Here is a 144,179-nt window from a genome sequence, read left to right as displayed (position 1 = left end):
TTCCGAAGTTTGCGGCGATTGGCTTTCCCGAAACCTATGCGGGTAAATAGACGCTCTATTTATTTTTTAAGAATGTGGAGTGCAGCTAATGCTCCAGAAAAAAGTGCTTCTCTTACAAACCGATACGTAAAACAAATAAAATATGCCTGGGTACTGGACATATATATATATATATTTTTGTTGTTTTATGCAAAATACAAAAGCTTTCCAGAATGCGAGCAAAACAAATATTGACACAGACAAGGGTGAAGTTAGAGCTCATCTGTGTCATTGCCCTTAGGCTACACTTTCCTTTTCAAGTTTGGCGAGCTTTTTTTTTTTTTTTTTTTTTTTTTTTTTTAAGCTACGATTAAGTTGCAAAGCAAAGAAGTTCCGCCATATCAGCCAATACGAGGAAACTCCGATTTCGAAAGGTAAGCCCCCCTCCCGAGAGCATTTTCAGCGGCCAGTTTGCGGCTCATGAGCTTATAGAGTCGGTTACAAGTCAAGAAGGTAGCGGCCAATGCCCTTCAAAGGGAATCTTGTATTGCTCCGCCACCAATCGCGTCCCGTTGTTTCCGTGACGTCTCGACCTGCCCGAGCCAATCTTGTTCTGGCAAATGAATATTTTCAACATGACTGCCAGGCAGATTTTCTACGACTCCAGTATCTTGCAGCAATTATTCTGTTTTTTAATGCGGTTTTCACTTACCCGAGCATACGTCGCAAAGTCGTAACCGCGTCCATTTTTATTCGCAATAGGTTTTGCGCGACAGCGTCAGAATCCAGCGATGGCATTGCCATCGGAAATTTTGATGCGGGAGTAAGGCCTAGCATGGTATATACGTCGAACGCCGTCTGCTTCTCTGCCTCAGGTTGCGCCTCAACATCGTGACGGCATCGGCTTTTCTTCGCAGTGATTTCCGTGGAGCGACGCTAAAATGCAGCGGTCACCAAACTCTTATAAGTGTAGTGGGCTGTGCGGGAGGGTGAACCACGAACACAGTAAGTGTCTTCACCCGATATCGACCGTATCTTTGCTGGCGTTAATAAATAGTCTGTCTACTGAAATGACGCCTTCGAAGCAGTATGTATTCATCTGTGTAATGTGGCGTCCTTGTGAAGTTTAGGCGTCGCAATCAGCTGCACGGTAATCTATGACTGCAATAGCACCCGCGGGTGCATCCTCGTTCGCAATAATGAGCTGTTACATACGTGTGGCATACAAATGACAAAGCCAGTGATGCGTATGTTACAAACATTTAATTGATATTGTTTTGGGCGTTAAGAAGCTGATGTCTTCTTTTGGAAAAAAATACCAGAGAATTTGAGGGAAGCAGATTTGGTTCTCTCAAATGCTTCCGAACATTCTGCTTGCTCTCAGAGGCCCTGTCCGTCGTATGTTTATGCTTCGAAAGCCGGGTACGTGACGTGTGTACCTCCACTCCCGTCGCCACGCGGCCTGAGGTATTACCGGTAGACGCGCACCAGCTTTTCCAATTTACTCTTGAAGGAAAAGGTGTCCACAATATTGGATCGCAGGATGGGTTTAATAATTTGTAAAAGATGAAAAGTATGTAAAAAAAATTGATTGCAAGGACAGCTTCCCGCGCCATGAATTGTGGCTTTCTTATATGCGAAATATTTGTTTAAATCAAGAATTAAAAACATACCGAATACTCAGATGTCCTGATCCTGGTCCGAATGCAAGTGGCAGAATTATTTGTCTTTATAACAATAACATCAACAATGTTTGAATGAAGCAACAGCTCAAACAGCCTAATGACATTTCAGGTGTATGTTTATCTCTGCATTATACCAGGCCGTAGCCGCGGACGAGCTCTTCAGAATCTGCCAGCACCTTTCTGGTCTACCTTGGCAAAGACAGACTCGTGTAAAACCATATTGAGCTTCTTGCAGGCAACTTTGCAGTTCTCATTGTCAGAGCCTCCATGGAACCATCGGAAAGAAGGGTCCCTGTCGTTTCATCGACACCTTTCATCAACTTTTTACGACTGTCGTTTCATCGACACTGATTGTTTCATCGATACTGCCACACCGTGCTGTGAAGTTTCATCGACACACCTATTGCACGCTGTGGGAACATTTTTTTGTGCGTTTATCACTGGGGCACATGTTAAACTATCCGACCCACCCAGTTCACCCCGGCAGGGGGCACCTGTGAAAGCAGGTGTCTGGAGAGTGGCGTCTCCACGGACCCCGAGCCATGCAGGTTCGCCCGCCCACGTCTGGCTGTGCGAGGCTTTCCCGTGTCTGGGGAAAAGGGCATCCTGGTGGTTGAGCCGAGCCCGGGGTAGGTCTGGACCCTTCGGGGCCCCCCGGGTGAGGCAATACACCACTTCGGCCCCCGCTTCTCGTAGACGGGAGTCTTGGCAAGGCCCGGCCAGGATGATGCAGTCTAGTCGCCTTTTCTTCTACTATCCCCTCCGATCTTTCGCTTTTACCTTTCCTGTTTCTTTCACTTCCTTCTCATTTCTTTTGCTCCTTTTTCAACCCTCTTTGGCGGCAAGGGCTAACCTTGGGTGGCAATGGACCTCTGTCTTGACCCATACTTGGGTATACTTTCCCGGCAACACTGTTAGTGTAACGTCTCCAGCCAAGCCCTTCTTGTTATGCTGCGTTTCCTAACCCCTTGTTGGGCTCGGTGGTGGGCGGTGCACCGCGGATTCTGAACACTCTTTGCCCTCTTATGGCTCCCCACCCCTCCAAACCACGTTCAGGGCACGCCCTTAAAAGGCGTTGCCCCAAACAAAAAACCATCGACAAAGAATGCGAAGTAGAAACATTTACTAAGTTTTTCATCGTTCATTCGCTGGATGAACAAAAACCTGTTTCAAAGCTGTCACCTTTTATTGTAACAAAGGTGCTAGAAAACCTTGTACGGTTTTCCTACAAGGCTAAAAAACAGCACACTGGAGACCTTCTCGTGGAAGTGAATACAAAAAAACAAAGTGACGCACTCCTTAAACTGACTACCATCGTTGACGTGAAGGTGTCGGTGAGCCCTCATCGCACACTAAATACTGTCCGTGGAGTCCTCTCTGAGGACGGCTTCTTGCACACTAGTGAGGAAGAACTCCTCGAGGGACTCCAGGGTGCCGATGTCGTCGCCGTAAAACGCATTATGTTTAGGAAAGATGGCGAACAAATTCCTTCGAGACATGTTATCCTGACTTTTGAAAGGCGCACTCTCCCTGAGACAATCAAGGCAGGATACTTGAACTGCCGCATCCGCCCGTACGTCCTCAAACCCAGCGGTGCATCCGTTGCCAGCGGTTTGGTCATGGAACACGCAGCTGTCGAGGGAAGGAGACGTGTGCGAAGTGCGGTTGTCAAGGTCACGTTTCCGATACTTGCGAGGCGGCTGCGGCCCTCTGCGCTAATTGCGGTGGACCACATCCTGCTTATTATCGTGCATGTCTCTTGGAAGCTAGAAAAGGACATTCTTACCATCAAAGTGAAGGAAAACATACTATACCCAGAAGCCAAAAAGCGGTTCTCCTTTTTTCAAAGGGGAGTTTTGCCGAGGTGGTGCGCAGGGGCCCTGCACCACGCTCGGAGTCAAGAAACACCCAGGTCTCTCCTGAGATCTTGGCGGCCGACTACAGGGCCCCAGCTCCCCGACAGGAGCAGCGGCTGCTTCCTCCAGTCCCTGGTGGTAGCACGCGTGCTGCTCCTCCTTCCAGGGACAGGCCGGCAGCAGCCGCGCCTGCCCCATCTCCTAGGTCGCCCCTTGGGGAGGCGGAGCGAGCTTCTCGCTTTTGCTCGTTAGAGAGGGCCCCCCTAGTGAAGGACCAGCATGGTGCCCATGCAGCTCCTGGGAAAGGAGGGGACCACACGAGCTCAGACGACCCGTCGCCCAGTTCGTCTGCAACCCCCCCCCCCCCCCCCCTAGCCGGTCGTGGTCGGGGTTTGCACCCCCCCCCCCCCCCCCGCACACCTGGCCGGACAAGTGCTATTCTAAAAACAACGGATACCTCTCAAAAGGTGGAGATGTCGACAGATGCTGACAATCTGTCCACTCATGGCTCAGACCAGGACAATATGGAGTTGGAAACGCCCTCCAGTAAGTATAAAAAGATTAAGAAGCCTGTAGTCCCACCCAAAAGATGATCCCAATGTCTCCCACCTAGTTTGTGTTGACTCTACAGTCTTACTTATTTTACTAGGTTTATTTTTCAGATGTATATTGTCACGAACGATCAAAAGAGGAAACAAAGAATAACTGAGGAAACTGAAACGTTTAATGGGGCGAACTTGTGCCCAAGAAGTAAAAGAGGAAACAAGATAACAGCAGAGCGTCGCGGGCGTCGAAGTCGGCGAAAGAGCAGAGTCGAAGGCCTGGTTCACACTTGCGAATCGGCGGGCGAATCTGCAAGAATTTGGCCGCCAGGCGTAGCGTTTACTGTGCATTGCCGCGGCCGATTCCGCTTCGGCGGCAGCGGATTAGCTGTAAGTGTGAACCAGGCCGAACGCTGGGGCGAAACTGACTCGACAAGGTCGCGGGCGGCCTCTTATCTAAGGTGAGTCACTATTTCGAAGATTCGGCGGAGAAGGTTCGAGCGTAGTGCGCTCGGGGCGAGAATGAACACGCAATTTCTGGAACAACTAAAGCAGGGATAAATGATAGAAGCTACGTCCAGAACAAGAATAAACGAGAACTTTCTAGAGGTCCGTGACCGAGCGTTGCTTTTTCGGTTCTGCGCGCGGCATTATCCCCCCCTTTAAAAAAGTGCATCGTCCCGATGCAGCACAAAATGAAAAACAAACAAAAACAAATCCAAAACAAAAGGGCAGCAGAATCGCGAGCCGCAGTTCACAGTTCACCCGTCGACGAGAGTGGAAAGTTCTATCGGTCGTAATACGGCTTCAGCCGGACGACGTGCACCACCTCGGGTCGCGGCTGACGTCTTGCAGATGGGCGCGTTCCGTCGGGAAGGACTTCGTAGTTCAGATCGCCGAGGCGTCGGATGATCTTGTAGGGTCTGAAATAGCGTTTCAAAAGCTTCTCGCTGAGACCGCGGCGCCGTATTGGTGTCCAAACCCATACCCGGTCTCCGGGTTTAAAGTGGACGTCCCGGCGACGAAGGTTATACCGGCGTGCGTCGACTCGCTGTTGGTCTTGAATCTTGTTTCTTGCCAGCTGACGAGCTTCCTCCACGCGCTGGGAGATCAGTTGAGCGTCGTCGTTGCCATCATCGCTTGGCACGTGAGGCAGCATGGCGTCGAGCATTTTGGTAACCGCCCGGCCGCGTACCAGTTGAAAAGGTGTCACTCCCGTGGTTTCTTGAACAGCTGTGTTGTACGCGAACGTAACGTACGGCAGTACTTCGTCCCACGTCTTATGCTCCACGTCGACGTACATAGAGATTATGTCGGCGATCGTCTTGTTGAGCCGCTCCGTTCGCCCGTTGGTCTGCGGATGTTAAGCGGTGGTTCGTCGATGGTTGGTGTGACTGAGCCGAAGAACCTCTTGAGTCAGCTGTGCCACGAAAGATGATCCTCGATCTGTGATCAACACTTCGGGTGCGCCGTGTCGAAGGAGGATGGACTCGACGAAAAACTTGGCGACTTCCAGTGCTGTTCCCAATGGCAGGGCTTTCGTCTCGGCGTATCGTGTAAGATAATCGGTAGCGACGATAATCCACCGATTTCCTTGCGTCGATGTTGGGAACGGCCCAAGTAAGTCCATTCCGACCTGCTGGAAGGGCGTAGTCGGGGCGGGTATCGGCTGCAGGAGTCCCACTGGCTTCGTCGGAGGCCTCTTACGTCGTTGGCACTCATGGCACGACCTTGTGTACAGATGGACTGTTTTCGGGAGTCTCGGCCAGTAGTACTTGTCACGAATCCGGGCGAGCGTCCGGCTGTAGCCAAGGTGTCCAGCCGTCGGGTCGTCGTGGCATGCTTGAAAGATTTCTTCTCGCAGGCTGGCCGGAACAACCAGCAGCCAGGCAGGGCTGCTCGTCCCGAAGTTCTTCTCGAAGAGCACGCCTCACCGCAGAATGAAGCTTGACAAGTCTCAAGCCAAGACTCGCGGAACTGAACTCCCTTGACCTTCGAGGTGGTCGATCACAGCGCGAATTTCCGGGTCGTCTCGTTGAAGTGCTCCCATGTCGGTATCTGTAACTGCGCCGAGAAAACGGGCGTCATCGTTGTCGTCAGTGCTTTCTGAAGGAGATTCGACTGGCGTCCTAGACAAACAGTCGGCGTTGTTCTGCTTGCGGCCAGACTTATGCACAATGGTTACGTTGTATTCTTGCAGTTGAAGGCTCCAGCGAGCGAGGCGTTCTGACGGGTCCTTGAGGTTGGCGAGCCAACAGAGAGCGTGGTGGCCCGTGACAACGCGGAACGGGATCCCGTACAGGTACGGGTGGAACTTGGTTAATGCCCAGATGACAGCGAGACATTCCTTGTCAGTCGTTGAGTAATCTTTCTCTGCCTTGGACAGTGCTCTGCTTGCGTACGCAATCACCCTTTCTGCTCCGTCTTGTCTCTGGACGAGTACCGCGCCGAGTCCGTCGTTGCTGGCGTCCTTGTGAACTTCCGTTTCCGCTGATGGATCGAAGTGTCCGAGGATGGGGGGTGACTGGAGTCTTTCCTTCAGTTCGTTGAACGCTTGTTCTTGCTCCTCCCCCCACTGGAAGTTCACGTCGTCCTTCGTCAGATGCGTGAGCGGTGCAGAAATCTTGGAAAAATCGCGAACGAAACGTCTGTAGTAAGCGCACAGCCCAAGAAATCTTCTGACGGCTTTCTTGTCTGATGGCTTCGGAAATTTAGCAACAGCAGTTGTCTTTGCAGGATCAGGGCTTACACCCTGAGCACTCACGACATGACCCAGAAATTTGAGCTCGCCGTAGGCGAACCGTCATTTTGACGGCTTTAGTGTCAGTCCAGCATTCTGGATAGCCTGTAGCACGGCTCGCAAACGTCTCAGGTGCTCGTCGAAGTTGCTTGCGAATACCACGACGTCGTCGAGATAGACGAGGCAGCTTTGCCATTTCAAGCCGGAAAGAACGGTGTCCATTACGCGCTGGAACGTCGCCGGTGCTGTGCAGAGTCCGAACGGCATCACTTTAAATTCGTACAGTCCGTCCGGCGTGACGAAGGCAGTCTTCCCACGATCCTGTTCCTCTACCTCGATCTGCCAGTACCCACTCTTGAGGTCCATCGACGAAAAGTATCGGGCGTGGCGCAGCCGGTCCAGAGTGTCGTCGATGCGTGGCAGCGGGTAGACGTCCTTTTTTGTTACGGCGTTTAGTCGACGGTAGTCCACACAGAACCAAAGAGTTCCGTCTTTCTTTTTCACCAGGACTACCGGTGAAGCCCACGGACTGTTTGAGGGCTGAACGATGTCGTCGTCGAGCATTTCTTGGACCTGCTTCTGGACGACTTCTCTCTCTTTCACAGAGACACGATACGGTGACCGATGAGCAGGAAGCGCGTCGTCATCAGTAATAATTCTATGTTTCGCAACCGTCGTTTGGCGCACCTTTGATGACGTAGAGAAGCACTCACTGAACTCGACGAGAAGGTCACTGATTTGTCCTCGTTGTGGGGTAGGCAGGACTGGGTCGATGTCAAACTGCTAATACGGCGTTGTCTCGTGTGGCCACGAAGAGAGGTCTTCTGCTATTCCGGTAATTGCGGCTGAGTCCGCGAGTTCCTCGGCGTGACCCACGGCGGTGCCTTTCGTAAGGTGCTGAGCCTCCTGTCGGAAGTTTGTTACGAGTGCAACAGTGTGTCCGTCTTGGTGCTCCGCGATGCCTCTTGCGACGCCGATCCCTCTTCCTAGAAACAGCTGGAGGCTTTCCTCGAGCAGAACGTCGCCACAGAAAGCCTGGTCGATCCCGATGGGTACGAAAACACTCGACCGCGGCGGTAAGTTCACGTGATTTGCGAGGACTCGGACCGCGGATGACGTCGCTTTGGGTTCCTTCACCGCTGGAGCAGGTTTTCGTAGCGTCAGCCGGTTTTCTCCGAGGTCGATGACGGCGCCATACTCGCAAAGAAAGTCCATTCCTAGGATAACGTCCCTCCAACAGTCTTGCAGAACGACGAACTTGACAGGGCACGTCTCACCGTGGATCTCGACGCGAGCAGTGCAAATCCCGACTGGTGTGATGAGGTGCCCACCGGCGGTCCGTATCTGTGGGCCATCCCACGGCGTCGTCACTTTCCGAAGGCGTTGGGAGAGCCTCCCACTCAGGACGGAGTAGTCTGCACCCGTGTCGACGAGAGCCGACGCATCGTGGCCGTCGATAACGACGTGTAGGTTATTCTTCACCGTTGCAGGAGCGTCCCTTCGGTCTCTGGTGGTGTTTGAGTGGGGGCTCTCCGGATTTCGTGGAGGATCTTGGCGTCGGTCGTCTTCGGCAACTCCACCTCCAGGGGTTGCCGAGCCTAGTTTCCCCGGCGAGGAGCGAGGGGCGACAGGCTTTCACGTCGTGGTCGGTGCATCGGCGAAGCTGGACGTCGTGGTGACGGCGACCGGGATACGCGGCGAGCTGCAGGGGTAGACTGAGGTCGTCGGAGGTATTATTTATTTATTTATTTATTTACAGAATACCTACATCGCCTCGTGGGCATTATCGTAGGGGGGGGATCACGAAATAACAAATAACAGTGATTTTCACAAACAAGAAAAAAATACATCATTGTCTGAGATACTGACCAGCTCCTGTTGCAGCAGGTTCCAGTCGTTGATTGTTTGAACAAAAAAAGAACTACCAAAATTGTTTGTTTTACAACAGTACTCAAAAACCTTTTCAGAGTTATCGAACCGCGCTGACATGTAACTTGGTTTATACGAACACTCATTTCTATCAATGCCAGTTTCATTATAATAAATCCGATGAAAAAACTTCAACCTTAACTTATACCTTCTAGTGTTTAATGATTCCCATCCCAGCATGGCTTTTATTTCAGAGATACTTGCATAAGGGTTATAGTTATTGCTGACAAATCGTGCCGCTTGATTCTGTACCTTTTCTAATTTTTCGATGAGATAATCTTGGTATGGGTCCCAAATGATGCATGCATAGTCGAGTATCGACCTAACATGCAAAATATAAAGAGTTTCTTTCACCTCTGTTGAAGCGCCCTTAAAATTCCTCCGGATAAAATATAAAATTTTGCTTGCCTTTGCTATTGTATAGTCAATATGATTGTGCCATTTAAGTGATTGCGTGAAATTAAGTCCTAAGTATTTACAGTCGCTTACTCTGCGGATTATTGCATTTTTAATGGTATAGCTGGCGGGAGACCTTGATACATTTTTCGTGAAGCTGAGATAATTACATTTTCCAATATTTAAACTCATTTTCCACTTATCACACCAGTGTTCTATTTTATCTAGGTCGCTTTGCAATATTTCTATGTCCATTGTTGAATATATTTGTCTATATACAACGCAATCGTCCGCAAACAACTTAATCGGCGATTGAATGTCAGTTACAATATCATTAATATAAATTAAGAACAATAATGGTCCCAAGACACTGCCTTGGGGTACTCCTGAACTCACAGTTATAGGTAATGACTTGCTACCATTTAAAACCACGCACTGCTCTCGGTCACTTAAGTAATTTTTTATCCACTTTTGAATATTGTTAGTCATATTTAAAGATGCTAATTTCTTCAGTAGTAGGTGGTGTGGTACAGTATCAAAGGCTTTACGAAAATCAAGGAAAATTGCATCTACATTAGTATTGCTGTCAAGTGATTTTGAAATGTAATGTTGAAATTCTGCCAGTTGTGTGTTACATGAACACCCTCTGCGAAAGCCATGCTGGGAAGGGGCAAGAAATTTACAGGATTCCAGGTAATCAAAAACTTCACTATATATAATATGTTCCAACAATTTGCAACTAATTGACGTCAAAGATATAGGCCTATAATTTTCTACAAGTCTTTTATCCCCTGACTTGAAAACAGGAATAACAATTGCTACCTTCCAATCGTGTGGAACTGCCCCAGTTTCAAGGGAAATTTTAAACATGAGACATAAATACTGGGCTATAATATCTCGACACTTACAAAGAACAATCGATGGTAATCCATCAGGTCCGGTTGCCTTCGAGGTATTCATTTCACGCAAGAGGCAAGTAATACCGTTAACATCAATTTCAATATCTGCCATTGTGTTACCAGAAATAACAGATACTGGTGATTCATCGCTGGTTGTATCTTGAGAAAATACTGATTTGAAGTAAGAATTAAAACATTCTGCCTTCTCAGCATCACTCTTGATTATTGTATTGTTAACATTTAAGTATGGGATAGAAATATCATCTTTTCTACTTGATTTAACGTAATTCCAGAACACTTTGGGATTTCGCTTAAGATCATCGTTTAGCCGGGAGAAAAATAACTTCTTTGCTTTTCTTATAGATAACTTTAATGTGTAATTAATTTCCTTTCGCCTTTGCAGGTTTATTGGACAGCCATCTCTGGAAACCCTTCTATATGCACACCGCGCTCTTCTTACGAGTCTACGAATTTCAATATTAAACCATGGTTTTTGTTTTCTTTTTTGTCGAATAATCCTCGATGGTACAAAAGCGTCGATTAAGTTTGTTATTTTGTTACGAAAGATGCTCCACAGATCTTCTAGACAGTGCGATTCTGCTAAGCATAAAAAGGTTGAAAAATAGCTGTCCAATTCAGTGCCGATGGCTTCAAAGTTTCCTCTCTCATACATGAATACCTTGCGTGGAAGTTGTGCCCTCTCGGGTGCTCCAGATACATTTAGCGTTGCAACAACCACACTATGGTCACTTATTCCAGGATACACCCCGACCTGAGCTACAATATTAGGGTCATTACATAAGACCAAGTCTAGAATGGCGTTCAACCTCGTCGGCTGCTGCTCATATTGATTGAAGCCGAAAGTGCCCAATACCTCTGTAAACACAGTGTTAACGCGTGATTTAACAATACATTCTGTTGTTCCAGTAGACCAGTTAAAATCTGGCAGATTAAAATCACCACCTAGAAAAACACTGTCAGGAATCATTGATAACATGTCACAGAGGAAACAAATTGAAGTTTCACTGTTATCAGGGGGGTGGTAGAAGGTCCCGAACACGAGAGCAGTTCCCCTTGGGAAAAAGACCCGACACCAGACAGACTCGGTAGCATTTTCGAAAACCAGTTCATGACTAGTCCTTCTATTAGAAATTAGTAGAAAAACTCCCCCACCGTGCCGATGTCTGTCTTTGCGATAAACTGTAAAACCCGCCGGAAATACCTCAGCGTCACTAACAGTATCATCTAACCAAGACTCCGTCCCCATAACAACTTCAGGTTTAAGGGTCTCCAACAAAAGTGCAAACTCGTCTACTTTATTTTTGATGCTACGGCAATTTACCAATAGTACTGAAGGCGCCTGTTTTGTAGCTGCAGCCTCATGATTGCTTGGGCCATCTTTAGGCTTTCCGACCCGTCATTCGTGTTCTCTTGGTTGGCCAGGCGCCCGATATAAAACAGGTTGTCTCGTTTCGCTGTCCCAGATAAACGTCTGTCCATTGATAACCAGTTTATCGTGATTTAAATGAACCTTGTTCTCTCTGTTCTGCCTTTTCTCCTTCGCATAATTCCAAAGTTGACGCCTCTTTTCTTGGACTGCAAGACTAAAATCCTCGAAGACACTGAATGAAGTATTCTTGAATTTAAAAGCACTTCGCAACACAGACTCTTTGACCTTCCAACCCGGGACGTTGACTACAATTGGTCTGTTTTTTCCCATCTTTGTGTTTCCCCAATCGGTGGGCTCTTTCAATTAAAACATCGAGCGATAACACGTCTTTGCAGATTTTTGTGATCAGCCTTTCCGATTCTTCCCACGTTTCACTGCGAGAGTTGTCGGGAACTCCGAAAAATACCAAATTTGTCCTCCTGCTTCTGTTTTCAAGATCATCTAATTTTGCTTCTAATTTCCTGCCACTTCCTTCAATCTGCAAAACACGTTTTTCAATATCATTAGTTTTCAAGCTTATGGTATCAAACTTCCTCTCAAGATCAGCTTGTTTTGCCTCAATACCAGCTAACTTTCCCAAAACAGTCATTTGACCAGATTGCAATTCCAACAAAATGGTCTCAATTTTCCCAAGCTGTTCAATCTGTGCCTTAGTCATGGGACCGGGGTTTAGCTCCACGTCACCCGACAAAAGCAACAAGGTCTCAAAAAACGAAAACGATAGTTCACAGCACAAAGACATCAATGTAGCAATCACCCAAGAGCCAGCAAAATGCATGTATCTACAAAGCACACGTTTGTCGATTGGGCACGACACTCTGAGAAGCATTACATTGCTCGTTCGGCAACATTTTGAATGATTTAAATAACTAACCTGGTACATGGAGCAGCGTGAGTATGGGCCGAAAAGAGTGTCGTGCCCCAGCGGCTGAAGGCGAAGTAGCTCCCTTTTTTGGCAACGGTGCAGCGGATCCGGAAACGTCCCTCGATGCCTGGCCATCTGTCGGTCTTCAAGATGACACAGAAACTTTTCTGGAAAATCCGGTGGCTCGAGGGGATGATGAGTTGACGAAAAGAAGGTCGTCGCTGGCCATGACTCGTAGATTGGGGCCGCCGCCGTCCCGACGGAATTCGCCGTGACAGCGAGAATCCAAATCAGCACTTGGTACATGGAGCAGCGTGAGTATGGGCCGAAAAGAGTGTCGTGCCCCAGCGGCTGAAGGCGAAGTAGCTCCCTTTTATGGCAACGGTGCAGCGGATCCGGAAACGTCCCTCGATGCCTGGCCATCTGTCGGTCTTCAAGATGACACAGAAACTTTTCTGGAAAATCCGGTGGCTCGAGGGGATGATGAGTTGACGAAAAGAAGGTCGTCGCTGGCCATGACTCGTAGATTGGGGCCGCCGCCGTCCCGACGGAATTCGCCGTGACAGCGAGAATCCAAATCAGCACCTGGTACATGGAGCAGCGTGAGTATGGGCCGAAAAGAGTGTCGTGCCCCCTTCTTCGATCTTCGATCTCCCGCGGTCGTTCACCGGAGCGTGGACGTGGATCGTTCGGATGGAAGCCACGCAGCCCTATTTGCCGGTAAGGGCAGCGGCGGTAGATATGGTCGGCCTCCCCGCGGTGGTAGCAGATAGATCGTCGATCCGCTGTCCTCCACACGTCGGTTTTCCTCGGCGCCGACTGTTCTCGGTGGTCGTACTGACGTCCTTCGTCGTTTCGTCGGGGGTACGTCTGCGTTGGTGGGTCTCGTCGTGGCGCCACCGGGTAATGACGAGCAGTTGGCGGCGGTCGTCGGGCCACTGCGGCGTAGGTCAGCGTCGGCTCATCGGCTGCGGCCACGGTGACAGGGGCTTCCGGAAGGAACGCTCGCTGAACCTCGTCCCGAACAACCTCAGCAATGGAGATTGAGGCCGGGCGCTCAGCAGTCGGCAGAAGCTTCTTAAGCTCCTCCCGGACAACCTCGTGAATGAGCTCTCGAATGCCCGGGATGCCGTGGGCAAGGTCTCAAGGGCACTGCGGAACCGCGCTGACGCCTGGTAGCCTCTGGTAGTGGCTGGCTCGGGCTTGCAGGGCACGCTCGATGTTCGTCGCCTCGGTGACAAAATCTTCGACAGTTGTCGGAGGGCTACGAACAAGGCCGCCGTAGATGTTTTCTTTCACGCCCCGCATCAGGAACCGCAACTTCTCTTCAGGAGCGTTTCGGTCGGCGCGGTTCACGAGGCGGAGACCGTCCTCGACGAAACTTGTGACGCTCTCGTTTGGCCCTTGGCTTCTTGCGTGAAGAAGTTCTTCGGCCCGCTGACGTCGCTGCTGGCTGGCCAAAGTGCGTCGAAGCTCCGCCTGGAAGTCTTGCCACGACGAAATTGACGCTTCGTGGTTTGCAAACCACGTGCGTGCCGTGCCTTCCAGAGCGAAGTAGACGTTCTGGAGGCACTGCTCCGGTGTCCGTGCGTTATGGCGGGCAACTCGTTCATAATGTTGCAGCCAATCTTCAACGTCCTCGTGGACCTCCCCGTGGACCTCCCCGTGGAATAGCGTCGGAGTCCTGGGTGCGACGGGAAGGTATACGACGGCGGCGGCGGCCGGGTTCTGCGACGACTGGTTGTCCATCGTCGGCCTCGTTGGCTGCCTGGTCCTGGGTGGCAGAAGTCCGTGTTCCGGGAGTAGACCTTGGGTGCGCCGACTGGATCGGGTCGTAGGTTCCTCGTAGAGTGGTCTTCTCACCGGGCTTGGAATCGGACTTGCACTGCGGGCCCTTGGAGGGGAACGCTGCACGGGCATGCGGTACCCCGCACCTCCACCAAAAATGTCACGAAGGAACAAAAGAGGAAACAAAGAATAACTGAGGAAACAGAAACGTTTAATGGGGCGAACTTGTGCCCAAGAAATAAAAGAGGAAACAAGATAACAGCAGAGCGTCGCGGGCGTCGAAGTCGGCAAAAGAGCAGAGTCGAACGCTGGGGCAAAACTGACTCGACAAGGTCGCGGGCGGCCTTTTATCTAAAGTGAGTCACTATCTCAAAGATTCGGCGGAGAAGATTCGAGCGTAGTGCGCTTGGGGCGAGAGTGAACACGCAATTTCTGGAACAACTAAAGCAGGGATAAATGATAGAAGCTACGTCCAGAACAAGAATAAACGAGAACTTTCTAGAGGTCCGTGACCGAGCGTTGCTTTTTCGGTTCTGCGCGCGGCAATATTTACATACCTTTTATAGATGACCAAGTTACATTTTATGCAATGGAACTGTCGCGGTATTTTAAGAAATATTGATGATGTGAAATATTTCATGGATCAGCTTCGGCCCATCGCTCTCGCCTTGCAAGAAACCCATCTTCACACTAATTCGTTTAACATTTTAAGACGTCTTCAGGTTTTAAGAAAAGATCGCCCCTCTTCCACCCCTTCTGGTGGTGTTGCAGTGGTCGTGCAGAGTGGAGTTGCTTGCTCTAAAGTTCCCCTCTGCACGCCGCTGGGAGCTGTTGCAGTACGTCTCCTTCTGTACTGCCTTGTAACAATTGTTTCTTTATACTTACCACCTAACATTCATTTAAACCTTCAAGAGCTGCAGGGACTCATAGGACAGCTCCCGCAACCTTTTTTTTAATTTTAGGAGATTTTAATGCTCATCATCCAATGTGGGGTAGTACCCGTCAAGACTCCCGTGGTGGTGTAATTGGACGTCTTTTATCGTCTTCGGGGCTGTGCCTTCTTAACGGGAGAAAGCGAACCTTTTTTAGTGCGGCACACAACTCATTCACATCCATTGATCTATCTATTACTTCACCTTCATTACTTCCTTGCTTCTCCTGGAAGGTTCTTCATAACCCTTTTGGAAGTGATCATTATCCAGTTCTTTTCGAGAGTACCGTTCCATTGCCTAATCTTTTAAAGCGGGTCCCTAGGTGGAAGTTAGGCAAGGCAGACTGGGCACTATTTAATCTTCACTCCACTTTAGATCCTTCGCTTCTTTCTTCTATGTCCCCTGAGAATGCTGCACTTAATGTTACTGAGCAGATACTAAAGGCTGCTCAGCAGTCCATTCCACAAACATCTGGTAATACACCCAAAAAATGTAAACCTTGGTGGAATAAGGAGTGTGCCACAACCCGGGCGGACTAAAATAGGGCGCGGGACAGATTTCGCAGATACCCCACTTCAAGCAACCAAGCGACGAAAAGCCAAAGCTTGTTGGAGGCAAAGCGGAAGTCGTGGATGAAGTATCTCTCTTCTTTAACCAGCTTTGTCCCAGCCAAAGAGGCCTGGGACAGATACAGGAAAGTAAATGGGGACTACAGATGCTTTGCCATTCCAACGTTTAATGCTCCTTCTTCGCCACTAAAAGATATTGGTAACATACTCGGGGAACATTTTTATAATTCATCTAGTTCGGCCAACTACAGTGTTATATTCGGACAGTTAAAAGCTCGTGCGGAACGACAGAAGCTTGTCATGTCAGGAGGAAATTCAGCATCCTATAGCCAATCATTTACGCGATGCGAGCATGAGATGGCTCTTAATGTGACAAAGCTTTCTGCCCCTGGTCCCGATGAAATTCATTATGAAGTGCTGCGCCGCCTTTCTCCAAAATCCCTTGAAAACCTTCTCCAGTTTTTTAATCTTTTGTGGGAAAAGGCGTGTTTCCCTCAGGCTTGCAAACACGCACATATCATCCCCCTCCTAAAGCCGAACAAAGACCCCTCACAATCATCAAGCTATCGCCCAATTGCACTGACAAGCTGCCTTGGGTAAACATATGAAAGGCTTATAAACAGGCGACTGGTCTGCATGTTAGAAAGACAGAGGGTCTTTGATAACTATCAATGTGGATTCCGCCAAGGTCGATCTACCCTTGACCACTTAGTTCGCCTGGAAACTGTGATACGTGAGGCATTTGTAAACAGGCAGCACTGTGTTGCGGTTTTTTTCGACTTAGAAAGGGCATATGACACAGCGTGGAGGTACGGCATTCTCCGAAACCTGTATGCCTGTAATATCCGGGGCCGTATGCTGCGAAGCATAAAGGAATATCTGACGGATAAGACTTTCCAAGTTTGTCTCGGCTCAGCCCTGTCTGATTCCTTTGTTCAAGGAAATGGAGTCCCTCAAGGGGCGTTTTAAGCGTGACTTTGTTTTTGCTAACAATGAATTCACTCGCACAACTGCTGCCACCCTCTATTTCATATTCTCTTTATGCTTATGATATACAGATTTCATCATCGTCTTTTAACCTTTCTAGCTGTGAGCACCAGTTGCAGTTAGCCATAAACAAACTGTCCAAGTGGGCCGATGAAAATGGGTTCAAGTTCTCTGCTTCAAAAACGGTCTCTGTTCCTTTTTCTTTGCGACGCGGGCTGTCTTTGGATACATCCCTGGAATCGAAAGGAACTCCTATACCTGTTAGGAAGGAGCACAAATTTCTTGGTGTAATATTTGATAGAAAGCTTAATTTTATTTCCCACCTTAAAGCGCTGAAGCAAAAATGCCTTCAGTCGACAAACCTTCTGAAAGTTTTATCTCACAAGTCTTGGGGGTCTGATAGAAAATGTATCCTTCAGCTATACAATGCACTTGTGCGACCCCCTCTTGACTATGGTGCAGTAGTGTATGGATCGGCTCGGCCCTCTGCGCTTAAGATGTTGAACTCAGTTCACCACCTCGGCTTGCGACTGGCAACAGGAGCTTTCTGGACATCCCCCGTCCTCATATTCTTGAATTAACAGCGCAAATACGACAGGAAGGAGAGATAAGGGAGACAGGATAGAGCGCTGAACTAACAACTGACGTTTCATAAAAAGAGAAAGAGGAAGAAGAACTGAAGAATGCTTTTAAAACATGCATAATGAAAACCCGCAAAAACATATGCTATAGCTTGAGTTGCCTGAAAATGAATTGCTAAGAATACCAAGCTTTAAGCTAGTCGCTTAAATGACTTGTTGAAAACGATTGAGTCCTGGGACGACGTGAATAGAAATTCCGGTAGAAAAAAGAAAGAGGAAGTTTACGTTTAAAATATTCACCGAATCTAAGGACTGTTAAAGATCGCGACTTAAAAAGTAAAGTCCTTTTGTGACAAGGCCACGGACGGCGCGCTTACGCAGGCATCCCCACAGGACAGAATAACCTGTGCCTCGTAGAGCTCGCGAGTTCGTCGTTCCCCTAAACGTTTCAGGATATTTGTTTTCCTGAACAAGGCGGAGCACTGGCAGTCCCTTACATGTATGGCAAAGTGGCCTGGCGGCGACGACTTTAGTGACACGGCATGTTCTCTCAGACGATCGTTGACACACCTTCCTGTCTGACCCACATACACTTTCCCACAAGTAAACGGTATTTTGTAAACGACCGCACATTGGCATTCGACGTATCTTTGTTGATGTTGAACTCCGCACCCATCTTGCTGCTGCTGCTTGTTGTTAATTTTTGGACACAACTTCTTTAGTTTGTCCGGTGCTGACAACACGACTTTGACGTCAAACTTTGATGCAATCTTCTTAAGGTTGTGGGAAATGCGGTGAATGTATGGAAGCACAGCCGGTCGGATATTTGTGTCCCTTTGTATCGTCTGTCGTCCCCGTGTGGTGATAATAGACTCGGCGACGTCATACAAGATGGAACTCGGATAGCCAGAATCTTGAAGACGCTGCACTTGATCATGAAAGCTTTCCCCCGCTGAATGTACACAGGATTTCTTTAGCGCCGCATTTAGGGAATTTTTTACAATTCCTCTCTTAATAATCTTCGAATGTGCCGAATCGTATTGCAGGAGGCCTTTCTTGGACCTTGGGGAGTACTTCCAACAAGTATGATGTTCAAAGAAAGACAGTCGTAGATCCAAGAATTGAAGGACGGTGTTTACCGGTAACTCATGTGTAAACTTGAGCCCTTGTCCTTTTTCAAAGAAGGTGGATTGTATGGTGTCAAATATTTGGAATTCGTTGTCTGCCGGACGTTGTGTGAGGAGAACCAGGTAGTCGTCCACGTACCTAAAAATACGGGAAACTTGGCCGATGGGAAGGGCATTAGCAATTGCCCGATCACACTGCGATAGAAAAATATCGCAGAGGACCGGAGCCACGCACGACCCTATACAAATTCCTTTCTTTCGCAGGTAAGTCTTGCCCTCAAACGCAACGACCGTGGCAGAAATGTAGAATTGCAAAAGTTCTAGAAATGATTCTTCCGAAATTCCACATTCGTTTTGAAAGGACGTGGTTCCCTTTGCCTCAATAGACTCTTTGACGGCTGCAAATAATTTTGAATGTGGGATCGAACGAAACAGGTCTTGAACATCGAGCGAAAATCCGTACCTGACTGTCGATGTATCCTGCTGAAGGTACCGTATAACCTCCTCGGAGTTGGGTATCAGAAATGGATAATTCAGTACGAGGTTAGAAAGGTGACGGAGTAAGAAGCGTAAGAAGAGTAAGAAGTGTAAGAAGAAGCGTAAGAAGAGTAAGAAGTAAGAACCGCCATAAACCCCCAAAACCCTCAAAATCTCTCGGGAGAAGATCCACCAGTCTGCGATCAGTGTGGTGATAGACTCACTGCTTTGCATGTCTTGTGGTTGTGCCCCGGCCTTGAGCCCAAGCGTCCCATTAATTTCCCTGAATTTTTTCACCATCATATCCCATTTCATCCTGCTCTCCTTCTGGGAGAGATTCCTCTGGTCTCTTTTGAACGAGTAATAGAAATTCTTGGTAGTGTTGGCCTTTTACACCGATTTTAGCTTCTCGGTTATCCGATTGTAAAACCCGTTTTATAGTACAATGCAGCCTTCAATTAGTTTGCCTTCATAGCTATTGCGCCATAATCCCCCAAAATCTCTCTCACCCAGTTCACAACGCTTTGCGGCGACTGTCTCCAGCAGTTCATTACAAAAATGTGGACCCACTCAGCCCACCCGTACATGCCGCTTCGCAGCAGCGTGTAAGGGTGGTCCTGCCCCCGTGCATGTACCCGTACCCTTGCTCACCAACAAACCAGCGCACCCCTAACCAAACAAAAATCTTGTCGACGAAACATAGCAAGGTATGTCGATGAGCGAGTGTCGATGAAACAACCTGTTGATAAAACGTCGCAGCGTTGATGAAGCAAACTGTCGGGGAAATGTCATTTGATGAAATGAGTGGCACCGCACAAAAAGCCTGTTTCCGAGCCGCGTTACTTAAACACTATCGCAGGCATCATTTTTAGATACCCACTGCCAGACAAAATGTACTCTGACCAAAAAAAGGAAATGAATTTCACGCCCCTCTGCTATTAAAGTTCACGACCTGGAATTCGATAAGGAGCCATCAGGCAAATCTGAAATGGTTCTAGACTGGACAAAATGAACTTGTTATCGGCGTTATCGGTGCAAAATTATGACGAGTACAGCGGGCTCGGGCCTGAGAGCTAAGGGTTAACGTGGGGCTCCCCAAGCCGATGGGTATGACGAGTGCACACCGCCAGTGGGAAGCGACCACCTACCTATCTGATCTCGTTGCAAGCCTTAGACCTCAGCTTTCAAAGGGCTCTGCATGATTCGTCGTATGGAATAACTTCTTAGCTGCCCATTAGACTGATCCTACAATTCCGCTCAAACAGTACGTGCCCAAGCCTTCCAGGAAGTGACCAACTTGATCCGGGCGCGACAAGGGACCCCAAATCGTGACGTGCACTATGTATTTGACCTCTGGGCCAGCTGATGGGGGCACTACAGCAGCACCAACGGAAAAGGGGATTACGCCTGTTACAGACTATAGCATCACAAAACCCAGAAATACCTCCATTCTTTCTAAACCAGCTTTAAAAGCCACCGAAGCACTCAAAAACAACCCTTCCCTATTGGGAAATCCCAATATGAACAGCGTATTATGGATATTGGTAAACAATATCTTTTTATTGTATTGCAATACAATATAGACAGTGTATTGGAAAACATTACATTTATTGTAGTGTATTACAATAAGGATTTGTTATGGGATTCCAATATCCATAATACGCTGAAAATATTGGAATCCAATACCGTATAAACCCTTATTGGATCCCCATGTGTCGTACGGGGATCCAATAAGGGTTTACGATTCCGATATACTCAGCGTATCATGGATATTGGAATCCAATATATTATATCGGCTACCAATAAAACTATATACGAGTTGGAATATCACGTTCAGCGCAACATTTCTCTGCAACGCAGTCTCTTCTTGTGTGTATTTCTGAGTGATAAATTAAAAAAATGTTGCTGTTGTCAAATTGTGAATAAAGAAGCAAAACACTGGACTTATCCATACCAAATATATTTAACATATTCCTGAACTGGAGGATCTGGCATTTACTGCAAAAGAAAGTTAATTGTTTAGGACTCTCATTCAAAAACTTGATGTTTGAAAACAGAATGTGAAATCCTCACCTTAATGAAAACAGCACCTGCTAGCTGTAGCCATATAGAAACTGCAAAATAAAACTTTGTGATTAGTTTGCGACAAGTAGCAATCCTTCACCAAGCCGGATAGATTCAAAATTTTGTCTGCGTTTGATTGTGAAAAAATAAGCTTCAATGCCACTGCCACAGGTCATTCTGAGCTCGGTCAATTAAATATACGTATCCGCTCGTCTGGCTTCACTATTCCTGCTTCGCACCGAACTAGAGTATCTGGAATGCTCACCTTTGAGGAAAAACGAACTGGTGCTTGCTTGCTTCTAGGCCGTGGAAACTGGAAGAGATTTGCGGTTAGTTGCGTCCAAGTAGCAGTTACTTTGAGTAGCCACGTAAAGTACACTAAGTCTGAAAGATTCAAAATTACATGCGCGGGACATAGATATCCTCTTGCGACGTAACTGGGCACGTGTCAATGTCGCCCGCTTGTATTACAGAAAAATAAGCTTCAATGCAGGAGCTCCCAGTCGTTCTGAGCTCCGTCAATTAAAAATACTGTACCGGTCGTATGGCTTCAGTATTCCTGCTTCGGGAATCTGGAATTCTCACCTTTGAAGAAAAGCAAACTGGGACCTGCTGGCTCTTAGGCTGTGGAAACTGCCAGAAAGATTTGCGATTAGCAGCGTCCAAGTATCAATTTCTTTGACCAGCCACCTACAGCACACTAAGCCGGATAAATTCAAAATTACATGTGCTTGACATAATATGCCTCTTGTGACAAAACTGGGCACATGTTTTGTCGCCTACAGCAACACTGAAGCCAGACAGACAAGCGGTACGGCACCTTTAATTGACGGAGCTCAGAACGAGTAGGGACGCTTTCACTGAAGCTTGTTTTGCTGCAATACACACGTGTATTGGAGCAAAACAAGCTTCAGTGAAAGCGTCCCCAGTCGTTCTGTCAACTAAATATGCCGTACCGCTTGTCTGGCTCCAGTATTGCTGCTTCAGAGCAATCTAGAAAATCTAGAATCCTCACCTTTGAACGAGAACGAACTGGCGCCGGCTGGCTTGAGGGCCATGGAAACTGCAAGAAGGATTTGCGATTAGTTACGTCCAAGTAACAATTTTTTGGGGTAGCCACCTACAGCACACTCAGAATTACATGCACGGGACACAGATGCCTCATGCGAAGGAACTCCCTTCGTCCTTGTTTTCTGTTAACTCTGCTCACCTTCACCACTCGCCTCCAATTTCTGCGCTACTTCTTTAATCTCGATTCCCTGGTTCCCAAAGGCGATGCCATGGCTTGCGCCAGTCACGGATCTGTCAGCTCTGCGACTGGCGCTTGATGTGCGCTTTCAATATTTTGAGCACGGCTCAAAACAGGTGGATGGGTGTCTGGTATGCCCTTTGCTTTATTGCGGATCGTTCCGAATCAGAGGGTAGGCGCTTCTGCGACCTGGGCGCATGCTCGGTATTTTACAATAGTTGAAACCGAACTCTGCAGGAATCTTGAAACATAACGAACATAATGTGCACGCCAAAAGGCATAGCAAATAAAACATCCACCATCTATCTATTTTCGTTTCTTGTCCGCAAGAGGCTGTCGTATATGTAGCCTCCCTTGCTTAAGCCGTTGCTCCCTAGTGTCCCGGTTGGGTCTCGTCCTGATGAATCATCGGTGGAGGCCTGAGGAGCGGTCAACATCAGATTAGACCTTTTTGAGACAGAACCATATACTTGCTGAGAGGAAGTACACCCAAACGAATCTCAGGCATGTCATTTATAGTGCGTTTTAAATTGAGACGCATGATATAAATTGAGACGTCAATACTGACGCACCCCTTTTGCGAACCCAAAATTTTGAAGGCCTTGTCCCCCTCGCTAGCGGGACAAGGCACATGAATCCCGGCATGTGGATGGAATTTTTACCTTAACATCCTGACTCAATGCCCATCCCTGAATATTCGACCACCACACTTTTAGAAAAAAAAATATTTTTTTTAGGAAACACCGAGTCATCTACCACTCCTACAAATGCCTGAACCAAGCATACGCCTACCGTGGCTTGTTTGCTCCGTGCCGCCCCCGAGTTAATTCGGGCTAAAAATGTTTTTTTTTAATGGAACCCACATTCTTAGTTCTTGTTTGTCTTGTAGAAGCAGGTGGATACTTTTATAAAGCTTCCTCCCTATGCGCTTCCGAGTCAACATTTTTGCAATGGCCAACCCCCGGGCTTTGATTTTGCGGTCTTTGATGAATGCTGAAACTCATATAGGCGGGCAATAGCTCGCCTTGAAAATACTTGCTTTTGGTGGCCAAGGACAAACTCGTGTTCCTGATTGGCAGCCACTTGCTGCCAAGAATTGCTGCACATATCCTAAAGATTAGTCAAACACAGATGCTTTGGCTGGACAGAGACACAAAAGCCTGAAACAAGACCACTATACAGACAGGAAATAGAGTGTCTGTGAGGAATGAAACAAACAACTCAGATAGGCATCAATCATTCACCTTGAAAACTCTTGGCATGCGCGGCAAAAAACAAACTTCTGGCCTTGATTGGCTGGTTCTTGCCACCAAGACCTGCATGTATAAGAAAGAACCCGGTCTTAATTAAACTTGGGTGTTTTTGCAGAAGAGAGACAACAAAATACTAGTGCAAGACCACTACACATAGGAAATGGCATCCAAAAGGAATGAAACACAAAACTGATATAGGTGGGCAATAGCTCACCTAGAAAATACTTGCTCTTAGTGGCCGAGAACGAACACGTGTTCCTGATTGGCAGCCATTTGCTGCAAAGAATACCTGCAGATATCCTAAAGAACCGAGTCTTAGTCTAACACAGATGCTTTGACCGGACAGACACAAAAGCCTGACACAAGACCACTATAAAGACAGGACATAGAGTGTCTGTGAGGAATGAAACGCACAACTCAGATAGGCGTCAATCACTCACCTTGAAAACACTTGCCATGCGCGGCAAAGAGCAAACTTTTGGCCTTGATTGGCTGGTGCTTGCCACCAAGACCTGCATGTATAAGAAAGAACCCGGTCTTAGTCAAACTTGGATGTTTTTGCAGAAGAGACACAACAAAATACTGATGCAAGACCACTACACATAGGTTATGGCATTCAAGAGGAATGAAATACAAAACTCATATAGGCGGGCAATAGCTCACCTTGAAAATACTTGCTCTCGGTGGCCGAGAACAAACTCGTGTTCCTGATTGGAAGCCATTTGCTGCGAAGAATACCTGTAGATATCCTAAAGAACCCAGTCTTAGTGTAACACAGATGCTTTGGCCGGACAGAATACAAAAGTCTGATACAAACCACAAAAAGCAGGAAATAGTGTCTGCGAGAGATGAAAAAAGACCCAAGTGGAGAGGCTCGTTCTGTTTCACGTTAGTCAAATAGTGTAGCTCATTTTGCTAAAACGATGCATATTTGCTAAAAAAAGTATCTATATTTTGCCCCATTTAGCAGAGTTTACTGCCAAGGGTACCTGCACACCAGAATAAGTCAGAATTAGTCCGTTTTTTTTTTCTTCTTCTTTTGATGAGCGACAACAGAATCCTAAACAGGTGATGAAACAAAATATGAACCCAGCAAGACAGGCTAGTTTGCCTTGACGCAAGCACAGTGCCTCGGCCAACCAAATGAGGTTCTATTCTTTATCACTTGTCATATTTGGTGGGAATAGTAAAGTAAATGAAAATAAGGCAGTCTCTCTTGCAGCCGACAGCTGCAAACAAAATTCATATACCTCGATGAACGACCTGGAAATAAAATTGGGTGGTGGTCAAGTGGTTTCAGGTGTCAAATTTCAAACTTACAGACTATAGTTTTGGTTTAAGTCCTCCCGGTGTATATTTTTATCCTTATAACTATATTTACATTGTTTTTCTGTATTTTTGAGGCACAAGTACTTAATTTATACGCTAATTCACCTTTAGAAGCGTTTTAATTACACTCCATGCCTTTCTAGTGCTCGTAATTGATTCTTGGTGAAAGCGGTCTTAAATTTTTCTTTTCTTGCTGTCGCTGCTGCTTGCTTTCTCACCTTTAAAATGCTGACAACTCGACACAAAAGTAATGAAAAATGTGTTTAAAATGTCATGAAGATCAGCATTTCCAAGCTGTACCCCTGCTTCATACCCGGCCATGCCACCATACCATAGCTGAGTGCAGTGACAAATGGTCCCAAGTTTGTCACCCGACCGTACATGGGCTTACGGTGCGGCGCAACTCATGCAGCACCTATGCTTCGCGATGGAGCCAGTGACCGAGGTGTGACGCACTAGAGCTGTGCAAGCCACAGCTTTACAGCCTGCAAAGCGTGGGAAGATCGCTCTCCCTTTGCAGAGCTGGCATTAGCTCTCCGAGAAGCTATTGCAAGCACTAGAAAGCCACAGAGTGTGAATAAAAGTGCTTCTGAAAATGAATTACTGTCTAAATTATGCATCTACATGTTAAAACTTAAAAAAGTATATATGTATAAATATATATATATATATGTATATTTAAATACTAAAAAGGCAAAAAAGAAAAAAAAAAAAACTGTTTCCAGGTGGGCTTGCACCCAGAGCTCCACGGCCCTTGAATTCAGTTCCCTAAAGCCCGGTTCAGACGGAACAATTTCGCCCAGCAACTTCATGTCGCAACACCAGCAACACGGGCCGCCCGCGTTCACATGCAGCAACCGAATTGCTACGACTTGCCATCATCATCATGAAATTTTATTTTTCTTACAGTATTTAGACGCACAGTTATATCCTAAAAACATGTTTTTATATCTTTAAATTGCGCTGAGAATACTAACTCATCTTTTTGAAACAGTTTATTTTCAAAAATGATCCATTTCAAACCAGAACTAAGTCCTCAGTTCTCATCATCACGACCACAGGGGTGTCACGTGAAAATATTGCATTCCTGATTGGCTGCTGCCGCTTCAAACATCTCCGAGTAGTCAGAGTTGCTCGTCCGCTTCGAGCCGGACCCGATCTCAGCAATTCGTGACGATCTAGGGAAAACTAGGGAAGAACCCGCCTGCAGCCCCAAAATTGCTGGAAAGGTTGCCCCGTCTGAAGCGATCCTATACTCTGTTGCATACATAGAGTGCAACGCAGTCAAAGCTAGCGCACCGGTTTGCATTGCTGACCGTGCCTACGTTCGCCCCATAAGATAGTGCGTCCCCTGCAAAAAAATTTTACAAAGTCGGAAAATGTGCCTCTTCGGGGCTAGTAACTGATAGTGGCGTTATGATTTCAACAGAGCACAAATGTTTTTCAAGAAAAAGGAAAAGATAATGTAAACCACCTTAAATTGTTTTCGAGTTCATCCGTGTGGCAGCCGCTGTGGGTTTTCGGGTTGTGTGGCACTGGCTGGTTTTGAGAAGATGGCGTCTTACGCAGCAAGCTCAAGTACCTCTCCTGCTCGGATGTTTTCGAAGATTCGTTGTGCGAAAATCTTAAAAGAGTGCAAGCAGATGATCCCCAATCTGTACGGGAGTATAAGAGCACATTCCCCGGAGAATTCGGTCGTGAAATCCTGGAGACGGCCAGTAACGACACTGGAGTGTGCCCTGTACTGTCGCGAAGTGCAAGGCGCGGTGCCTATCTGGCAAGGTGGCGTCCCCGAAGCAAAGACCTCGCAACGTGAAAGTTTCGAGCACGGGGACCGTCAAGCATGACGAGTTCACACAGAACGCCATTCGCCTGAAGGTGCATTGCAAGTGCTCCGAGAGGGAGATTCCTACCCTTGACAGCTATTTCAAAATAAACTGTACAGGCCACAACTATTGTCGATTAACGTCTTATTACAAATTTCGGGACAAGGCCGCTATCAGGGCGATTCCTCATTCCACGCTGCACGAAAGAAAAATATAACTCGGTGCTGGAGGCAAATAACACTTGCAAAGCGGCAGACCAGATGGTAGAAATCTGGCCTCTCGGCGACTTATAAATAAAAATCAAGAAGGAGGAACTGAAATATGCACTTCGTCAATGCGCACAATCTTGCACAAAAAGTATGTCTAAAAAAGAAAAAAAAAAAAAAAAAAAAACTTTGCGCGTAAATTGGGTTCGAACCACGGCCACCGAGACGTCAATATCGCCAGAGCAGCGCCTTCTGCCACTCGTCCACAAAACGCGCGGAGTAACACTTTTTCTAGTTTTTCATGCGCACCACTTTAGTACCTTTGACAGCGTTGTACGCTAAGTATGAAACAGAGTATAAGTATGAAACAGAGTATAAGACACCCTATTGTCTGGTACAGAGACCATTTATGAACGCTTGGGGGTTTAAACGATGTACTACACATTTTGCAAAAAGAAAAAAAAAAACATTGGGTGTTTAAACATTGTACTACCCTTTTTTCAATAGAAAAAAGCAACAATAAAAAACACATTTCAGAAGAAAAAGTTAAGGAAACGGAATGTACCATTATGTTCAGTGAAGTTTGGTGACAAGACTCGGGACTCGAGCAGGAATGGAGTTATCCTTAGTGCGACCCCATGAGACTGTCTTGCTGCCTTTGCTAGGGTTTATCTAACTGAAGTACCTGTACGAAAAGTAGAACACATGTGCATAACACTCATTATTCACAAGAAAATTTGTCAATGTCCAAAATAACCCATGAAGAAAATTATGCGAGGAATTTTCAGGCTGCGTTGGCCGAGTCACCTCTCGTTGCCAATGTTTCATAGCAACTTTAATTGTAGTGAACAGTTATAGGGTATATTACGAACAAAGTGCGATTTGGTTTTGTAGGAAACTATTACACACAAAACGACACTTGAATACAGTATGTTGAGGTACCTATAAACAAACTCCAGGGTTTCATGGCGCCTCCTTTAGATACCTGATGTTGAACATGAAATATGTGCACCAAGGAGTGAGCAAACAGCGACTTAAGATTTGTCTCTAACACCAGCGACATGTCGACAAGGAGTGCAATGTGTAGAAGGTCGTCTAGAAGTGTGCCAAGATGAAAAAGCAAGATGTAACGATATCAGAATAAGATCACACTAACGAGGCACCATTGTGGTGAGACAATCTACGATGTAGAGACAGTAATCGGGAGTCAACCGACGTAGGGCCGCGATTTACTTTGCGGCGACTAAAATGAAACATGGCAAAAAAATTTTAAAAATTAGAAAACGCGTTTTTTTTTTACATTATTCGATTAGCGCAGCCGGTAGCAGAGCAGTTGGGCGGCGTCACGAAAATCTGAGAGACTCGCTAGCCTTTCTCAACTTCGTACGGCGCCAGTCGGCACCACAGATGAATGGTCGGCACTCTTAGTCTACCAGGGAAGAAAAAAGTACGAGCTCAGAGCCCTGCGTCGATCGCGACTTTCGTAAAGAGAAGCTCCGGTAACACTTCGGCGACTCGTGAGCGTTAAACAACGATTCTTCGAACGAGCCCAATAGGGTTCGGTACTTCACAACTCTATCCTCGGCAACAAGTCTGGCTGCAATCTGTGCATTGTGGTTCTTATCGGCTTTAAAAACGTTTGATTTAATCCTCTACATTGCACTAGGCCGGGAGGCTCAAAACTGAGGTCTCTATGGAAGACCGTTTCACTTTATCACAGCGTTTCTGCACGACGGACGATATCAAGCTTGAGTCGAACTGAACTAGGCCCAGTTACTGGCATTGGCATTCCACAGATCCCCGTCCTCTCACCAATCCTTCATCAATGTTGTAGCTGACGTTTTCTCACGTCAAGCAATTGGTGCTGTTTTTACGATATATTTCAAGCGAGTACAATGGCGCCTCTTAAATTCAGGAAATTTTACAACACCCCTTCAGACCGCACTTCGGCGCACAGGGCAGCCTGCTCCTCATCCACCACGAGGTGTTAGCCAACTCGCCGAAGTGCAACCCAAGAGTCATAATGGCCGTCGACTTCAAGGGCACTCTCGACGTGTCTATTACGCTTCGAAAGGGAGAACTAGCACTGGGACTTTGCTCTCCACTGTGCTAACACAAGGTATCGATATTCCCAGGGTAACCTCAGTCATGTGAATGGCCACCGACGTCCAGTTTATGCTTCGAAACAGATCATTGGCAGTTATAGCTGGCTGCCCGCAGTGCTGACGCACGTTATTGTTATTCTCAGAGCGGCTTCGGTCGTGTGCATGGCGACCGAAATCCAGATTATGCTTCCAAACAGATCAATGGCAGTTAGAGTTGGCTGCCGACAGTGCTGACGCACGTTATTGTTATTCTGAGAGTGGCCTCGGTCGTGTGAATGGCGACCGACGTCCAGTTTATGCTTTGAAACAGATCATTGGCAGTTACAGTTGACTGCCCACAGTGGTGACGCACATTACTGTTATTCTCAGAGTGGCCTCGGTCATGTGAATGGCCACCGACGTCCAGTTTATGCTTCGAAACAGATCATTGGCAGTTAGAGTTGGCTGCCCGCAGTGCTGACGCACATTACTGTTATTCTCAGGGTGGCCTTGGTCATGTGAATGGCCACTGGCGTCCAGTTTATGCTTCAAAACAGATCATTGGCAGTTGGAGCTAGCTCCCGCAGTGCTGACGCACGTTATTGTTATTCTCGGAGTGGCCTCTGTCGCGTGAATGGCGACCGACGTCCAGTTTATGCTTCGAAACAGATCATTGGCAGTTAGAGTTGGCTGCCCGCAGTGGTGACGCACGTTATTGCTATTCTCAGAGTGGCCTCGGTCATGTGAATGGCGACCGACGTCAAGTTTATGCTTCGAAAAAGATCATTGGCAGTTACAGTTGGCTGCCCACAGTGGTGACGCACATTACTGTTATTCTCAGAGTGGCCTCGGTCATGTGAATGGCCACCGACGTCCAGTTTATGCTTCGAAACAGATCATTGGCAGTTAGAGTTGGCTGCCCGGAGTGCTGACGCACATTACTGTTATTCTCAAGGTGGCCTTGGTCATGTGAATGGCCACTGGCGTCCAGTTTATGCTTCAAAACAGATCATTGGCAGTTGGAGCTAGCTCCCGCAGTGCTGACGCACGTTATTGTTATTCTCAGAGTGGCCTCTGTCGCGTGAATGGCGACCGACGTCCAGTTTATGCTTCGAAACAGATCATTGGCAGTTAGAGTTGGCTGCCCGCAGTGGTGACGCACATTACTGTTATTCTCAGAGTGGCCTCGGTCATGTGAATGGCCACCGACGTCCAGTTTATGCTTCGAAACAGATCATTGGCAGTTAGAGTTGGCTGCCCACAGTGCTGGCGCACATTACTGTTATTCTCAGAGTGGCCTCGGTCATGTGAATGGCCACCGACGCCCAGTTTATGCTTCGAAACAGATCATTGGCAGTTAGAGCTAGCTGCCAGCAGTACTGACGCATGTTATTGTTATTCTCCGAGTGGCCTCGGTAGTGTGAATGGCGACCGACGTCCAGTTTATGCTTCGAAACAGATCATTGGCAGTTAGAGTTGGCTGCCAGCAGTACTGACGCATGTTATTGTTATTCTCGGAGTGGCCTCTGTCGCGTGAATGGCGACCGACGTCCAGTTTATGCTTCGAAACAGATCATTGGCAGTTAGAGCTAGCTGCCAGCAGTACTGACGCATGTTATTGTTATTCTCGGAGTGGCCTCTGTCGCGTGAATGGCGACCGACGTCCAGTTTATGCTTCGAAACAGATCATTGGCAGTTAGAGTTGGCTGCCCGCAGTGGTGACGCACGTTATTGCTATTCTCAGAGTGGCCTCGGTCATGTGAATGGCGACCGACGTCAAGTTTATGCTTCGAAAAAGATCATTGGCAGTTACAGTTGGCTGCCCACAGTGGTGACGCACATTACTGTTATTCTCAGAGTGGCCTCGGTCATGTGAATGGCCACCGACGTCCAGTTTATGCTTCGAAACAGATCATTGGCAGTTAGAGTTGGCTGCCCGGAGTGCTGACGCACATTACTGTTATTCTCAAGGTGGCCTTGGTCATGTGAATGGCCACTGGCGTCCAGTTTATGCTTCAAAACAGATCATTGGCAGTTGGAGCTAGCTCCCGCAGTGCTGACGCACGTTATTGTTATTCTCAGAGTGGCCTCTGTCGCGTGAATGGCGACCGACGTCCAGTTTATGCTTCGAAACAGATCATTGGCAGTTAGAGTTGGCTGCCCGCAGTGGTGACGCACATTACTGTTATTCTCAGAGTGGCCTCGGTCATGTGAATGGCCACCGACGTCCAGTTTATGCTTCGAAACAGATCATTGGCAGTTAGAGTTGGCTGCCCACAGTGCTGGCGCACATTACTGTTATTCTCAGAGTGGCCTCGGTCATGTGAATGGCCACCGACGCCCAGTTTATGCTTCGAAACAGATCATTGGCAGTTAGAGCTAGCTGCCAGCAGTACTGACGCATGTTATTGTTATTCTCCGAGTGGCCTCGGTCGTGTGAATGGCGACCGACGTCCAGTTTCCCTACTGAAAAAAAGTATATGAATCTATATAAGAACTGATATGAAATATCCAAAAACTGATATGCGACATATGAAACTGCTATGAAATATTCGAAAACTGATATGCGATATAAGAACTGATATGAAATACCCAAAAACTGATATGCTATCTATGAAACTGATATGAAATACTTAAAAACTGATATGCGATATAAGAACTGATATGAAATACCCAAAAACTGATATGCGACATATAAGAACTGATATGCAAAATATGCCAACTGATATGAATGTGTCCAATAAATATATCAGAAATAAATTCATATAACGTTTTTTCAGTATATGACGTGCCGCGGGGCAAAGCAAACACATGGCTAGGAACCGCAGTGGAGCGGCTTGATTTTCTGGCTTTCAAATATTTACGGCATGAGCGTTTAGCTTTTATTAAGAGATTCGTCCCCTGAGCCGTTCTAAATACTCTCAGAAGTATGACATTACTGAAAAAAATACAACACGCTGAAAATACTATTTATTGCGTAGGCGGTCACCGAAAAACTCCGTACTTACAAAACGACCTGTATAAAAGGCGGAAACGCAGAGCTTCGAAGTAGTTATTGGGTGTGCTTTTGTATTCATGTTTATTGTACCGTGTATGTATGCACTCGATGTATTTGTTCAAATGATGCTAGTGGTATGCGCAATGTAGCTACATGGTGGCGTGAGTAAATAAATATATTTTTGTGGCACATGAATTGGGCGGTACCTAGCGCCACCTAGCCTAGTGTAACTGATATTCGGCATATAAAACTGATATGAAATAAGGTCTGATATGAAAAGGTGTCCAATAAACATATCAGGAAAAAATTAATATAATTTTTTTCAGTAGGGTTATGCTTCGAAACAGATCATTGGCAGTAAGAGTTAGCTGCCCACAGTGCTGACATACATTATTGTTGTTTCCAGGGGGGCCTTGGTCATGTGAATGACCATAGGCGTTCCCTTTAGACTTCGAAACAGAGCACTTGTAAAGCGATTTCGCTCTCCGCTGTGCTAACACACAGCTTTGTTATTCCCAGAGGCCTCAGTCATGTAAATGGCCACAGACGTCCCGCTTACGCTTTAAAGAAGAGCACTGGCAGTGATCTGTTGTGTCGTTTTTCTTAGACAAAAAGAGCTTATTTGCAACCAAAATTCTATTTGCTGCGTAGCAAAGATGCTTAGACAGCGGGAAGGATAAATATGCCATCTGATGTCTTTGCCGTAGATGGGCTGCAAACTTTTGTTTTCGTGAAGTTGAAATCTATACTGGTGATTCATGGCACAGTGCAATGTATAGACCAGCTTAGACATTATCGCAACAAAAATAAAAAAAGTTTGTCTGGTGGCTGCATATCGAAATGCTATACGGCAACGAGCAGAGAAACATGACAACATGAGACACGGGAGGTTAGTGGTGGTCAAGAACAACATTCCGATTTCAAAGCATATCCTCAGTCTCCAGGAATATGACCGTACCGTCATTCACAAATCAGGGAAACTTCACAAGAACGCCGACTGCCTTTCTCGGCACCCAGTAGACCCAGTGGACTCCATGCCCGATAGGGCGACACTCCCGCTTCTTTCCATATCCGCGACTCTTAACATCGCACGGGAACAGCGTCGTGATAGTACTCTCCAAACCATTATCAATCAGGTCACCGCCGGAACAAATCGCTCATCTTCTAGTCTCTACAGAATTAATGACGGCATCCTCTATCGCCAAAATTTTTGGCCAGACGGTTCTCCTTTACTTATCGTCATTCCTAAGCATCTTCAGACCACAGTGCTCACACAGCTGCATGACTCACCATGTTCGGGCCATTTAGATGTCATTCGACCGTATGCCCGCATCAAACAGCGATTCTACTGGGCAAACATGTACCGCACAGTCAAACGATTTGTCTCCTCGTGTGACTCCTGCCAACGTCGCAAAACACCATCTACGCGGCCCTCGGGAATACTTCAGCCTTTGGCTTCTCCTGACCACCCGTTTCATCGAGTGGGATTGGACGTTCTCGGCCCATTTCCTGAGTCCTGCACTGGCAAACGCTGGGTGGCAGTTGCAGTAGATTGTGCCACACGGTACGCGATTACAAGGTCCCTTTTCACTGGCACTGCTGTTGACGTCGCCTATTTTCCTCCTTGAAGATGTAATCCTCAAGCATGGTGCACCAAGGGAACTCCTCTCCGACCGAGGTCGCCTCTTTATATACAGAGTCGTCAGTGAAGGTTTACGAAACTGCTCCATTGTCCACAAACAGACCAGATATGGCAATAATGACATTACTGTAATGGAATTACAGTAATTAAATTACTTTTTGGACTAATGAGTAATGTAATGAATTACTCCTCTAGGCTATAAATTTAGTACTGTAATGAATTACTTTCAGGCAGTAATTTAGCGAAAATTACTCATTACTTTTGAAATTGCTTTTGTCCTAAATTAGAAAGTTCGCTTGCAAGCTTCAGTAAAGAGGAAATTATTTTACATGGTGAAATGTGAAATAGCATCGGAGTAAATAAACAACGGCCACCTGAGCGCAAAGCCTTGTACGAAGAGCTGTACAGACACACAAAGGAGGGCTGGAAGCCGAAGGAGAAAAGCTTTCTTGTAAACATCGCTGGAAGGCAATAGCTTACGAACTCCAGGTACGACAGATTCATGGCGTGACGTCATCAGAACGATACTATACTTCGTTTATCCCTAAGCTGACAATGCGGTGGGAGATGCTAGCTAACCAAAACCATTATAACACCTTTCTTTAATCCCCTGTCCCGTCCCTTTTTTTGCACGTGGATATGAACGAGAGCGTGGTTATGTGGCGGATGATAGACGTGTGACTGCTCCAACAAACACGTAGCTTTTACCGTTCATCCCTAAGCTGACAGTGCGTCAGCTTAGGCATGAACGGCTCATAGGCTACAAGTCGACGGGTACATCGCTTGTGAGCTAAAGATAATTTAAAACATGAGAGGGCAGGACAAACAGATACACAGCCTTGTCCTTTCGTTAAAGGGATGGTGAACCGAAATTTGGATTTCAAAAAAACAATGCTGGAGATGTAGGCGGGACGCTACAATCCATAAAACACTACTATAGTCGGTTACAAGTCAAGAAGGTAGGAGAAGCTCCTCCCACAAGTGTGATGCGCCCGTTTCAAATCTCTCCGCAGTCGAAAGAAGAGTTCACTGGAAACGCTCCTTGTTCCGCTCCAATGGATTCCCACTTGTCTCCGATCCCACTTTTTAAGAAAGCGACCTTTGTATTCATAGGAGAGGGAACCGAGCCCCTGAAAGCAGCCTTTGTATTCATCGGGGGCGAAGCTAATCCCCGAAAGTCGTATTTGTTTCCGTCGGTGGGGAGAACTCTAATCTCCCTCTCGTGGCTTCCACAATGCTAAGTCAAAGTCGAAAGATAAAGCAAATATGTACAGAAAGGCAAGACCCTCCTCGCGCGTTGTCCGCGACGTCACGGAAACGGTGGGACGCTATTGGATGCGGAGGTGGCGGAGGGATATCTGATTCCCTTTGAGGGGCATTTGCCGCTACCTTCTTAACCTGTAACTGACTATAGTAAGGCGATATCTCAAATGGACGGCCGTATTTTCGGAAGAAGTCGAGATTGAACCAGGCCGACGAGGCGCGAGACCGTCAAGATACCTAGTTTCCTCCTCTCTTCGCTTCGCTTCCTCAAGGCCGCAAGGCGGAGAAGACGCGAGGCCGTTCCCTCTCCTTCTCGGAGAAACATGGCGTCAACATTCCTGCCAAATGCGCCTCATTTTTCGAAAAATACGGTCATCCGTTCGACATATCGCTGTATGAGTGATGTTTTGGTGTTTGTAGCATCCCGAAGCACGCTTTTGCCGCGTGTTTTGGGGAATCCAGATTTCGGTTCAGCATCCCTTTAAGCAAGGTTAAACCGTAAGCTTCGACCATTGTGAACAACAAACAACCGGAATAAATAGGTAATTCCAAATGCCTTGTCAAAGCCCCATAACGTCTCGTGCGTCCTCGAGCAAAAAGGTGCCGCTCGCGGTATGTCTCGCTGCCTTCCCTTGGGAAGTTTATTCGGGAATAAGCCTACATGCAGATATCGCGCCTCCTCCCCCTTGTTTGTTGGGAAAGTACACAATTTAAGAAGCTCTCGCCATTCCTCAACTGGCGACGCTTCTACTTAAAAATTATTCAGGCCCTTTGCGTGGCAATGCACACAAACTTGGGCTCTTCGGGTGTATGGGAAAAATTTTCCTTGAAAGGAATGACCGAGAATAGGCTTTTGGCAGAATAGAATTAGATTGTATCCGAGGCGGAAGAGAAACATCTCACGTGACGACTAAGAACGAGCTGCCATTGCCCGACTTAAATAAACTGACTCGGACAACAACTTCTAAATCAGGAAGACAGAAACCTATCACACTTTTATTAAGAACCTTCCCCGTTGAATGAACAGCGAAACCGGTGAGTCGACTGTCTTTCTGAGTCACAACTAAAGAAGCTATTCATCATCTTTAACGCTCATGCCGTGTGCGCCAGCAAAACCACCGTTCAGTATGGTTTACTTTGAGGCACATAATGTTGTTGCGGTGTAAACGGGAAGATCTGAGTTTTGGTACATATAGACCAACTCAGCTCTTTGACGTGACATCACTGCAGTGGCGCTGGCGTCGGTACTGCGCATGCGCAGCGCCTCGCTTCTCCCGGATCTGGTTCCTGCACACGCGCTGAAAGGGCAAACGAGGGCTTGTTTTGAATACAATGTGTTGGTGTATGCGGTATATGGAATGAGCACGAATTTCTGCCTTAAGGTATTCAAAAGTAATGTCAAAATAATTTCAGAGTAATTTCATTACTTTCGGAAAGTAATTGTAATGTAATGTCATTACCTCTAGTCTGCGGTAATTTGTAATCTAATTTAATTACTATTTGGCAGTTTTCAGAAAGTAATAAGTAATGTGATTTAATTACTTTTTCAAAGTAATTTTGCCATCTCTGAAACAGACAACAGCCTATCATCCCCAAACAAACGGCCTGGTTGAACGACTCAACAGGACGATCTCCGAGATGCTTTCTATGTATATATTCTCTGACCACCGCAATTGGGACACTGTCCTTCCATATGATACTTTCGCCTACAACTCCTCACGCCACGACACAACAAGCTATTCGCCCTTCTATCTTCTATCGGCCGTGAACCATCCCTCATGCTTGATTCCCTGATTCTATTGCAATATGACACTACGCTCATGGACCACACGCTCGACGCCAGGTGTCGTGCTGAGGAGGCACGACAATTAGCACGCTTTCGGACTCTAGATTCGCAAGAGCGGCAATCTGTCCGCTATGATCACGGGCGCAACGTCGCCGTTTAGTCTCCCAGAGCTTTGGTGTTGCTCTGGAGACCTCAGCGTCGCATCGGCCTCGTTCAAAAGCTCCTTTCACGTTATCGCGGTCCATACAAAATATTTCACCAAACCTCCCACGTCAATTATGTTGTCAAGCCTTACGGACCTTTCCAAAATCAACGCCCTGAGCAATCACAGACTGTTCATGTCCTACGACTCAAGCCATACCACGCTCCTCAAAACGGCGAGACGCAGTTTCCCCCGGCGGGCAAGTTATAACGCGAAGAGGAAAAAAAGGCAGCTCGAGAATGGGGACCAAGGAAGACGAAGACGCTAGAGCAACTGGCTGGGTTTTCTACAAGAACCCTTATTCTTCCGATGTCCCCTTCAATGTAAATTAAATCATCTCATAATCACCGTAACAATATAATCATCACACTCCTTCCTCGCTTTTTTTGTTCTGTATTCTTTGAACACTTTAAGCGTAGCTTCAGACTAAACATATCAATACGCAACATTCTTCAGAATAACATCTCCTAAAAACAGATGTAGTTTGACTCAGTGTTTACAAAAAACAGTTAAACATTTTTATTGTTCAAGAAAGCGCGGTAGTGGTTGCGCACACTGTCTTGACTAACAAGGCTTGCAAACTCTGCAACACCGACGGCGAAATAAAAGTGACGAATGACATTCGCAGAATGTACGTGGACTACGAGAATGTAGCAAAGTAACGGAACCACGAACTTCTTGGACACCTTGCCAGAAGAGAAGGCCGTTGCGAGTTAATAACCGACGTAGAGTCTTATATCTTGTCTATCTGTTTATCATATTGTTGCTGATGCCTGTTTGCTTGCGCAGTTTGCAACTCTTCCTGTCAAACCGTCTCCAAACTATGCTACAACCACACAAATAGGGCGCGATCCACGCACTGGAATAGCGTCCCCTAGTAGCGTATCGAATGGTACGCTCACACAAAGAAAGCGCTGCAGCGCCTCGTCTCCTTCGCTGAGGCATGCCTGAAGCCCATATGTGGGCACAAACCACAACGTACACTGGCACAACTCTTAAATGTGTCATTTGAAAAATAGACATAAATACGGCTTTCGCGGCTATTTGTTATTTACTACCCCAGCTTCCAGTAGTGAGCATGAGACACATATTAGGCCCAAACAGAGTTGACCAACGCGCAGCAGTACAGTTCTTGACACTTTCACCCCTGGAAATTGAATACCTAACACTTTGTCGTTCACATTAGTGCAACACTGAAATGCTTGCTTTCGATCGTAGCAATCTTCTAGTTGTGACGCTGCTCACGTGACCCGGGTGGTCGCGAGCCGTGGTGCTCGATAAGGTCTTCCATGAATTGTTTTCCTGTATGCGACGATGGTGTTTTATGGGACCACGCAGAACCATCGGCGTTGACAGAACATTCAAAATTGACGCCCCCTTCCGGACTTACAATTATATCACAACGGCTGCTAAAAGCTTTATTGTTGAGTTCGAGGAAACCTGCGCTTCAACATCGCGCTACTACAAAACCTAGGTTTCCAACAACCAATGGACCTTCAATGGGTTGTGAACCGCCATCAAGACACTGGTATACTTTAGGCTTTCCTTCAAACGACCAAACTCAGTTGGCGGTCGCAAAGCCAGGCTGCTTCTTCAGAGTGCAGTCGGTGTTTTGTACGGGTATAGCGAGATTCTGGACTCTTTGTGTGTCTGCTTGGCTAGTAGACATTACGTTTCCGCCAGAAGCGAATTTCAGACTGCGTCTTCTTTGGGTGTAGGCGGTGCCGCCATCTTCTTTGCCTTGTACTTCTCGAAGATGCACGCCAAGAGCCAGAGGAAGGACACGAACAGCTGGAAGCTTCCCAAGAGTCGAAACAGGTCATCGTACTTGCCATGGGCGTCTCGGTAGTAGCCTGCGAATGGCAGGAAAACAGAGAGAGGGAGAGTCACATATACGTACTATCTTACACATAACGAGGTGCACAGGCGATGCGTGCAGGAAGAAGTGTTGTTGTCGCATTAATCATTGACTTGCAGTAAGTATGTCTGCAAAACAAAAAAACATATCTATTTTAATGGAGAAAAACAAATCACAGAGCGCTGTGTCAGAAAGACAGGAAATGTAAGCAGTGTTAAATACAATATGATTTAAAAGATTTTGTGCGCTATTACATAGTTCTGTGGCACCACCTGAGTGTGTCACAGCTTGTAAATAAATGCTTAGACCTCGGAGTTTTATTTCTATTGAAAACATAGTACTACTTCTGTCTATATGCATACAGCAAGAATGACGTTACCTCGGGTGAAAGTTTATCTCCATATTGCACGACAACGTAATTGTATGATTTTGTGCACGGTTATGAATTGTACTTAAAACGCAAACTACACCAAAACGGTCGGGAAAAAATACTCTCAGACACGCCACAATGAGCGCTGACACTCTTAAATAAGTGCAATCTGGTTTCCGGCTTACTCCAGGGAGCCTTGTTTAAAGCATTTCCGCAATATGGGAACACACGATAGATATCCCCTCTCACAATGCAAATAGATCATCAGGATCAATTGAGAACCGTCGTCGACCCTGACCGCTTAAGATATGCAGGACGAACCGAGTCCCGAGTGTCTCATTATCGCCTTGCAGCTCATGTGATCCCAGCATTTGCAAATAAGAACGCAGAAGTAAGTATCACGAAGCAGGAAGTGTGAACATCATAAGTTACCACCGGCGTGTTGTAAGCTGCCAGCGACTTCATTGCCCGTTGGAAAGGGAAATATTCAGGGGAGGCTTCTGCCGAAAAAAACAAATGCTCCGCTCCAATGTTCGGTGCTTCGAGCCGCGTGATATTAAAATGCGGTTTGTTCTTTGTTGGCTCTCATTTTGAATAGAAGGCGCTGATGGAGCCTGTCGTGACAAAACTGGTGCGTTTCTATTGAGTGGCGTGGTGAGGCCATTTCTCTCTTGCATATCGTGGGCAAAGCATCTTCTCAGCTCCTTCTGCTGGAAATGTTTTTTGTTTTGTTTTGTTTTTTTACATTTGCTGTTTATAGAGTAGAAATTGTGACTCCGCTATTACAAAAACCCGAGGTCCAGACTAGTTGTGCAAGGTGAGTTGCATTTGGTGTTTCAGTGGGATATATGCTCCGTTCTAATGGTTCAGATGTCAAGATGAATGAAACCCACGATAGTATGCGAATGAAGGTTAGAATTCGCATGCATTTTGTCTTTCAGCGTGGATTTGAAACCTCTATATTCATTATATAACACGGTTCATTAATCTGCATGTTGTTGAATATTTCCTATTCTGGGACCATGAAAAGGTAAGGAAAATGACCCTCAATGTGCTCAATTGTAACTTTCACATCGCTAATATTATGTATAAGCTCGAGTGCGCATGGACGCTACAGCACAATTTCCAGTGTAAATTTTTCTAGTAGAGTCTTATTAGCTTATTTACATTGACAAACTGGAGATAATATAAAATCTTATTCAATGCACTGACAGATAACTCCTTATAGACCTTTTCACCCTCCGCCGCATGGGCGCTGCCATCTTGGAATCACGTGATGCGGCCGCCATTAGGTTGCTTCAACTTGTTGCTCCACACTCCCGTCCGCGCCTTGGTGGATGCATTGAATCCGTGTTTTTCGTCGCGTTTCACCGCGTTTCTTGCCCTACTCCGTAAAGTGCCGTCCGATACTTATACTTACCATGCAATTGCATTACATCATTATGCGTGCAATTTCTGTAGTTGATTTTGTAACACGTTTTGAATATTTTTTACCGTCGGCGTGCGGGATACGCGTGAAAAGGTTTTATAGGAACGGGGATCAGCGTTTGCACTTGCGCACATTTAATACATATATGACTGGAAGAGAGCCTCGAGGGTTCAAATACCAATAACTTATGAGAACTGAGGTTTGGTTACTAATAAAGGCGGAACATTTGCAATAGGAAGCCCAATGTTATTATATATATGAGTGCGCATTGGTGTCAAGGAAGAAAACAAAAACACTCAGCGTAATTAGCCACGTGTCTTTCCTGAAAACATTGTGTTTTGTAGTTCCAACAGATCGAAAACAGTTTCTTTTGATTACTCTAGGGAACTAGCGGACAAAGCGCGGGAACAAACATTTAGTTTTAATTATTTTTAATGCTAGAAATAATGGTACCTTAACATTAGGCAACTTGTTTGTTCGCAATATCGCACCTATATCGGTTTTACGTTCTTAATCGCGTGGGTGATATAAGCATTCGCTTTATCGGTTTATTTATGAATTCCACGAAATTGTATATCATGCTTGGTCCCATGTCCATAGTCGTTCAGTTGCTTAAGTCATTTTTTAATATAACCATGCAGTTTCAATTAATTTATTTCAACGCAAATATTTTAACTCCCCGCGTAAGAAACTGCCACAGACAGGTTGATAGTGCCTATGATTTATTAAATGTGACGCCGAAAAGAATCCTTCTGCATGAAAATCACCCGAGTGCAGCCGGTTGTCGACTTCGAATAGGGAGTTACTTTCAGTAGATGGCGACGTCAAAATGTGCAAAGCGCATCGTTTCAAATCAGTGAACACCTTTCTACAAAGGTCCATTGGGTGGCGCCTGGCGTTCGACTTCAGCTAAACTTATCGGAGATCATTTCTTTTGCGCTCTTCAATTTCATTCGGCAAATTTTACGGAAGATGAATATCAGACTTTATTTGAAGTCTGGCATTCACTTATCTCACCATCCTCATACCTTGAAAACGTCGTAAGCAAATGTCCATATAACAAAAAGTTTATTTCATAAGGCCAATATTTTGAAAGGCTGTAAATAAGTTCTTCAGTTAAAGAAATTTTCTAGTCAGCCTATTTCTCGAGCGCTTAATTTCTTTAAATAAAACAGGCCGAGACAATATCTCTTTTTGTACATTATCTACGTGATTATATTAAACTTTTCTAGTCATTATAAAACACGTTTCCAGTCTCGAAGTTAGACAAAATTGGTGTACGGAAACCAAACATCGAACAGTAAACTTGTCAGTTCATCTGTTCTTGGTGATTCAGCAGATTGGTAATCATGTTGTCGACCTGATTTTTCACTAAGCACTCATGTAATATAGTATGTTGCAATATAAGATGGTCAGTTCAATATCTGACTTGAGCGGGAGCTATCTACTTCCGTACCGCTCGGTGCAAGCACAGCCAAAGCACGGCGGCTGGCAACCAGCGCACGCTGCAGGCGGAGCTTGTCCTGCTCTTTACTTTTTTTTTCTTCTTGAAATTAGTGTCCACGGGTACGGCCGTGGAGAAGGGTACTTTTCCCTGTGCATCAGCGCAGTTGTTTCACCGCCGAACCTGGCCGAAATTAAAGATTGACGGAATTAGACGCATATAGTGTTAGTAAAAAAAGATCGCAATTTAGGCTTGAGACCACTTCGTGGTTTGCCAAGTGGCTCAATACTATTGTTTCATTCGCTCTGTGCTACTAGAAAGAAATTCATATCGCAAAATTATTCGAAAGTGGCATGAAACAGCATCACAATCGCGTGTACGTTGAAACCAAAACCGACCAAAATGAAGCAACCTAATGGCGCCGAGTGCGCCAGCGCCCTCTAGCCGCCGGTCAGGCAACTACTGGAATGAAAAGGTCTATACGAAAAAAGATACGGTGGATCTCGGTGTGCTAATGTAGGTAGACTAGTGAACGTTGTGTTTGAACTGGACACTATGTGGGACATACTGTCTAGTGACGTTTAATAAAGTCGCTTACCAAATGGACCAATAACCTTCTCATGAAAAAACCCTTCAGGTTTTTGCACCGAGCAGCTGGTTTTCTTTGGCCCGTGATGCATGCTGATGCTTGAGTTCAAACATCCTATGCGACTTTAATTAACGAGCTCCGCTCTGAACCAGAACTTAATCACACATCTCCAGACTATACACTGAGAAGTATCAAACAACTTATTAGTGTGCAGTTATGTATAGTTAATACAGACCCTGTTTATATAGATATCTCGCTATATAGGGAAAACTTTGTGGAGAATCAGAGTAAATAGACATATTTATGATTGTTATGGGGGGAACGACTGTTATAGTGAGTGGTTTTTGAGGATGGAGGTGCCAATATTAACGAGCATCACTTAACATAAAAGGCAATAAAAACCACCAAGATTAAGATAAACCATCTTAAAAAAAACTGAAACGTTCAACGAGAAAACTTTCGAAAATAAAAGGTGTAATGTAGTCTATTTCTGTACTTATGCAATATAGACTAAGACCAAGTGGTGCAAATTGACCACGATATCTAGCCACTGGCAAATAAGTTTCGCTTCGTCGCAACACTCACCTATTATTTTGGGCCTAAAGAAGTTGGCGTTGCCTGTGATGAAGTTGCTCAAGCCATAAGCGAGCGGCATGAGACGAATGCCCAGGTACTCGAGGAACAGGACTGAGAACAGCGTAATGGTGCTTCCGCCGCAGAGAGCCATGGTGACCGCCAGAGCCGTCAGCAAGCTGTAGCTGTTACAGTAGGGTGCCAAATGCATCAAGATACCCGTGAAGAGATAGTTGAGAAGCATCATGTTCCTGCGTTCGATCAGCTTCTTGTCAGAAATCCAGCCGAGCCCCAAACGACCGACGAGATCGCCGCCAGAGTTTGCCAAAAGGATGTAGATTCCTTGCTCCGGGTCGATGCCATGGTCTTTGGCATAGTCTATTATGATGGTGATGAAGGTGCTGTGATTGAACACGTGAGACACCTGTGACAAGGTGACCAGGAGGAAGTACGGTGAAGAGAACATGTCCTTAAACATGGTCATGGCACCGCATACTTTGGACAGCTTGTCATTCATCTTGGGGAGGTTGCCCTTGACAATTGGAATGCTCGAAGCACGCTCAGCTGAGTTGAAAGTATCAGGGTAGTCGATTGGAATCTCTTGGGACTTGGGTCGGGTGGTTCCGTTGGCGATGACTACTATAGCCTTCCCCTTCCTATCTTCTGACGCTGAATGATCTAGAAGTTTTTCTTTCTCAGCTAGGGGTTCTTTCGCCCGGATGTTTTTGCTTTTGGAAACAATAAATGGCTGGGCAGTCTCATTGACAGCGGCAGTGTTGCTTGCCAGAAGGGATTTGATATCGCCCGACTTGCGGTGTTCGCAATACTTTTCTTTCTCTGCTTGCATACCCTTAGAAACCTGACGGAGGTTTTTTGCCAAATTCTTTGCTGAAGCGTCGCCCTCGAGCACCTCCACATTATTGTTGCCGTTCAGCGCAAGCGAGCACTGTCGATCCTCAGCAGATTTCTGCTCAAGCAGCTTCTCTTTCTCAACGGTCACACCTTTGGCCCCTTGGCACAGATTTCTCGCGGCCGTTCGTGCCAGAACTTTGCTTGGAATGTCGGATGTGCTACCAGACACGTCGGCCAGAGTGAAGGTGCTCCCGGTCATGTTAATCTCGCAATCGTAACGAGGGTTTTTGATGATCTCGGGCTCCACCTCTTTGACCGGTTCAATCGGCTTGCGAATCTTGCTACTCAGCAGGAAAGCTGCAGGGAGGGCGTTCAGGGTGAACCCGCTGGCGATGAGGAAGGCGCCTCGGAGCCCGTATTTGCGGGAACAGTACTGGAACAATACTGGGAACACCAGCGCCACCAGTGTCGGTCCAGAGAGGTTGATGCCTGAGGCGGTTGCACGATTCTTCTTGAATACGTTGTTCAGGATAACGGCTGTCAATGTGAACACCAAGCCCGTGCCAAGTCCTGAAATTGGGAAACAAAAAAGAATGCATCAGCTGTTGTTTTGCGGCACTCGCTAAGAACCCATGACCTTCATTGAACATATTTCTGAAACGTTGCCGTTCACTGGCCAATTGTAGACTGTGTCTCCATATGATCGATATCCTGAAGAAATCTTTCACCCGATTTCGACATGCAATCCTTAAAAAAGGCCGACCCTATCGAAACATCAGGTATAACTTTTCACTATCCGGATTATAGAAGCGGAAATTTGCTTCTGGAAACCCAAAATTCAGATTGCAGACAAAGGAATAATTCCTGAAAACCTAAATTCCAGGTAGTGTCCAGTGAGAATCCAGATAGATTTCCGGTTCCATAATCCGGATAGCGAAATGTTATACCGGATTTTTTGGTAGGGAAACCAAGTAGTTTTCAACAGATATAGAACGTCCTTTGCCAAGTTGAAAATTAAACGTGTTATGGGCATCTGTTTTCAACATTTCTTTCTAAACAGTAATCACTCTATTTATTCTTGAAAGTTAATAGATCGTGAAACCGAAATCCGGTTCTGTTCTAGTCCTTTCACTTTTTCAGAAAGAAAAAGAAGACAACACCCGAACCCGCTTTTCTCAAATCAACACTGAAATGAAAAATCACGTTGCTGTGACCTAGGACTTTTCCGGCACCTTAAGTTCTCCCAGCGGGGCTAGGGTCAGTGAAGTTAGCCGTGTTCCTTGCGCCTGGTGCAATCGCCCAGAAATGTCGACCTTCGGCGGCCAACGTTACCAGATTAATATCAGTTGCCAAGCTTTCTACAATGCCTGACGCTTTTTGTGGCACGTCCTCTAGGTGGCACTCGCTACTCTGCCAAGCTCAGCCCAGCCAATATATACAGAAGCGACGGAAGAATTGGAGCGTTGGATGCACGTTGTGCGTGGTGGAGAGTGATTTTTCTGTAGTTTTTATCCTCAATAGAAAGTTTGCGCAAAAGTAGTGCCTTTGAAAACGGTCCTTCTCCGTTGCTGTGCCGCCGATGGTTGCGCTATCCGTCCGTGACTGCTCGCATGCGACAACAGAGGAGGACCGTTTTCAAACTACGCTCTTCTGTGAAGCTTGATAACTTATAGATCTAACAAAGTTAATGGCAACAGCTCCCCCCCCCCCCCTTCCTTAGCCTTAGTGCCGACGCAGTTACATCATTGTCCAGAAACTCACTGGGACGTATTCAGTTGAATCGATTTTGCTTTCGTTGAAGAAAATAGGTGTAATTTCAGGTTGTCAAATTTGACGGTATTGGTTTCAGAATGCAATGACCTCAAGGTTCGAAGGTGCTTTTTAGACAGACCAATGAACTTGTTGTATGAAACTTATAAATAATAAGTAGCCAGGATAAGAACTAGTGAAATCACAGCGAGGAATCGCCTGGTGATTACGTCACAAATTGAACCACAACAGTGCGCCACCAATGCAACTTGAAATAAGAGCGTAGCTGAAGGCTACAAGGATGGGCTCCGGGGCTTTAAACGTCCCTGCCGAAAACGGGCGCTCGTGCAGTCCCGCCAAAGTTCACAAAGCATGCTGGTGTTTGTAACTTTAGATTTACTCGCACGGTAGCGAAACAGACTATGATAGACGGCGTATGGCTCTAGACATTGGTAAGCAGAATTCCCTTCGTATGTTTGGACCGGTTTCGGGGAGCTTTTTAGTAGGTATATTCTTGCGCGTGCGACCGTGCACTAGCATTTACCGCTCCAAAGGCGCAAACATGGAGCTTGTGATCGCTCCAAGTCCTTCTAAAGAATTCTTTATTAGAATTTGACAATTTCCGTCAGGGCACTCAAATCCATACCTCGGCAAACCTCACTCATGAGGGCCCTCACTCACCCTCACTCACCCTCATCTTTACAGGTGAGGTGAGGGTGAGTGAGTTCCTGAACCAGGAAAATTCATGAGTGTGAGGGTGAGTGAGGGCCGTGAGGGCGGTGAGGGCGGTGAGGGCGGTGAGGGCCGTGAGGCCCGTGAGGGCTGTGAGGGCGGTGAGGGCCGTGAGGGCCGTGAGGGCGGTGAGGGCCGTGAGGGCCGTGAGGGCGGTGAGGGCCGTGAGGGCGGTGAGGGCGGTAAGGAGTATGAGGGCCATGAGTGCGTGAGGGGCGTGAGGGCGGTGAGTGCATGAGGTGGTGTGAGGGCCGTGAGGGCGGTGAGTGCCTGAGGCCCCCTTCAGATCGAGCATCTTTCTCAGCAATTTTGGTATTAATGGCGGGTTGTTCTCTAGCTTTCCCTAGATCGACACGAATTGCTGAGATCGGGTCCGGCACAAAATAAGCAAGCAACTTGGAGCAATTCGAATACGTTTGAAGCGGCTGCATCTAATCAGGGACGCAAAATTTTCACGTGATACCTCGTGCCGGTGATGACGACACCGAAAGACTTGGTTCTCGTTTGAAATCGATCGTTTTTTGGAAATAAACTGTTTCAGAAAGGTGCATTAGTATTCTTAACGGGATTTAAATGCATAAAAACACGTTTATAACCCGTAATTGTGTCTAAATAGTGCAAGAAAAATAAACTTCTATGATGACGATGGCAAATTGCAGCAATTGGTAGCTGCGTGTGATCGCGGGCGGCGCGTGTTGCTGGTGTTGCGACCTAAAGTTTCTGGCCGAAATTGCCCCATCTGAAGCTGGCCTGAGTGGCGTGAGGGCCATGAGTGCGTGAGTGGCGTGAGGGCGGTGAGTGGCGTGAGGGCGGTGAGTGGCGTGAGGGCCGTGAGGGCGGTGAGGGCGGTGAGGGCCGTGAGAACCGTGAGGGCGGTGAGGGCCGTGAGGGCGGTGAGTGGCGTGAGGGCTATGAGTGCGTGAGGGCCGTGAGGGCCGTGAGGACGGTGAGGGCTATGAGTGCGTGAGGGCCGTGAGGGCCGTGAGGGCGGTGAGGGCGGTGAGGGCCGCGAGGGCGGTGAGGGCGGTGAGGGCCGTGAGGGCGGTGAGTGGCGTGAGGGCGGTGAGTGGCGTGAGGGCCATGAGTGAGTGAGGGGCGTGAGGGCCATGAGGGCGGTGAGGGGCGTGAGGGCCGTGAGGGCGGTGAGTGCGTGAGAACCGTGAGGTTCAGTGAGGGTGAGTGAAGGGCTGAAGGTGAGTGTGACTGTGAGGGTGAGGTTGAGTGAGGGGCTGAACATGAGTGTAGCTGTGAGGGTGAGGGTGAGTGAGGGGCTTAGGTGAGTGTGGCTGTGAGGGTGAGGGTGAGTGAGGACGACCTAAAATGCCGACCTCTGCTCAAATCACGAATATTCGCCTAGAGATTGACAATCGCAATCCAAGTGACGTAGTGCGCACGTTTAATACGTTAGCTGGATTTCGCTGACTCCCTTGGACACTGCGGAAGCATCATGGTAAAAAGGTAGGAAGCTTTCGAAAGAGAGAAGGTAAGAAATAGTCTGGTTTCATATTAAACATTTTATCCCGAAATTAGGCCCTTGGCTTTCTACCTTCGTGCGCTATTTCTGTTGTGACCAACGAAGCGATTCGCTGTCAGTAAACACCGAATCTTACATTATTTCATGGTCACTTTGAACTTTGAGTTAGGGCAAACTTTACAAAAAAGAATAAAGACTGTTTGACTCTTAACAGCAGATAAACATACGATTTCTCGTATCGCCTCACCTCTCTGCGCTACTTCAGTGTTAATGATCATCGCTTGAAATAGTGCTGACTTTGCTGATGTAGCGGCAACTTCGCGCTAATTGGTGATACAGCGATGTTATTGTGGTGCATCAGTGGTAAGTAAGCGCAGCATCAACGCTGTTCCTAGTGTTCGTAATTAGCACTTCAATATATGTGTCAACCGGCCCTTACATTGCAGGATGATCTACCTCATTCATTTTGACTGGGTGTCATTTATGCGATTTCCACCCATCGACAATAGATATATCTCGTAAGTTTCGCACTACTGACAACGACCTCTTTCGTTAAGAAAGGAACGCCCTCATTGATTTCCAAAGCAACACCCAGCCTTTTTTTACAGCCGATTTTCGGCTTCGTTACGTTGACAACCCTTATCATCGATTGAGAGCAGAATAAAACAACCAAGTTTGAGGTTTAGCGCGATGCTCCTGCTAGTGCCATCGCATACGTCGGACACATACTTGTCATATTTAAGGCATTGAATCTCCTGTTGGGCGCAGACTGTCAGGCAAACATTCATTCCATTACTTACCGAAGGTTCTAAAAGCGGATTTACGCGAGACTGAGTTTCTGTCTAGAGTGTTGAATCGAAACATTGCCCCGGAAAAACAAAAAGTAAAAGTACTATCTATTGTTGCACACGTAATACAAGGGTAGCAGACATCAATATGCTCTTAAAAATGTGTAGGTACATCCGCGAACCGTGTTTTATTACATTACACTAGCTACATTTATCACATCATTTGAGCAATGTTGATATGTACCTTAATTTATATTTACAATATAAATTAAGAAATGTAGCACACTTTGTACAGTTGATATTTTGTTCGATCTTAAGTACTTCTCTTTAGTACTACGTTGATGATTTTATAACACAATCACATCCTTGTCTAAAGCAGATATGCCATAGAGAGTTTGCAAACCCAAGTTACAAGGGAAGCAAGAGCGTTTGCAAACCCAAGTTACAAGGGAAGCAAAGGTCAGCGTCATATTTGTTCTGGTCAAATAGGTACGTACTACTTGCTATTAAAATCAATTTCGCAGAAAAATACTAAAACAAATATTTCCATTTACGAACATCCGGGTAGGAGAATATTCAGGCCATTAGGTTTCATGCACCATGCAACTAGTAGATTGACAAAATAATTAAACTAGGCCTCCAACAAAAAAAAAATTTCGCAACATTTTTGGGGTGAGCAAGTGTAAGCGGCTATACGTGGACACCCGCAGCGCTCTGTGCTAGACTAACCTACAGAAAGAAAACACCTGCATGCGTCAGCTAATATCCTATTTGAGTCCCAGAAGGGAAGCAGCGCATCAAGATGCGGAAATAAGCGGCCCGGCTCCGTGTACAGAAGGGTCTTTTGCGGCGCCGGACAACCAACCTTGGCTAATGCTGTAGTAGAAGTTGATCTGCGTCATGTTAGTGGCCGTGTAGCAGAGCACGAGTCCCGTGGCAGAGATCAGGGTTGCGATCACCACCAGGATCCGGTCGTTGAGGTAGTGCATCAGGACACCCACCGACAGACCTGCAGAAAGCACGACGAGAAAAAACCACTTAACGACAGAAATAAATGACGAGAAAATCGAAGAGGTCCCAGAATTTAGCCAAAGTTATACCAAAATGCTAAAACATTTTCCTTCGGGGCGCAGTTTGGCAGAGCAATCAAAACATGACGACGTTCACGTGCTCCGTGTTCAACGCCAAGTACCTATCTATGTGCACGATAATATAATACAGCATGTGCAAGTACGTGCCAACGCGGAGTTTGGAATTCTACGGCGAGTTTTCGCAGCGGATCCTAAGGTATGCTTCGTGTAAGATCGTAGATCCGCTAAATTTAGTGGCACCCTGTCACGGGAAAGCTTGAAAATAATTCGTAATAAAAGTTTTCTGGAAATCGCTTCTTGCTATTTTGGCAAACTTCCCTGCTAAATTTAACAGTAACTTTTCTACACTAGGTAGACTAGCGTGAAAATGCTTCGCGATATTACCGCGTAATCATGGTGCACGTGACACTGTGACGTTGAATAGTCACGGATTAAATAAAAATAAATGTTCACGTTACGTCATGTCACGTGATATCAAAATGCAGACGAGTGTGCAGCACTTCGGCTGCTGCCGCATTTCCTTGGCCGGACAGCCATGGAAAAAGGCATTCGTACTGAACAGTAGGCACAAAAAAGGGCTTTTTCGTTAGTAACGCATAATTACAAAACAGGCTAATTACACGCTCTGGCTAATTACACGCTTTGCACTGAATATGCGTATACATTGGTAGACGTATACACGAGCGCCGTACGATAATGAAGAAATTAAAAAGCAAAACACTTAGTGTGCTTGATTTTATTTCGCGTCTTTTTCATGAAACGACCTCCGTATGATTTACAAACGCGTCAAAATGCGGCTCATTAGAAAGCTTCATTTTGTGTGCGTTAGCGCGTGTTGATAATGAGGCCCTGTTTGTTTTCAACAACAAAATATGGGGAAGAGGTATAGCTACACGGCTTTGAATAACAATGGACCAAATGCTCTACACGAAACGTATTCATAGGGCAAAAATGCTAACCACTGCCTTTATCGGCCACCATCAAAACGGGCATCCTATATCTGAACAGACCTACAACTCAGGAATAAGTTACCTAGTGATTTGCGTAATTATTCTTAGTCACTCGCAATATTGGGAGATATATGTGGTATAACATGCACCCTTAACTTTAAATTGGCCTTGCAACCCACAGATGGCACCACCGTGTTGAAGAGAGGGCTATAATTCAGTTTCGTAGCGCTCCCTACGCAGCTGCCTCAAAAGTTTGCCGTGCTTTTAGGGCGTGGTGTTATCTATTAGCAGCCGTGACAACGGTTGGTCGACCGAGCCATCCATTCGTGCCTTTATGTTTTTTTGAACTTTTGTTACATATATATTGTCACAGGCGGCTTTGCACATTTTTCGATTTTTGCGCCTGGACCAATAGAAGGGACGCATGACTGAAATCGTTAATATGGCGGCGCATCTAATGGCCATGAGGTTGATACGGTGGGCGTGCTTTAGCGAGATGTTGTATTAGCGCGTTTTTTTTTTTTTTTTGCGTAATTGGTTGCAACAACCGTTAGCATATCAATGTAGGGTTTAACGGCGTAGAAGAAACGAGGGCCAATGAACGCGACGGAAAAACCAGCAAAAACCTTAAACAAAATAGTGGGCCATAATATAAATGAATGTACTAAAACGACTCGTCTCGAATATTATGCGTATATACAGTCATGTCTCGTTAATATGAACCCCGTTAATATGGATACCCCGCCGCATGAACATTATTTTCAGGGACAAAGTGGGAAAATACATGCATTTTTGTCTCGTTCATAGGGACAACTCACATGAAGGACGATATTTTGGGGGAACGGACGTGTCCATATTAACGAGACACTACTGTATTATACAGCATGTTCTTTTTTGTTTGGCTTTTCAGATTATTCTTAGAAAAGCCGTGATAGTTACACTAATGCGGTGTGTGCAGGTGCGTTATACGGCCGACGGGACACAATATGGGCGACTAATCGACTAACTCTCTTAATTACCTAATTTTTGAAAATAACCATATGTTTCTAATTAGAAACTTGTTGAGTGGTATCGAAAACCACTGAACCAGTCAATTTGAGAAATATTGGGAGCGCTTGGGAAGCGCGACCACGCGCTAAAGTTACCAGGCGTGCAGGAGGTTCATGGCTGGAGGTGCAAGAAGGCGATTGATAAGCGCGCGGTGGTGTTACCCTCGCGTTCCCGCACCGCTAGCCTTGCGCCTCTTGCACGAGTGGTAACTTTAGCGCGTCACCGCGCTTCCCGAGCGCTCTAAATCGTGCTAAAGTTGATTCATTTAGTGGTCTACAATAATGCTGAGCATGTTCCTGATCGGAATCTTATGTTCATTTTGACTAACTGAAAATAATGCGCGAAATCTCGTTTATGATCTATTATACTGTAAACGACCTAATCTTAGAGAAGAACTAATTTTTGCGAATTTCGAGACTTCAATAATATTGCGAAAATAGAACACGTCAATATGTTTCCCTAAGGTTGTAAATACATACCAGAGCACCCTCTTAGCGCAATTTCGTGCCCGTGAAATATTCCAGAAATCCGCACTTTCGAATTTGCGGAATATTGAGCCCGCGAAAATAAAGTACAGTTAACAGTATCATGACGATTAGCCCCTTAAATTATGGAGGCCTGGCCGTATAACTCACCTGAACTGACCGAATTAGTGTAGCTTTCACGGCAGTTTTAAACCAACCTGTACCCCCCCCCCCCCCCCCACACACACACACACACACACGCACGCTGTAAAACCTGGTAGCTTTTCAATGACTTCCAGAAACTTAAGGAAACAAGGGAAACGTTACGAAAGGATGGTCGTTAAGCAGCAGGACCATGCACAATGGACTTTGCGGCGAAAAGCGAAAGTGGAGAAGAATGTAGGATAGGGCTATCGCGCAGTCATGTGATTTACTTTCATACTTCCAAGACCAATAACTGTGCTTCAATGTTCATATATTTTTCTTGCCAAGGAAATAATTCTCCCAATCACAAACAATTCTAAAGACTGTCAAAATTATTCCCGCTTGAGTTCAACCGACTGGGTAGTGAGTGCTTATGGCTGCTCATGACGAGAGGGTCGATACTGGCAATTGAGGTTCGTGCAACACGTAGTAGTGAAATTAGAGGAGTAGTGAAATGCGAGGACTCAAGACACTTAATGTCTGGACCAGCCTTAAAGAGACCATAAATTGAGTTTTCAACTTCTTCTTCCTTGGCTTTCCTCCTCAAGTCAAAAGCGAAACGTGAAATCACGTGGTCATGAAATAGTATTTCATCGGTTGCGATGATTCCCAGATTAGTTAACTGCCGCTCCCGTTGATTCACAAGAGGACTTCACCTTGAGTGAAGCTTCGACAATACTAGTTTTATCTTCTCATGATATATCAACATCACGTGCATACGAAAGATCTATCATGAAGGGAAAGCCCGCTAATCATACTGCTTTCATTACATGTACACAAAACAGCTCTAAACAAATACTAAATGACCGCGGTATAAAAGGCAACCTTGTTTAACTGGTGAGTTAACACAAATGCAGGTGTTTGGCATGCCGTGAATTAAAAGCTCTGTACGCACCCTGTATACGCCATTTGAACTAAACTGATTAAAAGTTCAGCTATTCGCACATACTCTAATATTTTGTATAGCACATGATGCTACACGCGGTCAAAGGCCTTCTCCAGATCAATCTGGAATATGGAAACCGCATCTAGATTCTCACCGCTGTTATAAGTGACTTCTGATAGGAACAGACCCCCTTTCCACGCTAAGCGATGCACCTGCGCGACCTTCACAGAAGATCGCATTTTGAAGTTCCCAAAAGGCATGGAATCGCGGAGCGGATGGCGATCGCGTCTGACCTCCAATGGAGATACCTACGGACTTGCCCCGCCACTGCTGGGACCATCCTGAAGTTCACCACTGTGCGAGCCTCGCCCGTCATTGCTGTGTAACTCTCCGGAGAACCACCGTGATCTTCCTCGAGGAGACAATGCTCGTATTGAACCATGGTTAAAAGCGCTAAAAAGGCGTACACAAGATAGAAGACAAACAAGCGCCCGTGTTTGTCTTCTATCTTGTGTACGTCTTTTTAGCGCCTTTAACCATGGTTGAATACAGTCAACACCAACTAGCCCAACAACAAGTTCTTTTACAGACATTGCTCAGCTTAACGTTGCTGGCTGTCACGTTTGTGGTGGGAGCTTTGCTCGCCGAAGGTCGGCACCCTTGCCCTCCTGATTCGTCGACGGCAGCGAGGAACTAGATGCAGGTGCTCTCTCTGTGAGAGTGTGTTTCGAGGAGGTGTTGGGGGGGGGGGGGGGGGGGGGGGGCGGTAGCGTGACCGTGTGAATCTTTGACTTTGCCGGCATTGGCTGCCGCGTGTTTCTCTATTGTTCATACCTAAGGAACTGGGGGAAAGGGGAGCTGTTAAAAAGGAGCAGCGAGCTCCGAAAGTTGTGATCTACTGAACTGCTGTGAACATGTAAATAAAACGGATTTCAAGGGGACGCCCGCTTCCTGACTCCGAAACGTCCCTATCCGTGGTCCACCAGTTTCTTGGTTTGGCCTTGCCCCAAGCTGGCCGTTAACATGGTGCAGAGGCCCGGTCACGACAGCTGGTGACAAGCGGTGGGATGAACTGGAGCGACTTCAGCGGCGGACGGTTGGCGAGTGCCTCATTTGAGCTCATGAGGACGCCAGAACCCTAAATCGTTAGATGCGGGACCTGGCAGTGGGGCTACTTTCAAGCGGATTTTGCTTTGGGTACTTGAGGTAGTCGTAATGGAGCTCGGATTGCAGTCATCATGAATCTCGAGAGGTTGTTGAAACCAGACTTGCTTTTGATGTGCGGAGAATTGGGGATTGACACGTGTAAGATTCATCGGAAACCCTTTCTCGTAAACACCATTCAGAATATCGGCTCGGACGGCGTGGAGTTAGAACAATGCTGGGAACTGATGAAAGCAAGGAAGCGCGAGGCGGAAGAGAAGGATCAAAGATCAAGTGAGGAGCGCGAAAGCCGCGAGCTAAAGATAAAGCGCCTTGGCCGGGAGTTAAAACGGGTAAAGAAGGAACACGCTGGCAGCCGTGCTTCAAACTCTGGCGCGGTCAAGGCCTTCAATATAAAATAACTCATGCAGCCTTTCAAAGTCAGGAAGGATATAGGATTATTCCCAGTTAACCTTTAGCGGACTTGAACAAGATGGGGTTTTCGCACGACACTTGGCCCCACCACTTGCTCACCCTGCTGCCATCCGAGGCGGCTAACGTAGTGGATAGGCTAAACACCGAGGATGCCTCAGACTACGAGAAGGTCAAGCTCAGCTTTCTGAAAGTATCGCCTGTCTACGGAGGCATTCCGACAGCGTTTTCGAGGAGACACCAAAAATACCGAGCAGTCCTTCACGGAGCTTGCGTACAATCTAAGGTCAAACCTAGTGGAGTGGCTCAAAAGCGCAGTGGTCTACGGTGGCCGTGATCGCGTTGTCGAGTGCATAGGGCTTGAGCAGCTCTACAAGCGTGTGCTGGAGTCGGTCCAAAACTAAGTTCAGAATAAAACGCCCGAAACAACCCAGAAGGCAGCTTGGTTGGCCGAGGAATACATGTCGCGTCGAGGCAACCAAAGAGGGGACATGCCGCAGCGTAGAGGTTTGGAGGGACACGGAGAATATCGCGGACGGCTTCCAAAATGCGCAGCAATGTATTGAAGCAGGAGTTAACAGATCCCGCAAAACACTCGCCCGGGGAGGTAGGCTCTAGGGGGAGTCACAAAGCTAAGCATGTAACCGCGACTCCGACTGAGGGTAAAGCGAGCGACTTGAACAAAAAGCGCTTCAAGTCGAGGCAGGCGATGCGCTGTTTTAGATGCAACGAGGCGGGTTATATTGCGGCCGGTTGTCGAAAACCTCGCATGACGTTCTTATACGTCAGCAATGATGATGAGAACGACAAACTGTTGGCGCCATACATGCACAACTCGTGCGTGAATTGCCAGGTCTGTAAAGCTCTCAGAGACAGCGCCGCCACGCTGTATGCTACGCACCCATTCCTTGTCGGCCCCGAGAACTACACAGGCGAGTGTGCCTGGGTACGGCAGGTGGTGGAGCAACATAGCGTCTGATTACCGGCGGCCAAAGTGGTGATCGAGGGTCCCTTTGCTACTTCGGAGACAGAGGCTGTTGTTTCGGGTAAAATGTCACTGCAGTATCCATACCTGTTCTCCAATAAGTCCGGTCAGAAGTTGCGCAACATGGGAAAACTACTGACACAGGGCGTGGTGCAGGCGTTGACCAGCTCGAAAGCACGGTAATTAAAATGCCATTTGGTGTATGACAGAAGTTGTGTGTGTGTGTGGGGGGGGGGGGGGGGGGGGTCACCTAAAGACTCAGAGAAAAAGGGAAACCCCTGCTTCCGCAGTAGAGGACGACGAAACCGGCCAGCCTAGCGAGACAAGGAAGGATAACGGGGATGCCGGTTGTTCCCGAGATTCCAATCAGATGGAAAGTGAGGACCGCGTGGAAGACGATTTGCAGGAAATAGAAGGGCGAAACTTACTGAGAGTGGACGTGGCCGTCCTACGGGCCGAACAGAAAACCGATCCGAGCCTTAATTAAAAGGTAACTGCAAAAGAGAAAAGTATATTTTTAAACAGCCTAGTTGGTCGAAGCATGTCACAAAGCAATTTTTCCACGAAAAAAAAAAAATTACAGCAATAATTATTACGCGAGACCAATTTTAGTTTGCAGCTTTTTCGTCCGTTTTAAGTAGCGCGCCACGAAGTTGGTATTATACGTCACGCATTTTAGTAGTTGCCTCACCGGCGGACAGAGGGCGCCGACGCACTCGGCGCCATTAGATTGCTTCAATTTGGTTGGTTTCGGTTTCAACGTGAGCGCGGCTATGTTGCTGTTTTACGCTGTTTTTGCTTAGTTTTGCGATACGATTATTTTCCTGGTAGCACACAACCAATGAGACAGTAGTATTGAGCCACTTTGATGACTACGAGGTGTATTTTAGCTTAGATTGTGGGCTCTTTTTACCAACTCCATTGATGTATCTGATTATGGTCGGTTGCGAAACGCCTGACTGATGTGCAGGGTAGATTACTATCGTGTATAGCCGTACCCGATGATACCAGTTTCCAGAAAAACAAACTAATGAAGAAATTAACATGTGAATGTCGAGGCGGAAGCATATCGACAGCTTGATTAGCACTATTCTGAATCGGCCAGAACAGATGAACTCGCGAGTTTACAACTCACTGTTTGGTTTTCGTGGGCACCCAGCCTTTAATGAACTTCGCAGAATAAAAACGTATCGTGTAATGACGCAGATAATTAATATAAACAAATATTATCGTCTCGGTCTCTTTTTTTTAAATTTAGTACTCAAGCATGTTTTGACAGGTTGATTATGAAATTTCTTAAATTATCAATACTGCTAAAGTACTCATCAGCAGCATTTCGCGATATTCGCCCTAGGGAATACATTTTTTTTATATGAACATTTGCTTACTCAGGATATGATATAAGTGACAGGCCCTTCAAATTAAATCTGGCATTCGTCTTCCGCAAAATCGGCCAAATAAAATTAAAGGGCACATAAGGAGAAATACCTCGGAAAGTTTGGCTGAATTCTAGCGCTAGGCACCACTTCACGGACCTGTGTGAACAAATATTTATTTCTTAGCACAAATTCGCTTTATAAATTTCGGTGTAGCCAGCCGCAAAAAGTAAACCTCTATTCGCCATCGACAATCCTGGACTCAAATACTGTTATTAAGAGGGCTCTTTTCTTTTTTTTTTGTCTGGGGGGGGGGGGGGGGGGAGGGGGAGGGGGGGAGGGGGAGGGGGGCCTCAATTATTGCGGATTTTAGATGCTGGCAAAAGATAAAACAACGTAAGCAAAAACAAAAAAAAAGCGTCGTCATTATTGCGCATGCGCCGAACCCAAACCGCGTTTTGCATTTGTAAATAGAAACGGCGTTATTTCTTTAGTGTTGACGCTTGGGCTAGTTGGTCATTCATATTAGCGGAAAACAAACAGCGCAATGACAAGGACAACTTGCTACTGTTAAGTGTATGTGACAGTTTCTTACGCGGGAGGTCCCAACCTTTCTGTTAAGCAAATTAAGCATAGTATACAATTTTTTAAACTTCATAAGTAAACCGACCAACCGAATGTCTACGTTGCAAAAAGGAGATTGAGAACCTCATACACATGTAAGTGTGATATTTTGAACAAAAAAATCGCTTGATGTTAACGTACCTTTACTTTTAGCCTCAGATAAAATACAAGTTAAAAGTTTGTTGTCTATCTCCTCCGCGAGTTTCCTCACATAATCAAAAGAAACTGTTGTCGATATATTATGAATACAAAGAACGATACTTTCCCGGAATACAGATAGTCTCCTTGTGCTGACTATTCTTGACGCCTTGCAATCCTAAATGCGCGATATAAATATACGCTCTTCTTACTGAGAATGTTTCGCCACTATTAGTAAACAAACCTCAGGAGTCGTCGAGTAGACGTATTGGACTACAGTTTCCGAAGTAAGGCAAGCAAGCGCGGTGAAACGCGACGAAAAACACGAATACACCGCATCCGCCAAGGCGCGGAGGGGAAAGCGGAGCAGCAAGTTGAAGCAACCTAATGGCTGCCGCGTCACGTGGTTCCAAGATGGCAGCGCCCATGCGGAGGAGGATGAAAAGGTCTATACGTCTCGGAGTGACGTACACCAGCCACTCCGCGCGCGTCGAAAGAGCGGGAGTTTCAAATGTGGAGAGGCTGTGACTCCGACTAAATTACGTCCTGTGGCGTAAATATTGCTAGATCAAATTGTTTTTTTTTTCGCAGAAGATTTGTTTTGTGACATACTTGTCCCAATTACACTGTTTCAACAACATTTTTTTTTTTTTGCAGTTACCCTTTAAGAGGGTAGCAGAGACAGAAAAGTATGGCGTAGCCAAGAAAAGTATGGCCATCTTCGAGAAAGATGGCCTGCTGCACCGGGAGGACGAAGATAGGAGGGGAAGGATTTGTAACAGCTGATCGTCCCTTCCAACTATCGTTTAGACTTATTACATGTGGCTCATAAAAACCCGTGGTCGAGACATCTCGGCACTAAGAGGACCAAAGAGCGTCTCTTACAGCCCTGGGCATTACTGGCCTGGATCTTTCAGATGATAGGAGAACCGCGTAAAGCCGTGCAACGTGCGTCAGATCGCTGGAAGACCGAGCGAAAAATGGAAGGGTTCGTTGAGGCTGGTTCCCTTGATCTCTGAACCATTCAGGTGCTTGGTCATTGGCACGGTAGGGCGTCTCCCCGTAACATAATCGGGTTACAGGTATATCCTTACAATGATCTGCCCGGCAACTAAGTTCCCAGAGGCGGTGCCTCTGAAAGGGTTTAGCTCCGCGGAGATAGTTAACGCCCTACTGACAGTCTTTGCAAAAGTAGGCTTTGCCGCCGAACTTCAGAGTGACCGAGGTAGCGCGTTTACTATAGTAGGTTACAGGTCAAGAAGGTAGCGGCAAATGCCCCTCAAAGGGAATCATATATCCCTCCGCCACCTCCGCATCCAACAGCGTCTTATCGTTTCCGTGACGTCGTGGCCAACGAGCGAGGAGGGTCTTGCTTTTCTGTACATATTTGCTTTATCTTTCGACTTTGACTTAGCATTGTGGAAGCTACGAGAGGGAGATTAGAGTTTTCCCCCTCCGATGGAAACAAATACGACTTTCGGGGATTAGGTTCCCCCTCCGATGTATACAAAGGCTGCTTTCAGGGGCTCGGTTCCCCCTCCGATGACTACAAAGGTCGCTTTCTTAAAAAATGGGATCGGAGACAAGTTGGCATCACCCTGTAGCCAATATCTATCCATTGAAGCGGAACAAGGAGCGTTTCTAGTGAACTCTTCTTTCGACTGCGGAGGAATTTGAAACGGGCGCATCACGCTTGTGGGAGGAGCTTCTCCTACCTTCTTAACTTGTAACCGACTATAGTGCTCTACGACTACATTTCAAGAGCGGTGTGGCATTAAGATTATACACAGTTCTCTCTACCACCCGCAGTCAAACAGTTTGGAAATATGGCATGCGGTGGTTAAGTGCGTTCTGCCAGCGCTAGCTCATGAGCACAAACGTGACTGGGAGGGTTGCTTGCCCGTGGCGATGTTTACTCTCCGTTCAGCGGCTCACGAATCTACCGGCTTGAGCCCCGCTGAGCTGGTATACTATAAAGCGTTGCGGTCTCCTGCGTATGTTGCGCGAGTCATGGGAGAGAAGCGGAGAGAACACGACAGTAGTGGAGTATGTGTTGGGATTGTTGGAACATTTACACGCCACCACAAAGATCGCCGCGGAGAACATGATCACTTCTCAACTAAGGTTCAAAGCGTACTATGACCAAAAGGCTCAAAAAAGGACTTTCGAAGTGCGCGACAGGGTTATGATTCTGAGATGTTCTAAGAAGAACGAAATAGAAGTCCACTGGGACTCGGGTGATCGAGAAGCTATCCGACACTAATTACGGGGTTCAGCTAGGCGGGAGACGGAAAGAGGTGAAAAACTAGCATTCAAATCTCATGAAGCCTGTTGTCGAACGCGAGGAAGTGGCTCTGACGAGCTTGATCGCACCGGAAGGGGTGCTTTGCCGATACCGCGATTGAGCGAGAACTCCGGTGCTACTGGAATCCACGATATAATGCACAAAGCTGTAAGGACGGTGGAAATGACGCCTGAAATATTCAGTAATTTGAGGAAATTGTTAGAACGGTTTCAGGAAATATTTTCCAACCGGCAGGGAAGAAAAACGGAAGCCACTCACGACATTGAGCTTACTTCAGATCAACCGATTAGTGCAAAGTCCTACAGGCTGTCGCCGAGACAGCGGGACCTAATGAAGACCGATATAGACAGAATGCTGGCTGGGGGTAACAGGACCCGGAGAGAGTGATTTGACGTCCGCTTTAATTATGGCCGAGGTTCCGCGCAAGGCCCCGCGTCCTTGTATCGATTACCGACGACTGAATGCGGTAACAAGGGACCAAATCTACCCCATACCTAACATCGAAAAGCGGATCGAGATCGTAAGCAGTACGAGGTATATCTCCACTTTCGACTTGGTCCGGGGATATTGGCAGATGCCACTCACCCTGCGCGCAAGTCGGTTCGCAGCTTTTACTTTTCCGTTTGCTACCTTCCGACACCTAATGTTGGGTTTTGGTTTGGAGAACGCGCCATTTTGTTTTTTAGGTTTAATGGATCGCGTGCTGCGGGTCCTCGGCGATTTCGCCTTGCCGTATTTGGACGACGTTACGGTTTTTTCAAACAGCTCGGAGGACCATCTAGCTCATTTGCGAGCTGTGTTTGTACGTCCTCGGGAGGCGAGCCTAAATGTGAAGGTGGAGAAATGCCATCTGGGAAGGGCCGAGGTCACGCACTTGGGTCATGTGGTAGAACATGGATCTCGTCGACCATCGGAAATTAAAGTAGAAGTGGTGGCACACTATCCTCGTCCAAAAACTAAGACGAATACCCCAGCGTTCCTCGGGCTTACTGGGTATTATCAGCGGTACATCCAGGGGTATTCCGAACTGGCGAGCCTGCTCACGGATGCTGTTTGTAAAACGCAGCCCACGCTTGTCATCTGGGACGACATGAAACAAACAGCGTTTCCGGCATTAAAGGGATACTGAACCGGAATTTCGAGCTCACAAAACAAGGCTGGACGGATAGGCGGGACGCTGCAAAACCCAAAAACATCACACATACAGCGATATCTCTAACGGATCGCCGTATTTTCGGAAAAGAAGTACACGATTGAAAACGGCCGACGAGGCCGACGAGACAAGTCACGCCACCGATTCTCATTCCGTCTTCTCGCCACGTCCCGTCGAGCTGGTGAACCGAAGTGAGCAGGAGAGAAGCGAGGCCGCTTCCCCTCATTCCCAACGTTTCCAGGAGGACAATGACGTCAAAGACTTCGCTCGATTGCACCCTTCTTTTCCAAAAGTACGGCACTTTGTTTGAGATATCGATGTATGAGCGATGTCTTGGAGCTATCGATGTATGAGCGATATTGAACCGAAATCCAAATTTCGGTTCAGTATCGCTGATAAAGCAGCCAGTTCTAGCAATACCGGACTACAACAGACCATTTGTAGTTCAGTGTGATGCCAGCGACCGGGGGATGCGCTTCGTGCTGTGTCGTAAGCCGGAAGCTGAGCGTCCGGGAAGCGGAGTACAGCGCAGGTGACAAGGAATTCGCATGCCTGGTTTGGGCGGCTCAGGAGCTCTCGTGCTACCTTGCGCGTTACAAATTTACGTTTGAAACGAATCACGTCCCTTTGGCATGGCTACATAATATGTCCCCGAAAACGGACGCCTTTTCCGCTAGAGAATGCCCTGCAACAGTTTATTTTCGAAGTTGCATACGAACGGAACAAAAATAACGGCAACGCCGGTGGCCTGAGTAGGCCCTCAGCCTGAAAAACGGTGTCCAAGGGAAGGGCGACGCAAATTGTTTACTTTCCATTTTACTTCTCAGTTTTATTGGGATTCTGCTTTGGGCTGTTCCTTCTGTGCTGCGTTGATTGTGGTTCTGTGCTTCTGGGTTAGTTTTGGTTTATCTTAATTTTAATGCAATTCGGGTTTTGTTCCGATACCTATGGGGGTTCTGGTGCACTCGTGGGTTAGGTGGGACGCTTGCTGGCTTTCTGTTGCTGTTGTTGTGATGGTTTGTTCCATTGACTGCGACTGCTACGGATCTCGGAAGAATACTACGTACAGGACCGCAAAGACCAGCGACAAGTCACGTCATTCCTTCTGACGATCAGAATTGGATGCCCTACTTCGGATATACACCTTTCCAAAAAACGCTCTTAGGCCGCCGCCATGTTGCTGATGCTGATGCGGCTGGTGCGACTCTCGCGCCCTCTATCAGCTAGAAAGTTTCTGACACTCTAACTGTGAAGAGCTGCTCAGCGCAGTTCTCTACCTACGTTTTTGCGGTTTTGTGTTCGACGTTTTCTCGCCTCTCTTGAAAGTTTCCACTTACTTTTTTTTAATGCGTGCTGCGTACCCTTTCTGTGTTATCTTCCGTTCTGAGAAATAAGGCTGGTAAGTGCCTGGGCCATTCAAGCTTTACTGCTCGACATTCACGGGAAACAAAGGAGGTGAAGGACGTCGAACGGCCCTCGACGCGATTTTGCGAACATTGTTCTCCCCACTTCCAGAGATAATCTGCGTAGAATCCTCAGTCATCTGCAAAAATAGTTGTCCGGGTTGGGGTGGGAAACGGGTCAGTCTAGGGAGCCTTCATGAGCGCACATGAAGGCACTCTAGGTCAGTCGCGTTCGTTCCTTTGCCTTGCTGCTGTTGTGAAAAAAGGAGGCTCTCCCCAAACCGCGCCCCAAAACGAGTCATCTTGGATTCCGTCCGATCGTCAAGATGTGACTGTCGTCGACTGTGACAGTTATTTGAGATATTTCTTAAATAAATTACTTTCGCATAACGCTGCATCGTGTGGTACGTACGATATATTGTTCGAATGTCAGCACTTGCTAAATTGTATGTCCGTGTCCTGTACATTGGTAAACACGTTATTTGTGAGCGTGAAAAATGCATGCCTTTCGGCTAGCTTCTGTTGTAAATTATTTTCGACAGCTAAGCGCTTTGTCGTTTGACATGCCGCTAATCCCGCGGCGCCGTCAAAAGTTATCGCAAATAAAAGAAAACTAGAACTAAACATTCCAGTCGCATTCGTTCTGTCGCGTGCGTACCCAACGAAAATGGTTCATAGGTTTTTATTGTTTTTTTTTTTAATGTGGTACAATATTTTCTAAATGGCCTCGGGAAAATACAGGCACCATGAAACACAAAATACAGCGGGAAAAGTCAAGAATTTAGCCGCCAGCAGTGTTTGAAACTGCGCCTACCCTACGCAGGCTGCGCCAATCGAAATCACAGTTTACTCGGTTAAGGTTACCAGGGACGCCGGTGAGAGTCTAGCCTCAAAGCCAGTGACTGTGCTCGAAAACGGTTTGCTGCCCCTGGGGTCGAGTGCTTCTTGGAAAGGTGTATACACCAACTCATGTTTACGAATAAACCGGAGCGCCCCTAGCGGACGCCACCGGCACCGCGCATGCGCGATGGAGAGTGGGCAAGAAGCTCGCCGTCGCCCATAAACAAACCATTGGAAGGCGATGTTGTCGGCATCGGTGTGAGTCCCCCTGCCCTTTTTCGCGTGCGAATTGTTGATTCTATGTCTTTCTGGTGATGTCCGACTACTTGAGTTGCCTCAGCGAAATTACCGAGGCTCGTTGCACCGCAAGACTTCGCGTGAATACTGTGGCATGCGGCGATTCATTCCGCGTGGACGCCGCAGAATGTACGATAAAGTCTGATTCGCATGATGAGATTTCGCTCGCAATTTTCAGTCGCGACGTCGCTCGGGCTGCAAAAGTGTGAACCGTAGTTGAAATGGTCGACGTCGATGCTGAAAATCGCAGGCAGAATCGGACCAAATGAATCAGGCATAACAAGTCGATGATGGCCACTGGTAACTATTATCAACATCTCCTTGTATCTGGTGTTTAGATCGAGCCTGCTTACCAACCTTCCAACTTAAGTCTTTTGAGGCCTGCACTTACCTCTTATCGCAAGTACCGGGCCACCATTTAGTCTAAAGGCCGGTGTCGTCTAAAAGAGCAGACGACAAGCAGAAACGTTTGAAAGGGCAGACGACAGTTCGAACAATCAGGCGGCCGTTCGAACTTGAAGACGCATTGAACGGTGGTCCGTACAACTTGACGGTTTTCCGGCGTTCATATCGGAACAAAACAAATAAATTTTGATGGCCACAAGTATCCGTGAATTCAACCCAAAGTGCTTCCCGCCCAAACAATCGTGGTCCGTCGGCGTCTGGTTTTCCCTTTTCACGGCACATTTCCACGTTCTCGGACGAACCGAGCACATGAAAACTGACCTTCAAGCCTTTCTCGACTATTTTGGTACAGCCCCAGTCACAAGTTTTCACGAGAAGGCAGGTTTTTGTCTGGTTCCTTTGAAAACAACGCAGGAATACACGACCCACATGGGGCCTTCCGCCTACAGCTCCAGACCGGAAGTGCGCCCGACGCGCCACCACCGCGCCGTGACGTAACAGATATGAGTTGGTGTATACTTCTCCGGCGACAGAGGAAGCTATTACGACTGCTGCTAGGAACGGACCCCCTTTCCACGCTAAGCGATGCACCAGCGCGACCTTCACAGAGGCCTGCCATTTCGAAGTTCTCAAACGGCGTGGAATCACGCAGCGGATGGCGATTGACCATCCGGAAGCTTGTCATTGTACGAGCCTCGCCCGTACGTCCGAGCACAGGGGATGCTACGAGCCACCAGAGCCAATGCAAGGCTGTGTGAGCGTCACGTGACCTTGAAGAGGGAAAACAGTGACGCGCGGAAAGCGTACCACGGGCTGCGTTCACACGTTCATGCAAAGCGTGTATTCCTGCGTGTTTCTTTCTTTTTTTTTAAATTAGACAAAAACTTGTTTTTCTGTCAAAACATTGCGACTAGGACTGTGCCTACAGAGTCGGAAAAAGTTTGAAGGTCATTTTTCATGTGTTTTCTTCCTGCCCGATTCGTCCGAGAACGTGAATAGGGACATGAAAAAGGAAAACCAGACACCGGCGTACCACAACTGTTTGTGCGGGAAGCACTTTGGGTTGAATTTGCGGACACTTGTGGTCGTCAGATTTATTGGTTTTATTCCAGTATGAACGCGGGAAAACCGCAAAGTTTTACGGACCGCCTGCGGACTACGTTCAGTTTGTCTTCAGTTCGAAACCCGCCTGATAGTTCAAACTGTCGTCTGCTCTAAAACGTTCCTGCTTGTTGTTTTCTGCTCGTTCAAACGACAGCGGCCCGTAGACCAAACGTCCGGTCATTGCGGTAAAAAGTAAGTGCAGGACTCAAAATACTAAGTTTGAAGTTTGGTAGGAATTAATAGGCTCGGTGTAAACAGTAGATACAAACATATGTTGATAATTGTTACGAGTGGCGATCACCGACTTGTTATGCCTGATTCACATGGTCCGATTCTGCTTGCGATTTTCAGTATCGACGTCGACCATCTCAGCTACGGTTCACGCTGTTGCAGACCGAGCGACGTCATGACTGAAAATAGCGAGCAGAATCTCAGCGTGTGGATCAGGCTTTAGCGTCTATTATGCGGCGTCCACGCAGAATGTATCACCGCATGTCACATATTCACGCGAAGTTTTGCGGTGTAACGAGCCTCGGTAATTTCGCTGAGGCCGTTCAAGTAGTCAGACATTGCCAGGAAGACGTAGAATCAACCATGCCAACGCGAAAAAGAGCACGGGGCTCACACCGACGCCGACAACATCGCATTCCAATGGTTTGTTTACGGGCGACGGCGAGATTTTGCCCACACTCCATCGCGCATGCCCGGCGCCGGTGGCGTCCGCTAGGGGCGCTCCGGTTTGTTTGTAAACATGAGTTGCGGTATAGACTTTCCGGTGAACAACCGCGATCTTCCTCGACGGGGCAGTCAAGTGGTTTTTGAGTTCGTGTTTTGATAATGACAGCTGAATTTAGACGCCTTAAGTATCCCTAAAAACCAAAAAGTATAGTCATACGGTGATTATTTCTTTAATAAGAATGTAATTGAAGGCCGCCAAACCTCGGATCCATCCGAAAACGAAACCACTCTCATTGGTCGTCGCACGCTTATCAAAAGGATCTCGGGCCAATGGCGTTGGACGACGTTCCGTCGCGCAGTGATCCCGAGGTAGCCGCATCGGCCGAACCTCTTTGTCATTCGAGCTTCGATCATGGCGGAGTTCTCTACGCTCGAGGACCTGACGCCGTTAGAGGTTGAAGTTCTTCGGCGGACAGCCGACCTGGGGATGATTTCCTATGACGCCACTCCGACGTGCGATGTGGACGATAGCACCGCTTCGGAGTCATGTTCGGGTTCCGAGGACGACGAAACGCAGACCTTTTCGGGCGTTCTTCGATTTGCGGTTGGGGCAAGTCGTAACCAAACCAACGTTTGACATCGCAGCGTTACCTCTGGTGCGTGATGTCAAACGATGTCGCCACGTTGACTTTCGCCTCGGGAGAACGGGGGGAAGGCTGGTTCAGACATGTGCAACGAGCGCGCACCTATGACTGCGTCCATTGCAACCGCAGCGACCGGAACGACCGCACTGCGCCGCGCGTACACACACCTGTAACCACTACAACAAGCGCAGCGGGTCGTCAGCACGGCGACCGCTTCTGTACGCCGCCGTCAGCTGTGTCAGCGGCCCCTCTAAAAAAGGGGACGCACTGCTACTCAATGCCGTAACAGAATATAGACAGACAGTTTTCTAGTCTAAAGCTTTATTATTTTTTCTTGATAGGCTTGCAGGGTACAGCGAATGAAAAAAATAAAATAAAAAGATGCAGCGCCGTCTTGGACGATCACGACTCTAATACACGACATTGCAATAGTACAAATATCGCCACACGCCTTTTCTACGATTATAAAAGACAATGTAATCTTAGCAGCGATATAGCAACGTAGAAATATGATTTCGTGATCAGATAGACGTGGCGAGCGTTCAGGATTGCTAACACTAATCACTTTTCTCCGGTGATGAAAACGCGTGAAAATTCGTATCCTTTATACGGTACGCGCCAGTAATACCTTGAACTTGAGCACACGCATGAAATGCGCCAAATCAGAAAGCCGGGCGATGTTCGAGGACACAAATGCTTAGAAAGCACCACTGTAGTCGAAGTAAACAAACACGACGGCACGGGCGTTTCTGCTATCTTGAGAGTGCCGCCACGACATCGCCGCACGAGTAGGTGGATGTTCCCTTCTAGTACGTGCTGGGTTATCATAGCGAAACACGACGAAAATTCACAGTCAAGGATAGCGCTTTTACGCGGAACGATGAGCTTTCACCAGGCCGTCCATTCCGACGATCACCACCGACGCCACGTTTCCGGATAGAAGGAGCCGGCCGGCCCGCGACCGGCACGACTGGCCTGCAACCACGACCAACTGGTCGTGGTAGCAACGCGCGGAGATACGTGCGCTTCCGCGCATCCCTGGGGAACGGGAAATTCACCCCCCGCGGAGGAAGGCAAATAGAAAACGTAGTCCCTTGTTTGTGAAACGATAATTGCGCTATCGCGTATTCTAAACTAGAAATAGTTTACGTCTTGTGAAATTATCATGCACAACATATTTAAATGAACTGAAAATTGTTTTTTTAGCGAAACTTTAAAAAGACCGCCAAAATTTTCAAACATACGATAATTTCATTGGTCCTCGCAAGTACAAAAAAGAGTCCGCACGTATTTTATTCCTGCGTGATTAATAGGCGTTTCTGCCTTCTAAAACTGAAGATACTCATTCACTGACACTTCCTTAACACCATCGCACCAAAAAGTAGCTTCTCCAAAAACCGCTTGAGTGTCCCTTTAACGTTGCTGGCTGTCGCGTTTCTGGTGGGGACGTTGCTCGCCGTAGGTCGGCGCCGTTCCCCTTCTGACTCGTCGACGTCAGCGAGGAATCTCAGACGCAGGAGCTCTGTCTGCGAGAGTGTGTTCCGAGGTGGTGTTGGAAGGGGGTGGTGGTACCCTGTGTTCCGAGGTGGTGTTGGAAGGGGTGGTGGTACCTCTGACTTTGCCGGCATTGGCTGCCGCGTGGTTCCCTATTTTCTCTAGCTAAAGAACTACGGGAAAGGGGAGCTGTTAAAAAGGAGCAGCAAGCTTCGAGAGTTGTGATCTACTGAACTGTTGTGAATAAGCAAATGAAACAGAGTTTAAGGGGACGCCGCTTCCTGATTTCGAAACGTCCCTGCCCGTGGTCCACCCGGCTCCTGGCTTGGCCTGGCACTAGGCTGGCCGTCAACATGGTGCAGAGGCTCGGTCACGACACCGCAAAGCTCTAGTATACACCTCGCGACGTGTATATTTGTTAAAATCGACCTTTCTTTAATAACACATGTCTGAATCTGCCCTACGAACTCACTTATGACTTTTTGTAATCGGCAGCCTAGAACTTTGATAAATTCTTTATAGTCGGTGTTACCGAGTGCTATTGGCCTGTAATTCCTAATAATTTTTTAAAACTGTTATCGTCGTCCTCTCGAAGATAAGTACCGTGAATTTGTTCAGATATAACGGTGGGAATTTCTTCGTCTCGTATGCCTCATTTATTACTGTGTGAAGGTACCTGGTGGTGGCATATTTGTATTTCTAATGAAAATCTGCATTCAAGCCATGAGGACTCCGATATTTTTTGCCGACAGTTCGTCATTCGCTTTCTCGATCTCAGCCGCGCTTATCTCATCGCTATAGTCACGGCATCACCACAAGATAATGAAAGAGCTGTGAGTACTTGCAGTCTTTCTTGCGCGCAAAAAAAACTGCAATAATATTCAGTAACTGTCTTTTCTATAATTACGGCACGACCGCTCAGCAATCCTCGGTGTTCTATTTCTGCAATACCTGTCCTTGCTTTGCTTTTATTCCTCGGCACCTTGTGCCCGTTTGGTATCTTGTTTACCGAGAATGTATATCTCGGCGCGAGCACGTATCAGGGCAGCTTTATACTTCTATGCTTCTAGTTCCGCAATATTATCCTGTGTCACGTCGCATCGCCGTGAGTTGAGGTTCTATTTGGCGGGAAAGCACTGCGGTACATCCAGTCTGCATCCAGCAAATAGCAACTCGACACACCTCCACACGTTTTTGAAACCCGGGTTGGCGCCGGTATCTCCAATTCAGGAATGGCTATCGAGTGTACATACCACGCGTTAAGTGAGTCGCTAAACTAACCGATAAAGAGTGCCGAGCGCGTAGACGCCACACGTTTCATCCGGAAAACAATTGCCCTGCAATGTTTCATTCGTTTCTGGTTAAACCCTTTCCTGAGCGTCGTCCTTGGCAGGGATGGTTCTACTGTAAGCCGTAATTCTTCGTCTCGTTTTCCGCTGGACAGTGAACTCGCATTGTTTTTTTGGAGTAGATGACATTTTTGCGCCTCCTCCGAATGTAACGGTACACTCATACGACACTGCATTGACGTCGATGGCCCGTACCGTCCTCCGTGGCCCATCGTAAGGGGAAAGCGAGTATAGTTGGTGCATAAGTGCTGCAGCCATCTTCTTTGAAGCTACTGCGTTCGTTATACGCGCCCGATCCTCGTCGACCCGCACCCCCCGGGGACGGACAAGGGGGATCAATCGACGCCGACTCACCGGAGCATCCAGCGATGACCGAGACGAGACTGAGCGGCAGGGCGGCCTCTTCGCGCGTGATGCCGAACGTCTGGATGAGCTGCACGTACACGACGGCCATGGAGCGGATCAGGCCCCGGTGGAAGAAGTTCATCCATGCGCACGAGAAGGCGATCATCCACCGCCACCCGGACCCCTGCCGCCGCCCCGCCGGCTCGTTGCTCTGCTGGGGATACAAAGAAACACAAATCAGCGCATCGTCCCATTTTTGGACCCTGGCGTGCGACTTCCATTAGAGAGTCTTAGTAGATCGTTTCGACTCCTTTGATACCCCCGATAACCATACCAGATAACGATTAGCCACATATGGAAAGGCGGCGACGAAACATCGGGCAACATTACTGAAGTCATCGGAGCAATCTACTCAAACTTGGTAGTGTGCCACGTGACAGATAGCTGGAGCGGTAAATGATACGCATTCTCTAACAGCCCCAAACACACCCCAAGGCTGAGTCTAACACAGTCCATAATGCCCTATACAAAGTACACTCAACTGTGCTACAGACCAGGGGTTTCCAAACTTTTTGGCTAAGGGGGGGGGGGGGGGGGGGGGGGGCTCATCAGGGAGGGCCTCATCGTCTCGCGGGCCGTACTATAAGTAAGCAAAAATAAACCGGGAAAAACGAAATAAATAATTGTAGATAAGCATGTAAAAGTAAAATTGAAAGTTGGAATAAAAATTAAAAAAATAAGAATCTATAATGGCTGAATATATCTACTTGATTCTGAAACCCAATATTTAGCTAATTATGAGGTTACAAAATAATTGTTACCTAGAAAACTCATCAGGCATAACTCAAAGCGCATAGGGACTTTAACTTGTTTTAACGGGGCAGAAGACTGAAGAGAAGGATGGAGCCGATGCTGACAATATTCGATACATACGACACAGGAGACTGGCAGAATATACACCGGAACGGAAAATATACCAAGTTACGGAGATACAAAACAGCGAAGAAATAATGGTTATGGTGATGAGGACAAAGTCCAACGGAGAATATGACGAGAAAACACGTTTTGCGATAATCGATTTGCACCTTTTATTTTTCTTGTACCTTTGTTTTCCCGGCAGGTGCGCGCGTTGCGTCGCCCTTTGTTTGCGCACGTTTATTTTTGCGGCGGTGCAGAAGGGTCAGCGGGCCAGGTTTCATTTCAAGGGCAGCGGTCAGCCGCGGGCCTGTCGGTAGACTGGCGCGAATCGGGTTTGGGGACCCTGCTATAGCTCCCCGCCTTCCCCAGATTTACCATCCTGGATACATTTCGGAACAGAAGGTTGACAACAGGTTGGCAGCCCCGATAATCTCAGAGTTCCTGGTGATAGCCAACGGCAGCTTAAGAAAAAGCAGTGCGCAGCGAGTCCCTGAGCATCTTAATTATTTTTGGCGCGCGCTCAATGAGATCGAGCATTGCCTCCTCTATACTACCAAAGCGGTTCGACGACGAAGCCATCGAGTGCCCGGTCGAAGATTTGGAGCGCGAGGATCTGGTAGCACACAGCAGCAAAGAGCCATTTCTCGGGGAACCTGTTCGTCAGCGCACAGCCTTTGCAGCGGCGAGGACCCGAAACAGACTTGTTCGGTCGGGAGAAGTGTGTTTCGGCGTCTCACCGCAGCGGGGCGCCAGCCATGTGGCTCTCCTCTCATCCGTTTTCTGTCGCTCCAACTTTTCCATTTCTGCGACCGCTTTTCATGGCGATCTTCCAGGCTTTGCCAGTATATAGAAGACCTTGGATTGAGGCATTTTCGGATAAGAATGGCAATAGACAAAGCGCTAAGAAAGGTGCGCGAACATAATAGACCATGCCCTGCGTTTCTTAAGCTCTTAGTGATAAGATGGACTATGACGCCGCGACGTCGCCTCGTAATAGCAACCGGGAAACAAGCGCGAAGCGACACATCAAGTCGTCACAATCCGCGCACCGCCGCCGTCCCTCGAGACGCTAATGAGGATAACACAAATGCTTTCCAATCCTCGTGGCGGATAATCGGCTCAATCCTGACAGTGCAGACCCGTCGCGGCATTGCCAACATTCTGCACCAATCGTGTCCACGGGGTGTCATCGGCGTAATCAAGGACACTGCGCTCCACTCTCGCTCGGTGAATCAGAACAATGCCCGTGTGCAGGACTACGGAAAGTCAAAGTCTTCACTTATGGAGGTATTCTTTCCGGAATAATTAAATTTAAGCACACACACACACACAAAAAAAAAAGAAGAACCAGGAGAGGTTAAGCTGACTTTTCTTGTTTAAATGGACGCGGACACCCGCGAGAGTTTGAAGAGGATATAAGCAATACTTCCCTCGTTTCACGAAATTGAGGATTTTTTTAAAAACTTTAACTACGAAGCCTTAGTTGCGTTATTGTTACTGTCGCCTGAATACACGCGGGGCAAGATTTAATATGTTGCTTGCCCCTGCCTCGTGTGGGTGGGTGAAAGCAAAGGCTAGCAGCCTTTGTGTCTACTCAGTGTTGGAACGCGTTCGAACGCGCTACACTGCACGAGGAGCCGACGACGCACTTGTTCGCTTTGATTAGAGGAGGAAAGCGAGACAAAGGCAGCTCTATTCTGTTTCACCTTATGATGTACCGCAGGAAAGGCTACAAGCACGAGCTCCTTTCTCTAGGGCACATCTCGGCGGCACAAGCTCTCGTGCGTTAAGAGCAGCTCCCAACGCTATGGGCTCGCGCTTCTAGCCTTCTCTGCGGTACAAAATAAGGTGAAACGGAGTATAGACTGCCTCTATCATAGCCTCCTAATACGTACAAAGCCTAGCAGATCGCCACGAGGAGCGGCCGCCGAAATGAAAAAGGTGGAGCGGCAGACAACGAATGAAAGAAGAGCCATGTGACTGGCGCCCCGCTGTGGCGAGACGCCGAAACGCACTTCTCACAAGCGAACAAGTGTGTTCCGGGTCCTAGCCGCTGCAAAAGCTGTGCGCTGACGTCCAGGTTTTCCGAGAAATGGCTCTTTGATGCTCGGTGCTACCAGACCCTCCCGCTCCATATCAACGACCGAGCACTCTGTGCCGCCGTCGTCGAACTGCTAGACGCTCTGACGTCCACCCGCGCTCTCGCATCCACCTCTCCCCGGTGTTTCTCCGTATTCGGTGGTAGCCCCAATTAAATCCGGCCCTGGCGGCGAATGCGAGGCACGACACAAGGAGCCATACAGGTTTGTGGTTTTCTCGCTGCTGTGCAATCTATTCTTCGCCTTAGAGGGAAGGTTCGAATTTTATCCTAACCGCGCGCCTCCATACTTCTCCCAGTTTTCGAATTATTTTATTCCTAAAATACAAAAAACGGCCATGTCCGCGCGCGTGTGCTGCATCGCTCGTATCTATAACCTGCAGAGCAGAACAAGGCGAGAAATCCTGCATTCGCAAGGGCAAAAAAAAAAAAAAAAAGTAATAAATTTGACACACAGTATTATTTAAGCAATGAGCTAGTAACGAATGAGAATAAAGTAAAATACCTCGGAGTCATTTTGTCATCCGACTGCACGTGGGATTCGCAAATTGATGATGTCATTATATGGGCGGGTCGCGCACTGGGCTTTGTCCAAAGAAACCTAAAAAACGCTACACAAAAAATAAAAGAACTAGCATATCTTGCCTATGTAAGGCCACTTCTAGATTACGCATGCACTGTGTGGGACCCTTCCAAAAAAAATCGCATTGATGGCTTGGAAAAAATACAAAATCGTGCCGCACGCTTCGTCCTGGGCCAGTACGACCGTTTTTCTAGTGTAACTAACATGAAACAATCACTAGGATGGGCGTCATTGGATCTTCGGCGAAAAAATTTACGGTTGAAATTTTTATACAACATTTATCATGAAGCTACTGGTATTAATAGCTCATCACACCTCTTAAAACCAAATTATTTTTCCAAACGTAATGATCATGTGCACAAGATACGCGAATACTGTACTAGGACAGAGCTCTGCAAAAATTCGTTTTTTGTGAGGACGGTCAAGGACTGGAACGCTTTACAAGAATGTATAGTTTGTGCTGCAAATGTTGATATGTTCTTTTCGTTATTATTCGCCCCCTGCAATAATGCCTTCTAGGCGCTGCAGGAGTTCCCTGAATAAAGAATAAAGAACCCACTGATTTTACCTAACTTACTTCTTCGGGTCAAAACCTACGACCAGGATGTACTTGAAAATTAATATATAACAAAGAAACCCATGTTTCTATTGTTTTGGTAGGAAAATTCGTGTATAAGTTATTTGTAGAGATCATATAAAATATTTACAAACCTAAAATGAGCAAAGTTCGTCGCTCTGGTCCTTCGGTATATGACACGAATGAATAGTACCGCTAACAAAGTATACAATGTGGAAAGCAACCGAATTACATGAAACTCCGTGGCTCTTGGTTAATTGGGAAGAACTTGAACAAAAATATTAAAAAAAAAAAACATGTCAGATTGAGCGTTTTGCAACGCGCGTGGAGACATGTATACCGCCCATTGCTTGCACAATTCTTTCGTTTTGTCATACATTTGTTTTTTGATAAGTTTCGCTTTGACAAGCTCTAAGTGAATTGAACGGGGGTCCCGCATGCAGAACATGTCGGGCGTACGTGGGGCACAAAATGCCGTGAATCGTGCGCCACCTACAGATGACGTTGAAATGAATTGGAGGGACCTGGGCTTGAAGAGACGCGGAGTTAAAAGAAGTAAAGCGCACAAATTGGATGTGGCTACGACGAACTACTGCTTATTATTTCTACGCATCAACACAAGGTTACCGAAATTCTTACCGCCGATCTACAGCTTTGAAATAAAACTATACCCGCGTTTGGTCTATGAGCGAAATAGAAAACGATATTAAAACATGCGCAGGGCTGCAGCCCCCGCTAAATATTATGGAGATTCCTTAAAATGATGTTTCAATGAGTTTTAGAAAGAAGGAAACTACGATGGGATTACGAGAAGGTAAAACAAAGGTTAAAAACGCGTATTCTAGGGCCACGTTGAACCACTTCTAAAACGGTCCGGAAAAGGTCAAGGGGTGAAATAATGATTAAAGTTGTACAGCCTTTCAGTGTTCGTCTATACCTTCCCAGCGCTTGCCACCCGGGAGAAAAATTCTGGGTCACCGAACTGGTGGACATGTGTGTCATATGATATTCCAATAAAGAGAGCTACTGCGCACGCTCAAAACATGCTCCACAGCGAAAAAGACATCGAGGGAAGCGCGTATGGGGCGATTTGTGTAATGCTCTGTTCGCGAGAGGTGCACATCCTTAAATATAAGCAGGAACAGTAGTAATGACTCTAGTCTCACGCATCACCGATCCCGAGAGACTTAATGGCCCTTGCTCTATAATATAATTAAACAAGGGTATCGTTCGGAAAGCGTTGTCTGCACACTCCCCACCGCCCACAAATACGCACTTTGGGTGTCAGTTCATATTCACGCCCGTTTCGAAAAGTTCCGTTGTTACTTATTAACGGCCTCCCTCTTTTACGCCACTTCTCCTTCTCGGCCACGGTAAACTCAAGGTGAGCGGAGACAGAACTAAATAATAATGGCAGCGGATATGATCGCTCTAGTGGCGGAACGGTCATCGTGATCGTGCGTGGCTGCACCAGAGCCAAGACAGCTGCTCATTCAAGGCCGAGGTCGAGGAGCGACGGGGCGTGGTAGCAAAAGAGAGCGCAGCTTCCAGGGGATGCCCTGCGGGCTCATATGGGCCTTTAAATGGCCATCATTAATCAACAGCCCGTCAATAAAAGGAGTCAAATTGCCCGCGGAGTATATTGATGACGCATATATTGAGCAAATCTTGGGGGGGGGGGGGGGGAAGTAATCATTATTTAAATAAGGGGCATGGATAGGACTGAATGTAATAGTCACTTTCGCTTGCAAAGAATGGAGGCAGCGTTCCACCCCGGCTAACAGAGTCTCCTCTTGGATTTTTTTTATGTATGTGGCGTGAAAAATAGGTCGTAATCCAGGACCTCTCCCTCATCTTAATGGCCCAGATGAAAACCCCATCATGTATTTATCTTATCCGAAGACACCTTTTTTTTTGTGCGCGAGTTGTAACTCCTGCTGCTGGTTGAAGGCAACACCTATTCGGAGGGCAGTGTACTTTACTGTAGAAATCATCGCTAGACAATCCTATTGCTACCGCCTCGGTGGCTTCGAGGCAAAGCGCCTGCCTACGGATCCCCAGGTGTCGGGTTCGAATGCCGGTAGAGGTTCCCGCTCTCTGCTAAAGAGCGGGCACCTCGGCCGTGTACCGTAATTTCGACTGAACGTTAGAGGGTCCCCAGATGATCTAAATTCATATTCAGTCCTCCATTAGGGCGTTCCAGACGTCCTTCGCTTGTTTGGCATAAAGCTCTCAAATAAGAGCTTCCTACAAGTAGCGAAATTCTTTGAGGCGCCGACTGCGTGACGGTGCAGGAAGCGAGTGAGGGCGAACAGCATAAGACTGAACTAAATAACGTCATTTTGTTCCAGCGGATTGAACTTTGTCATTTATATCGGTTGTCATTTCTTATAAAAAGAAATATCAGGAGACTTTTGTTTGACACGGAAAGCTTCCAGGTTTGACGTTTTGAATGGCACTGCCTAGAGTTCCGTGACGGTGCTAAAATGACAAGCCTAGTTTCCGTAGCATTGAAGAGTCGATTCAGGGTCGGCCTTCTCAAACAAACTGTCCAGAGTCTTTCCTTATAGGGTGAGAAAGAAAATGTCGCAATGACATGACGGACCAGTACGTCGAAGGTGCTATTGAGTTGGTGCGGTATCCTTGGCAATAATTTGTTTCACATGGTTCCCCATAGAGCTTATGCTAATTCAATATTAGGCGTTAAGGCCTCTTTTCACTTTCTATCAAGACATAAAAAAACTTGGATTAATGCAGGAGTTTCACCAAACTACCATAAGAACAATAATCTCGCCATTAATTACAAACCTCTTGATGTAATAATGTATGCAGAATAGCTTCCATTCGCATATAGAAGTTCTGAAGTCGTCGCGCCAATATGACGACGTCCTTGTGGCGTCGCATACGAATTTGTTGGGAAAATGTTCCCGTTTGAAATATCCTTGAAGCACCCGTGTCCTCAATAGAGTCACGCATCTGAAGGAGCCACATTTCCCCAAAAGGTCAACCAGGAACAGCAATACCTTACCGCGAAGTTACGTTTCGCGAACTTCGTAGTGCGGGAGGAGTAAAAATAGGCATTAGCCTGCACGACGTAATGTAAATTGTCAAGTATAGTGCTATCGAATCTAATATTGTCACGTTCAGAGAGAGCCGGTTAATACCGTGTTCAATGCCACACAATCCTGATTACATATTTCTTATTTTATGTTACTTGAACCGCGCTATTCGGGAGGCGCCTTTTATAGTCTCATTGTATTGACCTAAACGCGCTATGTTCTTATAGAAGCTATGCATGCGTCATTAAGGTTGTGCCGCAAGAAGATGGCTTCAATAATCCAAGTATCCAAACTCGCCGTATGAGCACGTTGTAAATAAACGCTCATAAAAGCATTGTTTTCCTCGAATGCATTTGTTCGCTAAAGAAATTCATCAAGTAAGCGCCATACTAATGTCCCAAGGATGCCAGAGACCAGTGTTCCAGAAGACGCCGAGAGCACACGTGTTAGGTTAACTCAACAAATTGACTGATCATGAACATTGCATGGGACCCCTCTAAAGCAATTCTGTATAACTCACTTCTGCTTCGACGTTCAACATGGACTTCTGCTTAGCTCTGAAATCATTTACTGCAAGGCTATCCACGAACACTGTGCACATCAAGAAAACTGAACTTGATACTTCTGAACACCGAAAGAAGATAAGATGAAGGTGGTTCGGAGGGAAGACGTCCCACAAAGATGGGATGAGGGACCAGCACGCTCTTTGATCTACATTGATATTCATGTTTTATTTGGTTCTTTTATTGTACAGACCCGTTCGTAGACAAGCGCCAAATAGACAGGGAGAAGAAGTTGACGTAAGCACTGCCGCACTCGCATCTAACATTTATTGAAAAACCGACCCTTATATAGCCATGAAAAAAATGTCAATCATGACTAGAACTGGTGTATCCCCTCTATCAAAAAATGCATATTCTTTTACCGATAACATTATGGATGTGTCACTTGTGCACCTCGTGCCTTTGGCTTTCATCTCAGAGGCCTCGTGTAGCTCCCTAGATACGTTATCTGCGTACCTGGCCAAAAATTTGATGTCGTCAAATGACGGGGAGCAAGGGCAGCGGCTGTGGTTCGTGTCCAGATGTCCTGATGGGGTTGCTCGTATAACCGCGTCATGTTCACATGCGCCATCGTCAAAACATCGGCCTGTCTGACCAATGTATACAGACCCGCATGACATTGGAATTTCATAAACAAATACGCGATCGTTCAAACATTGGCCTGTCTGACCAATGTATACAGACCCGCATGACATTGGAAAAAGAAATGCGCGATCGTCCAAACATTGGCCTGTCTGACCAACGTATACAGACCCGCATGACATTGGAATTTCATAAACAAACTCCTCTCGTGTATTCTGTGAATTTTTTCTGCAGTCTTTTGTTTTGCATGTGTCTCCAGCTTCTGCGGGGAGTTGATTTTACGGCAAAGACTGGACAGCTTGTTGGGTGCCGAGAAAAACAACTGTTACGTCGTACCGGTCGGCCACGTTTTAAGGTGCGGGTTAGGGAGTGCATATACGAAATTACAACTGGCCTCACTGTGCTTCCTATCCAGAACAATTTGTTGTTGAGTTTGGGTTGTAAGAACCCAAATGCTGATGCCTGCCTTTGGGTTCTTACATGCTCCTATATGCGTTTGGACACCTTCGCATAACCTTTTCACCAGGGATTTAGCGGGAAACTTTAATTGGTCAATAAGTAGACAAAATTCAGGTCACGTCACACGTTATTGGTCACAGGGGAAAAACCTTCCCAATAAAAAAATCGAAAAAAGAATTGTATAGGCTTTAATAAAATACAAGTGACACTGTGACATTGTCACAAGACGCGTGAGTGGGCCAGTATGTAAATTAATTGAAACAACATTAAAAAGACAAAGGCCACAGCTCATGTGCGCACACACAAAAAAAAAATATGTTCGACCGGTTGACAGGCGCTAGGTCCACGCCTGGTGTAAAAGTGAGCAGGGGAGGCGACCACAGGGTAAAGGATAATATCAAAAGGTATTTACTAACTTCAAACAACAACAAAAAGCTCTTGCCAAAACCGTAGGCGACGTACGCTCGCGAACAAACAGAAAAAACCCGAAGAGTCGGTCAATACAAACCGCAGACTCAAAGCGCACGGGCGCAACAAAAATCAAGTGATAATAAAAGTCTTATCTGCCGGATCGTCGGTGGTCCAGGAATTGGATGCCTCCTCCGTGGTCTTGGTCCAGTCCGTCGGACGATTTTCTCGGGCGTACTTTCTCACGCACTCGCACTGCAACACTAGCACCACGCGGTACTACACGGGAAACCAACAAAACTCGAAGAAGAACAATGACGTTCCAACGGCGGGCTCAAATCCCCGTCGTCTTCACGCCCGCTGGACGGGAGAGCAGCGTCTCCGACTGCTCTCGGGATTCCGTGCCTCTTTTCCCGCCAGTTCACTTCTATATATAAGCGCTAGCAGCACTCTGAAGACACTTACGTTGACGAATCAGAACCGAGCTTCTTGGCTCCAATCAGAACTCTTAGTTTCGCAAATTTTTCCCTTTTTCCTTTTCGTTTTTTCCAGGAGAAAAAAAAACTACCAAGCAAACAAACAGAAAATTACTTTTACATTCCATCCAGCTTCAACAGCGTCGCTGGGAGGTTTTTGGGGACGTGGTCACCAGACACCCTCGGTTGGACGCGTAAAGAAAGCGGCCCTTCCGCTAACGAGCCCGACCCCCGACCGTTCCCTCTTCGGCATCCCCGCATGGCGCAAACGGACACAAACCCCACACAAACAAAACAAACCTACGGTTCAGGGTGCGACGCCTACACAAAACTGGTTTAAAGTAAAGAAAACCGGGGTGCGGCAAGCTTCCCTTCCGTACATTCGGCATGGCCCAATAAAAGAATACACACACAGAAAGCCTTCAGTTCTCGGTATGCCGCGTACCTAAGGCGGAGTAGAGATAAAGATCAAGTCCCCGACTCCCCGGTCGCTTCTTTTCGGGATGCCCGGCCTACCCCGACATACCACCCACACAGGAGAAATGCAGAAAAAACGACAAAACAACATTAAAAAAAAGAAGAAATTTCGGCGATTCGTGACAGACATCCTAAATATGTTATTCAATCCCCGGAACGACTGTTGAGGTCTTCTGAACAAATTTATACGATCGCTCCATAAATATTTCATCCTACGCATTATAGGACTTTGGAGATATAGGAAGCTGGCAAAGTTTTGCGCTCTCGTCCCGGCCTAATGAGTCACAGTTTATATTCCACTCAAATATACAATCAGCTTTCCACCGTCAATCACCATTAGTACTACAGGAGAGCCGTGATCGGTTTTGGCGTTTTGAGCAACCGTATTCCCACAATTAAGGCTTTAAGGCGACGCCCCTGCTCACTTTCGTGAAAAGGCGAGAATACAGGAACTACAATTCTCGCTCGTGCAAACCTGAAAACGGTGCTAAACTCTCGTCAAGTACACACTTCCTTATCGTTTTCCCGGAAGTCATTCGAGCTTCAAACTTTGTACGTGTAATGAAGGTTTCCTGCTAAAATCTTTTTTTTTTTCTTGTTGGGCTCTTTAGGTGTAATAGTAAAAAGGAGAAAAAAAATGTTCGACAAGCATTACGTCCGTAGGCATTGCAAGAGTAGTGCGATGCCAGAAATATTGTGGGCGAGATAAATTGGATTGTAATGACAACGGAGAAAACGGATTACACTCCGACTGCAATCAAGGACTCCGAGGGTTTACTTGGAAACGCTTCGCCACAAGGACGAAGACGTCAACACTAATTGCCCCTCAGGAACACTCACTCACGCACGACTGCTTTTGTCGGCACTGGACGCTTAGCGCTTTCATTAGAAGGCGCACTAAGTGAGGCAGTCATATTTGAGTTTATGGAAATCGCACAGCCGTCGCAGCATCATGCCAAATGCATTTCCGCTCTCAGACAGTTAATTGCTTTGGACACCGACAACTCTTCGAGCGAATAGAAAGCCGCGGGACATTTCCCCCTTTTTTTTTCTCACGTAGATAAGCGACCGAGTGTGATAGTGATGCATCTATATTTGCAACAAAACACGTCAGAAAAAAGCAGGGAAGGAATTATACATCATTAATGGAGCCTTCTAGAGGCTGCAAACATATTCAATGATATAGGAGCTTGTTTCCCAAGGAAATGTAGCGTCATAAATGGTATTCACCAATGCGTGTAGTCTGTTTCTTTATCAGTCTAATCGTCGTTCTCTCGAATACTTGATAAATAATTTGCGCATAAAAATGACTTTATATCCTGTATCTTTAGTCGACGTCACCTTCCCTATAATTTCTATCAACGTCGTGTGTAGGATATATATCTTTGTGATATCTTACTTACAGAAGTTGAATATATGCAAGAGGTAGCTTAGCAATATCTCAAGTGTTTTCTAACAGTAACTAAACGAGATAGCACAGCTGTTTTGGCCTAAATTTGTTTTTATTGTTTGGGAATTTAGGACATTAAGTAGCCCAACGAAGCCAAGCTACAGCCAATGCTTTCCCAGATAATGGGTATCTTGGCCCTAATTCGCCAAGCAAGTGCAAGGTTAGGCATTACTTCCGGTAGTTTGGCTGTCATCTCGCATCTTTGGGCGTTGAATCATCAAACAAGTGCCAGAGGTAGGCTTCACTTTCTGGTTACTCGGTTTTTATGTGGCAACTTTTGGCCTAGATTGACGAACAAGTGTCAGAATTAGGCTTCAGTGCTAGTTCTTCGGCTCGTACTTCGGTTCGTACTTGAGCTTCTAGCTCAAGTCTGCCAATTTGGCAATTATGTGGCCTGCCAGAAAAAAAAAAAAAAAAAAAAAAAAAAAAAAAACTACAGAAACGCCAAAGTACACTGGCATTAACTAACGCCTTGGGACAAAACCGTATTAGGTCAAAGTTTGGCCCCTGTGATTGCCATACTTGTGCCAAGTTAGGCGGTCCTCTGGTGTACTACCCGGGAATGCTCTCTCTCTTGTGCACCCAACAATAAAACAAACTACCATCTAAAGACTTTCACAATTTGCTGCATCTGTGGGTCTCTCTATACAAATTTTGGTTTTTTACGTCTCTTGTGTTGGCAATAATAATATGATGCTGCAAGACGCGCAAGAACACAAGAATGTGGTGGCCCTACATGCGAAGAACTAAATGGAAGGTGCCCAGAAGTAGTTTGGTAAGGCAACTGTATTTTTATTTGTAAAAGAAAACTTTAATAAAATCGATCAACATTTCGTTCTCGTAAAAGCTGCTAGCACAGTAATATTGTCCGTTCACAACGCAGAAATACGACAAAGCACTGAAATACGGAAAAAAAAAGATGGTTTGATTAGTCGCTGTAGTCGCAAACATGCGTATTTGTGAGTTAAGACGTCACCGAGAAAACTAATCTGATCTCATTAATTCTTGCTGAAGTTTAAACCATCCTCCTTTACACATAGAAAATTGGAAACAGCCTTCGTATTCATTCAGACCTCCACAATGACTACATTCCTCGGTTTTTGGAAACTAGATTTCAATGTAGTACCCACGATAGAAATCTAAAGAGAGTAACTAATTGCATTCATGGTCTCACTCGCTAACTGGTTATCCACGGCGTGGTCGGCAGAAGGCAGAAGAAATTTCTTCCACTTCTTTCGCGCGCAATCGCTCATGCATGTGTGTTTGCCTGCATGTGTGCGTGCGTCTCTGCATAAATATACTTTTATGGTTTTACAGAATAAACCAACGAAGGACATCCGGATTGCTCTAGCCAGAGAATTACCGAGTCTATCATTAAGACCGCCTGGGGACCTTGAGATATATATATATATATATAAAAAGTACTTTTCAAAGGTCCTTCTCCGCAGTTAATGTGTGCCCGACGATGCGTGCGCGTGTGTGTGTTGGCGCGTTTGTTCTACATAGCATCTGAAAAACAAACACAAGAAAAGGTTGCACGGTAATTTTTTATTGTTACCACGTCTTGAATTCGAGCGCTACACTATACTTCGAGAGATTTTTACTGGAACCGTGGATGCCGCTCACTTTATTAGCGCGAAATGTCGAAGAAGACGTAAGGTCCGGGAAGTGTACGGATATTAGAGCGTAAATTTTAATCACAAGTCCTCGAACTCCTGCTTTGTAAAATAAGCATTACTTATGCCGTTTCGCGATCAACGACGGGCCTTTTCCGTTTTTAGCATTTCGAAGCGTATTAAGGACATCACACATATTTATATGACATATTTTTTTATTACTTAGGATCGGCACCTGAATGATAGGATTATCATCGCATTCCGCCACTACTAGCTTTGCGCCTGCTTCACACGTGGTAACTTTGGCGCGCCACCGAGTTTCCCACGAGCTTCAAATAGTTCTAAAAAGAGTTGATATAGTGGTTTTCGACGACGCTCAGTACGTTTCTAATTGAAACCATATGTATATTTTCACTAATTAAAAAGTTTATTAACGAATTGTAATTATTTACCTGACTTATTCCAAAGATTAGCAACCCATAGAATGTCTCGCGGCCGTAAAACTCACCTGCACAAACCGCTTAAGTGTAACTTTCAAGGCTCTTTTAAACAAATCTGTAAAGCTTAAAAAATACACCCTATATATATAGGGTGTCGGACCAAGTCGACTTGGTCGTGTGTCGGAGCGCCAAGCGCGCCTCGACACTCGACTTGATCGTCTGCGTCGCCGCCCGCGTGGACCCTGGCAAGTTTCTTGGCCCTATTTATTAGAGAAATGGAGCTACGCTTTCGAATTTGGCAAGAAAGAAACGACCTGTGAAGAACACCTTTGGAAAAAAGCTTAGATTGCTACGTGCAGGCGTCGATTTTTACGGTCTATTCTAGATCAAGCCTGGTAAATTGGGACACCCTGTATCTCTCTCTCTCTTTTTATATATATATATATATATATATATATATATATATATATATATATATATATATATATATATATATATATTTAGTGGTGTGGCATTGTATCGATGCATAATGTGTACTTCTTTGGTGGGAACCGCGCTAAGAAACGTAGGACCAGGATGACGAAACACAGAAACAGGGCGCTGACTTACAACTGAAAGTGTATTTCTGTGTGTTTTTTAGCACTTTTCCCACCAAACAAGTATGCACAACCAACTAGCCCAACTACATTCCTTGTTGCATAATGTGCGACAAATAATATCTCGCTGCTTCTGTTTTTTTTTTTTTTTTTTTTTGTCTTTTTTTTTTTTGAGCTGTTGTTAGAAGCAGACGCATTAGAAGAACTCCGATCGGCCCTTCATTAGGCGATGCAAAGCGAACGTTGTCGTTGCTTCCGCTGTCAATCGGCTTTCAAGGCAGAACGGTACGCTTTCCTTAGGTGCCGAACGCTTCCAATAGCAACCGCAAAGGAATTTAGTAATAAGCGTACTCGTTAAAAGTAAATGATGTAATAAGAGTCTTACCGATATTGACGAGTTAGTAATAAAAGAAGTGTCTATAAAAACAAAATAACACGGCTTTTATTTAGTTTGTAGTCGACGCCATTGTTTCCCAAACTCGGGATTTTCAACGGCAGTGTGGAGATTGACAAATTTTAATACATACAGCACCGGTATTTCGCATTAGCCAAGTTACAAACCTGTTCAAGCGTGTAGTTACGAATCAATCAAACTGCGATCAGGTTATCTCAAGAGCGAGTCGCTGCAGCCCTAGCTGACGACGATAGCTGCAGTTTGAGTTGCTCGACGTTTCAGCGAACTAAAAAAACTGACGAAAATATTCCAGCTTGCTTGCACCTTTGCATTTCATTGCATTATAATAATTAAAAAAACTGCCACTCGAGCTTTCACAGACACAAGGAACACAACTCTCACACAGCGCTCACTAACGACTTTGTGTTTCGTGTGTGAGAGTTGTGTTCCTTGTGTGTGTGAAAGCTTGAGTGACAGTTTTTGAGTGCGCTGTAATGTCGACCAACATGAACAACCAACTCGCCCAATCTTAAGTTATAACTGCAGTTTGAGAACTACACCGCATTTCAAAAGTTTCTATAATTTTACACGGACGCAACGCCAGTAAACTCTGTCATTCATAACACAAACCCGAGGCAGTTTTATCGAACATTCCCGAAAGGATGTCCGCATAAACCCTTAGATTGGAGAGTTAAGTACGTACGTGAGAAAATGCTGCTTAACTCGCTCGCTGCTCTTTTTCTACTACTACTTGAATGTCTGGCATTTTATTTTGTTCGGTGGTGCGTAGAAAGGAATTTGTTTAGGGCACCTATATTACGGAAACTAGCACGCGGAATAGGACACCCAGCCACCACGCAACTTTTTGTAAATATTATATAACGCTATGTTGCCCTTGTGTGCCCAACAATACAAAGAGCTGCCACCTAAATAGTCGCAGCCTTGCGCACCTGTAATTCTGTGTATGTTTGGTGAATCTTGTACTCACTCAATTATCTGCTGTTATAAGGTGTGAAGAAGCTTTAAACATTCTGTTTCAGGTGCTAAAAAAAATGAGAGCGAAGTTATGAAAACCTTTAGATGTCTAGGCAAAGAGTCAACTTTTCTTTTACCTACATTAGAAAGCCACAAGAAAGGTCATTAAACTTTTGTCGTTGTAAAAGCGTCTAGGATGGCATTTTTTATCTTCATAGTGTAGAGCGACAGAACAACGAGTCACGCAAAACCAGGGATATATTTGTCGCGGTAGCTCCACAAATGCATAGCGATGAATTCAGGTGTCAACGGGACGACTCATCCGGACTGACTCTCGTAGCAGCCGAAAACTTCGACCGTTCAACAAAAAAGTCCGTCATTGTCATGAAGATTTTCATAATTCCCGTTATCCTGCTATGTTTTCTTTCCTTTTTTTGCGCAAAAATACTTAGAAAATTCTAATATTTAGGTTTTCAGACGCACACTAAGACAAACAAAAAACTGCTAAATGACAAAAAGCTGCTAAAAGCAGCTTGGCGGAAGGGTCGAGCCCGTTATAAAGGCAGCAGCTCCTAAACCAAACAACAAAAACAACAAGAAACATCAGGTCACACATTATGCATCCATACAATGACACAATATTGAAAAATAATTTAACAAATATTAATACATAAACACATATGAAAAACATTCAACGACCTAGATGAAACGCAATCGTAAATCGGCTCTCTAAACAAAAAGTGCATGTCTTTCGTTAAAAAAAAAAAAAAAAATCTTTTGTTTTAATTGTTGGCAGGTTGCAGTGGAAGGAGAGTTTGTTAACAAATAGTTTGTACGGTGTCGAGGGACTATGATTTTTTCCGGGCGATGAGTACTGACGATCTTCTCGTGTTTAGTCACTTTGGAAGTCGAATACCAGATACCCAGCATCCTCGATAGAAAAAGGAAGAGAACGAGTAATGGTTACCCCACGACCTTACCGACCCACGCGCAATCCGCGAGGCGGCTTGAACCTCGATCTGAAGTACGTTCAGTTTTCAGTGCCACCCCACGCACATCCACGTTCCATCGAAGGCAACACGAGATCCCCAGAAAGCCTGATCACACACGTATATAGAAACAAGGGAAGATACAACTTACACGACGGAAACCGAATGTCATGTGGAGCCAAAAGTACAGGGCGCTGCGCGAGGCTGCACCGATTCCCCTTGAGCGTGGCGAACACGACTGACGGAATCCGCGCTGCAGTAGCCTCGCGGGGCAACCCCTTTCTTGGGAAACTTCATCGTAAAGTGCCGGATGTCATAAAGAAGTGCAGGGCGGACATAGCGGAGCCGTGACGTTCTATACGCGTCATTATTCTAATCCAGTCTCGTCCTGCGCCTACTGATTTGCTCGTCTCTAGACCGTTCCAATATTCGTCTCCTGCGCGCTGCCATCTCTTTCTATTGAGCTGTGGAGCGCGATCTGAGCATGCTCAATAGCCCTGTTTTGCAGACTATGAGACGCTCGTCATTTGGCATAGCCAAGTGGTGACTCGACATTTTTCGCCAGGGCCATCTTCCCTGGGAAGTTGTAAAGACCCTAGATAAGAGCTTCCCACAAGTCGCGACATTCTTTGAAGCGCCGACTGCGTGACGGTGCAGGTTTTAGGAAGCTAGTGGCGGCGCACAGCAGAAGTTGCAACTGAATGCCGCCATTTTATTTCAGCGGAATGTGCTTTGTCATTTGTATTGGTTGTCGCTACTTGTAAAAGAAGTATCAAGGGACTTTGGGAAGGGTGTATAGACGCAATCTCTGATATCTAAAACGCGAGGTAATGATCTTGAAATGATGGGGAGCCAGTGCGGAAGAAGAGAAATTTAAGAGGCAAAAAAGGCAGAATCGAAAGAATATTTTTTTTTTATTTCTTTTAAGCTGGTGTCAATACCTGTTCGGAATTATAGCACACATTGGGAATAGAAAGGAAATACAAAATGAGGTGACATCTTTGATGACGTTTCGAATATTTTATCATTAAAAGAGAGAGGAGATGAATATTGCACAACGTGCATCTCAACCGCTTTAATCAAACATTCAACACTTGTGCAGTTGAAAAAAAAAAAAGAAAGACGTTTACAGATCTCTGTAATGGGAAATTAGAGCGCACTCTTGAGGAGGAGGGGAAGTATGCCCCTCCGCCTCCTCCTCCTCCGTACCCTGTACTCCTCCCCTTCTCCTCTCCCCTCCTCCTCCAATTCACTTTCGCCGCTAAATTTAGAGGGAGGAAATGACGTCACATGACTTGCTGTCACCTCACCTATGGAAAAATTTAGTTGCTCTGCTAGATTTAGCTGGAAAATTGAAGTCACGTGACCTTAACACTAATTCATTTGGAATTTAACTAGAGTTGAGGTTATGTAACGTCAATTTTCCCGCTAAATCTGTCGGAGAAACTGAATTTGTCCGCTAAATCTAGCGGAGAAACTGAATTTCCGCGCAAAATTTGGCAGGGAATAAATTGGTTTTGAGGTCACGTAATGTCCATTTCCCGCTAAATTTAGCGTGGTTACTCCGACGGCGACGCCGACACCGACGCCGCGAAACACAAAAAAGGGCGCCTAAGGGCTGCGTTCTAAAAGAAGATTGCTGTTCAAGAGTTTTTTAGTCTCTCATGGTGGGGAAAAAAAAAAAAAAGAAGCGTCTAAAACTTTAATGCGCCTTCACTTTACGCGAATTAGAGCATTTTGGTACGCAGAAGGCATTTGAGAGGAACTACAGCGATGTGGTAATCGTGAGCAAGTGGTATTTAAGGCTACAAAAGAAAAAAAAAAAAAAAAAAAACAATCAGCGCACTCTGCTTATGTTTTTGTTCGTCTTTGAATTATAAGTTTGTCTTAGGCATTCTTCACCTGTTGGCGCAAAACTTTGATTAAAAAAAACAAAGATGTGACAATCTGCGACACATAACTTTAAAGGGATTCACTTGTTCCCACTATTAAAAATTAAGAGCGCGAAGGGCAGATAGGAACACGAAAAAGACGGTACGAAGTCAATACCAACAACCGGCGTTTTTATGCGGTTACAAGGAAGAGAAGCGCAACAATTCCAAGGACGTATAGAGGTAGTCGCTTCTTGCTCGTGTCCTTGTGGACCAGCTGCGTATTTGTTTCAAATGCGCAATTAAATCTCCGAACTTAAATGTTTTCCTATTGCCTGTCCGACACCTTTTTAGTTGAAAAAGTGCCTCAACATAAACATATCGGTCTGGAATCCGCCGTGCCGGCGTGAAGGAAGTCCGTTCACCTGGAAGTTGTGATTAAAAGGTAAAGAAGAGACGTCTGAATAAAACAAAATGCATATATAAATAATGCTGCCCATCCACTAAAAAAAACACGAAAACTACAAGCAATTAAAATGTGTAGACTTACGGCTGTTCGAAGGATACATTTACCTGAACGCTTAATCTTTAGAATCAACCACTATTTACAGTTATACATATATGTACGGCTAGAGGGGAAATCCCGAGAGATATACATAAGAAGAAATCAAAACAACAAAGCTTGAACGGGTGGGAAAATGTATAACTAGGGTTCCCTGTTTTTGCTAAATACCAATGAAACCCAGAATATTAAACCCCCCGAGACAGTTCTATCGAAATCGGGGAAAACCGAAAAAACCCAAATTTAACCTGCCCTTAAACGAAAAAAAAAGTAAAGAAAATTTTTGGGAAAGAAACTTTATTGACTGAGGTTTTATGTTATGTAGACCCGGCACACAGACCCAAAGGGCTGCCCGCGAGGCTGCTTCTTGTTTCGGAACAACGCATTTACTTCGTTTTTTTTTTTTTTTTTTTTTTTTTTTTTGTCAATAGGGGAACTTATCCCGAGCATTCGGGTCAGGCGTATATTCGCTGGAGGTTGACGAATCGCATGCCTGCGTTTCTTCAACATAATCCCCCGATAAAGCGTGATTTTCCGTTCCATATGAAAACATATTAGCGAAAAGTACCGTATATAAAAAAGTACCCCCTCAAAAAAAAATTATAAAAAAGAAACCGAATTTAAGAAATATAAACCCGAAAACATAAAGTCCTATTTAAATAACCCATCTTAAAATCTGGGACAAAATCGTCGCCTAGAAGTAATATCGAAAAATGAAGCTCACTAAAATTGAGCTTTTAAACTGCATAAAACGTAGACAAATAAATGATTGACAATCTGGTAGTTATATATGCAATACTACTTCTGCTGCATGCCTATTTCTGTACATATCTGATCTTGCGTCAGATGGAGTTGGACCAGGTAACCTAGAGAAGGGAGGAGGGGGTGCTTAATGAGAGAAAAAAAAAAGTACTTCAGTAGAAAGGAGAGAAAAGATACAATTGGAGCCTGCTAGCGGGGCTTGAGCTTATGAAAACACGGAACGTTTCATCCGTTATTCGGTTTTGGTATTTCATAATGATGGCTGCCTTGCGTAGAGGAGCGACAGCGTTTACGTCACTCAATGTTGCGTTGCCAAAAACATTCAGCATTCACGAGAGAGACTACCGTCGAGATCAACTTGGTGACGTAACCCCTCATGCCCTTTCACCTGTCGACAAACTGAAGGTCGCCGCCAGACACCTGACAGGCGGCCGAGACCTTTCCCCGCTCCCTCTTTTCAGCAAGAAAGTACCATACTTCATTAGCACAGACCGAGGAACCTGCTCCGGTGATAAAAATACCATCAACGTCATTGTCGGTACGCACAAGCCCCGATACATCTCGTGGGTCGCCTCTTTAAAAATAAACGACACTGAGAGACACGAGAGAGAGGGAGAGAGAGAGAGAGAAAGACAAGGATTTGATAGAAGCCGCAATGCTGGCACGATTCCCGGAATCTGTAATAGGCGAGGGGAGGGGGGGAGCTCGAACCACGCGTGTTGGCATCGGGTCGTGTCGTCATGGCAACAGGACCGGGTCACTACTCCTCAGATTCTGACACGCCCCAATACTTTTTTTCTATGTCGGTTACCGTAATGTGTCGTGTCCGCATTGATTAAGAGAGGAGACCGCAGTCACGAAAATTGTGGCGACGGTGTTTCCGCACCTTCCAGGAACCGAATATGCACGCACTAAGAAGCGTAGAGATATGATAGACTTTTCGTGCGTTGCGGTAGGCGGTCTTATCGCCGACGGCAGTGTCCGTTCCTTGACGCGATGGCAGCTGTCTCTGATAAAAGCGCGTGAATATGTTATCGATATGATGACGGAGCGACATCAAACATGACAGCGAGTCAGGCACCACCCTTTATATAAATAATTTCTGTATGCTTCTGAAAGAAGAGTTAAGGTTCTTGCGCGAAATTGTTTTTAAGTTTCCGTGTAGAAACAAAATGCGTCCGATTAAAAAATAAATAAAGGGAGATGTTACTAAATGTTTCATAGTAGATGCCGCGCTTGTAAACTCATTTTAAGTCCATTTTTGAATAGGCGTCTGAATGTCCAACATAGGTTATAAAAAAAAAATGTAAGCCACATTCCATATGGACAGAATCGCTCATATTCTTTACCACTAACTGAGAAGACTGGCGGATCCAGCCAGGTGCGCCGTTTGATACTCTAGCTTAGTGGTGTGCTGAATCAAGAAAAAAAATGCTTGATTGAGTTCTGTGGGCACTTGTTGAAAGGGAATCGGTAGCCGAGTAGGCTATAGACGATTGCAAGCTGGGCGACTGGCCGCCGCCATGTCTCTGCTCGAGCAGGCACGCCCGTGCGATTACGAGCTTGCCAAAGCTACGTTCACCCGCGCGTTGCGCGCGCTTGCACGCATGGGGCACCACTTGTGGCGCCATGCTTGCAATTGTCTATAGCGTAGGCTAGCGCACACCAGCTCGGAGCACGTGGAGCGAAAGCTCGCGCTGCAGAACCTAGGGACCCTGGGTTCTATCCCCACCCCCGCAGCGTTTGATCTGGATGAGCATCGTACCGGCGTGCGCTCGTGTATCAGTACTGCGTGGTGCACGTTAAAGACCCCAGGCTGGTGTTTGTACTGCACTGGACTAAATTTGTCCTCAACAGCTGAGACACCAGACGCCAATTGGGGCTTATTGACTTCCGGCTGTTGAAACATACACAATACAAGTTTTACTTGTTGTGTACTGCAACCAGCGCTCGTCTTAGGTACGTTACTTTTGTTACCTAGAAATACTCTTCTAGAAAGGACACGCGGCTGAAAGCTGCCCATCTTTCTTTTTTTAATAATGTGTTCTGCCTCCACAAACAGCGCAACTTGAGCGATACATTGGGTTTCGACAAACGTCATTCATGCGAATGTACCCCTTACGAGTGTGATTTTGATTTCCACTCAAGGCTTAACTACCCAATAAGACGTTACGATGGTGTTGCATACGTCACGACCTAAATATCTTTAAGACAAAATCCACTTAGTGATCTACCCTGGTTATATTTTATAGAACACAAATTATGCTGTTTGTTTACGATGCGCTGTGAAAACAAAATTCAATGTTTGAACTGTTCTGAGAGAATGTAGATGTGCTCGGACAAGATTGACATAATTCTGATTACATTCGTACGCGGTCCATATTGTCCTTAATTATTCGTTGTTAGCTGGAGCGTGCTTCGGGGGAAACTCGCGGTACAACGCGGCGGTCATAAGGCTTCAAACTTGTAGCCAGGAGTACATTAAACATAGATATATTATTGCGGTGCATTTTCCTCTCCGTGCAGATTATAAATCAGGTCAGAAAAGGACACAAAAAAAATGCTACTGCTTTTTGCAACCAACTGAAAGTGCGCAAACACCCAACACGCTTGTTTTCATCGGTTAATCGCCCTTGCAATAAGGAGAACTCCATCAAGTAGGACACGAGCTACCATGGAATGAGGCGGAAACAAACAAAAAAAAAAAGGTGAGTGCATGGTATTCCCCAACCTCTTGGCTCCCCCAGTTTTTATTACCTCTGTTCCTAATGAATAGGCGCTATTTTGAGTAGACTGATAAAATCGGAAATTAAGAACAGGGGCAATGTACACTGGACGCTTTAATGAAAGCACCAACACTATTTCCGTTCATAGTGTGCTTGTTGCACAGCGCAGAATAACAACGCCACACATTGCCACGCAACGGCGGCATCAGTGGCGGCGCGGCTTGGGAGAGACCACGAACGAAAGATGACTATCTCTGCGCAAGGAGAATATAAGATCTGGCTGATCAAGCAGGAAAGAAGCAGTTCAAAAATGATATTCCTCACAACTCACACGCAGGTCGCCGTATTAGAAAATTAAGGATAGAAATCACCGTGAGGAAGAGCAACGTACTCGGACGTGGACAACGGGCGCTGTCACTGTCCGCTTGGGGAAAGATAAAAGGAAGCAAAATGCCGGGAGGGTGCAAAAGGGTAGAGAAGTGAAGATTGATATCAGGACCAAGACTGTCAAAGCAAAATGGGCTACACACGTTCTCTCCCCAGTGGTTTGGTGACTTTCTTGATAAATTCAATGTCGCGTAATGTCTTCTCAAGTAGCTCAATTAGTCAATCAGCCCTTGAAACCAACAAGGACCACATACATATGAAAAAATTTTATATAGTTTATTAAGCACAACCCGGCCAACCATAGTAGAAGCGATATAGAACAGACGACCTTACTGTACATCCTTTCGAGGCCAACTCGACCTCCCACAATACATAAAACAATCGTGCGCTTCAGCGCTGACGAGCCTTCAGCTTTTCTTAAACCTCACTCCTACGCGCTTTGCCCCACGCTTGCCCCCCTTAAAGCCATTCAGCACGGTGTCTCTCGGGCACCCTTCCTTTTAACCCGTTCCATAGCCTGTCACTGCATCGTTTATATCCATAAGTTAAATCATCCTGTAGTGCTCTCCCACGAATGGGCAAAGTTATCACAAGGCGCTTTCAGTGGCGCTGCAGCCCTCCCGTTTATTTTTCGCCTTCATCCTCGGAGGATTCTGCGTGCAAAGCGATGCATATGATCAACAGGGGTCGGGTTCGGCGTATACCAACCTTAAGGAGCGCTCGCGTGGGTAAGACCTCGCTCTGCAGAACCTAAGGAGGTGACGAAAGCTTAAAACGTTAACGAAAATAGCCTTCCTGCAGAGTGGGTACCAGCGGAAAGTGTATAGAGGGGGGAGAAATGAAAAGAAGCGATGCATTCAAAACAAAACGGCATGAAGAGCTTACTGCGTGAGGAACAAAGGAGTTGGCAACCGCATAGTAACAGCGGGGAATGCACGGCCGTCCGATGCATGCCAACGCGACTGTGACAAAAGCGTGGCGGCGTCCGTGGCTACGGTGGCCTTGGCATATTGTGCATCGAGGCTGAAAGACTAACGATCCGGTGGTTGTCGCTAAGTGCCCACCAGTGTTTCGAGACAGTGCGTTTTTTTTTCTTCCCCCTTATTGTAATTTACCAACGTGTCGCAACGGTCTCTTCCTCTCTTGGGGAAAATTTGCGAGTAGATGTTTTAGACGCGAGAATAGAAAGAATTGGACTCTCGCGACAGACTTTTCCCCGGCGTGTGAGTATTTATGGTCACCCGGGGTGCGCACGGAACGGCCGAAAATAGGTCACTGTATGGGTGTGCGGTTACATAACTTGCGGCTATTGCTTCTGCTCATTTCGAAATTTTCTTCGGGAACAATCATTTCGGCATAACGACTTTCCGTCAAAAAAAGAAATATATATATATAGGGATACTTGCATCGCATTTCTGCAGAATGCTGAGATATTGCTAGCGATGTAACTTTGTGGTCGTCCTTTTTTTTCCTTTTCTGAATGCCTTTTTTTTTTATTAAGTGTATTTCAAACTAACAGGCGTACTACGTCACTGTTCGCAGCAGTGGTTCGAACTCGCTTTTGATAAAATTGGATTCTAAGAGGAATTGCGAAAGCGTAGGGATGTTATTGCTTGTGAAACAGTGTTTGCCCTTGACGACCCTTTATCTATGTAAATTCGTAGTACATCGGCAGACCCTTTCTGCATATGTCACGAGGCCTGAAATGAAACTGTAACTTTAAAACAAACGAAGAAAAAATAAAGAGCGATGCTGCGATTATGCAAGTCTTTTTGCCAAGTTCGTCAATTGATCGTTTGGCTCCACGCCAGACCAGTCCGAATCTTTGAATCTCCCGCTGAGCGTTGGGCATGAGTGCGAGCGGCGTGTCAGGGTCACTCGCGTTCGGTATAATAGATGGATATAACAAAATCTAAAATAAGAGTCTTTAAAACCCACGAATAACAGTGGCTGTCACCATGAAAAGTTACAACCATTAAGGGCGCTTTACTGAATCCACTGATATTTATACAAGTTCCTTCCGCTTCAGATGAAAAAAAAAAAAGAATAAATGAAACTACAGCTGTGTTCAATGTTTAAAGATGCTTATAATATAGGGGTAATTGTAAGCGCAAGCTATTAAATGTCAGTATGGAACAATATGTGTAATTCAGCTTCACGTGACAATTTTGAGCGTAACATTAGGATTTTTTTAGAGCGGAGTGGTTAAGGGCCGGTATCCCCAGGATCGTGTCCGGTACCAAACCAATGTCGACACAACACTCTAGTTCCTGCCGTCGCTCATAGATGGCGGCAATATTTCTTCGGTGGAAGAAGAGCGGGAATGGAACGGGCGGCGATGTGCGAGCAGCGCGAATGGTTCCGCAACTGCCCCGAGGCCGCTATCGCCTGAAGTTCCACTGCGTCGAGCGCTTCAGATTCCCTTGCGAAATAAGAGCAGATCGCTCGCATAGAAAGCCACGGTTGAGAACAGAAGCTACAGCTTCGCTGCTCTTCCTTCTTCATCAAAGTGGAAAGCCTGAAATTTTTTTTTCTTTAAAGATATTAAATTATATGAAGCTACAATGTCGGTAATTTGATCTTCTAAGCTGTATGTTCTCTGGTGCATGGTTGCTTCTCTCGCAACCTTAATCTGCATTCACCATCAAAATTACGAGCTGAATTTCGTTGAAGTCGCGCCAGACAGTGCGGACAGAGGCAACTAAGTATTGTACTGGCAAATTATATATGAGCACCATTATGATAAATATCTCTAAAGGGTCCGGGATTCCGTGTGACGACATTAAATATGCAAACTCATAAGCAACTGTAACATTACTTTACGATATCAAGAAGCTGACATTTGCTTGTTATCCATGCAGAGTTTGGACAACCATATGCAGAGTTTGGACAACCATATCTTTTGGTAGATGCATGCGTTCTTGGTAGATTCTTTGGAATGATTTCACCATTTAATTGATCTGATACGGCGCGTGCAAAAGTGGCGAAAGAGGCGCTCGTTGACAGCTCCAGGCGAGCTGAAGTGGTAATTAATAAAAATATATTCAATAACTGGACTAGAAATCGGTACACAATATACAACCATGTTCCTAAACACAACGAAAACGTTTATTTTTTATTAGAAAGATTTAAATACCGGTAATATTTAGCACACCGAACAAGCCAATATGGTATCTCAATTCCTTTATAGAAAAATATGTTTTATATAGTTACGGTAATCGAAATTCGTTTAGTACACATTTTGAGGGTCAATCATAGTCCCGTGAAATATTAGCTTTTCATTTGTGTATTTTAAGTGCTCAAGAACCGCGCATGCCTTCGTAACGATGCACATCAGGGAGATTAGACAATAGTCAGAAGCAAAGTTAAATGCTAGAAAAGTTTGTTAAATACGTCAATGTCCGCTGCACGAGGGTTTTTTACACCCCGGTGCAGCAGCTGTTACGTTGCTGTCTAATAATAAAAAAAAAGAATATATAAAAGAGGCATTTGAACGTAGTGCTAAAAGATAGCAGGCCAGCCTAGGTATTTTAATTGTCTCGTTGTGCAAATTTGACCTTTTTATTTTATATAAACGCATGAATTAAAGGGGATATATCGCCCATGATTTCGTTTTAGTTGCACCAAATCATTCTTTTAAAACACGCTTCTGTAGCCACGCCATTTTTCTTACGTGTCCGGTCGCGGCACCTTTTTTTAATTACTCACAGAACCCCGATCGACTCGACAAACAAAAAATAATAACGCGCCGGTAACGAACGAAACGCTCCAATCAGCCACCTCGCCCAACCTACTTTATTGATTTCCCGCGCATTTTCCTTTCAGCCTTCGCTTATTATTTTGTTTTGGGAGTCTCCACTGCTACCGTGACGTCACACTCCTCCGAGCCAGCTGACGTCAGAAAAGGTCACAGACGAGGCCAACGAGCCACAAGCGGTGAGATAGACACAAAGGAAAAGAAAAACCTCTGTGCAATTGCCAGGAGAGACTGCGGACGGCTAAAAACAGAAAAGGTTTCTCCTTGCTTTCTCTCCCGCCCGCAATCGTGGTCACGCGGCTTGCCGTTCGTCGCAGCAGGCGGTTCCGACAAGCGTGACATTAAACTGGGTTACAATAATGACCCAGTCACGTGCGTCCGTGGTTTCCGCTTCCTGCTGCTGCTAGCACGGGTGCACAGTAGGACAAAGATTCCTGTCCGATAGCTACCCAAAATAAACCGCTGGCTCTCGGGCAATGCAATTTGGATATCCCGTTAGTCACTCTAAGAGTTGTCTGTGAATTCACTTTTCTGCAGAATACTGAGAGACAACCAGTCACCGTGTACACTAGATGGATCCTAGCAGACTATGATGCTCAGAATACTAATAAATCGGAAATGTGATGTGCGCAGTGACACTGATCAAATGAAACGTCACGCTCATTCTCCTTGCGAACTTTGCATTTATTATTCGTGGTCTAATCACGTTTTATACCGTCGTTGTTTTTTTGGATACCTGCATTGTTCGACGTGATTTCTCTAATGAGTTTAATGCGTTTACGAAGACGCATCGCTTGGAACGATAATCAACGTTTACAGAAAAGAACAAACAAAAGGCGGCTGCGAGCTTGGTGGGTTTGCTGGATTGACGACGTCGGGTTTACGATTTGCACCCGCCTCCTTCATAAAATTACGCAAACTTGCCCGATATGTTCCTTGTCATCCGAAGTAAGCCTTACAAAAGTTTCGCGCATTCGAGACAGCGACGCATAAACGTTCCAGGATAAACTTGAGACATTCGAAGGAAGTGCGTTCTGAAAACGGAGTAGCGGTACGGGAATTGTAAAGCGGACTCAAGATGAACGTTTACGCTTGGCGCTTCCGGGGGAGGAGAGCAGCCGACGCACTCGGCTGCAGGTGTGCGATGGTGAGCAATCCCTAGATGGCTCGCCGTAAACTGGTCGGGTCGCGCACGTTCACTTAAAATATTTTTGATGGCTTTGCGGCTAAATACGGCTGTTAACCGAAGGTTTAGTTAGCATAGTTACGCCGAATACCTTGGCATAACTGAGCTCTTTTATTTTCTTGAAATATACTTTCTGTTCGAAAGAAACATATTTTGTTATTTGTCCAGGTGCAAACACTGCAGCACTCTCAGTAATCTGGTGCTTCTTCGTTCCCGGACTGGTTTGGGTAAATGACGAGAGTGGACATCAGTTTCGACTTCAAAAAAGAAAACAGCCTGCATTGGGAGAGCGAGTTTGACGTCTCCCGGGCTTATGTCAGGCTCAGTGTCACAAGGCAAGCTGCTTTCTAGGTCTAAAGATAGTTTCAGTTACGTGAATCACCGAGCTCTCTCTGCAGTTTGCAATGATTGGCTGTCCCAGGGATTTTGCGGTAAAGTAGAGCCGCTGGATTTTTAGAGTGTGAAAATGCAGTGAAGATGAGGGGTGCTTAATTAAAACGAACAGTTAACAGGGAGTCCAGAATATTTCTTGAGGGATGAATTAACCAGAGGACACAATCAGTAAACCAATCAGCGTTGGCGTGGCACATTTATGACGACTATACAAGCATGCGATGTATACGAAAAAGAACAGCAGGATCCAAGCTATAATAATATTTTAATCTTCTTCGAAATAGTTTACTGAAACGCACCTAACTATACTGAATAAGTACTGAATATGCGCTAAATATCTGTTCCGTTGCTCTCTTGCATGAGGAGTGTGCTTTTTCTAGTATGATAATAATGATGAATGGAAAATAAAGTACGGATTAAAAACCTCAATTGATTAGGGTGGTCTGCTGACTGAATTTCAGATTCCAATGTGTATTGTTTAGTAGAACGATTATGGAGACCAGATATTTTATCCCAACGCAAATGTGGAGCGCAGGTTCCGTTGAGAGATCAATATATATATTTATCTTTTTTACTAGATAGCACCAACCCAATCTCTGTAAATTGTTGCAAAAACAAGAAAAGCCTACAAGAACTATGGATATGTGGTTCCGCTTTTCCGGGTACAGAAGTTAAATCATGTTTTCGGAAATACACGTCTTCTCCGAATTAAAATCTCTATTATTTGGGCTTTTGCTTCATTGGCCATTCGTGCATTTTTATGTTAATGAACAAATAGATAATCAAATCAAAGGCTTTTTTTGCCAGCTCCTTTCTGGGTAGACATTTATACAAGAAGATATTATCACTACGTCTCGAACTTGCTAGCATAGAAACATTATGAACGAGCGATATTTTTTCACAAGTATGATTAAACCCACCCTGGGTTGTACGCAACATCTATAGGTTGTAAAGACAGAAAGGTAGACGACATACTATTGTTGAATTATATATAGAAGACACGAAGTTTCACTTAGGAATTAGAAGCCTGCAGTCCTCCCTCCCCCCTCCCCCACGCACACACATACACAAAAAATTTTGAATACGATGCCAGGCACTCTTTAAGGAGTGCAACTGATTGCCGTGATGTAAGTGCCTATTCCTCATTTAATAGCCTCGCAGCATTTGTGGGAACGTTCGATGCAATATAAAATCACACTCTTGTTCCATACTTATAATACTGTAAATCCCTTAAAGTTCGCGAGCCCTCACTTTTCGCGAATTTCACGAATTGAAGAATTCGCGAAATTTAAGGGCGCGCGAAAATTTCGGTCCTCAAGATTTTCAATGCAGGCGTCTGGAATTCGCGAAATTCAGTGGTCGCGAATCTGTCATCTGTGACCGATTCGCGAAAAATAGGGGCCACGAAAATAAAGGGTTTTACAGTATTTCATTGAAATATAACTTCAGCGACAGTATAACCATATAGTGTAGCAGAGATGAAGCAACACGTATTACAATTCATGCTACGATTTGCTTGCGCTGACGACAATGATGGGATATTAGGAGACCATATGTGTTCTTTAAAGCCGCACGAAAAAGAAAACCCTTTCTGCTTGGCCGAAATCTTGTCCACCTCCGTTTACTTCTATGTCTTCATTTTAACTCAAATCCTGCTGGTCGCGAGATAATAATTACCGCAGCAGTGAGTGAGGATGCTTCATTCTGGAATTTCCTCCTTTTCCGTGACACCTCGGGTTTTAGAAGTGGCCACTATCGATAGTTAAGTCTACCGAATCGCAACGCGCCAATCTGCGACATGTTCGAGAAGGGGATGCATATAAAAAACGCGAGGGGCTACTACTATGGTCACTGGTAGGTGAAGAAAAGCAAAGCCTGGCGTGTCCGGGCCCCTTAGTATTGCTCCGACGCGAAAGTAAGTGCGTCATTAGCCGATAAAAACGCTCAAGAAGGAACAGTAAGGCAAGATCATGAACCTCTAATCTATGCTCTGTGTTCCTGGAGCTTAAAGTGACCATGAAAGGATTTTCCAGCGTTTTCCGAAATGAAGGCCCTATTTCATCTTCAATGTTCACGGAACCAGCAGCTGGAGACCGCTTTTGTTTGATTGACTCCAGGCTTGCATAAAAAAAATAATGAAAACTCACGCCTGTTTTTCTCCTTGACTCGACCGGACTCGGCCACCAACCATACAGTTATTATAATGTACGCTAGAGGTTCAACTGGCGCTAGTGTCTATGCAACTTCCGTGACGCAAATTGAAGCAGACAGCAACCAGTCTACTTTTGCGGTGCTCATGTGCATTCCTATGGGAAAACGCGCGTGCATTTTGTCTCTTCGCCGGAAAATAACGCGAAACACTTTGGTTATTTGGGTCGTACCGAATAGTAGGTACCTTGATTAGCACTGTAAACGTGTAATTGCTTTACTTAGCGCATTTTTCTTCATAAGTGAACTAAGTTTAACTTCGCTACATTTCAGCCACAATTGTGTGTTCCGCAGCAGTTGTGTAAAAACAAGCGACGATTCAAAGCAAAATTGCAATCGAAAGGAATATAGAGTGTATTCAAGGCTCGCCAGCATTCCGGTGACGCTTATATATATTGATAATGCCAGTCCTGTCACTATGTGAAAATGACCCCGTCGTGCATGAGCAGATAAAAACATCCAAAAACGTAGAGAATAAAGTCCGTTGGCTATGAAAGGTGTCTCTTTGTATTCTTTTCTCTGCCGGGCAGCTTTTATCGGGCACTTGTTCTCAAAGATTTCGAGCGTGCGGGTGATATTTTGAACGTAGAACAAGCAGCTTCGCTCACAGCAGAAAGAATAAAGCGTTATATTACTTATTTAAAATCTGAATAGATTACGTGGCCTTCAATTTATTTTTATCGTACATGCACGGGTAGTTACTGATCCAGTGTTACTGCGTAGTTCTCGCCGTCCCCCTTAATTTCCAAATGTACTTCGTTTGGCACGTATATCCCTCATGCTGAAAAGCGCCGACGTCGTGTTCGCGCTAACAGTGTCCGACAGTGCACATAAATGCACGTATGAAGCCATTAAAGCGGCGTTTTTAATGCGATCAATTTGAAAGAAAAACGCCGTAACTGACCAATTATTTCGTTGGTCGGACTGAGAAATGTTCCAAGCTACCTTGCACGTACGAATTATTTGGGATATTTGCTCTTATGACCGAGCGCAGGGAGAAAATGCACTCACTTTTTCCCATAGAAATGCATTACCGGAAGTCAATTTTCGACTGGTTGCTGTCTTCTTCAATATGCGTCAGCACACTATCGCCACTTGAACCTCTAGCGTACATTATAATAACTCTATGCCACCAACATGTGAAATCACGTGGCCGTGACGTAAAATATGCCTTTCTAGCGGAAACGGAAGTTCTCACAGCTGAGCGAGGGAGCCGCGTCAGTCAAGCGTCGCGTTCCGTCGAAACGACGTTTTTGCGTCGACGCAAGAACATGGAAACAACGTCACCTACTGAGGTTTCCATGAACGCCGATTGTTTCGTAAGACTGGGTCCGCGACGCGTGTGCGACCAACGCCATGGCTACGGAGACGTCGCAGCTGGGTCAAGTGCAGCTTAAAATGTTTCGGTATAGTGAAAGTATGGACCTTGTTCATTACACCGGTACGCCTACGCAGCAAGACGAGAATTCGCCCGACGAAGGCTGCAGCAGTTCGGTGCCGCCGCCGGCCGCGGAGAAGTGGCCATTACTGAGTACACCCAGGGGTAGGTTCACATTTCGGCTTCAAACGCCAGAAACGAAGAAATAGAAATTCCTAATTGGATTCCCCGTGGAGAAACCTCTCGTGCTCTCGTTGACGCTGCGACTTATGCAACCGGATATTGAACTTGGTCATTTCTGTCGAGGGAATTCATCGACAATATCATCGTTTGCGAGCAGAGTTCCAGTGTCACACTACTCGTATCCAATACAAAAGCTAAGTTCAGCTAACGTGCTCGAAAAAACTAGAGGGAAAAAAAAAATAACTCCGACATTCAATGTTGCGGGTACTTCGCTAGGTGGCGCAAGCTAGTGCCCATTACAGAAAGTTTCTCCACAACTCATGTATTAATCCATCCATTCATACACACAGCTTTGTTACGAGCGTTCGAGGGAGAGAGGGTAAGATATAACCCGCTTTTTTCGATTTCCCAATATTTTATGCTAAAAAATAGGATTTAGCCTTCCTAATCTCGCGTGCTAGCTTTCTTTTGATCCCATAAACGATATGCAGTCAGTGAAATTATGTCTAAAATCGTTTCATCGTCCCATTACTATGTTCGGGCTCCTTGCTTCATGATCCGGTTATTGGCGTTCTTATTGGCAGAGCCCGCAATCCCATTGGTTAGAGCCGTATACAGAGAGTTTGACCATTCATTGGGAAGCATACAAGGCAAATATGGAGGCGCCATTGGCCGAAAGCGGGGGGTCCATATCACATGAGCGAATGACGTTTTAGCGAACAGCTACATTTGAGCGAATCGACGTTTTAGCGAATAACGGAGGCGCGCGTTAACCCATCCGCCGCGCTGCGCTTTCGCCGCTTTGCGGCGACAGTCTACCGCGGCTCATTACAAAAATGTGAACCCACTTGGCCCACTCGAAAACGCCGCTTCGCGGCGTCCGACTATTCGCTAAAGTGTCATTCGGTGAAACGTGGGCGTTCGCTAAAACGTCATTCGATCAAGTGAGTGCCTCCCGCGCCGAGGTGCGCGAATCTGCCGTCCGAACGGTCACACTCTGTCCGAGCAAAACAGTCCGAGCGGCACATTCGTTTTTTACATCTTTTTGCATGATCATAACCGAAACATCACGTGTACCATATTTCCAGCCATGAAGAGGTACTACATTTAACCCTTACGCTCGTATTAAAACTATTTCCCGCTACCACGCTAGGGGATACTTTTCTGCTTCTGGTTGGCCAAGAGAGCATGTCAATCCCCCTATTTGCGTCTGATGCACGCCCTGGCTCTGCCCGTTCCTCCCATTGACCAAACCCTCTCTTTCCACGGCTCTGCCACTGGTCTCGTTGATACAGCGATTATAAGATGATCGGCTTTCGCCATGGCCCGCACTGTTTGTGACCGTGTAGGAGGTTCCTATTGTCACTGACGGCTCACAGGGCGACGCTTACTGTGTTCGCGCCCCGAAATAAGGTGGTCTGTACTGATATGTTTGGTCTTCCTAACCGGCTCCCTAGGAACGCCACGAGGACCAAAGGGCTATTTCCGGTTCTGCAGGACGCGAAAAGCATGATCGCTGGGTGCGGTGACACAGCACGCCGCGCACACGAACGGATTCAGTGCTCCACGCCCGGCAGAACCGGTTCGGTCAAAGTGGGCAAATGTCGTCGTCGCCTTCGGTGGCCTAAGAACGCCGAGACACGCGACGGCCGTTCCCGTCTGTCGCTGGACAACTGCGGTTTGCGTGCCAGGGTCGCCGTGAAGGGCTGCCCCCGCCGAGTAGCAACCTGTTCTTTGTTGGCCGTCGCATTGTGCGTCACGGCTGTCGGTTAGGGCTGATAGTTCCAGTCGGAGCAGCTGTAATTTAAAAAAAAAGGCGCTGTCCTTTGAATCGAATACAATTTTAAATGATGTATGCCAAGGTGGGGGCAATGTCCTCTGACTCCTTGCTACGAATACGGGCACCACAGCTGCGGACCTGATGATTCACCTTGACCAACGAAGAGCCCGCACTCTTTGAAAAAAGTTTGTGAGTTCACTTTCCAGCAGAACACAAATACACCCAATAACGGTGAGAGAAAAAAAAATACGATCTTAGTCGTCATGCGTCTCCTCCCTGCACACACCGTATTGTTTTCGTCTAATTCTATTCTGAGCTTCGTCATTCGCTCGAACCCTTCTGCAGTTTGCCGTGGTTGGCTGTATATGCGTTCTTCAAAACAGTGAACTCCCAGACGTTTTTTTAGAGTATGTTAGTTCAGTAGGAACGCGGAAAACACTACAGCTATCGGCTCATTAATGGCGCCAATAGGGAATCTGATAACGGCGCTTTTCGTGAATAAAGTTTTGAATAAGTCAGTATTGTTCTTGCTAAGCCCTTTTTCCCAAAACAAAACTTCAAATTACCGATTCCCTCAGTGTTTTCTTGACAAAAAGTCTGACCCCGAAAATAGTAAAAAAAGAAACACTCGGACACAAGGACGTGAACACAAACTCGAGAGGTACGAGTCATCCTTTCCATGTGCTCCTTTTTTCAGTCCTAGGTGTAGCATCATCCAACAAATGGTTTAATGTACTGCAAAAGAAAAAAACATAGTCTAGAAACTTTTGTTTTTTACTTTGTTTATGGCATATTACTCGAGTAACAACACCGAGTTAATCAAACCGTTTTAGACAGTTGCGTAAGTGAACCAGAAATGTGTCACCGGGCATAGCAGGATCGGGGGCACAGTGCGTGAGCACACCGCGAGCAGCAGCACGTGGAGCGAAAGCTCGGGCTGCAGATCCCATGGATTTTACATTTAATCCCCAAACCCGCCCGCTTCGAGCTTCACATGAGCTTCGTGCACGACGATTACGGTCGTGTACCACTATACAGCGCATAAACCTTCAAGAGCCCAGGCTAGCAGTAATGCTGCACTGGCTAAATTTCTCGTCTATATACAGCGGCGACACCGGACGGTCATTCGGGCTGAGTAACTACCGGCTGCCTAGACATACGCACAGCCGAATAAGTTTACACCATACGTATGTCTTCCACGGTCGTCGCGTCACCAACCATGTTTCAGGCAGGTAACGCGAGGCAGGTGTACTCATAGCGTAGGAGTGAGAGTGTTCTACCATCGCCCGGTGAACACACGTACTTTGTTGTTTTTTTTATTCCACCAACGGCACTTTTTTGGATGTGGGAGATACTGATACCAGCTGCCAGCTGCGGCCGAAAACAGACACCGTAGCAAAGCGTGCATGCATATCTTTCAGTTACGCGACATTGCTGAAGCACTTGCTGAATACACTCTGCACGTTCTTACTCATGCAGTTGACACTGTTGTATACATGTCATAGAGCTGGCGACACACGAGGAAATGATATTGTCTGCGCAATTTACATGCGACGCCATGGTCGGCGTGGTTTAGGGCTAGAATGCAATTTTCTGGAAATCTGCACGTTTCGTAAGATAGCAAGCTGTGGAAGTAGTCCCAGAGCAGGGATGGGCAGTATTTCAAATACATGTATTTGAAATACGTATTTCAAGTACTTTGTGTATTTTGCATTTGTATTTAATTACAAATTGGGTAATGTATTTGACGTGTGTATTTAAATACTAAAACGTGGGTATTTCATATACAATTGTAATTAAATACAATTTTGTGGGCGAAAATACGTCCCTCACGTTTATTTACTCGACTCAATTTGCTCATCCTAAGACGTGTCCAGAGCAGGAAGAAAACTACGTTCTGCACCGAATGCACTGTCTCTCAATCAAGCACAAGCGTTTAGTGACTTTGTGATTACGGTGCTAGTCCAGGGCAAGAATAGTGACGAAATCGACGTTCACAGGCAGACTGGCTAAATAAGTGCCTGTGAGAACTTGTGATGCTTTTCATCCTGATTTCCATTTATACTTTTGCCTGAAACATTCTAAATGCGTGGGTCAACCAGATTTTCGTAACTGGTGCGAGTTGCAGCAATAAAAAATTCTCTCGCTAGTGCTGCGCGTCTTGGTCGCCTCGGTTGTTTGTTGGTCTATACCAAAATGTAATTGACAAAAAAGCTGCTTGAAGCTCTGTACTTCTTTCACCTATTACGTCCAAGCTGATTACATTTTTTTGTGATTATATTTCTTTTACGTTACTAGAGCCTCGCACACTAACTCCAGAGTGTGCGATGCAAAATTAAAATAAGATACCCAGAACCCCGTTGCAGGTGCCCTGAAGTCGCTGACGCAAATTCTGAAGAATGTATTTGGAAAAGTATTTGGAGGAGACCAAATACATTTGGTTGTATTTGTATATTGTATTTAAATGCTTTTTTGTAAATGTAAATAGATTTGTAATTAAATACATTTTTGACGAAGTATTTTCTATTTGTATTTCGATACATATTTGCATGTATTTTGCCCATCCCTGTCCCAGAGCATAGCAACTGCAGAAAGGAACGCATCAAGTTATCTGCTGCTTCCACTCCTTTTGCCATGTGCGAATGATTTTAGTTTGAATAATTTTGAATAGAGGCTGCCCACCATAATTAATTGTAAAATATATCTTAGTTTTATCGGTTTTTTTACAGTTTTGTCTAAACCTTGTTGACTTCGTTGATAAAAAATCAGAGAAGAATTCAGCTTACAACGATGATAACCATGCTGTGCAGTTCTAGATTCGGAAATTCTTGATTTCTAAATTCCCTAATTCTTCCAAAATTCAAATTTTTCTTCTGCGTGCCGTCACAGTATGGCTGCAGCTTCTTGCGGTGAAACTACATCTGCATCTTTGCTGATCTTGGGCCGATTGCCCCTGCTTTGCGAAAGAGGTCGGTTTATATCTCTGAGCGATTTCACCACATAGAACCTGTAAACGGTCTACCCAAGTGTATTGAAGAGCATTACCTCGATTTAAAATAACCTTATATTCTAGAAAGTGATTGGAGAGTGGTGTTGTCGATGCACAATATGCCATCATACCTGACATAACACTTTATGTTAGATTTTATCTACCTCTCATATTTAAATACTAATCCACGTCTCCATTTTTACACCTAAACACCTATGTTAGTAAACTTTCGCACTACAAATGTTGTAAGAGTCTTTTATTCTTATTTTATATTGTTTTCACTTTAAAGTTCATGACTACAACCATCGGTGCCGGAACCTAAGGAGCTACATGAGGGGAAGAACGACAACAATGGTTAACACGAATAAAAAAAAAAACACGTACATACATGTAAAGTTGATATTGAGTACTATAAAAAATATAGCTTATCCAAAGTCATCGCATTAAGGCAATGAACCAATAAGAAGGACAGTTAATGAATTCATAGATCTGTTAATTGTTATAACATGGAAATATCATTGCTGAAGGATTCCGAAATTAGTCATGTACGTTATAACGTACTTAACGATGTACCATTGATGGAAATAAAATGCATTATTATTATTATTATTATTCATTTGGCGGACACAACTGCTAGGATACGCATAGCCTTAACGACGCCATAATGAAACATATGTATTTCATGTAATTGTTTGTGTGGCATGCAAGCAAGTGCCATGAGCCGATGGCGAAAGCAGAGGATAGAATAAAGGGTTCCGTACACTGTTTACGTATCTCAGCAATCGAGCTACTAAGTGCAGCCTTCATAATTGAAAAGCGATAGATACGGAATACAGTTTTTCCGACATGATTCATATCGTGTAAAAATAAGCGCAGAACTGGAATTCAATCGCGATTATAATGGCCATGCTTTTCGACATCCCCCATAGGCAGATGTATAATATTAATAACTTGGAAATTGCCTGCGCTTGATTCTCCCAGATGCGTAAACAAAACGATTTATTTACATTTTCCAGATAAAGCACGTTTTTCGCTTCTCAACGACGACTCCCCCCCCCCCCATGCTGTGCTAAACACCCTTCCAAACGCAGGAGCATAAGTATGGTGGTTATAATTTGGATGCTGGGCTTGGCAGACAGCGACGAAGTTGACCCCCGTAATCCATTTCAGGCACGTTTTATGCAGACCTGGAGATAATCTAAAAATTAGAAAAATGAGCACATATCGCCCTTTAGAGCACGATCGTTTGATTTTTCAGTGGTCTGCCCCCCCCCCCCCCCCCCTTTCCCCCCAAAAAACAACAAAAAATACAAAAAAAAAAACGTAAGTTTGTACGGGCAGAGCATATGAATGAATCGCAGAAAATAAAATCACGAAAAGTCGCCTAGGATTACTGATGTTACTTTTGTGCATAAAATATTTTGATCTGTATTCGAAATATTTAGACCTTAGTACAACAGACTTTTTCCCATACACGAAGCGCCTTACCGCGACGAAGTCCACGCAATGCATGCAGGGAACTAGTTGGCCATGGAGTTTCGGTTTCGATCGTTGGACATATGGAGCGGTGTGGCCGCGTGCGGAGTCGTTGGCGCCATCGCGTCGTCTCGGTACGGTTCCTCATCGCGTCGCGCAAATACCATACTCCGCGACAACTTTTCTTGACATTTTCGCGGAAAGGAAGAGCCTTTATTTAGCGCTCAAAATGGGAGAGGGAACGCGAGCCTGTACCTTCCGCCGCATTGCCAAGAAAAGTTGTCGCGGAGTATAATGTAGTTCCATGTACACGTTTTCAGCACGCGCTGATCAGAACCTGATCACGTGCCGGACATCGAAAAGTGGAAGGAAAGCTGTACTACGTTCTTATTGTGTGTTGTGCCGATGTGCTGAGAATGCTAAGCGTCGCAGATGGGTGCATGGCACCGCCTGGCTCGATCTTTTATTTATTTTTTAATTTGTTTTTAGGCCTGCTACTTTTAAAAGGGTCGTGAGTCGCTATAAGCCGCCCACTGCTGACTATTGAAATCATGCAGCCTGTAGTAAACTGGACGCGTACAACTGCAATCCGCGTGAGGGTGGAGTTCTTTTTATTTTATTTAAAATTTTTATTTTAATTATTTGCCGATCGCGTCTATACTTAGTGTCACTAGAGAGTTTTAGTAGACCGCGTATTCAGGCCACGCTATGTGTAGGAGCTCGCGCTATCGCGGGAGCTCGCGCTGCCACTTCGAAGCATGCTCTGAAGCGCGCCCAGAGCGATAGCGAGCCTTTGAAAACGATCTACTGAAACCACGGTGACTAAAACTCACTATAGGGAGCATTCACTGGCGGCCATAGCTGTGTGCGCGAATTCTGAGCGCGTGCTGATGGCGAGCTTCCACTGTTCTTTTGCAACGTGCATTCCGCACCATCAAAAATGCCGGTCTTAGCAGCTTATTGATGTGAGCTTGTTCTGAGCATGCGCTCTAAACAGCACCCACAAATATGGCGTCTAGTGAATACTCCCTATTCTAACATAGTCTGAGCCCAAAAGCTTTAAGCACGAGTGGATAGCGTTGACAGGTGGTCCAGCTGCTTGAGCGCTCGTGCAGCCGAGCCGCCGTTGAACTCGATGAGCTCGCGCTCGTAGCCTTTGTGGTTTTCCACGTTAAGACGACACGAAGCATAAATTCGCAATGCATATTAGGAAGTTTGAGTAGATCGTGTTTTCAGGCAACGAAGTGCCTAAAAACACGAAGTGCCAGCGGGAGCTCCCGCTGGCACTTCAAAGCATGCTCTGAAGCGCGCGCCAGAAGCGATAGGGGGCCTCTGAAAACAATCTGAAATTCACTATTAAGTGCTTGCACATACGAGGTTCAAATAGTGGTTTGCAATGCAACAGGAAACGCAATTGTGTGCGCACCATCCTATCAATCACGGCGGTTTGCACACTGCTTGGGAGATCCAAAGCGGCCGCTACAGAGTCAACCTCAGTTTTACAGGAAATCTCCGCTGCAGCTTCCAAGATAATATTGTCGGAGGGAAACATTTTGGCACAAGTGTACGTTGTGGCCATGTAGTCGTACAAACGATAAAGGCAGTGATCCCCGCGTGAAATGAAGATTTCGGTCGGTTCCGGGATAGACTTCGTTCTTTGAATTTAGTACTGAAACAACTCAAACGCCGTAACCCCAGTAGATCATTTACGCAGCACAGCTTGGTATTGAGTACTTAAAAAATACTTACCGCATCAGGATGCGATATAAACGGCAGGCTGTGCACGGTTGGCCGTCAGCGCCGCACGCGTCGATGCGTTGACCAACCAAAACCATACGGTCCGCCACTTCGCCCGCTACTGGCCAACTAGTTCCCAATATGCAGCGCTCGCGCGGTGTTGCCAGTCTTGCATGCAGCCATTTTCAGAAGAAGTGCATTGGTACGCTTATTAAAAATTCACTCTTTTAGCGTGTAATACTACTGTCAGACGAGAAATTCGAAATGCATTCGTGGATTAAATGACAATACAATCGGGCAATCCCGACTCCGAACAATCTAAGGGGCGTGCGCAGGTTCGCCGATTCGTAGTTGCCAAACGTCAAAATGTAATTTAGAGTTCCAAAGTGACGGGAGAGTTATTCATCTTTCAAGTAAACGGCTGTGCTTAGAGAGAGCCTCCCATGATCTGAGGGGCGTGCGCAATCTTTTTGCAATCTCGTCTGGGGAAATACGTCTGATTCAAATTTAAATATGATACATTTATTACAAAAAAGGTGATACGAATAATAGCAGATGTTTCTTACATTCATCACACCGAATCATTGTTTCAATTATATAGGATCCTTAATATACAGAAAATTTATGACTACCGTTTAACAATAGCTTACAGAAATGCTACTTACGGCCGTTCCAGTACAATTCTTCAACTATCTGAATTAAAAGAAACAGAGAATCATTACCCGTCTAGACATCACCAACCTTGGAGAATTCCGAAATGCAGGACAAATTATGGAAAACAAACAATACGTTATGCTTTACCTTTTTTGTTGAATGAATATTGTGATCAAAATATAGATGTAGTGAAAATGTCAAACAGCAGTATACTCAATTTGTTTTTTAATACTTAAGAATGTATTCCTTATGTGCGCACTATATTTGCATTGTTTATTTCTGAACGCATTTTATTTGTTTTTGTGTTCCGTCATAGCTGCTGAGTGGGGGGTCCGGAGCTCGTCAAGCTGCATTTCTGCAGCTTTTTCTCCGGCCTCCCATTCACCACATGTATCTGTGGTGAGAATAAAGTTTGTATTGTATTGTATTGTATTGTATCTCTCATACGTCTCATACCAATAATTTTTAAAACAAGCCTGCAAAACATAACTTTAAAAGAAAAGCTTTTTTTATTATTATTATTACGCAGCTATGATTGTCTCGACGTTTATCACGAAACAGCCTTGCAAGTGCATCTGAGCCATCGCGCAATAATCGCTGCCGAACTGCGCAGCCTAATAGACGCAAATATTCATACTTGCATACTTTCCGCCATCCCCCGTGAATTACTCGGAGCCAAGTCACGCGTCCCTGCTACGTAATGTCAGCAATAGTAGCACTGGCAGACTGCTGACCAGAAATCCGACTTCCTAAAACATAACAAAAAAACATTGGTATCGCAAACAACCTCCCTGCAAGAAAACCTCCATACGCTAGCAAAAATATGCTGACAATGCGTTACATTTTTTTCTTATTCTTCGTAGTGTTTATAAGACCGACACTCGCTGCCAAACGTTGTCGAATGAAGAAATGAATTAGAACCCGCCCAACAACTCCGAGTACATTCCACGTTTGGTACCGCTTCCCGTTGCTGACGAGCCTCACTGCGTAGTCGGCCAAAGAGTGTCGAAGGAAATCTGAAACCGTCTCAGTCATGCGTCTGTGTACGTCACGGCTGATGCAACAGAGCGTCACACTCCTCTGTATCTCTCTTTCTCCCTCTCTCTCTTTCGTTATAGGCGACGGAAGAACACTTGCTCGGAGCTCATTGCGTCAGCATGGCAGCAACGCAGAAGAGAAAGTGTCTCGGGATTTGTTATCATTATTATATTTTTTTTAAAGAGTGTGACTGGAATAAACGCGACACTCCTGATCAAGTTCTCGTCGTTGGTCAGAAGTTTCTTGCCGTTGTTACCCCCGGATACAACAGCGACAGCGCGATTTGGGGCCACGTGTTGGTGGGAGGGGCCGATTCTTCTGGTTGGTTGACCCACGCGGTGTGCGGTGTGCCGCGTCCGCGGTCGATGTGAGTCAATTGTCTCCCGTATTGACCAGGGCCGACAAACATTCTAAAATTGGCGTGTAGTTTTCGAGAACGTCGTTTGTGTAGGTTCGGGTTCTCTTTGCCGAGTACATGAAGATTTTCTTTGATAGTAGTTTGAACCACTCGTCTGGAAAAAAGTCAATCAGTCTGGAGAACTTGTGTATCTTACAACTTAACACATAAAAGCGAATGCTAACTTAAAAATGGCGATATCGACGTCCGGATAGGCGCAGTTTCCCTCCCAAGCAGACTTACGTGAATTGACTACTCGTTTTTTCGCTTATATTTTGGACTATTTATACCCTACCACAGGGCAAAATATAATGAAATTTGCACAGAAGGACATTAAGTGACCGGCGAGTCAGCTCGCGATCCTGACGACGAGCGTCGCGCGTACACATGCGCTGCACCAGCAGTTGCGCGTTGATTGGCCGATTAGACGATGTGATTCAATGGGAATTACGCTACATTTTAACGTGAAGCATGGGTATCAAAGTCGTTCGGTTTATAAGATGCGTCACCCACTCTCTCTTACATATAATTCACAGTTTCTACGACTTTGCTTTTATTTACGTGCAGCTGCCGAGAAAACAAGTGATTGCTCGAACTAAGAATCCTAAGCATTCGCGTGCATACCTCGGCAAACCTCACTCATGAGGGCCCTCACTCACCCTCATCTTCACAGGTGAGGTGAGGGTAGGTGAGTTTCTGAACCAGGAAAATTCATGAGTGTAAGGGTCAGTGAGGGCCGTGAGGGCCGTGAGGGCTGTGAAGGCGGTGAGGGCCGTGAGTGCGTGAGGGCCGTGAGGGCGGTGAGGGGTATGGGGGTCATGAGTGCGTGAGGGGCGTGAGGACGGCGAGTGGCGTGAGGGCCATGAGTGCGTGAGGGGTGTGAGGGCGGTGAGGGCCGTGAGTGCGTGAGGGCGGTGAGGGGTATGGGGGCCATGAGTGAGTGAGGGGCGTGATGGCGGTGAGTGGCGTGAGGGCCATGAGTGCGTGAGGGGCGTGAGGGCGGTAAGTGCGTGAGGGGCGTGAGGGCCATGAGTGTGTGAGGGGCGTGAGGGCTGTGAGGTTCAGTGAGGGTGAGTGAAGGGCTGAAGGTGAGTGTGACTGCGAGGATGAGGGTGAGTGAGGGGCTAAAGGTGAGTGTAGCTGTGAGGGTGAGGGTGAGTGAGGGGCTTAGGTGAGTGTGGCTGTGAGGGTGAGGGTGAGTGAGGGCGACCTAAAATGCCGACCTCTGTTCGCGTGAGGCACGTGCCAACCGCGTGGTTACAGGCATTGCTGAAGCATGTATATAAGCACACTGCCACCTCAGTGGTGTAGCCATGCAGACCGGCGGGGGGGGGGGGGGGGGGGGGGGAAGAGGCTTATGGGGTTATAACCCCCACCCCCCTCCCTTCCTAAACAAAATGCATGGCTATGTCACTGGGCCCCTCTTACAGATAACCATACTGCTCGCATTCCAATACACTCTCAGAAAAAAAGGTGTATTATACACCCCTTGTCCCAAATAATACACCCTAAAACTTCAATTAGACGTACAGCGCCCCATAATCGAACAGGCGGCCCCAAAGTTTACGAGAGGCTTGATAGCCGTGTGGTAAAACTTATTAAGATAGCTGATGTACGTATTATTGACTACAAAAAATATTATCGGAGTTTTCTTGGCCGTACTGCAAAAGCTCCGTGTTTTCTTTCTTTGGTGTTTGAAACGTAATTTAGCAATTTAACAAGTTATATCGCACCGTTATCAAGCCCCTGGTAAAATTTTGTCCCGTCTGTTTGACTATAGGGCGCTGTACATCGAAATGAAGTTTTGGGGTGTATTATATGGGACAAAGGGTGTAACGATACACCTTTTTACACCCTTTTTCTTGAGAGTGTATGACCTCTCTTTGGCCTCCCTTTTTTGGCTATTCTGCGGGACAGGCTCTGGAAATCAGCTCTAGCCCTATATGGCATCGTGTGGCAAAATCACACTGTCGCGCGTTTAAGAATAGGTGGTATGAAAAATAACCAAACATTGAAGGCTTCAGGAGGGGGAACGCTGTCGGTTCTCTCCTCTCCTGATCAAACAAAAATGCGAGAGCCAGCTCCCAATCCTCAGTGTCTCTCTACTTTCTCTTGGCGTCTCATTAATCCAATATCAAAAAGCATACAGGACTCCACGCATCATTGAACGCTCTGCTTGAATACGCCCTCTCCTCCCGCGCACGAGACAGTTCTTCGAATCCGATGACATGACCGATTATTTATGGAGCACCTGTAACTTACACGTCATTTTGAATAGGGACGGGTTAACTGAGGTCACAGCCCAGGCACTACGTAGTTATGAACATAAAGTGACGATGTCGTTATTTTGAATTAATTTATATCGCATTCTTAATTTAAAACATATTGCTACTAATATCGTCAGCCACAGCTAAACAAGACAACAAAATAAGGACGGGTGTGGCTTAACTGTTTCGTGATTGGTTCTTCGGCGTTGGTATCAGATAATGCCGCAATCTGGCTGGCTGAGGGGCGATAATTAGAGACTCGGCCACGCCCCGCGTTTCTTTAGCAGCAGGTGACTATAAAAAAGTAACATAGACCAACAGCAGTAAGAAACAGAGAGAGGAGAATTTTGTTTTTTTTCATTCTCGAAGCGAGTTTTTAGTAAAAAAGAAATGCTTATTTAGCTTCTCTTTTACTTTAGTTTTTTGTTGTTTCTCTTGGTGCGAGGACCACGAAGACGTCTTTACAGAGCTTAGACTGACTCTAGCACGTAAAAGAGTCACGTTTAAATAAGCCTACGACTCTCGTTGGAGCGTGACAGTATATAGGTTGTTGTTCTTTTTCTCTGGAAATTTTTACATTGGCCGTTTTTGTACAATTGTTTCTGATAATGAGCGGTACAGCGAAAGCTATGTGGCAAGCAGATCACATACGCTAGGCGGCTCTAATCCTACGTTTTATACCAGCTGAGGAAGAACTAAGGGTGTCACCATACTTCCATTGCCAATTAACATCTCTCTCTCTCTCTCTCTCTGTAGAAGTGAAACTGCGTTTCGAAATAAAGTATTACGTCGACTGTCTTCAGCTGATAATTCCCTTTGTTATTTGAACTAGCTTCATTAAATAGACACGGGAGCACTATTATTCCACCCAAGTTCGTGCTTGATTTCAAGTTTTCTTAAATATACCTGTTTGATTAAAGGCTCGTTTACACAGCACCGTTTTCGTACGTTACGTATAAGTCTCCGAAACATTCGCACCTCGAATGTCCCGTTCCAGGCTACCTCTTGAACTGGTAGGTGCACGCCTGATATGATGTCCCGAGGACGTGTACGTATGTGCTTTCGCAGCGTGACGTAACGATAGAAAACGGACCTCCGTAAACCAGCCTTTGGCCCAAACGAAAATTTCTCATCTTGGCTTAAATTTAACGAAGTCCTCCAGAGATATTTCGAAAATGTCCGCCATACTCCGCTCACCCTAAGCTGAGACTGCAGCCGATGCAACGACAACGAGAACACGACTTGAAGCGTTCGTTCGGAGAACGAGCGCTTGCGCTAGGAATGCGCGTCTCAAAGCCGGGAGCACGGGCCCAGCTGCCCTTGTATACCTTCGTCTGTAGCGTTATCTTAAGGGAAGGAGTATAGAAATACTATTAAACTTTGCTGAGTGTCTCCAACGACGGACGAGGGTTTTCATACAATAACGTCACTGGATCCCGAGAAAAGTGTACCAAGCTCCCCGTACAGTCACCATTTTGGTTGATGGAATGAGATATTTCTTCGTCACTTCTCCATTCTTAGTGATCCCATCTAAATTCGCTGGTGACGGGTCGCTTTATTCGCTCTTTCTCGCGTGAGTCGAAACGTGGAGGCGCCAGTGTGCAAACAGCCCCCACCCACTTCCGCTTCGGAATTAGACGGCGGGTTTCGCAGTATTTGCGAAATCAAATATACGCTGTACCTTCTGAAAATAGTCACTTCGAGATGATAAGCATGATTAATAAAGCGATGGGATTCGCGGTGCCAAACGCGGTAATATTGGCGAGGAACGCTTTGAAGTACGATGATGCTCCATAGCGGTCTTAGTACGGCTGGTTCAGAACGACACTTTCGAAGCTTCCAATATTTAAATGAACCCAAATGTCGATTGCCATGGCAACTGAGACCCACTAGACAATAATCTTACATGGTTTTGTGGTTTGTATCTGTCTTTGTCCGGCTATCAGGCGGCAATGGCGCTGCTTTTCCAGGATCCAGTGACTTTACCATGATATAACACGTTTCGCCATTATTATTTTTGGTACCGATGGCGTATCACCAAACCGCTGCTCCGGCTCCACTTGCAGCAAAAACTTCACGCTACAAACTCAGAGATGATATCCTGCCCAGTTCGATGTGAACCTAAATTGTGCCTGCGCGGTATCGAATAAATGCTTCAACGTTATTCGCGTTGAAGACATAAGATTATCAGTGGCACTCAGTTATGAAAGTGTATTCTCTAAAAGCGGCGACATTTGCGGGTGTTCTAAGACAAGATAACTTCCCTCTAATTATAGATCCGCACAGTTTTTTGTTTTTTTTTTACATAAAGTTGTTCAGATTTTTTACGGCAAGAAGAAACTACGATTGCTCAAGAAGCTATTTCTGAAGTGAACCTGGTGCGAGCAATCTGTATTATTGTGGAACCAATTCAAGAATACGCTTAATTTAGGGGTAACATTCTTTTCCCGTAGCTGTCGACGTTTTGGTGTAAAGCACACTGACAGTGACCCACGAGGCAAATCTAAAACAATTACAGCTGGTATTGTAACCAAAATAGTTTTATGAATTCAAAATGTATCTTAACAAATCGGGAATAATTAGAATCAAAAATGTGTGCTATAAAATGGGGAATAATGAGTATGTAAAAAATGCATGCTATTATCACATCGACTGATGCATGTATATAAAAGTCAACCAATTGCATATCATCCATCTAACAGCATTAAATGTATTTATTTGTTTTAACTTTTTCTTCCGGTATTTAGAAATCTCCAAATACAAAACATTACTTTGAGTATGGCTGCCCCAAAAAATATTTTTCAAGCTTATGTATCCGTTACAAAGATCAAAACAACACTTGCCACAATAAAGAAAGAAACTAAAGTATTAGGATTATAATTGAAAAAAAAAATTGTAATTTGTAAGATACGCTTGTGGGTGGTCGGCCAATATCGGTGCATTCGTTCAGGTGCCGAGAATCATTCGCGACTCCAGTCGCCAACGCGAGTGCGTGGGTATATTGCGATTTCATCAGCCACGACGCATATTACATGAGATCTGCTGCGTCGGTGACGCTATATTTATATTGTTCTCTCGATCCTATACAGTTTTACGTTCTAATTACTTGCTCAATGAGCTTTTAAAAAACGTATTTCACGTTGGAAACAAAAACGTGCCGCCATGCGGGCGTTTTTTCAATAGTCGTACTGCAGTTGAACGCACACTGCGGGGCACATGTTAGTGCGAACCGGACATCGGCGCTTTTACGCATTTTACTTCGAAAGGAGAGTGGCGTTCGCCAAAACTCACTGCGTAGTTTGATGCCCCAACTGAGCACTTTCCACCATTATAATAGTTTTTATGGCAAACCTTCAATAACAAAATGAAAGAAAAAAAAAAAAAAAACAAAACAAAAACAGCCGATGTTTTTTTGGTTCTTTTTTTCCTAGCAGTGTTCAGGAGTGTACTGCTCGCAACAACGACAGAGGGGTAAAAAAAAAAAAAGGCACAGTGTTCCAACATGCGAAAAACTAAAGACTACGACGTCGTTCTCGCAAATAGAATCGAGTGCCGTCACGAGCGTTTATTTTGCAACACTTTAATCTGCCCGAGTCAACGCGGTGCGTGACAATTCTCTCCCCGTCACGGATCCCTCCAGCATCCTCGGATGGGAGCCGACGCTGCTGAGAGGGGCAGATTCCTTCTCGAGTGACAGGTTATTATTTGCGACATGCACTCGCTCGCAACACCGGGATCGCGTCACCTGCGGGGTGCGCCGCATGCACAAGGTCGAATAGTGCGATGCCTTCGATTTCCGACAGGGATCCCGCTACTGTAGTCGCGGTGCTGCTCGCGTGGCCAGCAGATCACCGGAATGATAACATTCGTCAAGGTCAACTGTCTCTCTCCCCGCCCTGCCCACGGAGAAGAGCCGAGCGCAGTTGGGCCCGCATTTGTTTATTTGTGTTCGAGAAGTCCATCAGGACCGTTACGCTAACTCGGGTAGCAACAGCCGTTCCGGGGTGCCGACAACCGCCGCCGCGCGTCAACCCATGCGTATTGACGAGTCGGTAACGAGGACAGTCTGGGGACGATGATCAACCAACTTCCGGATAGCACTGCGGTCATTTTTTTGCGTGCAGAAAGAGAGCGCGCTATAGGTTCGGGCTTGCTAGAGACTAGCGACGAGAGGGAAAGGAACCTCCAAAATATCAAGGAAGGCTCGTAGCTCGCTTCCGTTTGACCGAAAGAAAAATAAACATAAAACAACACCAGGCAAGGCCAGGGGAGAGCTGCGGTATCGATCCACACGGGGGCCAGGCAGCATTCCTTGCTTCCCCACGGTATCCCCCCTCTCTGCGCGACGAAACAAGTGGCTCTCTGGTCGAGTTAAAACGGCTCTGCTCCAGAGAGCCAGAACTCTCCGAGTTCGCCTCTCCTACTCGCAGGATCACCGCCGGAGAAGCTTCGTTCTTTGGGCCGGGGAGGAAAGCGGCGGTCAAAACCGACACCAACCTCGCGAGAGTGGAGAAAAAAAAATAAGGCTACGAGAGCACCGCGCGCGCGCGCAACGCTCGTTGCCACAGCAACGGTATCGTCGGCGTCGCCTTCTTCTCCGTCGACCGGGGTTTCCCCCCTCAGCTGCGCGAAGGGTGGCGGCGCAAGCTCGGGGTTCGGACTCCGTGGTTCAAGCTATCTCGGCTCCTCACCTCGTTGTCTTGGTCGGCCATTGCGGAGAAGCGGCTTCAGCGCCGTCAGCATCCCTTCCCGAGAGATGGTTCCTGGTGGCCGGGAGGTGCTCCGCTGGCGGCGAGCGCTGGACCGAACGCTGGCCTCACAGCGACCATCACTGCCCGACGACGCCTTGTGCGGCCGACGTCCCGTCCTCCCATCCCTCCTCCTCCTCTGCCCCCCCCCCCCCTCCTTTCTCTCTCTCATACAGATCTCCTCGCAATGTCACGTGACAAGTTTTTGTTTTTCTTCTCGGAAACCTCCTCTCTTCGCGTGTCGGTCGCTGCCGCCGTCGCTATGGTGGTGAAAGGGCGTATGGAGAAAAGTGTGTGCATCGAAGGGGATGGGTTATCTCAGTGCTGATTTGACGGTGATCAATTAATTGCGAACGCACGTGGAGTTGCGTGCCTCAAAGAAAACTACACCGTGCAAAGCCGCCCCCCCTCCCCCCCTTCTTCTTTTTTTTTTTTATCGTTAGGAGAATTCAAGTGATTTAGGAGGCTGAATTACTTTCGGGATCACGGGTGTACGTCGCTGTTAGCGAATCTTCGAGCAGTGCACTGCGTTATTGTTATACGTTTCCGTGCTGGAAACGTATTTATTTTATTTTAAAATCGGTAAAAGTAATTCGCAAGTAGTTAAAAGTTAGTGTTCTTTTTTTTTTTTTTTTTTTTTGTTCTTATCGAGTCACTATGACTACATATCATAGTTATTTTGTTTTCTGTGGCATTTGTGCCGCATTAGCCCAGTCTTCCTTCTTTATGTTTAGAATTTTAATCCAGAATGCATTTGGACTAGGGCAAATTCAGATTTGTGTCACGTAGCCGTAGCCAAAGCCGTACCGTTTCGTCGCTAGGTATATTAAGTGGGATGACGTTCGGGTAGCGTATCGAGACACCACACCACTATTGGTCACGTAAACCCGGCGACTTGTGCCTGGACACGCCAGGCCACGTGACGCCCGGCCACGTGGTGTCAGATCCCGCAACTCATGGTGCAAAGACGTATTGTCACGTGACATCACGGCTTCAATAACGTTACTCGATGTTGCAACGTTGGGGGAGAAGTGGTGGTGCAACATGACATCACATCGTGTGACCACGTCGCCGGATGTTACGTGACACTGCCGTGTAACGTAACGTCATCTGTCACCACGCTTGGCAACTTGAAGTCAGATGACAGCGTGACGTCACTGGATGTCACGTTGTCACGCTGCTCATACTTGCGTATACATTGCTTATGCATTGTGCGTAATGGACGTTTGGGCAGCAGATCAAGGGAGCGCCTCTTTTTTTTATCTCAATGGGAGTTGTTAGTTATATAGATATAACTAACAATTCCTATTCGCCTCGAGATCGAACCGTGTCGCCACCGTGCGGCCAAAATTGGAAACGCGCGAAAGCGGGGATACCGCCGTGCGTCGTCTGCTACGGGCGCACGCTCAGAAGCATGAATCTCGACGAAGCAAGCCCGTTTCCGGCTGAGCTTGACATTCCTTATTAAATGCTTTATGTTTTTGTTGCCGTTTCTTCTCACTAAAGGTTGTGCTGTATCGTTTCTCATGCGTAGAAATTCAGCAAAGCGATTATTATTAAGTCGGAAACTTCCATAATCTAAGTGTGTTGGTTTGCATACAATCACTGGTCCCACGTATTTTTGTTATCTCGCACCAACCGTGGCTTTCATAAAGCATTGAATGTTGAGTGGGTCTTTGGTTTGATTAGAAAATTAACCCGACTGATCGCTATCCTTTAATAGACTAATCAATCGATAACTCCGTATGTTGATATTTCGCCGGCCATATTGCGTGAAAGACGTTAAAACTACACATTTTTTTACTGGTTTTACTATGTCATAAATGGCATATTGCATACCCATTCTAAACTTCACGTTGTGAGTCCTACATAAATATGAACGCGGGAAACCTTTTAAAATGAAGTATTTTTTAAAGTTATTATTTAAACAGTATAATCACTCTCGGTGAAATGACAAGCACGCTGAAGTGGTTTACCGTGCAAGCCTGTGTCACAAAAGAAATAAAGATGTCAAAAATATTAAAGAAGGCATTTTTTACTTCTTGTTGACTCCTTGTTGAACCGGCAAAACAAATTGCAATTAAAGCATTATTGGAATAATATGAAAGTTAATCGATGAACTGCCCAGTCCCGATATACATTAGGTGAGGGCGGAGGGTGATCGGAAAGTCTCGTGAAGGTCGCTAGCCCTCTTCAGTAAAAGAGTATCACTGCGGCCGATGCTGTCTGTGTCATGGTGCGCGTCGTTTGTTGGGGTTGTAGAGTGTGCTGTGTTGGAATACAAGGTTATTTAGCCAGAAATTTATAGTATTAGCCTCTTGACATCCGCGGCCCTCACCCAGGAAATTGAAGCGGGTGAACCCACACTACCGAAAAAAGCATTCAATAATAGGAACATTGCTGCGTTGCTCGGTTACACTCGTTTATTACTGTCACGGAAGATATATTCGAACAGTTTGTTTCAGTTGTCCTGCAAACCATGCAGTTCGCAGATCTTAACTAGAAGAGATACTATCTCCTCGTCGCAACGCAGTAGATTTGTTTAGACTCCAGAAAACTTTCCCACACTATGGCACAATAAAAGGACAGAGGAACTCAATAGTATGGTAATTTCCAATACAGCGCTAACTTATCTTCATTATAAATATTTATACTACTGGAAAAGCTAGAAGTTAAAAAAAGCATAAAAGCTGCGATTTCACAGCATACAGTACCAGTATTATGTTATCTGGGTTGGAATTATTTTTTTTTTTTAATACCCGCGTTGATGAACCGATACATCCATTTTAAAAGAAACAAATATTTAACATAAATATTCCAGTTCAGCCGGAGACAGGCATCAGTCGTGGTGATCCATGCCTTCCAACGTCTGCCTGGAGCAGACGACGCACCCACAGAAGCGATTATATAAATTTAGGCCGCGCGCTGGCAACACTATTCGATCTTCACTGAAGCATCGAACACTACCGCACCCTTTTCCGCTAGAATTGTTTTCCCACCGATAGTATGCGACAAAATAAACGCAATAATCTACGCCGTCTCGCGCGCGAACGTGGAGAGCCTATGGGGCGGCCGTTCCTCTATCCCCGCTTTGATGATGATGATAGCGCGACCGTTGCGCCACCTCTAGGTCGATCTCGAGGCCAATAGAACTCCAACTCCTATCTCAAATTATATTTAGATCTAAATATAATTTTCTGCCTTGCGAGCGGCGAAACTTCACTTGCTATTGATATTCATAACCTATGTTCGTCCCCTCGACGTAGTTGGGAGGATTTTGAGCATTCATTTCTGCTCTAAGTACAGGCCACTAAAGTTATGTTAATGCACCTCCTTTGCAGAGATATGTTTCTCAACAAATGGAACGTAATTTGCGAATAACTCTGTTTGACCAGAAAAGACAACAACCACATTGTAACAACTCGTTCGTATACAAAGTATTCTGGAATATACACTAACATAATTATTTTATTTCTTTGCTTTATGTACATTTATGTTCAATATAAAAAAAACAAGGTATTTGTTATATTGCAGCGTTATTTGTGTTTTAGAATAATTTTGGAAAACAAACGTCGAACTATGTCCCTTTCATGATCTTCGGCAGTTTGGCAAGTTCTTGTGTATGAGTTATTTAAAATGTTTTAATTACCTTCACATCACCAGAGAGCTTGCATTTAGTTGTTTTTGATATTGAATATCATAAGCGCTAAATAAAATTGGTTAGATACTTTTGAATGAATGAACTTTTCGAAAATCTAACATAACTGGGAATCGTTTTTCTGAAAAACCATATTCTAATTTCTTTTCCTTTATTAATGACAATGTATGATAGCGATTTATGAGAAAAACTAAATACAAAACAGAGTATTTTCTTTATACGCCAGTTATAAAACTTTAATCTAGTCAGATATGTCTTGTAAAGCAGCAAGCTTTGTTGTTAAACGAAATAACGTTTACTCCACATTACCACGATTTCACTTTTTTATAATAATATATGGTAAAGGGAAGATGGGGCACTTCTACATTTGAGAAAAAACGCTTGAATTGCGTTCATTTGACCTTCGGAATAACAGATATCACAACTATATTTCAATGCGACGCGCCGGAGAGCCATAAGAGCAATTTGAAAATAGGGCTGAAGCCCCGCCTCCCTAGCCTTGGCAAGCCAAAAGATCCGTCGATGACGTCACGGACAGCGACTGTCTTTCGCGTTTTTCTCGCGTTTAACAATACTTGCGCGGCAAATGGTTTTGGTATTCGGGTTCACGAGGTAAGAATACACTAGAATTCACTTCTAACTCATTTTTTTTCAAGAAGCTCCGTAGCTTCCCTTTAAGTTAAGTAATAATGCTAGGTTATTAACCATTTCCATGCCACAATATTGGCAAAAATAGCATCCATACGAAGATGCAGTCGCAACACATAACTGAAAAGATTGAAGCATTAATTTCGATGATACAAACGTGGTTCTATAATTTATAAATATATTTCTGACCAAACACAATCATGCCTTGACACTAAGAAAACGTAGAGCAAATAAAAAATCGTCTATCTGAGAAATTTTCCCGATTTTGATATATTTTCGAAACATTTCTTCATTCACATCTAGGTACCTGATTTTACTTTGTTCATATACTACAGAGCAGAATTTCAGCCTCTTGGTGATATCAAGGTCAATAAAACAGGTTAAATAGTTTACACACGCAAACTTGTCAAGCTTTGGCAAAAATCATCAGAGGGCCTTAGTTGAACATTAAAAAATATGTTTGTTTTAAACAGTAATATTTTTAATAAATTAAGCATTATAAAATCTACTTTGGGAGTGTCACGCAGATTATGAAAACATAAACAAAACATATAATATTTTGTTTCATGACCACAAATATATCTTGAAGCTTGTCAGGTCTGACTTGTGACTGCGTTCTCACATCTGTGTTTTCTGGTCACTAATTGAGTAGGAATATATATAGCTAATTAATTCACATTATATCATGGCATGTAAGCTTAGAATATATTTAAAATTGTAGACAATCTGGAGAAAAAGTTATTTTACTCGTCAACATAGTTTCACAACGGATATCTGACAAAATTAAAGATTTTCTGTCATGTAAATAAAGTGCTATATATTTCTGTTTATAGTTTTGATAAACCACTATTATACCTCGCCCATAACAAAAAAGAAGTAAATAAGATATCAGGTCTTTGAGAAAATTGATTCCGATTTTGCTATATTTTGGAAGAATTCGTTAATTTAAATGTATGTTATATATATACTTTTTGTACACAAGATAGTGAAGCTACACTCAATAGAACGAGACAAGTTTGAGCTTTCTGATGATATTAAGGTGATTATGACATATTAAGTACGTTACAAGTAAGAACTTGCCAAAGTTTGACTAAAATAATCAAAGGAACACCGTTCGACATTATTTATTTCAGTTATTCTAAATATCTCAAGCAAATTCTAATAATTGAGCAAGATGAAACCCATCTCGAGAGTGTCATAGATTAGTTCTAGCGCAGTAGTTTGAGAAGTGATAAAATAGCGAGCGGTCAATCATGCGATTCCTGGCAGGTGGTAGAATCAACAGATGTAGCCTCGGTCGCTTCAGTTGTCAATGACTTGAAGACGAAATATCCTCCAAGCTTTTTGTTTGCGCTTATATTCGTTGTAAGAATGCTTTCATCACATACTTTTTGGTCAAAGTTAGAAATTCAACCCCAAGTTCATGACCGAGCTGAGATAAAAAGAACAGCCACATCCATATGAGTCACAGTAAGTATTAGGGATGTTGCGACATTCTCTGGTTCAAATTCGACCGTGCTCCACTTTTTCAAAAAACGTAACCGGCAGTTCAAGGAGCGGCCTACTAAAGTAGCTAGCGTAGGGGAAGCTCAATATTAATACATAGTTTCAATGTTTCCCATTTGCTTCTTATATACAAATATATAAATTATTTTCTAGAATTTGGAGCGTGCTGCAAAGTAAAAGGATTTCCTGAAATTTGAAACGTTTGTGTGCGTGTCAGGCAACACTTCTTGAGGAGTCGAATATTGTGGAATCTATCAAAAGTTCGAAGGTTTGCCGAGGCAGTCGAATGCGACGTTCGACGAAAGCTCGTGACCTCCCTAACAAAGATTACTCAGTAATCTTTGTAACCCTAGGCCAACAGCTTCAGCAGCGCCGAACAAAATAAACGGCCGTACTCAAATTTCCCCAAGCGTGAACGCGCGCTGCATGCTAACGACGGTTCCTGTCTTCAATCGGCGATGCGCGAATCTACACTTCCGAGAAGCGCAACCACGGCGCAATAGTGGCGCAACTCTCTGTCATAGCCGGGTTTTGCCCTGTAAAATATCTGGGGCGGTCTAGATCCTTTCGCGCCAATGACACGTGCTAGTGCTCTCTCGCCTCCTTTCGCAGTGCCTCGGCAATATGAAGAATAATTGAAACTGAATGCAGCACAGTACACGCAGGTGTCGCGCTTGAGCCCGAAGTGTATCTGGAGTCCAGCCCATGAAATCCTAAACAAGTCAAGGTATAGCCGAAAAGGTCAGTCGGTGACATTATATATCTTTGGTCGGAAACAATCGAACCACCAAATATTTTTCCCCGGTGAGTAACGCGGTAGTAATGGTCAAAACGCTTGAATGACATTTGGCGCTTATTCGTGTTCAGATATGCCGACACGTGCGTGCAGCCATTGCAGGCATGTACCTTATATCGATATATTCATAAAGTAGTAAAAAAACTTATTGGACAGCGAAATGCCTTACAATGCAGTACTAAGTCGACTGTTTAGCAACTACTAAAGCCGAGAAAACCATTCTAAATTAAATTGTAAATGAGCATGCGAACAATTACAATATACATCTTAAAAAGAAAACAAAAACATATGCCGGTACTTTTTTTTGTGAGGGGGGGGGGGGATTTCAGGTTTTTGTAAAACAGTGCCACGAAAGTCAGAGTAATGCGGTATGTCCGGCACGTAGCCAGGATTTTGTTTCGGGGGGGGGGGGGGGGAGGGGGGGGGGGGGAGGGGAGGGGGCCGCCCATGACAAAATGCTGTATGAGGGGGAGAATGAAGAGGAGGTCCCAGCAAAATGGAAGATTTCGGGGGGCGGGCCTTATGGGCCGCCCCCCTGGTTACGTGCCTGCGGTATGTGCAGCTAGGTTATGCGACCAGGGAGTTCTTGTGGAGTTCGTCAGCACGCCGGCTCCGCTATCTTACCCCTGCAGGTGTGAGCGGCCGGGAACCGTCGTTCGCCCAGGGCCAGACTATAAACATCCGTCTCTGGCTCCGCCGTAAGCTGAGCGCCCCCTACCCTCGTACCCGAGGCGTCGTTTTACAGCAAAGCTGTATATGTCTCGTTGGTCGGATTTTTTTCGTGCGTTTCGGCGTCCTCACTGAAAAACAACCTTTAGCGATTGAAGCGAAAAGAGCATATTATGCATACAAGATACACCACAGCATTCGTTTCAATCAACAACGAGCACAGAAGGAGCATCCAAACCAGATAATTGATGATGAAGCGCCTCTGGTAACATTGCGAAGCACGTAGCGTTCACCGTATACGTTTTTCGGTAAAGATTACTCTTGCGCAAGCTGCCGAAACGACGGCAGCTTGCGACGTGGGACATGACGTCTCTAGCCTTTCATATATAAAAAGTTTTGGTGCAGTGCATTTACTTTTCTTTCGTCAATCATTTGGTAGACATCCTGGAATGCTGTTTGTTTTGCGCTATCTAGCGACTGAAGCGAGAAACATTAGGTATGCCTGGAAGTGAGGGCTGCATTGTTCAAACGTGAGCTTTTATTCCAGTGGCGCCGCTTAGCCTAGTGTCTGAAGCAAGAAATACTGGGTAGGCCAGGAAGCCGTGATGGCACAACATGCCAGTGCGGCGGAAACTACGGCCCTGGCGGGCTAATCGGAACGTGACTACGTATCGCCGGGGTGCGCTTTTACACAATTTGCCCCTCTCACTTTTCACCCCTACTCTCTTCTTATGATGCGCGCACGCGCACACAGACACACGCGCGCGCACACACACACACACACACACACGCACGCACACACACACACATACACACACGGGCGCGAGCACTCACGCACATACACACATACATACATACATACATACATACATACATACATACATACATACACTGCGAACAAGTATCAGGCTTTTCGTTGCGTCATGCTACAATATATGTGCGTTGCGCTCGGACACTCATCGCATATCGAAGCCGTCGGCACGCAACGTGGTGCTTATCGTTCATCCCTTTGCCAGGTTACAACGAGACGGGGTAGAACCGTGGGCTCTCAGTTTGCTGACTCCGCCTGGCTGTTGCCGGCTGGCTATAGTGCGGTGGGCAATCGTTGCAGGTGATACCAAAGCTTCTCTGGTTCACCACCTTTACAAGGTGGATTGGAGCCCCGACTTTTTCTAATGATAGCTCTAGTTCTAATAAACTAAACTACTTCATAGTATCTTCGATCAACCCTCACGAGAACTGCCCTAAAACCAGGACAGTCCACATCGCTCCTCGGTCGTTCAGCGCAAAGCCGCGGTGCAACATCGAGGACAAGGTGCGCCGCGCCGGTGTACCGCGGTAACCGCCATTATGCGTCACCTCTCGTTTTGTTCATTCTGTCTCGCGTACGTCCGCTCGCGATGCCCGTCCGCTGTCGATTTCACCTGGTTTTTTACTCGCGGATCGAGCGGTCTGACACAAACGAACATCGTGGACGTGATTGTCGATCGGGTTACGAAGCGGGTGACAATTCCACAGGCATATGTTGCCCATCATTGTTTGCGCAAGGAAGAGTACCACCAGTTAATAGCCGTACCTCGGTGTCATCGAAACGCTTGTCAACGCTTTCCACGGAGTTCACAACTTACAGGCGCTGCTCGCCACCGCAGCAATCATTGGTAATCGCGACGATGGTAATAAGCTCGTCGTCCTCGCTGCCAGAAGAGCTGAGGAATTCATCGAGTGCCGCTGCGAAGGGAGTTCGTTTTCGCAAGGCTGCCATCTCGGTAGTCTGCGCGTCTGCTATTCGCACCATCTCCTCGATTCCCGCTCCTGGCCGCAATGCCTAATGGGACAGCACCCCGGCGCACCGCCGATTTTCTTGGTGTGCGAGACTTGTACACGTTACTGAAAAAAATTAACCGATTACAATTACAATTACTTTACTGTAAAGAGTAACCGATTACAATTACATATACAGCCTCAAAAAAGTAATCGAAAAATTACTCTAAAGTAATCGATTACTTCCCACGTTACACTGTTTGCAAAAATAACACGCCCAGACGTGTAAACCGGTTGTCCCATAGCGGACACGTCGAAACGTGTTCGTTTTACACGCAGCCATCTGTTAACACTTAACACACATCGTCTACACACGAGGTGCCGTGTGTAGACGCAGCCATGTGGTAGCACACATCGTCTACACAGGAGGTGCCGTGTAAACTTAACACGCTACACCGTGTCTGCCTTCTGAAAAACACGGTTGAGCGTGTTCCTTATGAAACATGGCGGCCAGCAGCCGAAAACAGGCGAGAATCGAGACCCAGCGAGCCGCGCGTCTTCTAACCGAATTGAAAGCACACAGGACGGGTTTGTTCTCGTTTGATGTCTTTTCTACACAGTAAACAGTCTCCAAGCGGTGGACGTAGCTACGTGCAAAGGTACGTACAGTGCGCCCCAAACTTAACGCCGTCACCCGAACGCCCGACTTTCACAGAGCAGCGCTATCCTGGCGGCAGCCGTTTCAACTAGTCGGTCACGTGAAGGTCATTCCCAATCTCCGAACCGGGGGAAGGGGAGGTAGCAAGGCTGCCGCTAAGGGCCCTTGACTCTGCGAATCTCAAACTCATATCGTCAAAATCGCGTTGTTTTTTTTTGTTTTTTATTGTGCGCTATGTGTGCATTTTAGCATCGCCTTCAAGCTTTCTTCGATGCATTATCAGGATTTCTTTGTTATCAATCTTAAAGGTGCAAACGAAACGCAAAAAAAGAAAAGAAAAGCGATTCTGATGTTGTGAGTTTGTGATTCGCAGAGTCAGGCGCCCTTAGCGGCGGCCCTGCTGCCTCCCCTTCCTCCAAGTAGTTGGAACGGCTGCCGCTAGGGTAGCGCGGCTCCGCGAAAGTCGGGCGTTCGAGTGTCGGCGTTAAGTTTGGGGCGCTCTGTACGTGCATCGTCGGCGGTCGGTGGCGTCGGTAGCTACGACGGAACCGCTGGACAGAAAAACGAATGCCAAACTTACATGGACAAATAACTCGAACAAACTATTTCGAATCGGGTGGTAACTTGCGCCACCTAGTGAGATTTCTAGCAGCCTGTGAAAAAAAAAGAAAAGAATCAGGAGCATGTAGATACGCTGAGAACGATCACGAGTAGAGAGCAACCCTACATACATCGCAGGCAATATGAGTACCACGTATGACACAGCACCGACACCGACTTATACACAAACACAACAACGACACTGCTCCCGACTTAACATCCTTTTCTCCCCGCGGCCAATATAAGCTTGACATGTGCGGGTGAGCAATTTAGTCGCTGTCCGTTACAGATTTATAGAAGAAGAGAAAAAACACGGCACAATGGACAGCCGTATGTAAGAACTGTTTGCATTTAAAACGTATGGAGTCAAAATCTATAATGTCAGTCCGTTGCGAAAAATAACTATGTATTAACAATAAATCTTAAACTGGCCATGAAAAAGTTCAAATTTTTGTTATTTTCATGCTCGACCAGTGTTATGAGAAGTCCGACTAGCTTGAATCAGATAAAAAAAGAAATTATTGGAATTTTATCATTATGTATTTAGTAATCAATGGAAATTATCCTTGCGCAAAGCTTTTTATATATATATATATATATATATTCTTGTGAAGGGCATCTGCCCAACACTTCACTTCCGCTATACTTCGTTTCAGCGTCCGCCCGAGCGCAGCCAAAGGCTGAGGGACTGTTCGCAGCTTCGAGAAGAGCGTTCCTACGCACCACAAAGTAGTCCGCAAAAGGAATTATTTTTAGTAACTGTTTGGTGCGTAAACAATGCACAATATTCCAGATGTGTACTGCTGAGAATGATCTGCAACTAAAATAATTAATCAATTGAAGTTTGTTTTTATTAATATATGTAGATGCATGTGGTTTGGAGAAATTACGTAAATCCGCTGGCAACACGGCTGCAGCGCAGGTTTTTCTATGTGATTTCGTTCCCGTAATGGTCGAATCATGTGCTTCGCTGCTTTATTCACCAAGTAACTTCAAAGCGTTCTTTCACAAAGGCACGTTTGGGCATCAGCCGCGAGAGGTCGTGATGAACGCCTACTTTCAAGTTCGGCAGGAGACTCCGGCCGCGTCGTACCGCGAATGCGTTGTAAACAAGAAAAGCGTCCGGGCCACTACAATTCACTGGTACGCGGCGAAATCAGGGCACCCTTTTACCTGCCGATCCCATTGAACGCCGAGAAGCTGGTGGAAAGGACTGCGGCTCGAGCCCTGGTATATCTAGATAATACAAGGAAACATCAACGGCCGGGTCATCGGGCACCTTCCATTGTGCACCTATGTCTCGAAACTTTGCCGAAATGCCGAACAGGTTGAAAGCTCGGACACAGACACCAGCGGCCAGCCTACGTACATACTCACATCCCGTGTGACTAAATTTCAGAGCGTGAACAGGCACTTTTTGAACTTGTAGCAGACGATACCGTTGATACACCCGTAGCAGACGAAATTCTCGGCGAGCCCGGGCAGCGCGGACCATAGAGTTATTATAATGTACGCTAGAGGTTCAAGTGGCGCTAGTGTGCTGACGCAAATTGAAGCACACAGCAACCAGTCCAAAATTGACTTCCGGTAATGCATTTCTATGGGAAAAAGTGAATGCATTTTCTCTCTGCGCTCGATCATAAGAGCAAATATCCCAAATACTTCGTACGTACTAGGTAGCTTGGAACATTTCTCACTCAGGCTGACGAAATAATTGGTCAGTTACGGCGTTTTTCTTTCGAATTCATCGCATTATAAACGGTGCTAAAACGGCTTCGTACGTGTATTGATGTGCACTGTCGGACACTGTTAGCGCGAACACGACGTCGGCGCTTTTCAGCGAGGGAGATATACGTGCCAAACGAACGAAGAACATCTGGAAGTTAAGAAAGACTGCAAGAACTACGCAGTTACACTGAACCAGTAACTACACGTGCATGTACGATCAAAATAAATTGAAGGCCACGCAATCGATTCCGATTTTAAATAAGTAAGTACCGCTTTATGCTTTCTGCTCTGAGCGAAGCTGCTTGTTGTGCGCTTAAAATATCACCCGCACGCTCGAAATCTTTGAGATCAAGTGCCCGATAAAAGCTGCCCGGCAGAGAAAACAATACAAAGAGACACCTTTCGTAGCCCACGGACTTTATTCTCTACGTTTTGAATGTTTTTATCAGTTCATGCACGACGGGGTCATTTTCATATAGTGACAGGACTGGCATATTATCAATATATAAGCGTCACCAGAATGCTGGCGAGCCTTGAACACACTCTATATTCCTTTCGATTGTAATTTTGCTTCGAATCCTGGCTTGTTTTTACACACCGGCTGCGGAACACACGTTTGGGGCTGAAATGTAGCGAAGTTAAGCATCGTTCACTGATGAAGAAAAATGCGCTAACTAAAGCAATTACACTTTTACAGTGTTAATCAAGGTACATACTATTCGGTACGACCCAAATAACCAAAGTCTTCCGTGTTATTTTCCGACGAAGAGACAAAATGCACGCGCGTTTTCTCATAGGAATGCACAGGAGCACCGCAAAAGTAGACTGGTTGCTGTCTGCTTCAATTTGCGTCACGGAAGTCGCATAGACACTAGCGCCAGTTGAACCTCTAGCGTACATTATAATAACTCTATGGCGCGGACGACCAGCGGCGCAGCGGAGTGATACAAAAGTGCAGGTGAGATCGCGTGACCCATTGCAGGCGTGTGATTGGCTCCGGCCACACGTAGCTTTGGCTGCGCTCGGACGGAAGCTGTACGCGTACGGGAGCAGACGCCCTCACTTTTGGGGCGTTTTGATGCTGTTTGTTGCCATATGTCGTGTCGGTGTCGAGTGGAGCGGTGGGGCTTGGGAGTTTGTGACCGGTGTTATTTGTAATCACTAATGTGGCGCTGCTGCGTCTTTTTTTTTCTTCTTTAATATATATACCGTCATTGCCCCGAACTTTGAATATTCACGGGCCCGTGGCACTGCATTATGCTGAATCGCGAGCTCCTCTATTGACATCGTTTTTCTGGTAGCACTCGTGGATACTGAAGGCGTTTAAACAGTGTGCACCGTCTCGCTTACATCTGCGGTGACATACTCGACCTGTTGAAAGTTATTTCTTCCGTCATTTTGGAGTACGCTAGGCAGTTATCTCGCTGCTCTGGTTTTGGTTATAAAAGCAAGGCAAAACGCTCGTAGTTCCCGCCCTCAGTACACGTTGGACATCTTCCACACTTTGACACCGAATAACTGGGTGAACGAGGATTTACATTTACTTCAGAGGTCACTCTTGCCGCTTCCGCACCGTTGAGCAGCAGGATCAGCTGGCGACAAGCCGCGAATGAAAGACTTGAGGATCAACAGCCCAAGTGCACTCGGTGCCGATGCGGGTTTCTGACGACAGGTACACCAGCACAAACCGTGACCGTTCCAGCTCTTCGTCATGACACGATGTTGCGAAGAGCACGGTAAAATACAACTGCACGGACCACCGAAGCAAACGCGCTGTTATCGTAAATGTTGGCTTGTGATTCTGCCTTTGTAGACCGTCTTATTCGTTTTGCTGGAGACGCAAACGACGGGCATAACAAAATCGTTTGCATAATCCGCATACCAGCGCAAAACCATTTACCCAGTCACCTTGCGAAAAGCGCACCGCCCTCATTTGCGAAAAGTCCGCACCGCCCTCATTTGCCCTGTCTTTTACCTGCTTTAGAGCAGTTTGTACCTGCTAGTAGGTATGCCTACTGAAACTTGAAACTAGGTGCAGTGCCAGAGAGAAAAAGTCAAATTTGGGAAAGCTTGCTCGCTCTCCCCACTTCCTCAACTCTCAAGTGGTTGTACCATAATAAATGCACCAACGCCTCTTCCCAAAATAAAGAAAAAACACAATGTTCACTACGTAGAAAATGGTCTCAGTTCATGCATCTGTGGGCAGTTAGAAAATCTCGCCCCAATTTATTCACACCGCAAGATGAGCGCAACAAGCTCACACGAGATTTACAGGAAAATATCGGTATAGTGACTTTACTTTCCCTGAAATTCTGTATAACCGGTCGTTTGCAGGGCCGAATCATCTACTCGAGCGGTGTGAGTCGCTGTGCTCTCATGTCGCTGTGCAAACGCAGTCCAACAGCACACCGAATAAAAACGGTAGATTTAGGACAACTATCTGAACTCCACTGTTCAATTAAAACGACGCTAGTTTGTTGAAAACGCCCGCAGCTTTTTACTCATGGTATGCGTCGGGAACCTTCCACGTTCTGAAACAGAACGAAAGAAGATTTACTTCTAAAAACACTACCTGCGTCCTCCCGGACCATCTAGACCGGATCAGCTGACGACGACGGGACTGGCCCGTTGAACCTCAACCCCAGAACAACCAATTTGAGCTCCGTGTTAGTGTGGGTTTCCACCTCCAAGCACCGCACCGCACACCACGAACGTTTCGGCTCTTTGTCGCATCGCCGTGTTGCACAAAACAGAACGAGATCGCCGAAGTCGACGCAGCGCTGTCGTGAACCTTGGCTTGTGGTAGCGCACTCGTGAACCCTGTGACTCCCTTCGCTTTCAAAGCACACACGAGGATTACGAATGATACTTTCCGTCCCCCGGGAACCTCACAGGGGCACTTCTCCGGTCACGTCTTCGCTATGTGCTCGCAAACTGCGCAGCTTCTCGCGTCCCGTCAAACCAAAACAATAGCGGCGCGATGCGTTGTCGCCAGATTTTCTCCGGCGAAACAAGAACAACGAAAGCAAACCTGCTCTAGCTTCTAGCGTGCATCGGCGTTGCGCCGCGGCCAGATTTTTTCTGTCAGCTTTAACTTAAAGATGACCTACCGATGCAGCAACACTGGTATAAAGTTTTGATATGGCGGCCACCACGGAGCGCCGTAAATTCTGAGGAGGGTGGATGGGAAGCGGCGGCACCTTCCCCCCCTCCTGGTGTTACACGGCCGTTTCGCTTGCAGTTGACGGGTTGAAGCCAAAACGAAACCAACTGCAATGTGACGTGTTCAGATCGACGGCACGCTTGTTATATCCATTTTAACTGTTTAGGACGAGTAATTAGGCCCATGACTTTATTTGTGGTGTGTAAGAAACTATTAACCAGGGCCCCTAAAATAAATTCAAACATGGGCGACATGAGGGAAGCCGCATTGCCATCGACCAGAATCAATGGCAACGGAGCAAGAAGCAGGGGGGTAAAGGTGGGTGAGGAGGACTGGCAAATCCCGTGCGCCGACATCATGGGTCGCGAGAGAAAGATCGCGAAAGAGAGCGACAGAACACGAGAAAAAGAAAGCAATGTTGCCGGCTGAAGGACGACAGTCGCAATGGTAATCGCGAAGGCTGAAAACTCTTAGCAATATAAACAGTGATAATCTAACGTTTTAAACTAAATTCTGAGATATTCTAACGCTTATAAAAAGCAGTATACTCATTACGCTGCATTAACTTCCCTTCAGTTGAAATCTCGGAAATCTGGTGGTTGCGCGGTTTCGTATTCTTGGGGCGCGGCCACCCGCGAAGCCGGTGATCTGGTTTAGTTTAGTGTTGATGGGAGGCCGTACATCTGCGCGTTATGGAAAAAGAAAGCTTCGAAGGGAACGCGAATATCTTTCCACCGGTACGTTCGTGGATTCTTGAAGTTCATGAAACTGCTCTGATGATATAATTATATTCGTGAAATCGAAGGCATTTGGTAACCATCTCTGCGACCCCGAAGGTCTGCCTGCATGCTCCGCCGCTTGCGGCAGCCAGAATGCATGGGAAAGTGGCGGACCTTTTCCTCTAGAGTTCTGAGTTAGTATGTATGATCTCTATGGCCAGAGGCCAGGGGGTTAAAGGTGGGTGAGGAGGAGTGGCGAATCCCGTGCGCCGACATCCGGCGTCCCGAGTGAAAGATCGCGAAAGAGAACGACAGAACACGAGAGAAAGAAACCAAGGTTGGCAGCTGAAGGACGACAGTCGCAATGGTAATCGCGAAGACTGAGAACTCTCAGCAATATAAACAGTTATGTTTAACGTTATAAACTAAATTCTGAGCAATTCTAACGTTTATAAAAAGCAATATACTCATTACGCTGCATTAACATTCCTTCTGTCGACATCTCGGAAATCTGGTGGTTGCACGGTTTCGTATAGTTTCGTATTGCTGGGGTGCGGCCACTCGCGCCCCGCCCGCGAAGCCGGTGATCTGGTTTAGTTTAGCGGTGACGCGAGGCCGTACCTCTGCGCGCTATACAAAAAGCGAGCTTCGAAAAAAAACGCGAATATCTTCCCAGCGGTAAGTCCGCGGATTGTTGAAGTTCATGAAACTGCTCTGATGATATAATTGAATTCGTGATATCTTAGGTGGTTGGTAGCCATGTGGTGGGACCCCGAAGGTCTGCCTGCATGCTCCGCCGCTTGCGGCAGCCAGAATGCATGGGAAAATGGCGGTCCTTTTCCTCTAGACTCTAGAGTTAGTATGTGTGATCTCTATACCAGAATTAGAATGGCAATCTGGGCTAGTTGGTTCATGATAACTTTCTATACCAGAAGCACGGTGAGCGCGAGCTTCGCCCCGCGACATGGCATAATTGCTTTTGGTGCATATCTATCTCCGAGACATGTTTCTTTCCGCGGCATCTGTCTGACTGTCTCCACGGTCTTTTCTAGGTGTGTCCCAAAGCATTCCGGTGCATCGATAGCCGGCAATGCTGCGGTCGTCGCCGGCGGTGATGCGTGTTTTCGAGGTCGGCTACACGGTTATGCGTGTATGACCGAACCAAAACACGTTCTTTACAACCTCGCATGATTTTTGAAGGAATTATCCGTTACTCAACATGTAAATTTATGGTAATTTGTGTAAATAGCGTGTTTTTCACCCCAAATATTCACCAAATACACGGGACGTGCTAAGAGTGTACTTTTCATTCAACCTTTTTTTATTACTGTAGCATATATACACATTTAAAGGGAAGCTACGGAGCTTCTTGAAAAAAATGAGTTAGAAGTGAATTCTAGTGTATTTTTACCTCGTGAACCCGAATACCAAAACCATTTTCCGCGCAAGTATTGTTAAACGCGAGAAAAACGCGAAAGACAGTCGCTGTCCGTGACGTCATCGACGGATCTTTTGGCTTGCCAAGGCTAGGGAGGCGGGGCTTCAGCCCTATTTTCAAATTACTCTTATGGCTCTCCGGCGCATCGCATTGAAATACAATTGTGATATTTGTTATTCTAAAGCCAAGATGAACGCAATTCAAACGTTTTTTCTCAAATGTAGAAGTGCCCCATCTTCCCTTTAAATAGGTGTTCCGCATTTATACATTTCTTGTTTTTTTGTCCTCTACACCTTGTTCAGTTTCAGCAGCAGCACTATCTCGAAGTTTGCGTCGGTCATCCGCCAACGAATCTTGGTGTCATGAACAGAGCTCGCATAGTTTCAATCGGCACAGCTGATGGAGGGATATTATTCGGGAACTAATATTAGGGACGCAGACATAATTTTGACAAACCCAATGAAACATACCAAACACGAACTAAGAATATAGATGTTCAAAAGTGATACCCCCCAAACCAGTCAAAAGCTCGTAGGAGCATGCTCACGAATTTGAATACAAACTGTTTGCTAAAAACTGTACAAAGGCACGGATAAGAACCATATTTTTCTTAACCTGCTGACCAGTTTTGCCCAGAACTGAGTGACTACAGCACTTCTAACCCCTCTCGCAAAAAAAAAAAAAAATAATAAATAAATAAAAAAAAAGAAATTAAGAAAGTTGTAATTCATAATTTTGTAATTGATTACAACAAGAAAGTATTTGAATTAAAGGTTCGTTACTCATTGAAGAAAGTAATTGAAGCCTTACAAAATTACAGCAAAATGTGATCTATAGCAAGTAATCCATTGCTTGTAACGCGTTACGTGCAAGTCTGGCGTTCGTGCAAACGAAAAGCCGCACCGGGAGGGTGCGCTTCGTTGATCGAGGACGTGCGGTGCGCACCGGTGCATTTGATTGAAGACGAAGGGGCGCTCCTCGCTGCCCCGGTGCGCACCGGTGAGGATGATCGATGATGCTATCAGTCTTCATTTCAGTCTTACAATGCATGAAAATTTATCCATCCGTAGGCCCATAGCGCAACAGGAGACGTAATATAATGGGCTATTTGGAATAATTAACAAAAATGTGTAATTTAACTTTTTTATTAGTAAAAATAAATAAATGGTTTTAATTAAAAACGTGTTTAACGTCATCAAAAACAACTAAACCAGTAAACTTTAGAAAGATTGGGTGATCGCGCCTCGTTTTCCTGGGTCCCGAAGTTGATTTCAACACAACGTGCCGGTGCGGTTTTCCGTCTCTTATGATTCGCGTTTTCGCGTTGCAGGCCTTGCGCGCGTGGCACAAGTGGTGTAACCTTAGCGCTCCACCGAGCTCGCCATGCGCTCAAAGGTCTTTGTAAAATATGCTGAATCAATGTTTTTGATGACGTTCAGCGTGTTTTTCATTAGAGCCATGCGTGTTTTCAGACAAGATTCTGAATCAAATTTTTATATGAGGTAGTAAACCATAGAGTTATTATAATGTCCGCTAGAGGTTCATCTGGGGGTAGTATGCTTATGCAAATTGAAGCAGACAGCAATCAGTCGAAAATTGAATTCCGGTAATGGGAAAAAGCGAGTGCATTTTCCCCTGCGCTCGATTATGTCCAAATATCGCGAACCATGCGTAGGTTCAAGCTGGACTAGAACATTTCTCAGTCACGCAGATGAAATGATTGGTAAGTACGGCGTATTTTTTTCAATTTCATTGCATTAAAAAAGATGCTAAACCGGCTTTGTACATGTATTGATGTGCACTGTCGGACACTGTTAGCGCGAACACGGCGTTGGCACTTTTCAGCATGGGTGATATACTGCCAAACGGGCGAAGAATACCTGGAAAGCCAAACGGCAAGAGCTACGCTGTAACACTGGTAACTCTGGTAACTCCTTGTGGATGCTGACCTTGTGCACGGAGGATATATGTGAAAAAGTGTTTCGGGTCGGTTTTTAATTTATTGGGAAGCATATGATAGAAATATTGGTTTTTAGCTTCGTCAATTGCAATTTCGGATGCGGTGGACAGTTCTTTGTATTTGGAAATCGCGGGGTGCATTAGATCGTGTAGCCTTTCAATGTATGCTATTTTTTCTTACTGAGGCATCTTTTTACATCCCTAGTGAACCAAGGAGCATCATCTCTTGTTTGGATCGTGACCTTTGGAATAAAGGCCTTTTCAATTTTCTTCATCTTATCTCGGTCTTTAACCAGTTTGGATTAGTTGTACGGGTGTGAAAACTGATTTGGAGTGTAGACGAGAAGTCTGCCAAGATATGGTGTATATTAGCATGATGTGCATTTGCGTAGTTATTTAGGCGTTTTATGTTTGTTGTTTTACTAAGAAACGGTGGGGAATCCATGCAATATACTATGTGATGTTTATTTATTCGATCCAGTACGCTTTTTTAGTATTGTGTGGCTCATTTGTAAAAACCAAGTCCAAGATATACTCCCCGCGTGTCGGTTCACGTACCAGTTTCGAAACTGGTACATGAACATTTTTCGATACGGATGTGAAATAACAGTGAATCGCGACAGAAGAAGCGTAGCCCAACAAGCCACGCCAGGCGTTTCCTTAGCTTACAGTGATCGTAGAAATGAAATTCTCCCGGTATCGGGAAATTACAGCAAATAACATGGTATTTCGTTTTATTTGCCGGTCCCGATATTTTCAAATACGTGGCTTATTTCATTGAAGAAGGGTAAAAAACGCAGGCGAGCTGGTGAATGACATCCTAAGTAACCCTGAAATGTAAGAAGAAAAATACTGACAAAACGACGAAGTGTTTTTAAGCTCTGTAAAAGACTTCGTTATTCTGTCCGTTTTTTTTTTTTATTTTCCCTACGTCTTAGGGTTACTATGGATGACTTATTTCAAGGAAGCAGTTTCACTGATTTCGAAGTATCTGAAATGGTTAATATCGGCGTATGAACCTAAGCGTGGCTCTTATATATCGATACTCTAGATATACTATTTAGCGTACATCCCTTTAGAGAAATACTTATTTATTTACACTTTTTACAAGAAAGAGACTCGATGTTTGACGGAACCGGCCAGCGCCGTGCGCAGATTGTGTTAGGGAACTCGATAACACGCAAGCTCCGATATCTTGCCGGCTCGTGAGAGCGGGCGTGAACCGGCGTTGGCGTGGGGTCGGAATGCAACATCCGTCTCTGGCTCCGCTGTAACCTGAGTGCTCCGTTCCCTCATTCCCGAGCAGTCATTCTTTTATTCTGAGTTGTCTAACAAACGAGATTACTTCAGTCTTCAATAGAGATGCCGCGAACGTTTTGCGAACCTGAGCTTCGAAAATGGAACCAAGGGGTTGGAAATGCTCGCAAAGTTCCGAAACGTCAAACCTTTTACTACATAACAAAAATTTTGACTTTTTTCGAACTTCCAAATGTTTTGGCTCTGAGAAATTATATTGTTTTCGTACTTCCGATTTCTCTCACTATGAAGTTAAGCACCTTCAAGCTTATCACGCTAAGATATTTGACGATTCTCGAATTTCAAACCTGTTAAGTTTATAAGTTCAACGAAACATTGAACTTCTATGTAGAAAAGTTCGACGCCCAGAGGTTCGAGGCAAGAAACGTAAATAACAAAAGATGAAAATGTGTGAAGTGGACTTGAAATTGCACTAGATTCCTACTTCGCTGATCGTGCCACCAAGAGCTCGCTGTAAAGCGGTGAATGACCACTTTGGGGTGGCCTCGGCCTCGTACCTCCCACCTTTCCCTTCACGTCCATCCCAGCCTTTGCATAACCTCGTCGTGTCCCTTGTGGCGCCCATGCCAACCTGACTCACTTCGTTTGGGCATGCCACCAGAACCCCTTCCCCGAAATGTCTTCTGAGGAGAGGTGGGAGGCCACGCTTCGCAGCCCGACCCGGACCTACAGGCCCGCCTGGTCAAAAGGGCGGAAGAGGTCGCCGGAAGGCCTCGCCCTACGGTCACCACGGGACCACCAACCTAAACCAAGGAGAAGGCGTCCAAGAGGGGACGGGCCTTCCGCCCCTTGCCCACCACCACCACCAGGGCCTCTATCCCCTTGACCCATTTCCTCAATCAATAATTTTTTTTTCCTCTCTTTTTTATCCGCACAAAGCTTCTTTCGCACATGACTCCGTACGTTGCCCCGAGGTAACCTATGGGCTAACACATCCCTCCCTGATGTGCAGGCTTAAAATTCAACCGAGGCGCTTCGCTGGGAGCGTTCTTCTTAGCATTAGTTGTTTTTGAACGCAAGTTACCCCTTTCCTCGAGTCAAGAAAAGGTGCGCGAAGAGTGCGACGCCAATGCGGTACAGCGAACGCTGAATCGGCGTCTACTTCATTGTCATTAGTAATGCCCGCATTTTAGAGCGGTCAATATCTCTATTCGTCGAAGAGGAAAAGTTCCAGGCAGCGGCAATATGGCCGGCCCGATAACAACCGGTCGTGACCTGATCAGCTGTACTTTAGGGGCCAGGTGGTCCCCTAAATTTGTCTGGTTGCATTCTCCTCCACCTTGACTTCTGTCGGGTGCTGTGCCTTTGTTCAGTGTTTTATCCATCCCGCGGGTCATCCCGCCCAAAATAAACGCCCAGAGCAACTACAAACTTTAGGGAAGCCGGGATGCCTTTATGTGCATGCGTTGTACTTATAGTTACTTGTCTTATGCCAGCATTGCATTTACGCGACCTGTGGTCGGATTGCTACTAGTTTGCAAGTAAGTAGGAAGTGCCTTCACCTGACCGCCTCACGGCTTTTCGATGAACTGTTGAACCAGTTCAATGCTTGTTTCACAGGTTACGACAAATAACGAGAGATAAGGTTGTACTGTGAGTACCACAGCATTGAGATGGAAGTAGTATATTCACGGTATAAAGGAAATAGGCAGCATTTTTAGTTAGATTTGTAGCACATTTCGCAATTTGATTAGATTACTACATGAACTCTTAGTTTGAAACTGCGGAATTTGATCTGCGTCCATGATATTGTAACGAAGAAAATAACGTCGTACCCCGCACCTCCACCACTTTTGTAACGAAGAAAATAAGAGGTGTCTTCTTCTTCGTTGATGAAACGATTGCTGATGTTAACAAACACAACTGTTTATTTAAGAGATAGGATATAAAATCTTTACGACAGATATGGCCAATTCGCCAATAAATATTGGAAGAACAATCCTAACCTAAGGAAACTTTCCCTGCCGTCCTCCCTGACCACACACACCCTCAGCGGGGGCCCCGACCACAGCCAAACTCGACAAACACAGTTCCACACAAAGGCGGGCGAGCCGAACTCCTCCACAGCCGTAAGGGGGACCAAGTTTGCGAGCCAGCGGGCGGACGGCTCCACAGCCGAAGGGGGGTCGGACGTGCAGGTTGGTTTCCAGAGGCAGGATGATCTTCACGGCATGGTATCCGGGGGCCAAGCCCCTTACGGCCCCTCTGGTGGCCGCTTATATTGGGTTCAGCAGCATTCTGGGGTCCTTCAGTCCACCAATCAGAAAGTTTGGGAAGGACCAATCAAGAGGGGTTTTCTTAGAGCCAATCAAAGGCTCGGAGCCCAAAGCAAATACGAACATTCCAAAAGACATGCGCATACACGAGACAGAACACATTCCAAACGAAGCTGACAAGAGCAGCCATAAACAACAGAAAGCACTTCCGTACGCAGACAGAGAAGTTACACATACACAGCGCAAAACCACCTCCGAAGTAGAGAGCCCAAATGCAAACATACACAAGACAAAACGTTTCCAACGCGGGGTTCTGTAAACTAAGTGTAGCGTTACAGCGTTCACGTTCTCCCCCATTTGGGGTCCCCCGACCCCGGCAGAGGCCATGAGCCGTGCCGTAAAGACGAGTGAACCCCCGAACGGAACGCCAAAAACAAAGTAAAGCTGTAGACAAAAAACTCGCGCGAGCAAAACTTCGCGACAATATTCAAAGATTTCAAACTCAAAATCGAAAGACCAGTACTTTTTGTACTTGTACCTCGAAAAAATCTAAATCTTCGAAATATTCCGAACTTGAATCTGAAATAAGTCCGGAATGTTCGACCTTTTCCTGAAAGGTCGAAATCTTTGACCTCGAACTTTCACAAGCCTTGACATTTTCGAATGATTGAATTTCGAACCTCAGCGGGGTTCTAAAGTTACGAACTTTTCGAAATTGAGCCTTAGCGTGTTCGAAATTTTCGAAACCTTTCGACCTCAATTTTTAGGAGGTTCGCGGTATCACTAGTCTGAACCCTGACTCCGTCTAAAAGTGTTTTCCGTGTGCTTCTTTCCATACCTCTAATAACGTAACATATTTCCTGTGCTGGACTCTGGCGTTTTATCTGCGGCTATTGCTACGAATCGAACGGTGTACCAACCCGCACCTCTTTCCCTTGCCATGAAGAGCGGGCTGAAGATCGCAGGATACAATAATTTCACTTACGCGTATTTATTTATTTCGCTTTAGAGCATACCTTCAGGACCTGAGGTAATTTACATGGGGTAGGTTACCAAATGTAGTTATGAGGTAACAAAGTGCAGTTATCATTAATACGCCTAAATGACTTCAAGTTATACAATATTAGCTATGGATTTATTTTATATATTGGTAGGTTTTCAATGAATTTGTTGTTCTGGGAAGGCGATTTCAATCATTTGACGTGCGTGGAAAAAGCAACTGAAAATTCATCATCAAAACAAGTACATTTTCAAGGTTTGCGTGCCAAGCAACGAAGAAGATCATGAAAACCTGAGGACTAATTTAGAATACCTGAAATTCTTTTTACCTCAAACCCAAACCAGAGTTACAAAATACACTGCATTTTCTCGGCAATAAGCCTTCGTCAAATTGCGGATACTTATTTATTTTATTTATTTATTTATTACTGCCAGCCATTGACTGGCCAAGGCAGGAGTGGGTACATAGTGGAAGAATGCGCATAATCCAAATATGCAGTACGACATTACATCAGAAAATACGAGGCAATGCTTCGTTCAAACACAGATGCGCTTGAACTATTTACAATAGTTTCAGGCAAACTATTCCAGCCATCTATAGATCTCACAAAGAACGAAAATTTAAATACATCAGAAGAGTACGGATAGGGATCAATATGCCTGTTATGCTTATGTCTAACAAACTTCGGAGTCGAAAACTCTATATATTTTTGTTTGTTTAACTTCTGGGAATCGCTAATAATTGAAAAAAAAAAACACGTTTTAAGGCGATTTATTTTAATATGCGCTTTAATCGTGTGAAATCCGGCTCTATTTCGGGATATGTAACTGATGTTGTTGATCTGTAATCATTAAAAATAAAGCGAAGCGCTTTATTTTGTACTCTTCGCAGTTTTTCAATGTTTTGACGCGTGTAGGGTTCCCAAACTGGTCTGGCATAATCCATGACTGGTAAGACCAGGCTTTTGAAGGCAGTTATTTTAACTTGGGGAGAAGCGTCTCGTAGAGTTCTTCGTATAGTCCAGAGCCGTTGCATAGTCTTTTTGCATATTTGATCAACATGAAGGTTCCATGAGAGAGTCGGACAGAATAATATTCCTAGATACTTAAACTCTATCACTTTTGTGAGCGATTTCTCCCCAATACGGTAATCGAAAACTAGAGGGGTTAGCTTTTAGTCACTGTCATAAAAACGGTTTTATTGATGTTCAGTGCCATCTGCCATTCGTCACACCATTTTTTATATTTTTTTGCAAATGCAGA

The 144,179-nt window shown here is 45.8% G+C and overlaps 1 protein-coding gene and 1 pseudogene across 2 annotated transcripts; both read right to left on the bottom strand.

The window, feature by feature from the left end:
- Positions 1-11,443: 11,443 nt before the first annotated feature.
- Positions 11,444-12,935, bottom strand: LOC115324881 (annotated as a pseudogene).
- A 24,264-nt stretch (positions 12,936-37,199) lies between these two features.
- Positions 37,200-119,255, bottom strand: LOC8033496. Of its 2 annotated transcripts, none has more exons than XM_029991332.4 (5): positions 119,025-119,255; positions 69,932-70,133; positions 49,428-49,571; positions 42,980-44,389; positions 37,200-38,557 (listed from the first exon to the last, which is right to left on the bottom strand). In XM_029991332.4, exons 1-5 carry the CDS (start codon positions 119,043-119,045, stop codon positions 38,397-38,399), a joined length of 1,938 nt encoding a protein of 645 aa, XP_029847192.3. In that variant the 5' UTR covers positions 119,046-119,255; the 3' UTR covers positions 37,200-38,396. The 2 variants fall into 2 exon arrangements, with proteins under 2 accessions (XP_029847192.3, XP_029847191.3); XM_029991331.4 differs by having other exon boundaries at positions 69,932-70,136; positions 119,025-119,247.
- Positions 119,256-144,179: the final 24,924 nt, after the last annotated feature.

Source organism: Ixodes scapularis, unplaced genomic scaffold (assembly GCF_016920785.2).
Source record: "Ixodes scapularis isolate PalLabHiFi unplaced genomic scaffold, ASM1692078v2 PGA_scaffold1__304_contigs__length_218370807, whole genome shotgun sequence".
Taxonomy (NCBI): Eukaryota; Metazoa; Arthropoda; class Arachnida; order Ixodida; family Ixodidae; genus Ixodes; species Ixodes scapularis.
This window is presented reverse-complemented; position numbering and strand designations above follow the sequence as displayed.

What these genes read in the sequence shown, in the direction of transcription:
- LOC8033496 (XM_029991331.4), bottom strand. Translation starts at nt 119,045, where the DNA reads ATGGCCGACCAAGACAACGAG. An exon ending in TGGCCGACCAAGACAACGAG is followed by an intron (nt 70,137 to 119,024) that starts GTGAGGAGCCGA and finishes TTGTATCCCCAG; the next exon opens with CAGAGCAACGAGCCGGCGGG. An exon ending in CTACTACAGCATTAGCCAAG is followed by an intron (nt 44,390 to 49,427) that starts GTTGGTTGTCCG and finishes TCCCAATTTCAG; the next exon opens with GACTTGGCACGGGCTTGGTG.